Below are 144,179 nucleotides of genomic sequence, written 5' to 3'. Positions count from 1 at the left end.
ATGTGCTGAGTGTGCACCCATTCTGATATCTTTTGAACAAAGGAGAGAAACCATAAAAATGTTTGGAGTGTGTATTCCTAGAATGCCAAACAGGTTCGGTACCCCTGCATTTGAACCGGTTTGAATGCGGTGGCGGGGTCACTTTTAAGACATGACTTAGCTCCCCCACCATGCTTCCCCCTCTGGTGCTGCTGTAAAAATCGCTGGTGTGGGGCGGCTGTATTCCTTCTTGCCACCCCAGGCAGCGTAATACTGGAAGTGGTGGGCGTGCATGTGTGCATCACACATGTGCCCACATGCCCACCACTTCTACGTGCCCACCACTTGCTGACTGGGGTGGCAAGAGGGAATACAGCCGCCAACGGTTGTTACAGCAGCACCAGAGGGGGTGGTACAGTGGAGGAGGTAAGAGCACTCTCCCCAAACCTTAAAGGAGCCCCAGCCTGCCTTCCGGGTGTGCATGGAACTGGTTCCATGCACACCTCTAGACTCTACACATGTACTAAATAAATAAATAAATACCCTGATTTTCTCCTGGCACATCCCTTTATCATATGGGGGTGGGGCACTCATCATCATACTTTATTTACGGTTTTTGACCAAAAGAGAAATAGAAATCTTTACATAGTTAAAAGGAAAAATATTAATAGAAAGTCAATTACACATAAATGGTTAACAGCTTTTGATTAATAATAATTACAAATAAAAATAAAATAAAATAACAGCATTGGAAAGGCGTAAGTGTATCGGCATAATTTAAAATTAACAGTAAGGAACCCAAAGCTGTATTCTATTCTTTTGAAGTTCTTAATCTGGTGACCACATAACAAAATTTAGGCACAACATATGAAATAGTTGCATCTTTATCTGCTAATAAATATGCTACAACAAGATCCTCCGGTTGTCCCCTCATATCATTTAACAGTGGGCTGATTAATTGAGATTTCAAATTTTGGTATATTGAACACTTTAAAAGTATGTGGGCCATAGTTTCGAACACCTCTCCACAGGGGCATTTCCGTTCTTCATATTTTAGCTTCAGATATTTCCCATACAGCATTGCAGATGGAAAAGCATTGAACCTAGCCCTGGAGAAGGCCCATCTGAATTTACTCAAAGTGATCGTAAATAAATACGTTGCTGGGGCAAGATCTGTCTTAGCATATACTTGTTTATAAAAAGATGGTAAACAAGCCTTCTTTTCCTGAATGTCTATATCGACCAATCTCTGTCATATTAAACTGCGGGCTGTATTCTCACCGCTCGCTAATAACAGAGTGGGTGATAGGCCACATTGGCAAAGTTTATCTATCGTTTTGTTAGACCAAGATGCCTGAGGCTCAGCCGCAAGAAGCTTTGGAATTAGCCCTAATGGATGCAGATGAAGTTTAAGCCAATAAAATATCCTTAGGAGCCAGGCCGTGGTTTCCAGTTTCAGTATGCCCGCCTCCATATGTATCACCGAATTGGAAACGCAGTTGGGTAAACCAAATGTAGCTCTTAAAAAACCGGTTTGAATTTTTTCCAAATCTTTAAAGTTGGTATACAGTCCCAATTGTGTCCCGTAAAGGAGTTGGAGAATCACTTTGGCCTTATAAAGTTTAATGGCAGCAGGAATGTAGTTCCCTCCTTGGGACCAGAAGAATTTCAGAATGGCTATAATACTACGTTTGGCTGTATCAGCTACCGATCTAATATGGCCCGTTTTATAGCCGTTGAATTGAAACACTATCCCAAGGTATTTGATTTGCTTTACTTGGTCTACTTTGTGATCTTCAATTGACCAGTTAAAATTCCAATGTTTAGAACTAAAACAGAGAATTTTTGTCTTAGAATAGTTTATTACTAATTGTTCCTTCTTGCAATGGCTTGCCAAAACACCCAAAGCTCTTTTTAAACCTATTCTAGTTTGTGATAGGATTACAGCATCATCAACATACATGAGTATAGGCAGATGTTTGTCTGCCAGTTTAGGTGCATGTATGTCCAAACCTTGCAGCTGCTGGATTAAGCTGTTCACATAAAAGTTGAATAGGAAGGGAGCTAAGATACAACCCTTTCTAACTCCCCTATTTATGGGTATCTTCCTTGAGAGTTGACCTGTAGAGTTAAGCCGTATACGAAGGGTTGAGTTCTCATATAGTTTATAAATTAGTAACAATAGTCTTGTGTCAATTGAGGTTTTAGATAACTTGGCCCAGAGAATTCCTCTAGATATAGAGTCAAAAGCCATTCGGAAGTCAATGAAGGCTGCATAGAGGGGTGTTTTCCTCGTATACACTGATCTTTCTATTAAGTGTTGTAATACGATGCAGTGATCCATTGCTGACCTACCAGCAGTAAACCCTGCCTGTTCCGGTTCTATAATGCCCTCCAATGCATCCACTCACACAGCTTGATACATAAGTGTTTTGCGTACAATTTACTTATTACGTTGAGCAAACTTATCGGTCTATAATTGCCCGGGTGTCCTGCGTTCCTTTTTTGTGTATTGGGACAACAATGGCAAGACCCCAATCTTCAGGGATGTGAGCCGTTCTGCCAGAATAGGGGCCCACCAGTCTATATTAGACAGCAAGAGATCAGGGGGGATATAATCATAGCCAGGCTATTTCCCTCTCTTCAGCTGTGCAATTAAACATTTTATTTCATGGATTGTGACCAGGGGCCAGAGAGGAAGGTATATTGTCCTGGGTGATCACCTTTGACAGCACTGTTTAGTAGAAATAAGTCTAAGTTATTGATGGTCTGCATTAGCATACGCCCTGCATAATTGCCTACCTTATCTATAGAGATGTGCGTGAGAATATGAGGATTAGCATCAGACATTGGGGGGCACAAAGCAATACCATCAAAGAGCGCCAAATCATTATGATTCAATCTTCCGTTACAGTCACCCCCCAAAATAAGTGTGGCTGATGGGTATAAGGAAATTAGCTGCTTAAGATATAACTCAACGGAATTCCACTGCAACCTAATTTGAGGACTTTCTCTCAATATAGGCAAATACACATTGACACAAATCATCTGAAGGTTAAAGATTGTTATCAATATTGCCAACATCAAATTTTTATGAGAAGGCAATTTTTTAACCTTAATCTTTAGATCTGAAGAAATAAGAGTAGCCAACCCACCAGAATTTCTGCCCCCCCAACACTTGGGGTATCTGGAATCAAAAAGACATTATAGTTAAGGAGATCAAAACTATCAAAACTATCCCAAAACTATCCAAATCTCCTGTAAGAATATTAGGTCATAACCAGAAATAAAGTTCACGAAATCAAAATCCATCATTTTTTACGCCAGCCACTAATGTTCCAAGAAAGAAGTGTGAAATAATCATGTGATTGTCAATTGGCATTAGTGTATTGGCATGTTGTCACATTATGCTCTGGGGGTTGCAGGCCTTCTACCGGAGTAAACAGGGCTGAACTCCCCTGAAAGGAATGGTCCAGTTGCGGATGTAATAAGTTTAAAGACTCGTTTACTAAATTTCTAACCGAGGTTGATGACTCTTCATGGCCATCACCACTAGGAGAAGAAGAGGCATATGGTGTTGCAAACAGATGTGCAAATCTATCAAAGTGAGGGTCATCCATTAGCGCAAACCTTGTAGTTGGCCTTTGATTGACCTTAGTCATAAATGCATCCAGTCCTTGTGATTGAGCAGCAGGGTTTCTATGTTTTAGTTGGGAGTTCTCAGAAAAAGCAATGGAAGTCCTGTGTGGACTTTTACCGCCCCTCCTTTCAGGATTAACGTTGGAGTTTAATTTTACGTCTACAGCCAAGGACTTGGTCCTAATCTTATGTATACTTTGGGTATAATTAGAAGGGAGAGGTGAAGAATGCATATCATCAAGTAGCTCCTTGATTTTTGAAAGTGTGACAAACTCTGAGTCATCTAGTTCATTTGGGTTAATAGACTGCAGACCAGTTGTAGAATTTGGAGTCCTCGTCTGCCCATCAGTCACTGTCTGTGTTTGCTGGTTCTGAGTATCCACTGGAATGTGATGTAGAAGTCCCTTCTTGCTATCACTGTTGATCTGGGCAAAACGGTCATCCTTGAAGTTCTTCATAGTATTTATGTGTTTTTCTTCAAGGCCCCTAAATGGGATTGAGTTAAATATCCTTCTGGGGAAAATTTCCCATTTACTTTTGTCCACCCTACTAGTTTAAATTATTTGGACTGCACCTAGAGCTGTAGTCCAACATCTGCAGGAAGACCCAATTTGTGCAGCCTAAGCATAAGAGTCGCATAAGACTAGCCTAGGTACTACTCACTTACTAGAGAGTTGGACACCTTGACTTGCTTCTGAGTAAATATGCCAGAGTAAATATGTTTTATGTTATGCAGGCACAAGTGCCTCCTTGGTGAGACAACAGTGAAGCCTATTGGCTTGCATTACACATACAATTATTTATTTATTTGCTAAATTGTTACACCACCCAAATCAACAATCTCTAGATAGTTTACAATCTTAAACTAGCAATTAAAACAAACAACTGAAAATAGTTAAAATAAGTAAACAAAGTCAAATAAAACTACCAATGATCTGATTAAAAAGATGCATTTTTAAAGTTTTCTTGAATGCCAACTGAGGTCAGCTCATGCATCTCAGGAGGGAGTGCATTCCAAAGTCCAGGGGTGACCGCAGAGAAGGTCCAATCCTGAGTCGCCATCTAAGGAGTTGGTAGCAGCTGGAGGCAGTTCTCTCCCAATGGTTTTAGTAAATGGTGGGGATTATATACACAAGAAAGCACCCTCTTAAGAACCCTGGGCACAAGATTAGCAGCAGCATAGCAACTGCTTGGGTATATCATGCATTAATCCTTTTTTTTTGGTTTTCTGTATTTCTGTTGTGTATAATATGCAAGACACACACCAATCTGAAATGGGAACAGCCTACGTCTTTTCTATTGTATGTGTTGGAATGTGCATCACAGCCTCTCTCAATTTATTTTGACTTTCATTATTAAAAAGATGGGGCGGTGGTGAGGAGAGAGAATCTATAAAAATGACAAAGTGGCTGTAAAGACAAATGCAGATACAAATGCTGGCTTTTAAGAGGCTCTCAGACAGAAATTAAGAGGCAGGCAATGTTTTGAGCTTTACAAATGATTAGGGTTATTGGGAAATAAACTCCTTTTAAGGTGAATGGGTTGAGTGATGGTGTTGGAAAGAAGGCCCTTGAGGACTCATAAACTGGTCTTTCAAAGTGCTGAATTTAAGAATGAATAAAGATGTTTAGCTCACCTGATCCCAAAGTCCCTGGTCAGTTAGCAATGCATAAAAACACAGAGAGCTGGTGTCATACAGGTGTGGGCAAATGATGATACCTCAACCTACGGAGTGCTTGTGGAACTAAACCTTTTTGAAGGCAGCGTGGGATACAAATGTAGCCAATAAAGAAAAATACAATACAGATAGCTAGCCTAAATTATTGAAACAAATGAAACAAGACAAATCACACCAAGGTGTGTTAATTAATACTGTCTTTGTGGAGTCCAGCTACTGCACCAAACTCAGCTTTGAGCAATTTTAGGAGCTGCCTCTGTAATTGTGAGGATAAGGAAGGAGGTGGAGCTATGTGGATAAGGTAGGAAGGAAGTCAGCAGAATTCACCAAAGGGTAAGCAGCTCTTCCTGCCTGTCACTGTGTGGCAGCATGGATACATGAAGCCTCTCCACACGAGCAATGTGGAGAGCCCAAAGGGGGTTTGCAGGGAGAGCGGGCTTGACCCACTCTCCCCACAAACTAGCAGGGAGTCTTCCCTGGATGGATGGATTGGCCGGCCAGATGATTACTGTCTGGCTCCATCATGGAGCCAGTTGGGGTGGTGAGGTTTGGGGGCCTCCTGGACCCCAGAAGTCCAAGAATGGCCTGTGCAAGTGGGGAGCCCCCCCAATGCCGGAGACTTGTTGTAGCCTCCCCATTGGGGAGCCTACTCATGAGCTGCTGTGGCGTGGAGCCACACTGTGGCGACAAATGATCCTTTGACCCAGTTTTTGGGTGCTCTTACATCTTAAGTGGTGGGCTCTGTAAGCAGGCTTGCCACCAAGCCGCCGCTGGGAGCCACGTGGTTCCCATTGCTTCCTACAATTGGGAGAACTCTGGCTAGCCTTCCTAGCCCGATTTTGCTGATCGCGCAAATAGCTTCATGGTGTGCTTGCTAGCAGTGATCACAATCCTCAAGGGTATAACCTTTGCTCTGTTATGACCATCTGCATTGTATATGGAAACAACAACAACAACATCATAAAACCAGTCTTCAACAAAGAAGTTCTCAAAGTGGTTTACAGCAAAATTAATAAGAAAATGCTTCCCTGTCCCAAAGGGATTCACTATTTAAAAAGAAGATGAAAGACACATCACCAACAGCTACAGAAAGGTGCTATGCTGTATTGAATCAGGACAGTTGCTGTCCCCCTATTATTAAGCTCAATAAAAAATAGTAATGAGGAAGAGGAAAAATTGGTCAGGAGAGAAGCTTGTGTGACCCTCAGCTTCCTATTGAACAGATATTCAGCATTAGATTTCTGCAGTGAAACATGACTAAAGCAAGGTCCAATTAATTTGTCTTAGCTAAATATTTAATATCTGAGGTTTCTAAAGTGGCTTTAACATCTGACAATCAAAATCCCTGTGTACTCATACTGCTTTGGATTTTCTTTCAGTTGCAGTAATACTTGTTACTTTGGCTGAGCTGAAGTGTAATATATGGTTTTAGTAGCATGGAAGGCAAACAGTCATTAGAAAGTGGGCTAATTTAGTTTAACATTGATCCACCTCCCTGATGTGCCAACTTATTGAAGGAAACTTAACATCTACCAGAGTCTACTCTTCCTATAAATGTACTTTTGAAATTATAGCCACCAAAAGCCCATCTATACTACTCAATGTGTAAAATTTTCTAAAGGTTCACATGTAATAGCAGCAAGTCCAGTTCTGCTAACTTCCAGTTCTCAGCTAGCAAGTGCTCCCAGTATGAGCTACTAGTTTGCCACCTTCCATGTTGTCCAAACCCACCAATGTAACTAATTCAGACATAGTGGATAACCACAGTCAAATGTGGCCGAGGTTGTAACTCCACTATGTTCAAATGCACAAAACTGTGGTTATGGGCCAAAAGCAACCTCCAGTTTGCCTCGCCAAACTCCTATTTGAATCTTGTGCTATCTCTATGGTTTGCCGCTGAAACCTGAAGTTTTGCCCCTGAAACGTTACGTCTGACTTGTAGCGCACCTATAACTGTGGTTTTGTGTCAATTTTCAAATTGCAAGTGCAAATGCATGGGATGGCATCCCTGTTGTACAGAAAATGACCATCACCAAGCTGGAGACCTAGCCCTTTATCCCATGGACCACTCTCTCATGAGAGTGTCAGACTAAGGGGAGCGAGGAAAGATGCTCTATGTAGGAAAGCCACGGGGATGGGTACTTGGAAGAGAGCTATCCGGGCTCAGTGACTGCTGCCAAGCTGCTGTCAAACACTGTGCTCTGCCAGCCTGCAAACCCATGTGGCAATGTGCACCCCTGCCCACAGCCTTGAAAGGCGAGGCCAATGTCCCAGGACAGCTGGAAACTGGGGCTCTTCTCTCCCAAGATTCCTCATGCCAGGAGATCTGCATTTGGTGCCACGCTAGACCCAGCCTGGGAACTCTGAATGGGTTTAAAGGTCCGTGCCTGACCCCTGTGTCTACACCATCCACACAAGCAGATATGCTCCGGCAAAGGGCCCCCTCATGGCAGGTATAGCCAACATGAGCAGGGCATCCCCTCTGTGGCTGGGGAACAAATATTTTGGGGGAGCGCTCCTATCTGGGTTTAAGGGGCTGCCACAAGCAGGGATTCTGGAGCTTCCAAGTTCTATCTTTCTCACTGAAAGGTTGGGGAAGTGGGGCCCAGCCCCTTCCCCTTTTGAGGGTTCATGCCACTCAGGTTTACTCATGATCAAGGAAGGTCACCTGGGTCAGTATTGGATAAACTTCTTCAAAGATACAGCCACACGAACTGGGGCTCACTAACCAGGCATGAGAGAGAGAGAGAGAGGCCATGGGGGACACCCCCAGGCAGCTCATAAGAAGGACCATAAGAGGGGAGGGGAGAGAATTGCCTGGTCAAATCTGAAATGAATACAGATGGCAAAACATCCCCTTATCCCACTAATATCTCCCTCATGCGAGTGTCAGGTCACGGGTGCTCTAAATAGAGCCAGGTTGCTGTGTGCAGGTGAGCCACAAGGAGGGGTACCCTGGAGACTGCTTTCCTTGTCTTGGGGACTGCAGACAAGCTGCTGTGAAACTGTGCCCCCTGCCTGCCAGCCCACCAATGTGCACCATTGCCCCGGAATGGCCACCATGCTGTCCCATGGTGGCCGGAGAACTGGGGCTCACCTCTCCTGCGGTTCTCAGCACCTGCAGATCTGAATATAGCGTGACGACAGACCCAGGATCATGACTGGGTTTAAAGGTCCATCCCAGTGTCTCCCCCTCCCCTCCATGCACACATCTGGACAAAGACACATGGATCATCTGGATGTTCATGGGGTGCATGAAAGTCTGCACAGGGGAAGAGGGTGGGGTTACCACTTACAACCACTTGTAGTTACTAAGGCTTACTCATGAGCAGGGCCAGCAGGATCGATCCAGTTTTTGGAATGATTCTTCCTCTGTGATAATGACAGGCACCAACACCTACGCAGTCTGCATCCGATCACAAGAGCGTCAGGCCATGGGTGCTCTAAGCAGAGCTGTGCTGTGTTGCTGAGTGTTGGGAAGCAGTGGGCAGGGATCTCCCAGAGACTGCTTCCCCATGATCCCAGGGACAGCAGCCAAGCTGCTGTGGAAACATGCCCCCTGCCTGGCTTGTGGCCCTTTGAGAAAACCCGACATGCCCCAGGGTTGGGGGAGAAAAGGAAAGTGCCCTCTCCCACTATTCCCCATGCCCACTTATCTGCATATGGGCAAAGCTAGAGCAGACCCGGGATTTTTGAATTTGTGTAAATGTATGTCCCATTGGCCCACTCCACAGCTGCGCACACAGCCAGGCTATGGCACATGGGGTGTCAAAATCTCCTCTGGGGTGCATGCAAGTCTTCTGAGGGATTCAAGGAGGTAGTAGAGACTCAGTTCAATTTTTTTCCATAGAGAGTTGGGGCCCCCACAAAATGGGCCTCCCTTGGGTTCATTGGTGGGTAAGTGGGCTGGCTGTACGTGTGAACTCGCATTCTATGGGTTGGGAATTACCCTTCTACAGGCACAGCACAGCCATATTCCCAGTAGATTGGCCCTCTCCTGAGAGGTCTGGCCTGCTCGGCAGAAAGCTGCCAGACGGCAGATTTTGAATGGGTCTGCATGAACTGCTTTGCCCGGGTCTCCCTTTGTGATATCTTCCCTGGTTATGGTGGGACAGACCCCCCTGCCCAGCATCCTTCACACCCCCCCATCTGCATATCCCATACTAGCAATTGTGGATTTCCCTCTCCCATAATGATTCCACCTGACCCAAGGCCCCAATACCAGCAGATAATTTGTGCTTGTGTGATGCTTTCAGGATGTGGGGCTACCTGGGGGCGGTGCCAGTGTCATCGCTGGCAGAAGAAGCTCTGGCACTGCAGGGCATGAAAGGGCTTTAAATGCCTTTTCCCTGTCGAGGGCAGGTGGAGTACTCTGAAGATGCATGATCATGCTTGGCACACCCCCTTTGAGATCATGGCGGATTGTGGTTGCCCTGCTGACGTGGTGACACTTTGCCCACACTCTGGCTGTGAAGCTGGCTGGGATTGGCCTTGGAGGCCAAGCAGGAGGAAGGGGAATAAGGGCATTATTATTTGGATAATATTCAGAGTATATTCGAGTATGCAGAGTCTATTCAGAGAATATTTCCCAAAGTTCACAAAGCAGAGTTTTGAGGAGAATTTAAGGAACAAGTTAGCTGCAGATCTGCCAAATGTTAGTCATTCTGGGTCCAAAACATCACTTATCCTAGCAATTGATATAAGAAAGATAAAGTTTTCAAAAGCTGAGTCTGAGATCAAGGCAGAGTTTCAGTACAAAATATTAAGTAAAGTTAGCAAACTAGTCTTGCAAAGTTATGTGAACCTCAAAAAGAAAGAGAAATATTCCCTTAAAATAGAATAATATGAAGATACTTAAAATGATTGTTTTAAACATACATTTAACAATGTGATCTTCATCTCAATGAATTCAAAGAAAGAATGCCACAAACTTTTGCTTAAAGTGGGATTTGATGGCAGATTTGTGGCTCCATCCACAATGGAAGTGGATCAGACCTTGAACCTTGATTTAACAATATTCAAAAGGTCTAGAGAGTTTTCTGGTGTAGGTTGTTTGGTGCATGTGCTGAAGCTTCCATGCCAACTCTGAAGGCTTAAGGCACGACATGATCTACAACAGGGTTCTCAACTTTGGGTCCCCAGCTGCTGTTGACTACAATCCCCACCATACCCACACACAATGGCCTTCCATTGATGGGAGTTGTGGTCCAACACTGGGGATCCAAGGTGGAGAATTCCTGATCTACAGAATAAGGAAGCCTCTAGAACAGTGGTAGGCAATGTGTGGTTTTCCAGATGTTGCTGAACTACAGCTCCCATTATCCCCAGCCACAATTTATTACAGCTGGGGATGATGGAAGTTGTAGGTCAGCAGCACCTGAAGAGCCACACCTTGTTTACCCCTGATGTAGAAGCTACCTGTTCTGGATTGTTTGTGAATGTACCTGGAGCATCCAGCATTCTGAAACAAGGGGAGGTCCTCCTGTCCCTGCCACCATTGCATTGCAACTCAGAATCCCGTCTTACTGGCAAGGCTGGAGGGGCTATCCAGCAGGTATGCTAAGTAGCCGGGAAGCTGTCCAGTTAAGAAGTTACAGGAAGCTAAGCAACTCAAGGTGTTGCATCAGCAACCGCTAGGCACCAGCTGAATGTATGTATGTATGTATGTATGTATGTATGCATGTATGTATGTATGTATGTATTACATTTATAAACCACCCCATCCAGAGGCTCTGGGCGGTGTATATTAAAGGTGGCCCTGCGCCCTTCTGGAGCATCAGCAGGCTTGTGATCTGGGGAGCATTGCATATTGTTTTTAGCTTCCTCCTTCAAAGTAGGGCTCAGGGATGCTTTCACATGGGCACTACAACTTCAGAAGTGGTTTTTGTTTTTTTGCTCAGGCACAGCACCATTTCTGCTCCTGGGGTCCCAGGGTAATTTTCGATGGTCTGGAGCTGGGATCAGTTGGGTGCATAAAATCCTCTGAATATGCATCTTCCTCAAATGGGATCTCCCAAAACAGTGGTGTTGGGCAGGGGGAATGATCAGTGACTGCTGATCATTCCCCTTGATCCACATAGCTGCTAGGGCCAGTGATTGGGTCCTTTTCTAAGGAGATGTCATCCAGTTCTTGCCTGTTCCTGTTGGGAAGGTGGTGGGGCATTACACCTTTCTGGGACATCTAGTTTTATTATGATCACAGGTCAGGGATTTTTTAGAGGAAATATCATGAATCAGTTTTTTTGAGCTTGACAGACCCCATTATTAGAGCCTTCTCATTCAGAAGGTTTGATATTCTGAGCCTCCTGATTTATTTGGAGCTGTCCCCTGCTAATTGAGCAAAGAGGCACACCTTTTAAAAGTATGGCAATTCTATTTAGCAGGGGGAAAGCAACTGGCCTTATCTATCCCCAGCACAGCATCCCAGCGGCTGTTGTTGGTGTCGATCTTATGGTTTGTTTGTTTTTTAAGACTGTGAGCCTTTTGGGGACAGGGGGCCATTTTATTTATATCAATGTAGCCACCCAATGGCGCAGCAGGGAAATGACTTGACTAGTAAGCCAGAGGTTGCTGGTTTGAATCCCTGCTGGTATGTTTCCCAGACAATGGGAAAAACCTATATCAGGCAGCAATGATATAGGGAGATGCTGAAAGGCATAATCTCATACTGTGTGGGAGGAGGCAATGGTAAATCCCTCCTGTATTCTACCAAAGACAACCACAGGGCTCTGTGGTTGCCAGGAGTTGACACCGACTTGACGGCACATTTTACCTTTACCTAAGCTGCTTTGGGAACTTTTGTTGAAAAGCGGCATATGAATATTCATCATATCCTACCATCGTATCCGTATGCTCATCAACCCCAAGTGGTAGCGGAGGACATGAGTGGTAAGAATAAGTACTGGCAGAATTTCTGGACCCAACCTCGAAACTATTCAGCAGAAACAGGGACTTATCCAAAAGCTTGGACTAATAGGGCAACTGTCCAGCAGAAGCCGGGGAGCAGAAACAGAGTTTGAAAGGTTCAGTGAGGCAGTTTCTCCACAGAGCTGGTACATTATAGCAACTAACAGGCAAAGATGGAAGAATTTTATAATGGAGCTGGCTGCTTTGCCTCTTCCTAGATCTCAGGCAGGGCCTGTCCAGAGCAGGCACTTGTGCTTGCCTTGTCTTCCCAAGTAGGTTTGATGGAGGGGTTGCCTTTGACACAAGCCACAACCCTTGGGCTGAGTTCACAGCAGCCTTAGCACCACCAGCAGTGACAGTGATGGGCACTAGGCATGTGCACGTTGGCAAATATTGGATCAGGTTCAACCTGATTCGATCCCAAATATGTTGATCATCAGAATGTTGGATTTGGTGCTGGAACTGAGGTCAGAATCACGTTTCTTCTCTGGTAAAAATCCCCATAGACCTCTTTGGAAAAGTAAAAAAGAAAAATGCCCCCTGCAACCTAACTGCTTAAAAGGGAGCTCTGAAAGTTGCCCCACAAGTAGGTAAGGATGGCCAGTCTCTGTATATTTAATTACAAGTCAAACTGGCCATCCTTTGATTTTTAATTTAAAAAGTAACCCAGAAATTACTCACTGAGGAAAACTCGCAGAGGAAAACTTATGAAACATCCAAGAATCACAATGATGTCATATCAGAGAATCACAGGGGAAACGCGGAAACCAACTATTCCCCCCCCTAGAATTTTAAGCCAAAATATTTAAAATGTACATGGAGCTAAACGTTTATGTTTCTTTTCTTCTCAAAGCCTTGCCTAGCACAAAGGGTGGGCGATCTAGAGGTGGTTTGGGGGTGCTTATTTCCATTAAGCTTAGGGCTTTTATTACCAGATTGGGTACTCAAGCTCACCTTTCAGCTTCTGTTTATTTTAGATCAGCTAGTTTTGTAATTATACATGTGTATTTTCCTTCCCAATGGTTATGGTCACAGGTTAAAGAGATTTGGTTAAAGTTAGAAGATTTTATCAGGAAGTTAACATCATTGCATCCAGAAGCTTTTGTCATCGTGGCAGGTGATTTTAATGCACGGATAAGTCAGGATGCCTGGGCCTTTTATTCACATTTTCAATATATGCCCCCCCCCCCCGCCGCCAACAAACACACACCCAACAACTGAGCACCTCACCTCACTATCAACTGAGCAACTCACCTGGGCAGCTCACACCCTGGCCACTGCTCTGAGACTACAGATTCACCTGCATATTTGAACCAGTGCCTTTCCAGTCTCAGTGTGGAAACATTCTGTCCAGTGAGCAGCACTATATTCTGCTACACATTTCAGCACATTTCTTAGACTCTTTTAAGAGAAAATGGCCACTTTTTCATGTAGTTTTATGATTGAACATAATGCTGCCTACTTCATTCTCTAGGACTATAATTAAACTGTAATCTGAAATCATTGCCATTACCCCCATGAAAGTATGCTGCCTAAGTAAAGCCTAGTTCCTTTAGGAACACCACCCCAAGCAATTGGTGTTAATAAGAACAATCTTCCTTAGCAGTAAGTTGCATTTCTAGGGCACCATGAAGTGATTTTGGAACAGAGGCATACTAAAGGGATGTTTCTAGTCTAACCAATGAATGAAGATCTAACTGCATGTCAAAATTGCACTTGGAAAATTAAGACTTTTTCAGTCTTGACTTGGGAAAATGGGATGTGTAATGATGTAAACGATGTTTAAGAGCATCTGTAGTGAGTGCAATAGAGTCCAAGAGATGATCTTTGACTAAGGGAAAGAGTTATACATTTTTCTTTGAGAAAATGTCCAGAAAGAATAAGGGATCACTTGGAATATCCATTCTTCCTCGAAATATCGGTCTATTGCCGAGCAATCTTACCTTGAATCATATTTTGCTTGGTGAGCAGATGCTTGCAGAGAATAATGGAGAATAATTGCATTGAAGATTAACATCAATTTGAGAAGTATCCCAGCATAGCTAAGTGGTCTCCTGCTCAGGACAGAATCCCAAGAAGCTTCACTTTAATTTTGGTTAAAAAAAAAGTTTCTAGTTATCATGGTAACTGTGAAAACTGAAGCCAGTTGATGAAAAGGGCTCAGAAGAGAGGAGAGAGAAGACAGTGTCCTGGTTCACACAGTCATTCAGATCTAAGTTTAATGTGAGTTACCAGCATTGATTGTGTGAACTCACACCAAGGTGTTATTTGCCTTGGGGGGTAAGCTTTGTTGCCAATCATATGCATGGGAGCCCCCAGTCCAGCTCAGAACTTCAGGGGATAGAAGAGGTTCATAACCCTCATCTGCACTGATCCCCCTGCACATGCTTTTTACACATGAAAATCAAGACACACAAGGTCAAAGCACACTTTACAAGTAACCTGTAGTTTGACACTAAGTTACAATGGCCAGAGAATGTGGCTTTTCTTTATTTAGAAGTCATACTAATCAAAACCATCTTCAGAGGTTGGCAAAATCTTGAGATTTTCAGGGGCCCTTTAAAACAAAAAGCAAAGGTCAATCAGTTTTAGTTCTGGAGATAAACTTGAAGATGTGCCAGGTCAGTTGACGATGTAGTGGTGGTGGTGGTGGTGGTATGGATCTGGTGGTTTTAAAGGTTGAGGAGAAAGGAGCCACAAACAAAACAGGGTGGGTGACCAGACATGGAGCAGTTGTCAGGTCCAAGAAGCTGCTGAGCTTCTTGGACCTGCTTTTGCTTAGACAAAACATGAACCAGATAAAAGAGGAGAGGGCTACATTTGATGTTTCTATGATACCTTACTTGATCTTGTTTTCTTTCTTTCTTTTTTTAAAAAAGCCCTGAATTTTAAAAAGCTAGAATTTGTAAAACAGTCCAACAGTGTGTATTTCCACCAAAACCTGTAATTTTTTTTCTCCCCGAGAGCATCTTTTCCACAAAATCATATTTTCACAACACTGTGAAGAGGCAAATTAGTTTTCTGCACTAATTTATTTCTAAAGTTAATGTTTACCATGGATATAGCAGTTTCAAAAGTTCAAAGCTATGCATATATTCCTTCAAGAATGAGTTATCTCAGCATCTCAACAACACTGTAAGGTAGGCCAGTATTATCATCCTAGGCGGGCAGGCCTAGTAGGCCAATGGAGCTGAGAACATGGAGAGTTGATAAGTGAGCAAACTCATCTATAGGGAGTTCAATGGCTATGTTTTGAGGTTTGGACCTGGGACTCCCTAACTCACACTTACGACCACTATGCTACACTAGTTGCATCATGTGGCAGTAGGAATCAGATCACAAAAGTCTGGAAGACAGACTCCTGGCTTATTTTTTCTGCCCATCAGATGACTTTTCCATCTGTTGTTTCTGAAAAAAGAGCCTTCTGGCACTAACGGATGTATTGTGGCTAAAGCTTGCCTTAGCTCAGGGATTCTCAACGTTGGGTCCTCAAATGTTATTGGACTTCAACTCCCATAATTCCTAACCAAAGGCCACTGGGGCTGGGGATTATGGGAGTTGAAGAATCCCTGCCTTTGCTGATGCTGAAGTGACACATACCTTAAGTATGTGTGGGAAGTCGGAAGGATTCAGTCTGCTTGGGGAGAAGTGATAAAAACCAGCAGTCTGTTCCAAATAGCCACTGAGACAACATCCTTTCTATGTTTCTAGACCCAGCTCTCATGGATTCCTGCTCAGCATTAACTGAGATCCTGACACCTTTTCTCCTGGAGCTGTCCGAAATCCATGAGCATCCTGAATTCCTGCCTCAGTGGAGACTCTGGCTTGGCCTAGAAGAGAATAGATGTCTGCTTTCTACAACTTTGAAAAGTGTGATCCAAAATACTGAGGCCAGGTGTTTACTAGAGGCAGTTATTGGGAGTATATGACTCTCTTATTACAACATTTATATTGGCTTCCAGGCTGTTTCTGGGCCCATTTGAAAGTGTTAGTGTTGACCTTTAAAGTCCTGCATGGTTTGGGAACAGCATACCTAAGTAGCCACCTTCTCTCATATGAACCTACTCACCTACTGATTTCCATGGAGGGCCTTCTCCAGCCCTCTTCAGGTGTGCAAATGAAGAGCAAGCCATGCCCTTGGTGCTAACATGCTCTGTGGTCATGCATGTGTTCTCTTTTTCCTCCCCACCCTCTATACACACACATGTATGTATGTATGCATATATGTATGTGAGAGAATATCCTTTAAACATTATATTTTTGTGGACTGCCATTGGCACCTTTGTGGAAAGGTGTGATATAAATCCTCAAATCCCTCAATCACAGACTGGATCTCCACTTCATCTGATGTACAGAGTGCTTTCCCCTTCTTCTGAAAACTCCAGCACAAAGCGGCAGCTTACAGTAAAATAGCAAAACAGCAACAAAACCATACAATCTTGAAACAAGAACAAATAAAACAACAGCAACAAAATTAGAGTCTCTCACATAAAATACTCAAAACAAAAAACAGCACAGCCCCAAATTTGCCAGTTCCAAAAGCTCAACGAAAAAGCCAGGTCTTGACAGGTGTTGGAAGCCAGTTGTTGGAAGGTCTGAAGTGTTGGGACCATGCAGGCCTCCAGTGTTGGGACAACAACTGCAAAGGCCCTGCTCCTGCAGATGCTTGTCTCAACCCTCAAGGAAAAGGCATCCAGGGAAGAGGCATTCCTCCTGTGTTTGCAGGCGGTGGGGGAGGTAATGTGAACAGCAGGGACAAAAAGCCAAGAATGTAAGATGTCTGTTAGGTCTGTGATATTTATTTTATTCAATTTATTTATTTATTTATTTGCTTTCTATACTGCCTTTCCAAAATGGCTCAGGGCAGTTTACATTAAAACAAAACTAAAATCAAAGCTATGCAAAGCTCAAATACATTTCTGAAGAGATGCTTTCTACCCAGTATTGACATTTCTTTAGCCTTTTGTCAGAAGCGCTTTTGTCAACCTGCTGTTCTCTTGGAGAGTGCCAAACCAATTGTTTTCCCTACATGCACCAACAAAGGTTGCTCTCTAGGTTTTCTAGGAAGACCTAGAACAACGGATGCTTCCTAGGCAGGGGCGGATTAAGCTTTTTGCCGCCCATAGACAGAAAGACTGCCCTTTTTGCTGCCCTTTTACTTTAAACAAAAAAGTTTGCCTTTAAAAAAAAAAAGGCAAAGGGGTGGGGGGACTTTCTACCTGCCCACTCCACCCTTGCTGCAACCGCCGCTGCCCACAGAGAGGGGTAACAAAATTCGAGGAGCAGCAACATTTGCTGCTCCTCAAATGTTGCCACCATAGGCAAATGCCTACTCTGCCTCTCCATTAATCCACCCCTGTTCCTAGGTCTTCTCTTAGGGTCCTCAGTGGGCAGTCACATGTGGAATCAGAACATCCAAGGCCTTTAGAACTGAAAAGTTGCCAAGTGGGGATACATCCAGTACAAATACTTTATGATTGTGCTTTCTAATCAGTGGGATTAGCCATTGCTTGGCAGATGTAACTGACAACAATGTTGAATCCGCGCACATGTCTATATTCATCTCCATTTAAATGACTTAAATTATCATAGAAAACAATCTTTCCCCCACAAACCATTGAGAAGCTGTTTGATTTTGTGTGAGCATGTGGAAGTTCAAAGATTGCCTTTTAAAATATGGATAGCTTTTTGGAAGTAAAATATGCATGTTGGAATGGTTGATTTTCCTGAGGAAATCCCTTTTTAAACCTCTGTGGTTCCTCTGATGCTCTGCAAGAAAAACTCCTTTTAGGCATAGGCCATAGGGGCTGACATACTGGCTGGGTTCAGATGTAACATGAAACTGGAGGTCCCTTCACCAAACCAAACATCCGAAGGCAGTGAACTGCAGTTAAAGTGGAGGTGGGGGGAGGACCCGTGGTTTCCTTCCCCAAACTCCATTTGTAACCTTCTGTTATCTCTAAGTTTTCTCATCCCAAACTCCGGTTTGGCGGTGCTATTGGTACATCCGAACTCTGGCACTGCTATTAGTCTTCTCCACAACTGGAGTTGAGAGAGGAAGCTCCTCCATTGCTCCTGCAGCTGTTATGTGGGCTGTCCTTCAGGAAAGGAGGAAGCCTGCACAGCCAGCTCCCCCACCTCTTCCCAATGTCCAAACGTGGACTGGAGAGCGGGGGAAGGAGGGGCAAGTATGAACATGGCCACTGCCTCAAGAAATCCCATGCTCTACCTTTGGTATGGGCTGGAAAATACCAGTTTGGAGCTTGACTGGCAGGAATGTATATGTGGTAGGTGAGCTAAACAAACCGTTTGAATTTGTCCAGAGGGGGTTTAAATCTGAAACCCGCTAGCAGAAGATGTCTTGGGGATAGCTCTGGATCTCCCTGCCTTGATGCCTGCTTTCTATTGCTCATTTTGTACATTCATAAATAAACAGCTATTAGTGAATGCACATGAAACTTCCATATTCTCTCCTCCAAAGAAAATGGACCAAAGAAACTTTGCTGCTTATCAGAATTCTGAACCCAAACACTAAGTAGCATCCAGACTAGTCTTGTACTAGTTTAAGGATTTTGCACATGGTTGTTGCAAACTTAACTTCTTTTACTAGTGGAACATGCTGCAATTTTTGCTCAACCTCCTGCACAAGCCCATATAGGTGCAAATGGGGAACCCTCAGCAGCATACATTTGGGCAGTTCGTCATCTGCTGTCAGTAGCACTACAGCACTTTGCAGAGTAACACAACCGTAAAAAGTCCTTGTACAAGCATCATTGTGGGATGCTAACCAGGGTATTTTATTGAAACATTTTATGGTGGACCAACTTGATCTGGAGAATGCAAGAGGTTCAAAGAACTCTTCCATCTACAACCATAACTACAACTACAAATATTTATATATCACTTTCCCACAGAAGTCCTGAAAGTGGTTCTCATAGAAAAATTAAAATAAAGAAATGAGATGGTTCCCTGTCCCCCAAGCGCCACAATCTAAAACAAAAACAATAACAGGCATACAATGTGGACACTATGTGGACACAAACACTGGAGGGATGTTGTGCTGGGGATGAATAGGGTCAGTTGCTCTCCCCTGCTTAATTTAAGAGAATTGTTACGTTAAAAGGTGTCTCCTTGCTCAGTTAGCCAACAATCTTACTGGAAAACTTGTATGCTTCATTTTGGGTGACCCTATGTGGGTTCAATAAAATATATCATTTTAGTTTCTTTGATTCTCTTGTTCTTTGGAGCCAGCATGGTTGCATCCATATTCTATACATTAAGTAATTAGAAGTAGATAATGCCAACTGGCTTTTACTTGCTAGAAAATAGTTGCATAGATGACTGCTCTGCCATAGTCACTGGGATATGGCAGGCCATAGAGTCTAGACAGGTGCTTTCTGGAGAAGGATCTGAGTCAGAAGCAGAGTTCTTGCCAGAGAATATAATGTATCTTCTCTTTTTGCTTTTACTCCCCTTGTTTAACCTGACCTAATTCAGAGAAGCAAACAAATGTAAAATGGAGATGAGCAAATAAAATGGAAAATAATGATAGATCAAATCATATTATTAATTAGCACATACTACACATCTTTGTCCTGAATGCAGTCAGGCAGAAGATGCGCATCTGTCTAATGCATTTAATGCCACATATGATTTGACTCTGAGGAAGCAATAAGCAAATCAATAAAATGAGAGTTGTCTGTATATAGAAGAGAACGATTCTCCTCCCCATGCTGCAATAATTTTGAAAAAAATTTTTTTTAGGGAGAGCTGACAACAAAGAGTTTTTCAGAGGCTGGATTCATACTAATACACAGGAGATGATCAAACATCAAAGGATTTTACAGGCTTCATCTAGCCCATCATAATAAATATTTGAACCCTCTTTGGTTCATTTCTTTCCATCTGACATTTAGATATTTGTTTAAACATCCATTTTAAGCTTCTTGAGCTTTTGTTTGATCCATTTTTTATGCCAAGAGGGAAAGTGTGAACTCATTACACAGATCAGCTTGAACTCCTGCACATTCAGGATTCCCCCACGAGATGGCACAAAACACAAGTGAGTCTATTTTGAAGTCCATTTTTATTTTAAAATGGGACTCTGTACATTAACTAGAAAAGCAAGAAAAGCTGGTGAAACCACTGTGTGACTGAATATGTGTGCATTTAAACACACACAAAGACACGAGTTAATTCACGTGGGCAACATATATTATTATTATTATTATTATTATTATTATTATTACTTATTATTATTATTTTGCATTTATATCCCATTCTTCCTCCAAGGAGCCCAGAGCGGTGTACTACATATTTAAGTTTCTCCTCACAACAACCCTGTGAAGTAGGTTAGGCTGAGAGAGAAGTGACTGGCCCAGAGTCACCCAGCTAGTATCATGGCTGAATGGGGATTTGAACTCGGGTCTCCCCGGTCTTAGTCCAGCACTCTAGCCACTACACCACGCTGGCTTACATTTAAGGAACAATATTTGGTAGGTACAAAATGGAGGCTCAGGCTGAGAAGAAACTGATAAACTAGAATAGGCCTGTGAGTGTTCAGAAAATTCAGATTCAACCCAACCCAACTTTGACAATTTCAGGTTTGGATTCTATGGGCTTTGGGGATGTTGGATATTAGATTGGATTTGGAATCTGAATCTAAATTCTGATTTAAATTCTGATTTTTCCCCATAGAGGTGAATGATGAAATTTTAAAAAATCACCACAAATCACAGGTTGGTCCTAGAGCCATGAAACCTGCTGCACATGTGAGGAATGAGGTCATAGGCCATTTTACTGAATTTTAAGAGTATTGTTCAATTTTATGATTTTTTGTGAATTTTTGAAATCTTTGAAATTTATCAGCATGTGGAGGAATCTGCCCTTTGCCTTCATGAAAATGGGAAACAGCATGCCCTTTTGTCCCCCTCTTTATATTTCTGGAATATATGGGTATACAGTTATGAAATCTGGCATACGTTGAAGTCCATATTAGCATGACTGTTATTTTTTTTTTAAAAGCTATGTCTCATTCCTTTGATCTTTGATTAATTTTTGGAAGTTCTTTTAAAAAATGGCTAAACATGGCAAAATCTGGCTTGTTTCAAGCCAGAACTTTACAAAATGTTCTAGAACTGAAGCCCCTCTTTGAACCATTATTCCACACCCATGTGGATGAAAAAGGAAATTCCTTTGACTTTATATTAATTATTTATTCCCCATTGCAGGAACAACCAGACCTTTTAAAAGGGATTAAAAGGACTTCACATGTTTTAATCCTTTAATGGCTAGAAGGGAAAGTGAGAAATTCTTTCTAACCATAAAAACAGAAACATTCAAAGTACTTTCACTTTTGCAGACGGCATGCTTCTGGTGCCATTTTGTGAATTCTGAAGTATTTTGGAATTTTACCAATTTTTACCAATTTTGGATCCGGATTTTACCAATACTGATTTGGGGCAATTTTGGATAAAATCTGAATTTTTTAATCTGAATTTGCACAAACCTAAACAGAAACATAACCCTACAAAATCTAACAAAGAATGAAGCATTTAAAAACTGCACAGATGATGCAAGTGTGCATGTTTTCTAGAGTTGCACATTTGTTTTATGACAATTGTTAAATGTAACAAGCAGAAACCACTGCATTTTTCTGCCTTGTGTCAGAGCTAAACAGCAAAGCCATGAACCAACCCCAGGGAGCAGTGATCATTTTTGACATTTAGGGTAATAAAAACTTGCAAACTTATAGGCAAGTGGAATTGGCTTTCTTTTTGAAAGCAATGGAAGCATAAGAAGAGTCCTTCTGGATCAGGCCAAAGGCCCATCTAGGAATGTGCAAGGAACCGGCTGGCCCGGTTTGGTTCGAGGCCAGACCAGCCTCGAACCCAACTGGGCCAGTTCGGTCTGGCACCCCCTCGAACCCGTCCCGGTTCGGCTCAGTCCAGGGGGGTGGGGTTCACGAGCCTTTTGTAAACAGTTATTATTATTATTATTATTATTTAACCTTAAACCTCCTCCGGGGGGTTGCCGAAGGCGGTGGGGGGTCCATGGAGGTTCCCCCTCCCCCTGAAGGTCTTAATAATCACCACCACAGCCGGTTCTATAGCCTGTTTGGGGCTCCATAGTGCAGTGCGGTGGCCATTTCGGCCACTGCCGCACATGCACAAATGGCCTCTGTGAGGCCTGGCATGATAAATGAGGACACCCTTCTCAGCACCTTAAAAAAAGTATGGTGGCCAGATCTACCAATCAGTCTACCAATCAACTTGAATGCAGCAGCAACAGGGGCAGCAGTAGATCTGGCTGCTGGTGTGGCAGGCCAGATCTACCAATCAACTTGAATGGACCAGCAATGATGGTAGACCTGACTTCTGGAGTGCTGGGAGACCAGGTCCACCCAGCATTTTGGCAGGGTGGTGCCTTACCTCCCACCTGCCCAGTAAACCTGGCTGCAAGAGCAATGTAGGCCAGATCTTCCCAGGGCTTCCTACATGTGGCAGGTAACTAGGGTAGCCCTGGTCAATGATGCAAAGGTAGGTTGCCTTAATCACTGGTGCAAAGGTGGTCAGGTCTACCTGCCAGCTTTCTTTCTTGGACTAGCCACTGGCTCAAAGGGAGCCAGGTCTGCCAGGTAGCTCACAAGTGGGGGTGAGCAAGCACCGGACACATTGCTTTTCCTCAAGGACATTCCTCTTTTTCATGGAAATGAGGATATGTCCAGGGGAAATGAGGACATTCCATACCCATGTTTATGAGTGTTGGAGCCCCACTGGGGGCAAAAGCAACACACACAGAGGATTTTAGGGGGAAACAGGATTAAGCACTCCTTCCCCAGCAATGCTTCTCTGCTTCAAATCACTTCCTCCCACAGACAAAGAAGTGCCTGATGTGCTAACATTATGTGAAGCTAGAGTCTAGCTGAAGTATAGCTCTCATACAACCAATAAAAGCTCTACTTGTTTCTTCTTAGATGAATTGTGTTTGTGTAGGAGAGTAGGATGGAAGCTGGATACTGCACAAAGAAAGAGGTTTAGAAAACCTGATGCCAAATGTTATATTACAGAAAGACTTCATAACAACAATTCACAAAGTGAATGACATGCTTATCTATGGATAAGTTATGAATAGGATGCTCTAGTCGGCATGGACTGAATATAATCTCAACATATATTAACCTGTCTGCTAAGTAATTTTTATCACAGCTTTATTATGTAGACCTACCTCTTACTTACACGCCAATCTAAAACATAAGGACCCAGTCTAACCCTTCAAAAACCTTGACATATAAGGATGTATTTTAAAATGAAAACCTGAACATACAACAAAGTGATGCAATTCAATATAAGTTTCCATTAACATTTTATCAGGAAAAATATCAGGGGGGAAAAATTATATTCCTGACTTTGCCACTGCCTTCCAAAGAAACAATGTTGACTTAACCATGCTTTCAAATGTATACAATTGCATACTGGTAATATGTCATTCCCAGAGTAGGGATGTGCGAACCAGTTTGAATTCAAACCGGGGTGGTTTGATGGTTCAAATTTGAACCAAACCAGCTATCAGGTTCGAGCTGCAGGTTCCAATTTGAACCAAACAGGGGGTGGTTCGATTCGAACTGGTTTGAACTGGTTTGAGCCTCCAAAAGAGGGTGGGGTGGTAGCTGGCACCCTTGGGTACCTACCACCCAAACCCCAAAGCAATCGGACACTCCTATGATTTTTTAAATTAATTTTTGAAATTTATTTATATTTTTTTCTCATAGGGTATAATGGGACTCAAACCAGCCCATTATCCCCTATTGCGGAGCACCTAGTGGCACAAACATGGGGTGGGTGGTAGGCACTCAGGGGTGCCTACCAGCCACAAAACCCTAAGGCAATCGGACACTCCTCCAATTATTGGTGAATTTTAAAATTATTTTGGAATTCCTCATAGGGAATAATGAGGATTGCAGCAAATGTATAGCTTCACGTCAGGGACAAAGGGGTGGCCTAGAGCAGAGTGTGGTGAGTGGTAGTGCCCAAGGGGGGCAAGGAAGCTATCAGAATTATTTTAAAGGAATTGGGCAAAGGGCAGATTTTTAAGTTTACGTGTCTTTAAGGTTAGCAGATGAAAGTGGATTCATGGTTTGTCATTGAAAATCTAATATGCTACCAAAGAATCTACACTCAGAACACCTCAGAAACAACAAAACCCAGTACCCCATGGGTTAGCAACCCATGGGGGTGGTTAACACCCTCTGTGCACTAGACCACCACTCACTCTGGGCCACCCCAGCACCCCTCAAGTGGCTTTAAGGTTTTTCTCCATAGGGAAGAATGGAGGTTTCAGCAGCCCACTGCATTTGGGGGGTGCGGGGGTGGCCCAGAGCAAGGGTGCCAACCAACCCCTTGGGTTGCTAAATAAATTTCAAAAATTCATTAAAATCGTACGAATGTCTGATTGCTTTGGGGTTTGGGTGGTAGGTACCCATGGGTGCCAGCTACCACCCCACACACTTTTGGAGGTTCAAACTGGTTCAAACCAGTTCAAACCAGTCTGAAATGGTTCAAATTCAAACCAGACCAGGGGGAGGTTCGAGCAAAACCAAAACTGAGCCTCCCCCTCCTGGTTCGAACCTGGTTCGAATTCGAACTGAACCAGGCAAACCAGTTTTGTGCACATCCCTATCCCAGAGTGTGGCTCACTGATTGTACTGGACCAACCTCTGGCTCTTTTGTCCCTATAATTGAACTGGAGCCCTTCATTAGAGATGGCCCAGAAAGTTTGGCATCCTCAGCCCACTCCTTGATCTTCTAATAAAACAGAGGCAGAGCCAGCTGTGAAGCTCCAACATGCTGGAAGAAATGGGCTCAGAGGAATAAAGGGTGGAGTCCCCACTTTTATAAATGGGTGCAATTCTTTACATTGGGGGTAGAGAGAATCAGCCAGAGCTGAAAAACAGGTAGGGAGGCACCACAACTGTGGCACAGCTGCATCTGCAGCCACTCTCACTGGAGTGGCCAGTAGGGATGTGCGGACCGGTCCGGCGGTCCAGTCTGGGGGTTCAGGGGTTAGTGGTCGAACCGAACCACACACCCCTGTTCCATTGGACTGGAACCAGACCGCTGGGTCTGGTCCGGCAGGTCTGTGAACTTTTTTTTTTTTTAAATTAAAACTTAAGGAAGTACCTGTAGCCTCTTCAGGGGGCTTGCTGAAGCCATGGTGTGTGTGTGTGTGTCCGCGCGGGTTCCCTCTCCCCCTGCTGGCCCTGATCATCACCACCATGGCTGGGTAACTGAAGCCTCGCAGAGGGCATCGCAGAAGGCATTTGCACATGCGCGGCGGCCACCAAAATGGCGGCCGCTCACTCTTACCGAGGCCTGAAAGGGCAAAAAAGGCTTCAGTTACCCAGTTACACGGCGGTTATGAGGAGGGCCGGTGGGGGAAGAGGGAACCCGACCCCCCATGGCTTCAGCAAGCCCCCTGAAGGGGCTACAGGTACTTCCTTAACTTTTTTTTTTTTAAAGAAAGTTTGTGGAGCAAGCTGGGACTAGACTGGACTGGATCAGGGGGGGTTGATGGGGGGCCAGACCGAACTGGGCCAGATGGTTCCATGCACACCCCTAGTGGCCAGCCAATCAGAGCTCATGCCTGGAAATCAACAGGAACTCTCTGTGTTGATGCGCCACCAGAGCCCCTGGTGGCGCAGTGGTAAAACTGCCGCCCTGTAACCAGAAGGTTACAAGTTCAATCCTGACCAGGGGCTCAAGGTTGACTCAGCCTTCCATCCTTCTGAGGTCGGTAAAATGAGTACCCAGAATGTTGGGGGCAATATGCTAAATCATTGTAAACCGCTTAGAGAGCTCCGGCTATAGAGCGGTATATAAATGTAAGTGCTGCTATTGATGGGATGGGATGGTTGTATGAACGAGCCCCAGGGAGCAGCTAGAGGAAGAATAGAGAAAGGCAACTTCAAAAAGCCCCCCCTGCTTTTTGTTTATACCCTTTTAACATCTTTTCTTTGTAGCAAGTATCCTCATAGCTTTTTCCTGTAGGTAAGAAAGCAGCTGGAGGGGTGATTTGGAGCAGATACATGGCTGAGAAGAAGAAAGTTAAACAACCAGGCTTCATCAATGGTCTTCCACTGAAGTTCTTGTATTTTCTCATTTGCCTGAGGCCTCCCACAGATGCTTTGCATATTGGGAGAACCAATACAGGCATTACATATAATGCATAGTTTAGTCCTAAGTAGGTGATGGCCTCCAAACTCACAAATATTTGGTGATAAAAAATGGCCACCACTTTGAAAATAATTGGCAGCAGATTCCAGAAGTCCTTTTCCTGTCCCCAGCCTCTCTCCATGTCTCATTAGAAGCATGAGTGGAGAATGGCTATCCTTTTAGCTTGTTTGCTTCAAAAGCAAAGCTATATAAAGCCAGCACTGAAGATCCCTTCATCTTTGCTAACCTGTGACCCTTAATATTGCTACTATGACTGTGATCCTTAATACTGCTACAGCCCACCAAGAGCTGTGGAGAGAAGAAACAGGATCACAAGTCTACTACTACTATTTTATTTTATTCATATGTGGGGAAAAAGAGTTTTCATAGTGGTTTACGCAGCAGAAGAAATAATTAAAAAATAGCCCACTATCCCAAAAGGACTCACAATCTAAAAAGGATATACCAACAGCTACTGGGAAGGAAGCCACGCTGTGATAGAGACACTTGCTATACCCCTGCTAAATATCAGAGAGCCTCCATCTTAAAAAGCACCTCTTTGCTCACTTAGCAGGATTCTAGTCCAAGGAATCTTCGCCATTTCACTTGAGGAGGCCTGCAAAAAAAGAAAAATGTTTTGTTTTCCCAGAATACGCAACCACAGTGCAGACCCCAGTGAAAGAGCACTCTTTGCAGCCCTTTAGAACCACCCCTAAATTTGTTATGGTTAGTGTCTGGCTGTCCAGGTGTTGTACAGACTCCCAGTTTCCATATTTCCAGTTTTCATGTTTCTGTTGCCTGTTTTGTTAAGGGCTTATTTTCATTCAACTTGCTTTAAAATAAAAGATTTCATTGCATGCAAGCTGCTTGCTACTGTAGTGAATCCAGATGCACTCATGTTGCTAGTTTATTAGCATTCTCACTTGGAGAAGAAACTATGGCCATCATAGGTCTCCATGGCAAATCACAAGTGTGTAAGTAGCAGTAATAACATGCATCATCATCAAATGCTCTCACTTCAAAGAGTGGATACCAGTCCTTGCATTTCTATGCTCTCTCTTAGCAGCTAAATGTTGATCAAATTTGGCACGAGCCAAGCACTGTCATACTTCACAGGAGGCATCAAATCGCAAGGTTTACAGGATGCTTTATCACTGCAGCCACTGTCTCTTGCCACATGAACTTCAAGCACATATTTTGTTTCGCTTCTATGTCAAAGGAATGACTGATCTTCTCCTCTTGCACTCTTCAGATACATCAGTGACCTTGATTTCACACCAAAGTCCATTACAACTTGTGTTTCTTGTTTCATGGATGAGTCTGCCAATCTCTTTTTGATTGGAAAAGCTTTTATCAGACTTGACTTTTCTCCTTGCTAAAGGAAACACAGTCTTTTAAAAGAACAAGTTGTGAACACCCATCAAGCCACCATTTGTATGCCATCTTCAGCTCATGACGGAGATACGCCTTCATAAGTGTATAAGGAATGAATGAGTTGCTGCCTCTCACAAAAGTTATATTAAGGGCATGGAGCTGGAATGTACAGTTATGCAGAAAATATCTGCAGCATGTTTCTGTCTTGTGCGTGTACCTGACAAAGTGTGCTCCAGTTCACAAAAGCCTATGCATTTGTTTGTATTTAAGGAACCTTTGGACTATTTCCTATTTTATCTGAACTTGAGCATATCTAGATTGAACAGTTGGTTCATATGATAGCTTGGGGCAAGCTCTGCCCCCCCATGCCTATTTATGAAACCTGTCATATTATCTAGTATGAGGCCAAGAAATAAGCAGAGATTAAGATGGTCCTCCTGTGACCCTCAGGGACGTATTTTGGGAAATAAAGTGGGCTTCAGAGGGATAGGAAATTAATGAAAATCCCCCCTACCCACAGCATCAGTGCTGCACCAACACTTTGTTAAACTGGATGTTGGCCCATGCAGGGGCGTAGCTAGGGGAGAGGGGGCCAGTGTTCATCCGTCTCTCTGGTGGCCCCCCAGAGTGAGGGAGATAATGAAAAAAATAGGGAGGGATAGAGCTGGAGGGCCCTTAGGAGCTGGAGGGCCCGTGTTCTTTGAACCCTTTTGCTCAATTATAGCTACGCCCCTGGGCCCATGTTAAATATTTATGTTTTTTCCCTTCCACGGATAATATTTTGCCTTACAACAATAATGAAAGGGCTTTTCTCTGCTCATTTGCCTTACAATGAGAATGAAAGGGCTTTTCTCTGCTCAGTATATAATTTCTTTTCTACAGTGCTGTCTTCTAGGACTAGTTGCTGTTGTAGCACTGTTTGCAACAAAGAAAGCAGTTTAACAACAACATCTAATTAAAAAAATATTAGCATTACAATGTCAACTAAAGAGTGCAAAAAACAGAGACAGAGAGGAACACTTGGATGTTCCAGTTCAGAAAGGATTTAAATTTAAGATGAGACTAGACATTACCTTGCCAAACACACCCAAATCCTAGACTAGACATTACCTTGCCAAACACAGATCTCAAATCTGTGCTCTCACCTGCAAATGCCACCCCCTAACAAGGAAACAAGCACTGATTTAGGAGCTTCATGTTTGTCACATAACATGTAGTTTCATCTTGATACCAGCATTGGTTGACATGAAACCCTCAGGGTTTCTGCATTGTTTATGGTGTGAATTGATTGAACCATTTAGGACCAAGTGATTGGTAGGGCAAAGGACACCCAGAGATGGCTCTTAATATAGAGAACTGGATGCACCGTTTCAGTGCTCATGGGCAGTATATTCCATCCTGTGCTGATCTCCACTGGTCTGCATGGCTGACAGGGACCAGCATGGGGCTGGTAAAAAGGTAAAGTGTGCCATCAAGTCGATTCCAACTCCTGGTGCCCACAGAGCCCTGTGGTTTTCTTTGGTAGACTACAGGAGGGGTTTACCATTGCCTCCTCCCATGCAGTATGAGATGTTGCCTTTCAGCATCTTCTTATATCGCTGCTGCCCGATATAGTACCAATGGGGATTCGAACTGACAACCTTCTGCTTGCTAGTCAAGCATTTCCCTGCTGCACCACTTAAGGTGATGCTGAACTGGAAATGAACAAACAAACATACCATCTAGATGTACCCAAAGCTGTCAATAGTTCCAGCAAATTTCCAAAAGACTGATCAGAGAAAGCTTCTGGGACATTATCCTGGGTAGTTGGATGATTTTATGACTTCTCTACAGGCTAGATAGTAGTCACAGTTCACAAATGAGCACAGCATCCTAGCTGTCTTCATCACGGAGTGCTGGTCAAAAGAAGCTTTTATACACTTTCCCATTGTCATCACCAAGCAAGCAAGTACATGTGTGTGTGTTTTACGTATAAAATATCCACTGTCCAGTAGTGTCCTTGAGAAATCTAGAGACCAGAACCAGAGCTGTTTTAAAGCAATACATGTGGGATTTTATTTAAAGCACCCCTCTTTTAAAGCAATACAATATAAGAAAAGCATGAGCTGGCATGGACTAGATAAGGAACAGACTATTTCTTTGTTTAGTTCATCTATACAACATTTTTCTCTGATTATGTTCTATCCCCCAATGAAGCTTTTCCACTCACTGAAGCAAACATTTAACTACCTGATGACCTATGGCAGGTCAACACTGAACACATATTCTGAAGCCTTAGTCTTTTGCAAGGTTCACAATCCAGAGTGAGGCAAGAATAATGCATATGTCAAACCTGTCAAGATGCTACATCATATCACAATGCATTTCTGCTTTAATGTTGTTCCAAGCATTTATTAGGTCTTGAAGTAGTTTCCTCTGAGGGCCAAACTACAGCTGTGGTCAGATTTTCCACCATTTTATCCTTTTGTTAATAGCAGCCATGGGGAGGATTTGGATCAAAGCTACCATGATAGAATGATGCAGTTCCCTGAAACTGTTAGTTTTTATATATTATGAATCATTAAGTATAACCACCCCTTTCATCTCGGTCTCCCAAGCAATACCATGACTTTTCAAGTACAAAATTGGCATTACTAGAGTCCAAACAGAACAAAACATTTGTCAATGTAAAGTGAGAGAAGGTTTGTCAGCAGTGTCCCTCTCATGTGCTAGATACCAATAACTAAACAGCTGAACAGGTCTCTTAGCAAATCAGATACTTGGGAAAAGTCTGGAAGAGCAGTAACTAAGTGTGGTATGCACATATTAAGAAGCCTTCCCCAAGAATTAAATGTAACCACTGATATGGAAATTCCTCGATGGAGAAATCTCTCCATCCAAGTGTAAAAGAGATAACTTGGCAACAAGTATTGATGCTCTGGTAACCTCTCGCTTAGATAACTGCAATGTGTTGTACATGGGGCCAGGGCTGTCCCAAGTGGGGTGCGGGGTTGTGGGCGAATTAGCATGTATGGGGCCTCCTTACCATTTCATATCATTGCATAATTATACTGATTGATGACATACAGTGTAAATAGTGTGAGTGAGGTTTTTGGACATGTCCAAACAGCTTGGACATATAATGCATTTCTAAAGAAAAAAAGAATAAAAAGCACAACATAAGCTACCATGATAGCGGCAAAGAGGCACCTGCTACCTTGGCAAAGAGGCACCTTTTAATGTGGTGATTCTCTTTATTTAGCAGCGGGAGAGTAACTGGCCCTATCCACCCTCAGCACAGTACCTCCAGTGACTGTTGCTGGTGTCTATCGTGCGTTTCTTTTTAGATTGTGAGCCCTTTGGGGACAGGGATCTATCTTATTGATTTGTTATTACTCTGTGTAAACCGCCTGGAGCTATTTTTGGAAGGGTGGTATAGAAATTGAATAAACTAACAACAACAACAACAACATAAGAACAGCCCTGCTGGATCAGACCCAAGGCCCATCTAGTCCAGCATCCTGTTTCACACAGTGGCCCACCAGATGCTGCTGGAAGCCTACAGGCAGGAGTTGAGGGCATGCCCTCTCTCCTGCTGTTACTTCCCTGCAACTGGTACACAGAGGCATCCTGCCTTTGTGGCCTATAGCCCTCCAACTAGTAGCCACTGACAGACCTCTCCTCCATGAAGTTATCCAAACCCCTCTTAAAGCCATCCAGGCTGTTGGCCGTCACCACATCTTGTGGCAGAGAATTCCACAAGTTGATAATGCATTGTGTGAAAAAATACTTCTGTTTGCTGGTATTAAATTTCCTGGCAATCAATTTCATGGGATGACCCTTGGTTCTATTGAGAGGGAGAAGAATTTCTCTCTATCCACTTTCTCCACACCATGCATGATTTCATAGACCTCTATCATGTCTCCTCACAGTTAGGGATGTACACGGAACCATGGAGGTGCAGTCCGGCACTGAGGGGTATGGAGCTTTAAGGGTGGGGGGGTAGTACTTACCCCTCCCACTGCTTTTCCCCCTCCAATGCTCAACTTTATAGCAAAGTTGTTGGGGTGGCAGCATTCCTCCCTGCCGCCCCTGTCCCCGTTATTGCCTGGCAAAAAGGGAAGTTGAGTGCACGCATGCACCCGTTGTGGCACGCGGGCCTGTCGTCACTATGCACGCACCGCGCATGTCACACGTTGCATGCACACGCAATGTGTGACATGTGCAGTGCACACGCGGCAGTGGCAACAAGCACACACGCACCTCAGTGGGCGCATGCTTGCACTCAACTTCCCTTTTTGCTGGGCAACGATGGGGGCAGGGGCGGCAGGGAAGAATGCTGCCGCCCCAAAAACTTTGCTATAAAGTCGAGCGCTGGAGGGGGGGGAAAGTGGTGGGAGGGGTAAGTACTACCCTGCCCCCCGCCCTTAAAGCTCCATACCCCCCTGCCAGACCACCGGCCCGGCCCCATCCGGACCGGTTCGGAGGCCTCTACCATGGCCCCGGACCAGTCCGGTGCACATCCCTACCCACAGTCATCTTTTTTCTAAACTAAATAGCCCCAGGTGTTGTAGCCTTGCCTCATAAGAAAGGTGCTCTAGGCCCCTGATCATCTTGGTTGCCCTCTTCTGCACCTTTTCCAGTTCTACAATGTCCTTTTTAAGATGTGGTGACCAGAATTCTATGCAGTACTCAAGGTGTGGCTGAACCATAGTTTTGTATAAGGGCATTATAATGTTAGCATTTTTATTTTCAACGCCCTTCCTAATGAACCCTAGCATGGAACTGGCCTTTTTCACAGCTGCTGCACATCAAGTTGACACTTTCAACAAGCTGTCCACCACGACCCCAAGATCCCTCTCCTGGTCAGTCACCGTCAGCTCAGATCCCATCAGCGTATACTTGAAGTTGGGTTTTTTGTACCAATGTGCATCATTTTACACTTGCCAACACTGAACCGCATTTGCTATTTTGTCACCCACTCACCCAGTTTGGAGATTTCCTTTGGATCTCTTCACAATCCATTTTGGATTTCACTACCCAAAAGAGTTTTATATCATCTGCAAATCTGGCCATCTTGCTGCTTACCCCAACTTCTAGATCATTTATGAATAAATTAAAAAGCACTGATCCCAGTACAAATCCCTGGGGGACTCCACTTCTTTCTTCGCTCCATTGTGAAAACTTTCAATTTATCCCTACCCTCTGTTTCCTGTCCTTCAGCCAGTTAGCAATCCACACATGTACTTGTCCACTTATCCCATGACTGCTAAGTTTCCTCAGGAGTCTTTGATGAGACTTTGTCAAAAGCTTTTTGGATGTCCAGGTATACGATGCCAACTGGATCACTTTGATCGACATACTTGTTGACACTCTCAAAGAACTCCAAAAGTTTTGTGACGCAAGATTTACCTTTGCAGCAGCCATGCTGGTTCACTTCCAGCAGGGCCTGTTGTTCTATGTGCTTTACAATTTTATCCTTGAGGATGCTTTCCATCAATTTGCCTGGAACAGACGTTAGGCTAACCGGCCTGTAATTTCCTGGATTGCCCCTGGATTTCTTTTTAAAAATCTGTGTTATATTTGCTAGTTTCTAGTCTTCCAATACAGAGCCTGATTGCAGGGATACGTTATATATTTTAGTAAGGAGGTTGGCGATTTCACATTTGAGTTTTTTGAGGACTCTTGGATCAAGTTTGGATCGAGTTTTTTGAGGACCCTGGCGATTTGATAGTTTTCAGTTTTTCCAGACAGTTTAGAACATCATCTCTTGTCACTTCTATCTGACTCAGTTCCTTAGCCTCCTTCCCCAAAAAGCCTGTTTCAGGAACAGGTATATGCTGTCTTCCTCTGCCATGAAGACGGATGCAAAGAACTCATTCAGTTTCTCTGCAACCTCCATGTCCTCCTTAATAATCCCTTTCACTCCCTCATTATCTAACAGTCCAACCACCTCCCTGGCAGGTTTCCTGCAACTGATGTATTTAAAGAAGTTTTTGTTATTTCCCTTGATGCTTTTAGCTTAATGTTCCTCTAACTTTCTTTTCGTCTCCCTTATTGTCACCTTGCATTTCTTTTGTCAGAGTTTGTGTTCCTTTCTGTTCTCGTTATTTGGGCAGGCCTTCCAATTTGGGAAGGAAGTCTTCCTTTTTATGGTTTCCTTGACGTTACCTGTTAGCCATGCTGGCATCCTCCTGGACTTAGTGGTACCTTTCCTCCTTTTGGGCATACAGTCTAACTGGGCTTCTAATATTGTGGTTTAGAATAAACTTTATGCATTCTGGAGCTAAGTGACTCTCCTGATTTTGCCTTTCAGCTTTCTTTTCACCATACTCCTCATTTTGGAGAAGTTTCCTCTTCTGAAATTCAAACTGTCTCTGTTAGACTTCCTTGGTGATTCTCTCATGTATGCTGAATTTGATTGTGCAATGGTCACTGTTCCCTAAAGTGTCTATGACACAGACATCACATACCAGGGCCTGTGTGCCACTCAGGATTAAGTCCTTCTCTCTGGTTGGTTCCAAGACCAACTGTTCTAGGGCACAGTCATTCAGCGTATTTAGAAATCCGATCTCTTTGTCATTACCTGACTGTGAATTTACCCAGTCTATGTGTGGATAATTGAAGTCACCCATTATTACTGCTCGGCCTCTTCTTGACACCTTCCTGATTTCCTGCTGCAACTCCCAGTCACTGTCAGCGTTTTGATCTGGAGGGTGATAGCATGTCCCCAGCAGCACATTTCCTTTCAGGCCTTGTATTGTCACCCAAAGGGTTTCTGTGGAGGACTCTTGTCCTCCTAGGTTTTCTACCTTGTTAGATTCTATCCTTTCTTTACAGTGCTACTCCACCTCCAAGGTGCCCCTCCCTGTCCTTTCTATAGAGTTTAAATCCAGGGATAACAGTGTCCCACTCGCTCTCACTGTTCCACCATGCTTCTGTTATGCCCACTATATCTATATACACTATATACAGCAACACATGCTGTACAGTTCTCAAACCTTCTGGGTTGCAAATCAACTTGAGCATAAGGCGTTCAAAAATAAATAAATAAGTAAATATTATATATTATTTGTTCCAGAAGGTTTTGTAATTTTCTACCATGAAACAAACCACTTACATGACTTTTTGGATGGTTTAAAAAAAAAAACAAACCACCAAAAAAACAAAAACAAAACCTGAACTATTTGTCCAATCCACTTCAATTTAAATATACATATTCCTCCCACCCTGCCCTAAATCTCTGCTCAATGCCAAAGCCCTATGCCAAGTCATTCCAGCCAGGTGGTCTAAAGGCTGGGGCTGAAAGGGAGGCATTTTACCCTTTTTTATGAAGACAAAGGGCAGATTCTTCCATATGGGGGAGGAGTGATGGTCTAAGGCCAGGGGAGTGGGGGCTTCAGTTCCAGACATTTTTCGTAATTTTCTGCCATGAAGCAAGCCACTTATTGGATGGGGTATTTTAAATTAAAGGAAAAAAACTTAAACCCAACAATTTGTCCAATCCACTTCAATTTAAAGATACATATTCCTCCCACCCTGCCCTACATCTCTGCTTAATACCAAAGCCCTATGGCAAGCCAGTCCATAGATATTCAAGGGGGTGCGCGAATAACCACAAAAGGGAAATAACATCATACCACCATTATTAAGGCTGGGCCGTGCAGAGGGTCTACAGAGAGCTCTGGTGCTGGATACTCTCTGCCTGTCTGCTTCCTTCCTCAGCTTCAGGCTTCAGCTAGGCCTCTCTGGAAGCCCCCACCACCTGCCAAACAGCTGAGGGACAGGGAGGCGGGTCTCATGATCAGTGAGACCCACTTTGAAAGGGTTTGTGGGGAGAGGGGGCTAAGCCCGCTCTTCCCGCAGACCCTCAGCAAGCCCTGCCTGGGTGGCCAGATTGGCCGCCCACATGACTGCTGGCTCTGCCATGGAGCTGGCGGGGGCTTAGGAGTTTGCGGGCCGCACGGCCCCTGGGAGTTCCAGCATGCCCTGTCCGAACATGCAGAGAATGCTGGAGAGACCTCCTTTTAGCCTCCTGATCCAGGGTCTCCTCGTGAGTTGCTGCGGCATGGACACAATCTGTTAACCCCAATTAGCGGAGTGCTCGCTCCGCTAACCAGGGCTAAGGGGAGGGTTTCTCAAGCAGACTAGCCACTTGTAAACCACCGGGCTCACCTGCGGTGGTTTACACAAGCAGCAAAAATTGGGCTAGGCTCTCCTAGCCCGATTTTTGCTGGTTGTGAGAATAGCCTCAGGGAGAGATGGGACTCTAGCAGCTTGTCTGGGAGCCTTTCAAGCTGCACACAGGCACAAAAGATTGGCTGCAGGGAAAGATAAGTGGCTGGGACTGGGAGAGAGAGGAGGCCAGGCTGCACTGCAGTGTTGTAGCCCTTCCAGGTTTCCTTCAGAAACATGTTGGGGTTTCCATCCATCAGGTCAGCTATGTGCTCTAAGTTCTGCCTGGTGTAATGAGTTTTGAAAGCCTGATGATGCCTTGGTCCATCAGTTGGATGAGCGATGTAGTGTTTGGAGGCATGAAAACCACTTCCACATTGGGGTGGGCAAGCAGCAGTTCCAGAGGATGCCCTGGGGCATTGTCGAAGAGCAGCAGCACCTTTAAGGCCAGGTTTTAATCTCTTAGGTAGTGCTCTACCTCATGCACAAAGCAGTTGTCAAAACCAAGGCATGAAGATGTAGCGTGTTATCCAGGCATTCTGGTTCACAGCCCAGAACACAGGGAGGTGGTTCATGTTCTTGCTCTTCAGTGCCTGTGGATTCTTGGACCAGTACACCAGCATGGGCTTGACCATCAGGCCACCTGAAGCATTGGCACAGAACAAAAGGCCCAGCCTGTCCTTTGCACCCTTGAATCCTGGAGCCCTTCTCTTTTCCTTGGTGATGAAGGTGCGGTTAGGCATCCTCTTCCAGAAGAATCCGGTCTCATCCGCACTGAACACCTGGTCTGGCACATAGCCCTTCTCCTCTATCAGACTCTTCAGCTCAGCAGGAAAAACAGCTACAGCCTCCTGGTCTGCAGAGGCAATCTCCCCAACAAGTTTCATGTAGTGCAGGCTGAAATGCTTCTTGAAGTTTTCAAACCAGCCCTTGTTGGCTTGAAAACTCTCAGGGTCTCCCTCTCCAGAACTCTCCACCAGGTGCCAGTAGATCTGCTGTGCCTTGATGCAGATCATGCGGGTGCTGAGTAGGACCTTTTTTGTGCTTATTCCTTCATCCAGATATTCAGGGCCTTCTCCATCTTCTCAACATTGGGGTCTTGTGGCATGTATGAAACCTTGAGAGAGGACTGGGTCCCACTGGCAACACTGCCTCTGATGGCATCCTCGTTCTTCTTGATGCTGCGGATGGTCGATTCATTGACCCCGAACAATCTTCCAACCACGCTGTTGCTTTGGCCCTCCTTCAGGCAGTCCAAGACTTTAATGTTGTCCTCCAGGGACATGACATTCCTTGCCTGCTTGGCCATAGCATTTTCCTTTCCCTTGCCTGCACACAGGCGCGTAACAACGACAGGGCAAGGGGAGACAGTTGTCTGGGGGCCCCACTGCCTGGAGGGGCCCCCCAGAGGCACCTCACGTGACTCCCCATTGCCCCCTGCCCAGCCCCAAGGCTCCTCAGCCACTTGCCCTGTTCGCCGTCTCTCCAGCTTGTTCTCCTGGCCGGCAATCGAGGGAGCAGACAAGCTGCAAAGAGCTCCCTCTCAGCTGATCGGCGGGTGGGCGGGGCTTCCACGGAGGCCTGGTGTAGGCCTCTGTGAAGCCTGAACTGCAGTAGGGCCCAAGCCAGCCAGGAAGGAGGAGGCAGCCAGAGAGGCCACCACTGTTCTTTGCAGCAGAAGACCCCTTGCTGCCAGGTAGAGTGTGAACTCCTTTTTGTGGTTACCTTCCCCACCCCCACCCCCACCCGGATATATAGGGATCTGCTTGCCATAGGGCTTTGATATGTGGGGGGGGGGACTGAGAAGTCTCTGAATATTTATTTTTAAACAGCTTGGAAAATTTGCTGGCTTAAAAAAAAACTATCTAAAAAGTCCTATAAGTGGCTTGTTTCATGGCAGAAAATTACAAAAACTTCTGGAAGAAACAGTATTATATTTATTTTATTCATTCATTTATAAATGCACTTATGTTCAAGTTGTTTTGCAACCCAGAAGGTCTGAGTGAGAACTGTGAAGCATGTGTGGTGCTTTTATTTTATTTTTCTTGTGTGTGAACTGCTCCCCAATCACTTGCAGGGACTTCAGGGTAAATCTGGCCAACATGTGAATGCAGCACCTCCATTCCAGAGGAGATGTGTCTTAAAGGGCTTTAAAAGCCTCCTGTGAAAAACCTCCTGCAATCAAACTTGACTGAATTTGTTCAGAATTCTGAGAAAGCAAACATAGGCTCACCCTGCATGGTTGAAAGTCTCCTTGGCTAATCTGCAGCGAGGGGCCCATTTTAATCATTCATCTTTCTAGTGTGTTCTAGGCATTAAAAGTAAAACAAATGTATAGTACTCAATGTATATCACTATATATTGTGACGTGTGCGTGTGTGTATTCAGTGAAATGTATTTCCAGGCAGCATACTTATTTTGGAATATCAGACTTAAATCCTTGGGGGCCTGGGGTGTGCGGAGGCCCTGGACTTTGAGTGGGGGGCCCCCATTTTAAAATCTTGTCTCTGGGCCCACTCCAACCTTGCTACGCCCCTGCCTGCACACTTTGGACCCATTTTCTGATCTCTCCCCCCTCCCTCTCCCCCCGCACTAACCCTCTCCCTCTCACCTCCGCTTCTCTACCTCTCCCTAAAAAGCAGTGCAAAAGAAGCAGTTAGGACACAGAAACATTACAGTCCCCCCACATTTTCAGCCCTCAATTTCCACAGCTCTCACCTCCGCCTCTCCCAATCTCTCTTTGCTCGACTCCAGCGCCTCCAAAATGCTGTGAAGACACAGCAGCCATCAGCCTTGCAACAGTGCAAAAGCAGCGGTTAAGACACAGAAGCCATTACAGCCCCCCAACTCATGCAGGCTCCCCACAGCAGCAAGCAGTTAAGACACAGCAGCCATGCAGCCCCCCAACCCATGCAGGCTCCCCCCAGCACCCAACATCTACAGCCCCCAATTCCCTAGCAATCTCTCTAGCACTCTCTCCTAACTCAACTCCAACTCCTCCAAAACTCCTCCAAGACAGCTCTCAAACACTTATCCAACACCTCTCCAAAACTCCTCCGATTCTCCACAAATTTCCTGCCTCTTGAGCAAACAAAAACCCACAAGATTTGTGGATACTCAAATTGCGGTTGGTGAGGGAGGTCTTATTTTCCCAATACTCAAAACCCCGACTGGGAAAACTGCAGTGGACGAGGGACAACTGTAGTCCCAAAAATGGGCTCTCTAACCAGTATTTGGTCAGATTTGTTACAGGTCTGCCTCCAACATTACTCGCCATCCTCCAAGTTGTTTCATCACCTTAAACTCCAAGGAGCAGAATGGGCTCCACCAAGCCAGAGAGGGTGCCCAAGAACTGGCTTCAAACCTCAAAAAATCTCCATCCAGACTCCCTAAGCTATCCACCTACATTATAGTGAAACTGGAAACCTAGCCCTCTCATGTTCAGACATTTCACATTACATGCAGCTAATTCACCAGAAATGCAGCTGCATTGCATTATGTATTTGGCCTATCCCCCCCTTTCTAATCCAGCTATTTCTCCGAGTTGTTGTTTCCCTTGTCAGTTAGCCCCCTGTCTGCCTCAGAAATCATCCCCATGTACCATTGCCATATTAACAGCTAGTTTAATACCAATGAGACTCGCTAGGAGTTGCGCCTTTTAAAATTCCATGGTTTATTCCATTCATTTCAATGAGTCTTATTGAACGTATTGCTTTTCTTCATGCAAGTGACTTTAGCTTCTTGCAGTTTCCCCACACTAACAATTTGGTTTGTTAGCATTACAGTTAGATACCTATTTTATTGATTCCCCATTTTATTGAACCCCCCCCCATGTGAGACATATATTGACTGTATTTCATTAAATGCGTAGTACTTTGCATTAGAGGCTTGTGGTTTCCCCTTTGTATCATTCCCATGTCAGCTCCTGGGTTAGCCCTAGCTGTAAAGTGTCTTGCCCTATGTGTTGCAACAGTATCTATTAAATTTATATCCACCCTTCCTCTAAGGAGCTCTCAGGGTGGCTTTACATGCTCCTTCTCTCCATAATAACTCGGTGAGGTAGGTTTATGGTTGAGCAGAGATTTGAACCCAGGTCTCTCCAGTCCTCATACAACACTCTAACCATTACACCACATTGGCTCATGGAGACACTTGGGGAAAAGATGGGTTCCCATTTCTATATTTATGACCAGTCAATATCTGTGATTGATACAACTAATCCAGAATATGAGTGCACTTGCAGATCTTGGCAAAATCCATTGGCAATCTCTGCCCAAGCCCTATTGAAGTGAATGGAGGCTGTGAAAAAGCACAGGACAAATTCAGAATCAGTCAGTCTTGCTATTTTGCACATGTCTTATCCGTGACTAATATCAACTGTGTGAGAGGGGGCGTCTGAGTCAGGGAAACAGCAAGAGAGAAAGAATTACTTGCTTTAGTTCCATGGCCCTTGGTCCAAATCCTGTCTCCTGGCTGCTTTTGACCAAATGAAGAACTGCTTGAATTTAAGATGTCTAAACTCAGTTGGTTGCATGCTTTGTGGTTGGCCCTGAATTTTACAATGGCACTTTTGAATAAAAATATGCAAGTGTGAATCTGTAAGAAATGAGGCATAATGATGATGGTGGTGGTGATGGTGATGATGATAACGATGAAAATGATACTACTAATAATATAATCATATCTGCTTGTATAGAATTTCATTGTGCATTTTAGTTTAGCTCTAGAGTGCCATGGGGTGGGTGAATGCAGGAAGCTTCTGGATTAAATGGGTCATTATTTACAATGCACATTCTAGCTTCCAGCTAGCATTGCCGCAAAGGTCAACACAAAGAGTTTCTGAGTTACTCCTCAGAATGGCTAAAAAACCAAAGTTGTTCTCATTTCAACTGTAGTGATGAAGCTGTTCTCTCAGGACTCCATGTCAGTCCTTTCAGCGGCCATGACAGAAACTACTCCATTGCTTAGCAAGACTGACGAGCTTCTTTGGCTGCTACAGCAAGTAGGTTTCCCCTGACAGCTAACCTTCAGTTATGACTCTTGCCTCAGACACAAGAGATTTCCTCTGACAATTGTCGTTTCCTAATAGATTTTCTTATTTTTAAATAGAAATGACAGGCGTTCATTGCATTTTTTTAAAGGCCTAATAAAAAGACTTCATCGTCTTTGCTCATTTTAATTTCAGCCCCATCCCTCCTGGCATGGCCCAATACATAGGATTTCTGTATTTATGATCCAATCAATATGTATGACCAATACTAATACACAACATTAGTGCACCTGCAAACCTTGGCACGATCCAGTGAGAAGTTGCACCTGAGTCTTACTGAAATGAAGGGGAACTGTGAAAAAGCACCCAATAAATCTGGAAGTATTCCAGCCTTGCCCTTTTGTGCTTCTGATTTCCAGAACTGTTAGCCCATTAGTATAAACAAAAGGAGGTTAGGCTGCAAAGTATCATAGCCAGGGGAACCTTTAAGTTTGGCTGCTAGCTGAATTCAACTGACACAATGGCAAAAGACTTCAGGTGCTCTGTATCAAAGGAAGACTTGATGGAAATGACTTCAAGGTGTCTACAGCTGGGGCAGTTCTTCAGTAACTGAGACATTCTCTGTTAGTGATATGTTTTATGCTGATAAAACAGCCTTGCACTTAAAGAAAGTCAGAAGAATAGGATTTGGGAAAGTTTGGGTACCTCTGCTGGATAGGTTTTCATCTATGCAAGGAAGTGGAGTCATTTCAGGATACTAAAACAGGCCATGGGTTTTTGGGTTTTTTGGCCGTTTTCCAGGAAGTGCTTGATTTCTTCTGTACTCACATAATGTTTAAGGATTGCATATCCTGGAGTGTTTTTTCTAGCACTATCATTTGTTCTTTTCTTTCACTTCTGCTTGTCAAGATCCCCCCCCCCTTTTAAAGTTTCCTCCTGGTTAAACGTTCCCCTTATTTTAAACAGCTTTATCAGCAATCAGTGATGTACAAAAATGCTCCTATCAGTGATGGCATGACAATCTAAAATAAGAGGGAAGCAGATGGGAGCAAATGTGTGTGTGGAGTATCCTAGAAAGGGAGATATTAATGAGTAGACAACAGTCTGGGATCCAGTTACTGCTTGCCTATTAATCTAAAGACAAACATGGATTTTGCCCCTGTCCACTGAGGAGAAGCAACTGTTAAGATATTGCTTATCCTATCTTTGGCGAACGGAACCTCCAAGATATCCATGAAGGTGAACTCTAAAAACATTATTCTAAACACCATTTTTAAAAGTTCTGGCAACTTTTAAAAAGGCACTGAAGACACATTTATTCACCCAGGCTTTTAATTAGATTCATCGTCTAAAAATCTTTAATACTGGGTTTTAAATGTTTTAATTTAATCATTTTTAATTTAATCAAAACATTAATCATTTAATGTTTTAAATGATTTCAATTGTTAATTGATTTGATGTTTTAAATGATTTTAATTGCTAACTGCCCAGAGATGCAAATTTTGGGCAGTATAGAAATACTTAAATAAATAAAAATATATGTATATCACTTGATTTCGCATTATTATATAACACTTGGAGCTGGTTCAGACAATTGGCCCCCTGATAAGATCCTTCACATGGTGGGGAGTGGGCATAGGCCTGGGCCCTGTGGTGGTTGTAAGAAATCCATACCTTGAATGAGGCCAGTTTCTGAAGAATGCTTTGTTACAGCCTAGTTGAGTGTCAGACTGTGGGGTGGAACACATACACAAGCCTGATATCAAGGAAGCTGAGCTGGATTGTTTGCTGGGTAGGAAACCAAAAGACAGTCTTCATTAAATTCCATAGGTGTTGATTTTACTTTATTGCCTGGTCCTTGTGTACTACAGCCCCTCATTCATGGGATTCTATAATCTTCAGCAGCGTTCATGACTGCTATCACATGAATGATGATGATGAATGTGATGATGAAGAATGATGAATGTGTTTTGGGTATTCTCAAATGGGGAGAATACCAGCTTGAGAATATGTTTCATATTCTGTTTCAGAATAACAATGAAAAACTCATTTGTTCAGTTTCAGTTCCTTTTCATATTCATATTCTGTTTCAGAATAACAATGAAAAACTCATTTGTTCAGTTTCAGTTCCTTTTTCACCACCAGTATGGCACATTCAAATAAAATTATTTGTGACTAGAGCTTCAAAATTCAGTTTCTCATTTAAAAAAGAAAATACAATTCCAGGAACAATGGATTGTGAGGGGTAAAATAAAGGGAATTTCCTTTCAAAAAATCCCTCCCTGTTCTTTTAAAATATAAAAGAAAATGTTATTGCGGCTATAGACCAAAAACATCTCAGCATTATAAAGATACTGAATGAATTTTACAAATAATGTAGCAAAACCTAGCCATTTTGGTATTAACCTCAACATCAGGATTAGAAAGCAAACCGTTTAGGTAGAACTCATCCATATGTCCAGGAAATTTTCAAAGGAGCAGAGAGACAAGTTTTAATTGAGCCTCCTTATATAACTGACAATACAAAATAGCATGCACAGAGGTATCAACCAGACCAGAGCCACAAGGACAAACTCTGGATTAAAATATAGTTAAACTTCACCCTGAAAAGACAAAGTAGATTGATCAAGCTTCTCTTTCAGCTTCTAGCTGGTTCCATTTCCTAATTCCTACTCGCTTAGCACAAAGCTCTAGGGGATGGAATCTCCGCACTGTGACCGAGAGTTTAAATGCTCCCCTGAAACCTCTTTCCATGTAATTTAGCTTTTAAATATGCCTGAAATATACTCTTCTCATATTAGGTTTGACAGCTGCAGGTGATAAATTCATGGCTGATGTAACTCCACTGAAGCCAGTAATGGCATTCCACTTGGGACATATTTGGCCTGAAATGTCTATTGGTTGTGTTCAAGTGTTGCTGGGTGTATCTCTATGGGTGATTCTGATGTTATTGACTCTGCAATTGTCAGGGATAATGACACTAATGAGGTTTATTTACTTTGCTATATGCTACAATGTTCCGCTGGCTTCTCAAGCAGCAAAGCGATGGTGATGCCTAATGGCTCTTGATATGCACATAGCAATTAAAAAAACATTTTAAATGTCTCCCTTAAGTGAGAGGAGGAAAGAAGACAAATAATTTGGTTTCTTCTTCTTCTGGGGAAGATGGGTAGTATGTGAAGTTAAAACAAAACAGAATTGCAAATATAAGCCACAATGAATAATTTATCCCATTAACAGTGCCCCTTCTTCCGGCTCATAGAATATTCACAAAGTAAAGTGAGACTTCCTCGGTTGTATTCATCATTCAAACCTGGCGCCTCTATTCAGATTGGTTTCACTTTATGTGTTTTGAACAGGCATATTGGGAACTGGAACATTGTTGCTTAGTACTGAATGGCTTCACAAGTCACATGGGAGTGCTTCCATGCTCTAAGTAACACAGCATATATGAATTTTCTTTATGCAGTTTTAATACTGTTTTGCTGGTGGTGTCCATAAAGCCCATGTGGGGTTAGGGTTTTATTTAGCCATGTTAATACTACAAACCATTAAGAAGACATCTGTGCTAATGATTTATAGTCCATGGGGATTGTGCGATTTACATCTGTGGGATGTGGGTTGCATTCATCTAGGGATCTGAGTGCTGAGAATCTGGAACTTTTTAAAATGTGGCTCCCCCACTGCCTCAAGGAACTCCCCCGAAGGTGGTAAGTGACATAATTTTTTTTTTAAACAAACAAACGATAAACTCGCGAACCCCGGAACAGTCTGGGTGTATTCGCTTTGGGGTCAGACCGAACAAGGAGTGGTTTAGTTCAACCCCAGACTGTCGAACCGAACCGGCTCTACTTTGAACCTCTCGAATATCAAGCCAGTTCACACACCTCTACTAAATGATGCACATTGGGGAAAGTAAATTAAATGATATAGTCCTAGATTCTCCAGAAAGAAGAGATTGGGAATTCTTCAGCAAAATGAGTTTAGCATGCTGCAGCCACTGAAAAGGAAAACAGAGGCTTTAATGGGAACATGACAGAAAACTTTTATGTGTGCAGTTCTAGTCAAGTCCAGCACAGCATCCCTCCAGTGACTGTTGATGGTGCTCCTACCCTGGGTTCATTTTTAGACTCTGAGCCCTTTGGGGACAGGGATCTATATTCTCCTTGCTATTATTTTTCTATGTTAAACTACTTTGAGATCTTTTTTTGGTTGAAATGTGGTATATAAATAGTACTAGTAGTTTTAGTTATAGTCTTATTAGTAGTAGTAGTCATCTCTTCTCATGAGGTGAGAAGAGATGACTACTCATAATTCTTTTGAGAATTATGAGTAGTCATCTAAAGAGATGACTACTCATAATTATACTCATAATGACTTCTCATAATTCTAATACTAGAATTAGAGCAAATAAAACTGCTTGGTGAACATAGGAAGCTGCCATATACAGAGTCAGACCATAGGCCCATCTAGCTCAGTATTGTCCACACAGAATGGCAGCGGCTTCTCCAAGGTTGCAGGCAGGAGTCTCTCTCAGCCCTATCTTGGAGATGCCAGGGAGGGAACTTCGAACCTTCTGCTCTTCCCAGAGCGGCTACATCGCCTGACGGGAATATCTTACAGTGCTCACACATCAAGTCTCCCATTCAGATGCAACCAGGGTGGACCCTGCTTACCTCATGCTTGCTACCACAAGACCAGCTCTCCTATAGAAGAGCTGCTAGGAACACGTTCCATGAGAGGGCTGGAAAGGTTAAAGCTCGGCTTCTAAGAGCTACTGAGTGAGCAAAGGCAGCAGGTTATATTGATGATAATATTGATAACACTATGAGACATTTCACACAAGCAGTGTGAAGCGCCAAAATGGGGTTTGTGAGGAGAGCAGGCTCGACCTGCTCTCCCCACAGATGAGCAGGGAGCCCTCCCTGGGCGGCTGGATTGGCTGCTCAGATGATCACCAATCCCATCATAGAGCCAGTTGGGGCAGTGGAGTTTGGGGGCCTCCAGGTTCCCCAGAAAGCCCCACGTGAGGCTTGTTATAACCTACTCGTGAGTTACTGCAGTGCAGAGCTGCACAGCAGTGGCACACAATCCTTTGACAGCTAGGTTAAGCAGTGGGCTCCGTAAGTGGGCTTGTCGCCGAGCTGCTGGCAGGAGCTGCACGGCTCCCGTTGCTTTCCACAATTGGGAGAAATCGGGCTAGCATTCCCTAAGCCGATTTTTGCTGATTGTGGGAATAGCTTCTATGGCTCTAGCAGCAGAACAAGGGTACAAATGATACCTAGCTGCAACAGGAACATCCATTACTGGTCTTCCACCTGTGCTTTCCCTCTACCCTTTCTATGTGAATACAGTTATGCTGGTCTTTAAAGGGTGAATCTTCTCTCGACCCTTTATGAGTCTTTTGAGCACATAGGAGACATGCCTGTATTGGCTGTGTTTAATAGGTAATGGGAACGTGATGGGTTTTCAGGGAACTGAAATCTCTAATTCAGAGATTTAGCTTCAACATCCATACTAAATAAGAGATTTAGCTTCAACATCCATGCTGTATGGATTCAGTGGATCACGTTTCACTTGAACAGCACATATTGTACACGAGCAGTTAAAGGCAACCCTTAAGAAAAGGATTCATGACACACTGGATTGAAAAGAAACTTCTGTGTGCATGTATAGTATAATAAAATTCTTGAGTAGATACACAAAATGGAAAAGTGCAATTTAACAAAATACTAGAACAAGAAGGCACTCAAATTGGTGTTCAGCTCTCTTAAAATAAAACAAGAACAGTATGTTCCCCCAATGCACTTACTGTATGTTATATTACTTACTGCTACCATCATATGGAGCTTTTCAGCAATGAAAAGCTCCATAAGGACTAGGCAAATTCATGAAAGGTAGGCAAGCAATAGCTTTTTTTTTTAGTCAGGATGCTTTTAAAACTATCCTTCTCTGAATTTATCCCTGGGCCTTGAATACATAGAGGTTGGGAATGAGACTGGAAGACATGATTACAGCCCCCCTTTTTACATACTCTGAGCCGGGTCTCACGATCTGTGAGACCTGGTTTCTTTGGGTGAGTGGGGAGGGAGGCCTGGGCGGCTGGATCGGCCACCCACACAATTGCCGGCTCCGAGACGCAGCTGGTGGGGGCTGGGGAGCTTGGGGGCCACATGGCCCCCGGAAGCCCCAGTATGCCCTGCGCGAGCATGCAGGGCATACTGGGGAGACCCCCAGAGTCAGGAGGCAGCTTTTCGCCTCCCCTCCGGGGGTCTACTCATGAGAAGGCATGGTGCGAAGCCGCGGCTACTCACAATTTTGAAAACCAGGTTTGCGGAGCATTCGCTCCGCAAACCTGGTTTTGGGGCAGGGGTTCTTGAGCGGGTTACCTGCTCTAGAACCACCGGGCTTGCAGCCAAGCCCAGTGGTTCTGACGATCTGCAAAAATTGGGCTAGGCTCTCCTAGCTGGATTTTTGCAGATCGTCAGAATAGCCCCTCTGTCTACTCTTTATAAAGTCTGCACAGGGCTACAGTGATGTGTGAAACTGGCTGCATATGTCTTCTCACTCCCTATGGCCACACAGTTGTGTTGAGCTACCATGCCATGCAGGTTGGAATTTTTACCATACCACAAACCTACCTTTGGTTTATAGTGACTTAGAAGCAGTGGCTGATGTCCTAACTAACAAAACACTTGTGTGAGGAGGCTCTGTAGGGACGTGGTAGGAGTCTGTGTGCAACTTCCCCAGTCCTCCTGCACATGTGCTGTTGCCCTAGAGGGAGAAGGCTCTCCAACGATGCTCATACTCTGGAAGCACTCTGGAAGAGAGGGAAAATGTTGTTGACCTTCACATACGTGTACCCATATGAGGACAGTGGGAGTTGCACATGGGCTCCTATTGTATCCCTGCAGAGCCTCCTAGCCCTAATGTGTGTGCTTAGTTAGAATGTCAGCTAGTATAATTCTGCACATGACAGGAAGAGATGGAAACATTGGCTGCTTCAGATATCATCATAGTCTTAATTTTCCAGTTTGGAAGAACTGGAATGAGCAATGTGTTTGAGTGCTTTGTCCTCTGCTGCCCTTTCTCCCTTATGTGTGGCTTAACCCTGGTTAAACCAGACCAATGTTTGATGTTGCATCCAAAACAGAAAATTCTGGTTTGTTGTTGGAGATCTCCTTGACTGGGATCCTGGAGAGTTCTCTAGGGGAAGAATTCTCTGAGGAAGAGTTCATGACCAGCCAGCTGCCTGATCCAGAGCCTGCAATCGATTAGCTGCCTGATCCAGAACTTACCACTGACCAACTCTGCCTGATCCAGAACTTACCATTGACCAACTCCCTGATCTAGAACCAATTTCCTATCTGCTACCTCAGAACCTGTCCCTCCAAAACCCCAGATCTAATCCCCAGCGTGAGATCACCAGCATCACTGCCAGACTTTTGGGATTGCTGCTGCAGAGCCTGGGCCCAGCTACAGCAGTGATGATGGAGTGCTTGCCTGATGGCTTGCAGAAAGGTCCTGGAAAGGTTTCCTCAAGAGGAAGTGTCACCTCATGAGGAGCAGACAGGACTTGGCTCAGCTGTGGATGTTAAGGCCGATTAGAGCCGGGAGATTGGCAGAGATCTCCTGGTTCCTATCTCAATCTCAGGAACCCACTGCTGGTGAAACAGTTCTCTTTGGCTGTGTTACTGTACCTTGTAGTCTCTGGACCATGCCATGTTACTGTGCAGCCATGTAGCTTTGCTGCCTAGCGAAGCCCAGCCCTGCCAGGTGGAGCCCAGGTAATCCTGCCAAATTAAGGTTGTGAACCATGAAGCACTGAACACCCCCCCCCCTTTCATTCCTGATTGTTCCATTGCTTGGAGGATTGTGAACATTGGCTGACTGTGTTATGTTTACATATGATTATGTAAACCATCCCCTCCAAAGAGCCTGTATTCTCAAAAACTAGGTTTGGAAACTATATACTACTACTAATTGATTGCTTAATGAAGCTTCCCACATAATAAAAGGAAAGGGAATCTGTATGGTCCAGTGGTTAGTATCAGACAGAGGGTTACGTTCAAATCTTCACTAAACACTGACTCAGTGGGGTTGCCTCAAATGCTTACTCTTCTTCTGCCTCAATTAGCCAACAGCAAAATGAAAGCTCTTGCTAGCTTCTTCTCATAGTTTATAGGTAGGATGGATCAATGAAGGACTATCCAGCATTCTAAACACTGAAATTGGTAATATGGTTTGCTGTGGCTCTGCTATTACAATGTGTATGTTGCTGATAGCAACAATGAGCTAGGGCAAATAAATAATGGTAAAGCTACTGCATGATTTATTGAGCTTATATTCAGTATAACAAGCAGCTCTAGTTCTCAAATTTCTTTTAAAAAGTAAAAAATATATAACTAGTCACTAGTATCTCTGGATGGAGAGTGCAGTTCTGTTTTATTTTCTCCTGAGAGAACCCCCCCCCCCGCAATGCATTGCTAGATAAGAGGATTTATCTGCAGCATGTATCTCTTGGCCCTCATTTGCTTCCTGAATCCAAAGTGTGAACATCAGTCACTGACATGGTGGGAGAAGGAGAGATGTACTGTACAAAGGGATTATATGAAGAATCACGCTTTCCTGAAAACTCACTGTATTGTTTGTGTGCGTTTGTGTATGCACAAATAGCATAATGAATCTGATTTCCATTCAATCTCAAGTGAACTAATTATAACATGAAGATTTATTAAGAAACAGGAGGGAGGAATAAAGAAGTTACACAAAGTTATAGTTTTGCTATCTCTGCTCAGTCCCTTAACAATTCTGATCCTAGATAATTTGCCTGTGATACTATTAGATGCTATACTGAGTACTATTTCAGATGATGACTTAATCTGTTCTTGTGCCCTTCCAACTGTCGGAAGCAATTTGTTTAACGTGATACTGGAATACCACACATTCTCTTTCTGTACTCTTGCACTATTGAGGTTATGGGGCTGTCTGTACTATAACTCTGCTGTCTTTTTCTTTGGCTTCTTCAGATGAATGCATGACAACTATACCACTTTCCAGCAAAAGTTTGCAAAGCAGTTTACATAGATAGAATTTAGAAATATAAAGATAGAAAGATTTTTTAAAAAAAATAAAACGTTTGACGAGCGCCCCCCCCCCATTGAACTGTGGGTGTGTGTCAATGGGGGGGGGAGAACCAAATTCGCCTGGCCTGGTTCGAACTCTGGCTGTGCCAGGTGGTTTTGTGAAAACCTCTAGCATAGGATTCTAACTAATGCCAATGCCTCCACACCATGCCCCCTACTTAACAAAAGAACAGCCCTGCTGGATTAGGCCCAAGGCCCATCTAGTCCAGCACCCTGTTTTGCACAGTGGCCCACAAGATGCCGCAGGAAGCCACAGGCAGGAGTTGAGGGCATGCCCTCCCTCCTGCTGTTACTCCCCTGCAACTGGTACTCAGAGGCATCTTGCCTCTGAGGCTGGAGGTGGCCTATAGCCCTCCAACTAGTAGCCGTTGATAGACCTCTCCTCCATGAAGTTATCCAAACCCCTCTTAAAGCCATCCAGGTTGTTGGTTGTCATCACATCTTGTGGCAGAGAATTCTACAAGTTGGTTACGCGTTGTGTGAAAAAGTACCTCCATTTTTTTGGTCCTAGATTTCCTAGCAGTCAATTTTATGGGATGACCCCTGGTTCTAATGTTATGTGAGAGGGAGAAGAATTTCTGTCTATCCACTTTCTCCACACCATGCATGATTTTATAGACCTCTATCGTGTCTCCCCGCAGTCGTCTTTTTTCTAAACTAAAAAGCCACAGGTGTTGTAGCCTTGCCTCATAAGAAAGGTGCTCTAGGCCCTTGATCATCTCGGTTGCCCTCTTCTGCACCTTTTCCAGTTCTACAGTGTCCTTTTTTAGATGTGGTGACCAGAATTGTACGCAGTACTCCAGGTGTGGCCACACCGTAGTTTTTTATAAGGGCATGATAATATTAGCAGTTTTATTTTCAATCCCCTTCCTAATGATCCCTAGCATGGAATTGGCCTTTTTCACAGCTGCCACACATTGAGTGGACACTTTCAATGAGCTGTCCACCATGACCCTAAGATCCCTCTCCTGGTCAGTCACCGTCAGCTCAGATCCCATCAACATATACTTGAAGTTGGGGTTTTTTATCCCAATGTGCATCACTTAACACTTGCCAACTTTGAACCACATTTGCCATTTTGTCGCCCACCTACCCAATTTGGAGAGATCCTTTTGGAGCTCCTAATAATTCATTTTTGATTTCACTACCCAAAGGAGTTTGGTATCATCTGCAAATTTGGCCACCTCTCTTCTTACCCCTGCTTCTAGATCATTTATAAATAAATTAAAAAGCACCGGTCCCAGTGCAGATCTCTTGGGGACCCCAGTTCTTACTTCCCTCCATTGTGAAAACTCTCCATTTACCGTATTTTATGGACTATAAGACTCACTTTTTTCCTCGAAAAATATCCGCCAAAATTCAGGAGCGTCTTATATGTTTTAACAGTTTACTATGTTAAAACTCTGAAAAACTGGATTAAAATTAAGGTGCGTCTTATAGTCCGTAGCGTCTTATAGTCCGTAAAATACGGTATCCCTTCCTCTGTTTCCTGTCCTTCAACCAGTTAGCAATCCACACGTGTACTTGTCCCCTCCTCATGACTGCTAAGTTTCCTCAGGAGTCTTTGATGAGGAATAGAGGTGTGCACGGCACCGGCTGGCACAGTTTGGTTCGAGTCTGAACCAGAATTGAACCAGACTGGGCCAGTTTGGTCCGGCAGCTCTTCGAACCCCCCCTGGTTCGGTCTGGGTGGTGGGGGAGTTCGCGGACCTTTTTAATTTTTTTAAATTTTTTTTTAACCTTACCCCCTTCGGGGGAGTTGTTGGATGCAGTGGGGGGAGGTCAATGGAGGTATCCCTTCCCCCTGCCAGCACCCAGGCCATGCAGAGGCCAATTGGGCAGGTGCAGCAGCTTCCAAAATGGCAGCCACGCTGGAGGGGGAAGTCTCCAATGTGCTGAAGAGCTGGCCGAATGGGCCAATTTGGGCTGCAAGGAAGGCCGGCAGGGGGAGGGGGAACCTCCACAGACCCTCCTGCCACCTCTAACAACTCCCCTGAAGGTGGTAAGGGAAAAATAATAATAATAATAATATTTTTTAAAAAAAGGTCAGTTAACCCTCAAACAGTCGGGGGTGTTCGGTCCAGGGTTGGACCGTACAGGGGATGGTTTGGTTCAACCCTGAACCTTCGAACTGAACAGGTTCAACATCAATTGCGTCAAATGTTGAACCTGTTCGCACATCCCTAATGAGGAACTTTGTCGAAAGCTTTTTGGAAGTCCAGGCATACTATGTCAACAGAATCACATTTATCCACACACTTGTTGACACTCTCAAAGAACTCCAAAAGGTTTGTGAGGCAAGATTTACCTTTGCAGAAGCCATGCTGGTTCACTCCCAGCAGGGCCTGTTGTTCTATGTGCTTTACAATTTTATCCTTGAGGATGCTTTCCATCAATTTGCCTGGAATGGACGTTAAGCTAACCAGCCTGTAATTTCCCGGATCGCCCCTGGATCCCTTTTTGAAAATCGGTGTTACATTTGCTACTTTCCAGTCCTCTGGTACAGAGCCTGATTGCAGGGATACGTTATATATTTTAGTAAGGAGGTTGGCAATTTCACATCTGAGTTCTTTGAGAATTCTTGGATGGATGCCATCTGACCCTGGCAATTTGCTAGTTTTCAGTTTTTCCAGACAGTTTAGAGCATCGTCACTTCTATCTGACTCAGTTCTTTAGCCTCCATCCCCGAAAAGCCTGATTCAGGAACAGGTATATGCTCAGTATCCTCTGCCGTGAAGATGCACACAAGAAACTCATTTAGCTTTTCTGCAACCTCCATATCTTCCTTAATAATCCCTTTCACTCCCTAATTGTCTAATGGTCCAACTGCCTCCCTGGCAGGTTTCCTGCATCTGATGTATTTAAAGAGGTTTTTGTTATTACCCTTGATGCTTTTAGCTTAATGTTCCCCAAACTCTCTTTTCGCCTTCCTTATAGTCACCTTGCATTTCTTTTGCCAGAGTTTGTGTTCCTCTCTGTTCTCTTCATTGGGACAGGCCTTCCAATTTGGAAAGGAAGTCTTCTTCCCTTTTATGGTTTCCTTGACTTTACCTGTTAGCCATGCTGGCATCCTCCTGGACTTAATGGTACCTTTCCTCCTTTTGGGTATACAATCTAACTGGGCTTCTAGTATTGTGGTTTTGAGTCAACTCCATGCATTCTGGAGTGAAGTGACTCTCCTGATTTTCCATTTCAGCTTCTCACCATACTCCTCATTTTGGAGAAGTTTCCTCTTCTGAAATTCAAACTGCCTGTGTTAGACTTCCTTGGTGATTCTCTCATGTATGCTGAATTTGATTGCACTATGGTCACTGTTCCCTAAAGGGTCGATGAGGCAGACATCACACACCAAGTCCTGGCTGCCACTCAGGATTAAGTCCAAGGTCGCCTTCTCTCTGGTTGGTTCCAAGACCAACTGTTCTAGAGCATAGTCATTCAGCATATTTAGAAATTTGACCTCTTTGTTATGACCTGACTGTGAATTTACCCAGTCTATTCGTGGGTAATTGAAGTCACCCATTATTACTGCTCGGCCTCTCCTTGACGCCTTCCTGATTTCCTGCTGCAATTCCCAGTCACTGTCAGCATTTTGATGCGGAGGGTGACAGCAAGTCCCAGCATCACATTTCCTTTCAGGCCTTCTATTGTCACCCACAGGGTTTCTGTGGAGGACTCTTGTCCTCCTAGGTTTTCTACCTTGTTAGATTCTATCCCTTCTTTACAGTGCTACTCCACCTCCAAGGCGCCCCAACCTGTCCTTTCTATAGAGTTTAAATCCAGGGATAACAGTGTCTCATTGGTTCTCGCTGTTCCACCATATTTCTGTTATGCCCACTACATCTGTTTCTGTGTTATGCCCACTATATCTATTTCTGTATTAGCAACCAAGCACTCCAGCTCACCCATCTTGGCTCGGAGACTTCTGGCACTGGCATATAAGCATCTATATGCTGAATCTCTTACCTGGTTTATGCTATCTTTCTTTGGACTCTTTGACCAGTTGGCACAGGCTCCTGTCTGCTCTTTATGTGGTCCTACTCTGTCCCCTTCTGTTTTATCTGAATCCTTTGCACCCTCGTACTTTAAAGGATGGCATTTGCCAAACCAGATACTGTCCCAGGCATCTGCAACCTTTTTGATTTTAAGTGCCAGCAGTCTGGTTCCATCTTGGTTCAAGTGTTGGGCATATATTTCTTCTGTCCATTTCTTTCCTCATGATGACTGTGTAAGAATTTCACCAGGGGTACCCTACTGTTAGTGCAAGGTATTTCAATGCCAATGCAGATCTACTCTATCCATATGTTTTGAATAAACAGCACAAGGATATTTAGTGAGTGTGATCCTACCCCACCAGGAAAAGGGTTATTTTCTGATTTTTTTTCAGTGCTTCCATCTGAACTAACTTCACAAACATGAGGCCTAAATTCTTTTCTCAGTCCTCTAGAAAGCATCAGGAAACTGACATGAGTGTGGTATCACATGCCTTTCTAAGCAAATACTAAAGAGAGCATTACAGAGCTTTTGTGTTGCAGCCTTGATTGTTTGAAATTGGCAGTAGCCTAAAAACCCTACAGCTTTCTTTTATCTGAATAAATGAAAGTAGTGAGGGGAAAGCTGCCCTAGGTCATGATGTCTTTTAGGACCATGGAATTAAAAAACCCCAACCAAAACCCACACCCTTTCATAGCTATAATGGGCTCTAAATTTTACCCTTTGTAAGCATTAAATCCATCACTTTGGAACAATCAAGAAAATTTAAAAGTTGCCTTAACTGTTCCTTTTATTTATAAGACATTTTTAGTATGGAATTTAATCAAAGATATTAAGTGTCATGCCACCTATTACCTCTATGTTAAGATATTAATTCTGTAGCAAGATGTATCAAACTTGGAATTAATTGAAAAAGGAAAGTGACTGGGCTATGAACATTGCAAAGATATGTTCAATTTCACGACATCTCAACATACTTAGGAAAGGGAGATGTAGAATGATTCTCTATCATGTGACATGACAGTGAGATTTTACTGAGGGTGAATCATGAAAATGAATCCTACAAAATGTAATCTAACTTTAAATAGTGCATCAGATTTGAGGCTTAAGAATTTCATTTGAGCCAGAGCTGTGCCATTATATCTGGTTTTTTAATGTAGAACAGCGACCTGGATTATGTAATAATAAAGTTATTTATAGAACATACAGAGTGATTTTTTTAAATAACCAGTTAATAACACATTGCTTCTGGACTATGGGGGAACAGTTTCTAGATCAAAATGTATGTATTTATTTCAGCCTAAGACACATCACCTCTTTTGAGAAAATAGCCACTGCTTAAGACCTTTGCTGAACAGGAATTTTATGTAATGAAATCCAAAACACTCATTCCCAAAATAGTAGGAATGAAGCAAAAGAGACTATTCCAGTGTATATAGTTTGCAGACCTCTGCCTTTATGCCTTAATCTAAGGAGGGAACCGAGTTGTAGCAGGACTAGGCCCAAAAGGATAATGACCTCTAAGTCAAGAGGGGTTACAGCTGGTTCTCAAGTATTTAAACTGAACTGGAGCATGGGCACAACATCAAACCCATTTCCAATCTGAATTGGGGATAAGCTGATTTTTGATGAGCATCAAAAGAACCCAAAAGCACTAAAAACACTGACCAACTCAGAAAGAAGAGCTGTGAATCTGATTCCCTTGTGACCTTTATTTATTTATTTGATACATTTGTATACCACCTATGACAAAAGTCAGGGAGGAGGCTGCAGCAGCATGTGCAGGAGTGGGGGATATAACTGGTGCCATGCGGTGCGGCCCCTGCTGGTGGGTGGAGGAAGCGGGCAGCCCGAAATGGATATTTTTATTTCATTTATTTGTTTTATTTATCAAATTTGTAGACTGCCCCAAACGTTAGTCTCTGGGCAGCTTACAATAACATAAAACAAATTAAGACAAAAATTAAAAACCTTGTGTATATATATATATACAATTTAAAACCACAATCAAGTTAAAAAGCGTGGGTCAGATATTTTATTTTAGTTATGAAGGTTGAGCTCTGTTTGGGGCACACACACACACACACACACACACACACAGGAGCATCATGTGCCATACACCCCCGGGTACCGTGTATGGGTTTTCCCCATTCACAACACATTTGGGTACACAGGGCAAATCCAAAAGAGCACATTGGTGCTTATTATTGGTAGCTCACACTGCACAATAACATGCAGCTGCCAATATCCTCTGACCCTTGGCAAATGGTAAACCAGCCTTACTGGACTGTGGCATTTGTTGAAATAGTGATTGCTTTTCAGTCAGTTATCCATTGTTGAGCCACATTGTGGTTTTGTTGTTGTTCACAATTGTATGAGCTGTACAACATTGACCAATCATTTGCTTACTGGAATATTAAAATAGCAGAACAAACAGCAAAGGAGAATTGAGGTATGCTGAGACAGGCCTCTATTAGCTTCATTGCAAGTTTCTGATTTGTATGTATAGTTCATTCTATTACAAGGGCTCAGCTCTGGTTGTATGTCCCAGGAGCAAGTGCCACTGGAAGCTGCTTCCTGCACAAACACAAAGTAATCTTATGTTTAACTAAGCTCTATTCAGAAACAATTCCATATTTCTCCTTCCCCTTCCCCTTCACTTCCTTTCTGACTTCAGCGCCTACCCCCCACCTCCACTCTCTACAGGATCCCCACAGGGACAAATTTCTAAATAACAAAGCATAAAACACTGCCAAATGGAATTCAACACATCCCTCCCCTTTATAACATCTGGAATTAAATTCTTTTGAAAGTTGGTGGTGAAGTCTTGAAAACTTTTAGGTGGTCTCCTTCCTGTCACATATACTGCTTCTAATTCTTGGGGTCTCTGGCACATAAGCTATTAGTGATTTGTTTTCTGGTGCAAGGAATTGTCCATCACTTTCATCAGCCTCATCTGTAAGTCTAAACTGGAGGCAGGATCACATTCCTCTGAGTTCCTCTCCTGAGATCAGACTCCCTCCCCACTTTTCCCATAGCATGTATGCTGGAAAGTCTTGAACTTTCCATTTCTTTCCATCATGCAATATGACAGAATCTTTTCAGATTTTGATTATTTGTTTTGGTCCAGAATATTGGGAACATCCCTTTCTCATCTTTTTCTTTAGGATCAAAGAAAGTCCCCAACCTGAAATTTTTGCTGTTACACACCCCATTTCTGATCCATATACAATTTATATTTTTCTTGCTGCTCCCTTACCTGACCGCAAATCTCTGCATCCTCAGGGTGATATGGCATGGAAAACCCAATTATTTCTTGCCATTGGTTAAGTCTGGTGGTAGCTTTGCATCCTCTCAGTAGTTCAAAAGGCGATTTTGCTGTAGTAGAATGAGAAGTAGTTCAATAAGCAAATAGTTTCATGGACTGCCTCCTTCCAGGGTTCTTGTCGCATAGTAGCCAGTTGTAAACTTTCTTTCACTAATCTGTTCATTCTTTCCACTAAGCCATTCCCTTGAAGATGGAACAAGGAAATAGTCTTGTGTTTTATCCCATGCTTATGCAAATATTGGTCCATTTCAAATGGAGTAAGCTGTGTCCCATTGTCAGTCGCTAGTTCTTTAGGAAGACCTTGAGGTGATTCTCACGATCGCCAAAAAGTGGGCTAAGGGAGCCTAGCCCACTTTTTGGAGGTCGTGTACTGCCATGGGAGCCATATGGCTCCCGGCAGCTAACCCGCCTAATTCCCTCTCCCCTTAGCAGAGGTTAACAGAGCGAGCACTCCATTAACCTCTTCTTCCTGATCATGTATTGCCATGCCGCGGCTCCACGCCACGGCAACACACAAGGAGACCCTGGCGGGAGCCTGAAACCAGCCTCCTGGCCCTGGGGGTCTCTCCAGGATGCCCCACGCACTCGTGCGTGGCATCCTTGAACTTCCGGGGGCTGCATGGCCCCTGATCCCCACAGCACCCGCTGGCTCCATGATGGAGCCAGCAGTTGTGTGGGTGGCCGATCCAGCACAGGTAGCTTCTGATATTTACAGAGCTCCTTGAAATTATCAATGCAGTAAATGAAGACATTGTTCTTCAACTATAATCTGGGCTTGTTCTCACAACCATATGGAGGCAGGCTGGAGTGAAGAAACACTCCTACATCATGCCTCCCAGACAACTAGAGCTTCCTCTGGGCTCTGCAGCTCACATGCCTACACGAATGCCACAGTGGCATTCTCCATCACTGAAATTGGGAGCTGGGGCCTCCATATATCCCACAATGTATTGTGAGAGTAGCAGAGAGGCAGCCATCTGTACTGCAACAGCTCTCTTTTTTCTCTACTCTCACTTTCCACAAAATTCTATGATAAACATAGCCATCAACAGCTCATGCTGGCTGCACTGACGACCAAAACAAAAAGGCAGTGCAACACTTTAATTTTCCTACTACCCTTTTAATGTGGTTAGCGGATCTGAGTTTTCCAAGTTTGGAACTGCTGGGTTGGGAGGATTCCTGGTACCCCAGATGACCACAGATTCCTTGGTTAACTCCCTCCTACCCAGGAATCTGTGGTTGAAGGAACAACTGTAATGTGTTTTTATTCACTATGCAGAGGCCAGGCAGGCAGGTATTCCTTCGTGTCTGGTTCAATTTCATCTGTTTACTTTAGTTAGTTAATTTGTTGATTCCTTCCCTCTAGTGGCATCACCCTTCAGCCTCTTATTTGCACAAATACTTTTGTTTTGTTAATGAAGCTAGCTAATGAAATGAGTAGTGCAACCCCCCCACCCCCAAACCCATAGGTTGCTATGAATATTCATTAAAAGAACAACTTTGCTACTGTCGTGTTCACAGCTTTGTTTGTGTTTGCCTACCTTAATTTTTGAACTGTTCCTGATGGCTGGGGAAAATGTACACACAGGAAAGGAATTACAAAAATTAAAAAAGCAACAGCATTGGCAGAAACCCAGAGTGTAGCACAGTGGTTGAAAGGAGGAGCTGGATGTACCCAGTTGCAATTTCAGCTCAGCCATACCCAGTAGGAGGCCTAAGCAAGCCATTGCCTCTCAGCCTCTATCATACCACACTAGGAATGTAGGAAGAATAATAATGACCCTCTTTGAGATAGATAATGTATGTGAAAAGCTTTGAACATTTCAGAAAAATGCTGCATAGATTATGGGCTGATACAGTTATACACACCAGTGATGATGGAAGACTGGCATTTCCCTTTCCCCACATCCCTTAAAAAGGATTTGAAGCGTATATGGCTAAAAACATCAAGGTGAACAATAAAAACTTCTTTAAATACCACAGAAGCAGAGAAACTGCCAGAGAGAAGGCTGAATCATAATATGACAAGTAAGTATCCTCCATACTTGAGGATATGGAGACTGCAGAGAAGCTGAATGCATTATTTGCATCAATCTTCACTACAGAAGATATGCAGTATTCACACACAGGCATACAGCCTCAACCTAGGTAGAGAAGGAATGGAACTGCTATCTGAGCAAAGAGGCATCTTTTAAAAGTGTTGATTCTCTTTATTTAGCAGGGGGAGAGCAACTGGCCCAATCCATCCCTGGCACAGCATCCCTCCAGTAGCTGTTCCTGGTGGCTGTCTTATGTTTCTTTTTTAGATTGTGAGCCCTTTGGGGACAGGGAGCCATTTTATTTATCTATTTATATCTGTGTTAACTGCTTTGGGAACTTTGGCTGAGAAGTGGTATATAAATATTTGTTGTATTGTATTGTATTGTAACTGTGGTGGCCGTTGGCAATGCTCTTATAATCCCTGTGAAACCCTGAGGCGTGGTGGTTCAGTAGATGAATAAAATGATGGTGTGAAAGAAGTTTGCCTATGGGTAATTTTGGGTTAAAAAAAGAACCCCCGCTGAGGGTCAGCACAGGGAGTGTGGCTTTTTGGCAAGCTCCTCTTCCCCCTCTATCTAGGGTCAGGTGGAAGAAACAGACGGTAAGTCCTGTTGATGAGACAAGGAAAGGCAGTCATAGAGTGACACATTGGCTACCACTGCCTCAGCCCACCTGGGCACACCCAGTGGCAGAGCCAGACCATGAGCGGCCGTGCTCAGCTGCGGCAGTGGCTCAGCTTGCCTCCTGCGTCTGACGTCAGACATGGGGGCTAGCCATGCCCCCGTGTCAGATGTCAGATGCAGGGGGCGTGGTCTGGCTCCTGAACAGGGCCATGCAGCCCCGTTTGGGAGTTAGAGCCAGGCTGGCGCTGCGTTCACAGTGTGGCCAGGAGCAGCTCTTCCCTGCCTTAAAGGCAGGGGAGAGCTGCTTCTGGCCGCGCTGCGAACGCAGCGTTGTCCATCCAATTTCCAAATGCGTGACCCCGCTAGGGAGCTAAACCAGCACCCCCCGCGTCTGACGTCAAATGTGGGGTGTGTGTCGGGGCCACGAGGTGCAGCCCCTGAGGGGCGGTGGCCCGGGTTCTTTGAACCCATCCGCCCAATGGGGGCTCCGCCCCTGGGCACACCACTACATCCCAATGGTGTTCCCTCTAAGGCATGCACACATTCACACACTAACAAGTTTTTTTGAATGTCCACTCAATTAATTTTAGATCCTGCTCAGGTTGAATCAGGAAGGCCCCACTATATATGCATGTGCACACACACTGCCTTGATACTGCCACCCAGAATAAAACTCATTCTGCACACATATGAACATAATTAGAGAGAACACTGCTTCCCAACCCATTATTTTTTTTGTCAGCTACTGACACTGCCCTTCCCTGACACATCCTGTCCTCTGCCCATTTAAAGGGCAGTGGGCAAGGAAATTGGAGTGGCAGGAAGTGATGAACAGGGGGCAGTGGCTGATGACTGCCCCCCTACCCTACCCCCCGGTAGAGGGAAGAAAAACTCATTTGCCTGCAAGAGTTTGCATGGGTCAGACTCAGAGCTCCCAATCAGACCCTTGAAAAGAATTTGCAAGTGCTCCATGTGAAGTCACCGGGCACCATTCTTTCCTTAGACAGAACCCTTGCAAAACTTTGCAAGGGTTGGATTGGGAGCTTCGGATTGAACCCTTGTAAACTCTTTGCAGAGGCTTGGCACAAGGAGGGCGGCTGCTAGCAACCTTTCCTCTTTGTGTGGAGCTCCTGCAAAACATTGGAAGGGAGGTTGCCAGCAGGCCTTTCTCTTCAACTTGTGCTCTGGGGCCCTCCCATTGCAAAGCACTAGGAGAGTGGAACCAGGATGGGCAGCTGCTGGGCCTTCCATCTTGCCTCCTCCCTTTGCAAGCCTTTGAAAGGATACCCAGGGCAAGGAGAAGAGGCTATGGTGAGGAGAGGCGGATTCTTCTCCATAACATGCCCCCTTTAAATGTCACAGGGGGTTGGGCTGGCCCTGATGGGGAGGGCAAGGCTGAGGTGAAGAAGCATTGGGCATCTTGCCTTGGGTGTCCCAAAGCTTGGGCCTCCCCTAACACTATAGCAGGGCTACGGTCTCATAGTTTATATTTATTTATTAAAATATTTATACCCCGCCCCTCCATACACTACTTCCTGGGGTGGCTCACAACATTAATAAAATAGATACAATACGAAACAATTTAAAATTAATAAAATTAATGTTAACTTGCTTAATAAAACTAAGCAAGTTAAAGGACCAAGCGGAAACTACATTTAAATGCTACAAATTTTAAAAGTTACAAATTATAAGTAAAAAGCTAAAAAAAAAAAAGAGCTAAAAAACCTACCCAATATAAAAGTAGCAGATAAAACATTACAAGACCTCTCTAAAAATATGCATTTTCAACTGCTTTTGAAAAACACTGAGGGAGGGGGCATGGCAAAGCTCTTCCGGGAGGGCGTTCCAAAGCCGAGGGGACACCACTGAAAAGGTTGACCAGTATTTTGATAGTGCTACCTACTCTGTTCTCTGATAAAGATAGAACAGAGCTTTTAAAAAGTCTTTAAAGACACATCTGTTCACACAGGCTTTTAATTAATATTGTTTTAATGGTTTGAATGCTGTTTTAAAATATTCTTTTAAAGAATTTTAAATTGTTGTAATGTTTTAAACTTTTCATTTTTGTTTTAACTAATGTTTTACTTTCTGTTTTTATTTTGTTGTAAACTGGCCAGAGACGTAAATTTTGGATGGTTTAAAAATATGTTAACAAACAAACAAACTTCTTCCCACCAACACAAACTCATTTGCACCTACTGTAGCCCTTGTGAGATGACAGTTTTTTACACTACTGAGCAGTTGGAATGTTCCTCAAAGGGCTTAGGAGGGCTCTTTGAGAATAGCCAGAGCCAGAGGTCTCTAGTCAATAGCTATGGAGGGCTGTTTTGTTGCTGTTGCTGTTGTTGTTGTTGATGATGATGATGATCTTATTTGATTTTGTGGGGTAGAAGTGACTAAATCTTAAAAAACAAAAAACCTATCTGTGTTAGAAATAAAAACAAAAATTATGTATCAACTTACATATGAGTCCATTGACCTAGAAAGATGAAGAAAATAAAGTACCTCAAAAGCTGATTTTGATGACACCAATGTAGAAATATAAGCACCGCCCCCCTGCCGCCGCCGCCACCACCACCACCAGTCAAGTGGGGAACCAATCAAGATTTCAGAAATGCTGGATGAAGTGGTGAAATATAATAGTATTTCTCAGACAAATGTGTTTTTCCTGTCATTTGGTGTTCATAATCACGTTGGTAAGACCTCCTTCAGAAATTATTTCCATTCCTAAAGATTAACTGCTAGCTCATCCTAAACATTTTATTATTAGCAATACACCCAATGCATTATTCTATTTAGCTTTAGTTGTTTTTCCTTTTTACTTAGCCCAAAGGTCATGCAAGGCCTTCAGCATTTATTGATTGCTTTGAAGAGCTGTAATATTGTGGGTGTATTCCCATGTACTGCAACACACATCTGCCCCAAGCAGATTGTCTTCAGGTGATGCTGGCTTGCCTTATTTGCTGTTTAACCAACTGATTGCGCTCAGAAGTGATGGGGTGTGTGTGCGTGCAATGGGGGAATGAGACATGCGGAGGCCCAGAGTACTGTAATGTAGGAAGAACAAATCTGAAATAGTTGCACATCACCTCGAGAGTTTTATTGTACAGGGGAAATGAACTTTCATTCTTCAAGCTGCTTGGAGAACATACCGCATGAGGTCCAATAACTAATTTAGCTTCTGGACTAACTTCAAGGTGCTGGTTATTACCTTTAAAGTCTTATAAGGCCAGAGTCTGTGATACCCAAAGGAGTGCCTACTCCCATAAGAATCTGCCCTGTCACTGAGGTTCAGTAATGAATTTCTGCAGCAGATGCTGCTGCCTCCTTCAGAGGCAAGATTGTCTTTGACAATTAATAGAACATTCTGTGTTACTGCTCAATGTTTATAGGATTCATTACCCCTCGAGATCAGACGGATTTGAAAGCTTAAGACATTTCTTTTAAAGCAGGTTTTTAACCTCCAAATCTGGTGGAGTTGACTTTGGTTAGTATTATTCTCCCTGTGGTTAAGATAACACTGCTGGTTTGTTTTGTATTTTCCTTGGATGCTCTAGTGTGTGCGCCTATGTTTAAAAACACTATAACCCAGGGCTGCTCAACTTTGGCCCTCCTGCAGCTGTAGGTCTACAATTCCCATAATCCCTGACTATTGGCAGCTGTGGCTGGGATTTATGGGAGTTGTAGTTCAAAAACAGCTGGTGGTGTGGGGGCTAAGTTGAGCAGGCCTACTATAACCTCTGTCTGTCACTGTAACTTTGTTTCCGACATGCTGAGGGCCCAGCATGTCAGGTCAGAGAACAACAGAGGGGAGGAAAGAGAGAAAACAGTCGCTGTGCAGTATGCTGCCTGTGACAAATGAGCCTGCTGCTTCCAAGCCCCTTTAAACCCTGCTTACACAGCTTGCAAAGGTCGGGAGGTTCCATGGCTACTGTGGTGAGCGCATGGGGATTGGGACCACCAGCCTTGCTGGCTAAAAAAGCGAAGCTCAGGCCTGTGTCTAAAACATGGCTGGTTTGCAAGAAACTGAAGTGTGAACTTTGGTTCTGTGAGCTAAAGTGACTGAAATGGAATTGTTTATTCTGAGGTTGAGGCCTGATGAGAAGGGAAATTTACCCCGTTCTGCCTTGTAGTTTGTTTATGCATTGTGCTATGCTGATGCCATTCATGAGAACTAGCTTGAAACCTGCTATGTTAATCATATTTAGAAGGTCTTAGGAAACCACATTTTAGATTATCAGTACCTACATATTATAGGGGTACATATGTTTACACAATAACTGCTGAATTGCTCTACATGCTGACTCCTAATAACATGTCCTACATGCTATCTTTTAATAACATTTCTTGGAACTAAAAGGTGCCAACCAAGCTTGGAGAAGTGACCACAGGCCGGTCAAAGCTGGGCACAAACAGGATTGTTTCCATCTGAATTCAGTAAACAAATCAGGCCTGGACCCCACCATGCAAGGATGGGAGACCGGAGATTGTTTACATTAAGGATGGAGACTTAGAAAGAATTGATGTGGCTGTCTTTGATTTGAAATATGACAAGGAGGCTGAGGAGAAGTTATAAAAGGGGGCATACCCCTCCCATGGAGCAGAACAAGCAGGGAAGAAAGAACAAGCAAGCCAGGAAGATATGTTCTCCCAGGGAGTGGATGTCTACCCTATCAAAGGGGGATGTCTGCTCCTGCCTCTGGGAGTAATATGTGAACCTTAGGCTGTGAACGCAACCTGCGCTCCCTAGCCATTCCTGGGCCCTTTGCCTAAGCTGCCTGGACAGCCTCCAGCCTCCTGACCAAGCTACAGATGGCGCGGACCAGTAAATTTGTTTATCTACCAGAGATTGCCTTCAGTCTAGATTTTCCAGCACTAACATACCTTTCTTAGCCTATCTCCTCTTTCCACCTGTAGATTCATTCTTCCCCCTCTGCCTTCTGTCTGCATCCTTGTATTGGCTGACTGCCACTTCTCTTACCCCCAGTCCCTCCTCCTCTCTTCCCTCTCCTTTTGGCTCGTTATTAATACGTTAGTAATGAGATCTCTTCTCCCCCTCCTTTCTCTGTCTTGGCCTCTCGGCTCAGAGACTATGCGTGGTTTTCTGCTTTCTGTTTGAGCAACCTTGGGTTATTTGGGAACAAAACTGGAGATAACTGATATTGCTAAGCTTTGTTTTAGCTGCATTAAAGAGGAGAAGAGGTGATTTTAAAAACTGCTTAAACTGCTTGCAAAAGTAGGAGGGAATGCCTTTCACTGCTAGAGCTGGGCTGTGAGATTGTTTTGGTTTGTTGCTATGCAGCAAGAGAAATAAGACTGAGTTTTGGCCGCTAGCCCGGACTAGACAGGAATGTGTCTCCACTCTACTCAGAGCAGAAATTGCTTTTAGCTGTTAACTGTTTCCAGTGAGGATGAATGATTTTAAAATGTTGTCTATATTACAATGAATAAATATTTTGCTTGCATGCCTGCGTGCTTAATTGCCTGAATGTAATCACAGCTTCAATAAAGCCTTTTAAATTATAGTCTGTGTGGGACGCTTCTTATCTCCCTCTTTCCTGAATGTACGTGATCTCAAGATAACGAATCAAAAGCAGCCTGGTTGACTACAGTTAGGAACATAGGAACATAGGAAACTGCCATATACTGAGTCAGACCATTGGTCTATCTAGCTCAGTATTGTCTTCACAGACTGGCAGTGGCTTCTCCAAGGTTGCAAGCAGGAATCTCTCTCAGCCCTATCTTGGAGAAGCCAGGGAGGGAACTTGAAACCTTCTGCTCTTCCCAGAGCGGCTTCATCCCCGAGGGGAATATCTTGCAGTGCTCACACATCAAGTCTCCCATTCAGATGCAACCAGGGCAGACCCTGCTTAGTGTTAGTGACAGCGAGGCTGCTCACAACACTACTAAGGAGTTTGTCATTTTGCTTCTGCAGTTACTCCTAAGAGTAGCAGCAGGAGTACAAGGAGGAACTCCTTAGTAGCCATGGAGCCCCCCGCTTTACAAGCTGTGTTGGTGGAGTTGAAAGGGGCTCGGAAGCAGCAAGCTCACCTGTCAGAGAAGTGGTTTGATGTGCAGTATGTAAGCTACTACTCTTTACATCCTTCACTTCTTGGTGCACCAGCATAGAAGGAAGGAAGGACTCAATCAATCAAACTCTCTCTCTTGTGGTTTGCTGCTGCCACTAATCCCATTATTGTAAAAGTGAGTAAAGTGTGTGCTTTGTGGGTTTGACTCAGAAGTGCATTTGGTAGCTTGCTATTTTGGGCAGGGGCAATTTTGGGCAGGGGAGTATCTTGCTTGCTGGCAGCTAGGGAAGAAGATCCTGCTTCAGCTCCTGTTTGGAGTTGTTTGTGCACACATATTAGCATGCATGCTCTCAGACCACACCCCCTGTGTCAATGTCATATGCCTGCCTGAGGAAGCAGAGGAAGGAGCTCCCTGCCAACAATTTAACAAAGTGCTGACTGGGTAAGCTCCACATCAGAACTAGAGGTGTGCACAGAACCGTGGAGCTGCGGTCCGGCACTGGGGTGGGAGGTTCTAACAAAGTAGGGGGGGCTTTACTTACCCCCCCAAAGAACGTGACCGAATTCTTTTGTTTCTCCCGCCGCCCACTCGCTAAAGTTTACTTTAGTACTTTAGCGAGCGGGCGGCGGGAGAACTCCCTGCTGTCCGCTCGCTTCCCCGGCTGCACTGCAAATGGCTTCTAGGAAGCCTTTTGCGCAGGCGCACAAAAGGCTTCCTAGAAGCCATTTGCAGCGCAGCCGGGGAAGGGGACGGGGTCAGCAGGGGAGTTCTCCTGCCGACCCCTTGAAATGGGAAGGGAAGGGAAGGGGCGGCAGGGGTCTTGGGGGTGCACAGGGGGCAGCCGAGTGGGGGCATTGATGAAGAGCCGGGTGGCAGGGACTGGAAGATACCCTGCCGCCCGATGAATTTAAAGGACAAGAGCCGCGCCAGAGGGGGAATGAAGCGGGCGGCAGGGAGGTATGCCGCCCGCTTACTCAAAAGAATTCGGTCACGTTCTTTGGGGGGTAAGTAAAGCCCCCCCGTACTTTGTTAGAACCTCCCACCCGAACCAAAACCACGCATGTCCGGACCGGTCTGGAGGCCTTTAGAATGGCCTCCGAACTGGTCCGTGCACATGCCTAATCAGAACCAAGTGGCCCGGCACTGGCCATGCTCCCTGCACCTGAAATTGACACAGGGTGTTTGACATGTTTGGATCCTCTCCCTATCCTCTCCAGACAACATCTAGTTGAAACACTGGCTGGCTGGGGTTCCCCCACCCCCGCCATACTGGGAATGAGGCAGGGGAAAAGCCCTAAGCCAGCCAGCATTTCAATGCCACCCCAGTTGGGAAGGAGAGGGGTGCGCCTCATGCCCCCAGCCAGCAAGCACTTCATTTTACCAACTAGGTGTGGGAAGGGGCAGTGGGGTGCTATCCCCCCCCCCGCTCCATTGTCTCCACACCCCTGACTTTGATCCCAAGACTGGATAATTTCATTTGACAAATTTCATGTGTGAATCAGTTGTGAATGAGACAGGGATGTTTTCCTACAACAAGCATAGAAGTGGAGGCCTAATTGTTTCCTAATTAATGTTTGCATCCCTGCAGACATAAAGGTTGTTCACATGACCACAAAAGAGGGTCTCTGGAGAGCCCTTGGTAGTGGGGGAAGGCAGGATCATCCCTACCTTCCCCCCAACAACCACAATGATCCTCTAGCTGCACCACTCGCCCACACACATGATCACTATTGCGGCAACTGGCGCAGCATTTTGGAAGCTGGGGCAATGAAGCCCGGCCTCCAAGAATCCCATATTGCTCTGCATGAGCAGCACAGTGAATTGTGGCAATGCTAGAGGCTGGGTCATTCCCAGGGCCGTCCCTAGCGGGGTGCGGGGCTGGGGGCGAATCAGCATGTGCGGGGCCTCCTTAACATTTCACGTCATTACAGAATCATACTGACTGATGACATACAGTGTAAATACCGCCCAGAGATGTAAGTTTTGGGCAGTATAAAATATGTTAATTAAAATAAAATAGAATAAAATAAAATAAAATAAATAGTGTGAGTGAGGTTTTTGGACATGTCCAACCAGCTTGGACATATAATGCATTTCTAAAGAAATAAAAATAAAAAGCAGAACACATGCTTCACAGTTCTCAGACCTTCTGGAGTGCAAATCAAATTGAGCATAGTGCATTCATAAATAAATAAATAAATATTATATACTGTTTGTTCCAGAAGTTTTTGTAATTTTCTGCCATGAAACAAGCCACTTATAGGATTTTTGGGATGGGTTTTTTAAAATTCAAATAAAAAACAAACAACAATTTGTCCAATCCGCTTCAATGTAAATATACATATTCCTCCCACCCTGCCCTACATCTCTGCTCAGTGCCAAAGCCCTATGCCAGGTGATCACTCCAGGTGATGTCACTCCAGGTGATCTAAAGGCTGGGGCAAAAAGGGGGGTGTTTTACCCTTTTTTATGAAGACAAAGGGCAGATTCTTCCATATGGGGGGTATAATGATGGTCTAAGGAGAGGGGGGGTGGGGTGGGGTTCAGTTCCAGATATTTTTGTAATTTTCTGCCATGAAGGAAGCCACTTACAGGACTTTGGGGATGGGGTTTTTAATCTTTTTTTTTTAATTAAAAACCAACAATTTGTCCAATCCATTTCAGTTTAAATATATTAAATATATTCCTTCCACCCTGCCCTACATCTCTGCTCAATACCAAAGCCCTGTGGCAAACCAATCCCAAAATATTCAAGGCGGGGGGGGGGATAACCACAAAAAGGAAATCACATCATACCTCCATTACTAAGGCTGGGCTGGGCAGAGGGGCTGCAGAGGGCTCTGTCGGGCAAGGGCAGCCAGGGCTGGACACTCTCGGCCTGCCTTCCTGCTTCCTGAACTTCGGGCTTCAGGGAGTTCTGCATGGAGGCCTTTGTGGAAGCCCCGCCCACCCACCAAACAGCTGAGAGGCGGGACAGACTGCGCTCTAGCAGCTTGCTTGGGAGCCTTTCAAGCTGCACACACTCAGACACAAAAGATCGGCTGTGGGGAAAGATAAGAGGCTAGGGCTGGGGGAGAAAAGAGGGCAGGCTGCACTGTAGTGTGCCCAGAGCGGAGCTGTGCCAGTGCGGGGCTTGGGGCAATTGCCCCAGTCTCCCCACCCTAAGGACGGCCCTGGTCATTCCTTTTCCCAGCCTCTATCATTTACATGGCTTCTGGCAGCCCAGCAGCCCACTTGACCAGGTAGTGAGGGAGGAGGGCAAGCATGTGCCCTCTAACCTCATTTCTAGCCCAGGTAAAAAGCCTAGGCTACCAGCCAAGGAGTGCTGGGATCAGTCCCAATCCCAGCAGTTCTCACGAGCAGCTTTAAATGGGTAGGACTGATCATGAGAATGATCTCATTCAGTAGTAAAAAAAAGAGCTGAACAGCATTATAAAGGCCTCTTTTTCTGTGGGCAGCACACTTTGTTTGTGTCTCCCAGTTGTTTCAAAAACTTTGTGGAAAAATAACACAACAGAGGGATGCATGTGTGAACATCATAGGCCATGAGGCCTCTATCATCCCACTCTTTACTCTCTGAGAAAATAAACAATGATTTCTGTCTCCAGGCTTTGTTTACTGCAAGGAAACCTGGCTATTTAAATGCATGTGTGCCATTTAAAATTGCCGGTATAAAGCAGGTGTATTTTGCCATTTCAACATGGATGCTTTTGTATCTCACTTCAAAAAGTAAAATATGAATTAGCCCTGACAGGGTAAACCTTTACAAAAAATAAATAAAAGCTCCTTGGATACATTTTTTGCTTTGTAATGAGGGGGGAAAGCCTTTTCATTCAGGTCAAATGACTGTATTACCTTTAAGGAGTTCCTCTTCCTGCACCACTGTAAGGCAAAGCTTTCTTGCGCTACCTGTATGATTTACTGAAGTCATTTCTAACCCTAGCTACCTCTGAAACAGTACTCCTTAAAATGTACTCCTGTACTGATGAGGCTATGTATGGGTTTTATCTGTGTTAAGATGAGCATGGAGCAGCACAGGGAGGCAACTAGAGTGAATGATTGCCAGGAGTATAATCCATGACTTATTTGCCAGGGGACGGGGATACAGCATAGATCAGTGGTGGAGCATCTGCTTTGCATGCAGAAGGTCCTTGGTTCAGTTCCTGGTATCTCCAGGTAGGGTGGGAATGACTCCAGCCTGAAACCTTGGAGAGCCACCGCCAGTCAGAGTAGACACTACTGAGCTAGACAGACCAATGGTCTGATGTGGTATAAGGCAGTTTCCTATGTTCCGACGTACTTCCCACTACTTGAAAAAAATGTAACTCAACTCAATGTAATGATGTTGACTTATATTGAACCAGACTATTGGTCCATGTAGTTTAGTATTGTCTAATGTCTACAGCAGCAGCTTTTCAGGGTTTCAGATACAGGATCTCTTCTAGCCCTAAATGGAGTTGACAGGGATTAGTAGTAGTATTGTTTATTACGGTCATTGACCAACACAGATCCGAATATACAATGGCAAATGATAACATGCTATAGGTACAATAACATATAAGATGTCAGCGACTGAATTTGGGAATGTCTGCATGCACAGTGTGCTCTGCCACTTAGCTTTAGGGATGTGCCACCCTGAACACATGTTGGGCACTTCAGGTTTTATTTTATTTATTTTATTTTTTTATTGTTGCATTTATATACCACCTTTTGTTAAAAGACAACCCCAAGGTGGTTTACAGAAGTTAAAACATACAATAAAAAGGCAATAAAAACATCAAGCTAAAAAATATAAAAACATAAAATACAGACATAAAAACAATACAACAGGTAAAAACACACAGAAGCAGCAGTAAAAACGATTATGTAAAAGCCTGGGTAAAAAGCCAAGTTTTAACAAGCTTTCTAAAAGCCGTGATGGAGTCCGAGGAGCTAATGGCCACTGGGAGAGCATTCCAAAGTCTGGGAGCAGCAACAGAGAAGGCCCTGTCCCGAGTGCATGACAGCCGGGCCTCTCTCATTGTCGGCACCTGGAGCAGGGCCCCCTCAAATGTCCTTGTCAAGTGGGCAGCAACCCTTGGGAGCAGGCGGTCCCTCAAATACCCCGGGCCCAAACCGTTAAGGGCTTTAAAGGTCAAAACCAGCACCTTGAATTGGACCCGGAAACGAACTGGCATCCAGTGCAACTCTTTCAGAATGGGGGTGATGTGCTCCCAGTGGGCAGCTCTGGATAAAACCCTTGCTGCTGTGTTTTGCACTAGCTGCAGTTTCCGGATATTCTTCAAGGGCAGCCCCACATAGAGTGCATTACAGTAATCCAGCCACGACGTGACTAAGGCATGGGTAACCGTGGCCAGATCTGCCTTCTCGAGAAAGGGATGCAGCTGGCGCACTAGACAAAGCCGTGCAAAGGCACCCCTGGCCACCGCATACACCTGAGCTTCCAAAAGCAGAGCCGGGGCCAGTAGTACCCCCAAGCTGCGTACTTGCTCCTTCAAGGGGAGTGCAACCCCATCTAGAACCGGTAAAATCTCCTCATCCCGATTGGCTCTCCTACTGACCAACAGTACCTCCATCTTGTCTGGATTCAATTATTAGCCCACATCCAACCCATCACGGCCTCCAGCCCCTGATTCAGGACATCCACCGCCTCCCTAGGATCAGATGACAAGGAGAGATAGAGCTGAGTGTCATCCACATATTGCTGACAACTCAGTCCAAGTCCCTGGATGACCTCTCCCAGCGGCTTCATGTAGATGTTAAACAGCATGGGGGACAAGACCGATCCCTGCGGGACCCCACAGGCCAACGGCCACAGAGCCAAGCAGTAGTCCCCCAGCACCACCTTCTGGACCTTCCCCCCAAGAAAGGACCGGAACCACTGCAACACAGTGCCTCCGATTCCCATATTCGAGAGGCGGCCCAGAAGGATACCATGTTCGATGGTATCGAACGCTGCTGAGAGGTCCAGCAGAACCAACAGGGACGCACTCCCCCTGTCTAGTTCCCGGCGTAGGTCATCCACTAGAGCGACCAAGGCAGTCTCAGTCCCATACCCGGGGCGGAAGCCAGATTGAAAAGGGTCCAGATAATCCATATCATCCAAGACCCTCTGCAGCTGGGACGCCACCACACGCTCCATCACTTTGCCCCAAAAGGGAAGGTTAGATACAGGTGTATAGTTGTTCAAGTTGGAGGGATCAAGGGAGGGCTTTTTAAATAGTGGTCTTACCACCGCCTGCTTGAGGCATGATGGCATCCTGCCATCCCTTAATGAAGCATTAACGATCACCTCCAGCCATCTGCCTGTCCCCTCCCTGGCAGATTTTATTAGCCATGAAGGGCAAGGGTCAAGAGCGCACGAAGTCGCCCGCACACTGCCCAGGATCTTGTCCACATCCTCAGTCCGCAACAACCGAAAAGAATCCAACACAACGGGACCAGATGGTACCAGAGGCACGTCTGCCTGAACTGCCAAAACTCTGGAGTCCAGGTCAGCACGGATGCGAGTGACTTTATCTGCAAAGTGACAGGCAAAATGATCACAAAGAGCTGTAGATGACTCCTCCCTCATTGTCTGGGGGGATGTGTGGAGCAAGGTTTTTACCACACAAAACAGCTCTGTTTGTCTGCACTGAGCAGACGCAATGGAGGCGGAGAAAAAGCATTTCTTCGCCGCCCCCACCGCCACGGAGTAGTCCCTAAAATGGGCTATAGCCTGTGTTAGGTCGGATTCGTGACGACTCTTCCTCCAGCATCATTCCAGCTGTCACCCAAGTTGCTTCATAGCCCTAAGCTCCGAGGAAAACCAAGGAGCAGATTGGGCTCCACCAAGCCGGAGAGGGCATTTAGGAGCAACCGTGTCAACAGCCTGGGCCATCTCTCCATTCCAGAGATCAACCAGGGCCTCGGCAGGGTCACCAGCTCTGAACACTGGAAACTCCCCGAGGGCCGTCTGGAATCCAAGTGGAAGCGGATCCATAAGCCTCCGGGGGTGGACCATCCTAATCGGCCCACCACCCCTGCAGAGGGCAGATGGAGCAGTCAAACTAAACCCCACCAGATGATGATGATCTGTCCATGACAAGGGAGTGGTCTCAAATTCCCCCACCTCCAGATCATTTATTTCCCAGTTGGCAAAGACCAGATCCCGAGTGTGTCCCGCCACGTGGAATCCAAGCAGAAGCGGATCCATAAGCCTCCGGGGGCGGACCATCCTAATCGGCCCACCACCCCTGCAGAGGGAAGACGGAGCAGTCAAACTAAACCCCACCAGATGATGATCTGTCCATGACAAGGGAGTGGTCTCAAATTCCCCCACCTCCAGATCATTTATTTCCCAGTTGGCAAAGACCAGATCCCGAGTGTGTCCTGCCACGTGATACCAATTGAGACAGGCCCATGGTTGCCATGGAGGCCATGAAATCCTGAGCCGCACCCACTAGGGGGGCCTCAGCATGGACATTGAAATCCCCCAAAACAATAAGCCTGGGGGAACCCAAGGCCGCCTCCGAGACCACCCCCACCAGCTCAGGTAGGGAGACTGAAGTACAGCAGGGTGGTCGGTACACCAGCAGAATCCCCAGCCTATCTCGGAGGCCCACCCTCAAGGACAAACACTCAACATTCTGAGATTGCCTGACAGGGCATCTGGAAACAGGGAGCGTCTCTCGAAAGATGACTGCAACGCCTCCTCCCCAACCCTCGAGGCGGGGCTGCTGCACGATCTGGAAACCTGGAGGGCAGAGCTGAGAGAGACCAACCCCACCCAGTGCATCCAACCAGGTCTCCGTCACACATACCAGGTCAGCACGCTCATCCACAATCAAATTGTGGACGAGAGAAGTTTTTGCATTAGCTGACCTGGCATTCAGCAGCAGCACCCTAATCCTTGAGGGAGTGTTCTCAGAGCTCCCTGGGGTCAGAGGGAGGTTTGGTAAGAGCACCCTCACAGACCCTTAAAGGTAACCGCCCCCCCACCCCCCGGCCACCAAACCGTCGGCTGGACGGTTCATGCATATCCCTACTTGGCTTCAGTTCTCCCAAATAAACTGTCTAATTAATTATAATTAAAAAATCTTAATAAAACAACTATGGATTATGCCTAATAAGTGTGTATGCATTTCTAACAGTTTCTACAAATGTGTGACAATTATGAATAATCTTTTCCATGCTTAATTTTTTTTTAAAAAAATACTTTTATTACTGTTAAAAGTAAAAACAGAAAAAGTTACATCTCTGAGAGTCCAACAAAACCATACATGTTTACATACAAGATCTTGTCCACCAAAAAACATAAGAAGGATACAATAATATTAATTGCATATGTATATATATATAAAATCTAAAAAATCTAAGATTAGGCATCAATAGCCATCAATAAAGAATTTTGACCTCCTCAAGGAAAAATCCCCCCCAACCTAATTAGTCATCATACAATCAAGCACTCTAAATCTTTACCATGTTTAATGTGTCCTTTGTGTCATTGAAGACAATCTTTTCCCTGTTACTTGTGTGTCTATCCTTCTACCGCACCTCTCTCTCCCCGCCCCCCCCGCCAATACTTGTGCACACTCACCATCTTAGGATCAACCCTTTAATATTGGACTTTAAGAGAGATCATTATTCTGTGAACTCTAAAGCAAAGGCAGCTGTAAATTGTATAATAGCATTGCTCCAACTGATCCCATAGATACACTGTGGTTTTCCATTATAAACCCCGCTCTATTCAGAAGTTTATATCCTGGCCATAAAAGTTTCCCCTGAGCTAAAAGTTGGCATAAAAGACCTTATCCCTGAAGTGAATCATTTTAGAAAACTAGATAACAGCTTGCAGTACATTTATGGGTCATTTTTTCATCCCAGGAGACTGGAGTTCTCCCCAAGCAATATACTGGAATTACTCTACCCACTCTTGAAAGACAGCATCTGTTTAATACCCCACCAGCCAATAGGCCAAGAGAGCTCATTATGTTTGGAAGAACATGTGAGCAAAATTCAAGCCCACAAAAATATGCCCTATGAAGTTGAATCAGGTAGCAAGGCTGTTCATAAGTCTTATTTATAACTGTGGCTTAGCATTGTGTATGACCCACATCCAAATGGTGAGAAGAACTTCCCCACTTCCACTTCATCCATTTTTAAATCTTACATAACAAACAGAGCCTGTGATTTAACTGCAATAGATCCTGAAACGTGGCACAAACAACTTATTTGCTTCCTAGCTTTGAGTCCCAGAAACAATCATAGGATTAGGCCAAAATACCAAAAAAGCAAAGACCAATCCAACTGTGGCCTACCTTGGCTCTTGGCCTATCTGTACCTCAGCACTGAGTCCCATGTACTGAGTCCCAATACCCAGCAAAAATACCCAGTTTTGTGGTAGATGGATTAGGGAAAATGCTATTTATTTAAAAGCCAATTCTTGGCTTCTGTCTGTTGAGCAGAGTGACAGAGCCAATGGAGAAGCATTGGTCTCCCCAGCCATCAAGGGCTTTTGATGGAAGATGGGCTGTAGGGTGGGAAGGAACCCTCTTTCCCCAAGGCAGCCATCATCTTGGCTCCTGCTATGGGGTGAGCAAAGAGTGGGCCAACACTGGTCCATATAGTAGTAGCAGTGCAATAATTGTATTACTGAATTATTCTGAAGAGGAAACCCCCCCCAAACAGTTCAGGTTGTAATTTGGAAAATGGTGCTTTATAGAGACAACGAACAGCCTACCCACAGAAAGAACTGCTGCCTTAGGCATGATGTGTGGACAGTACATGCTGGCTTTTCAACTCTTAGAATAAGGAATTTTAGTACTTGGGCAGAGCAGGAGGAAAAAGCACTCTGAGTCAGGGAGTGGAACTCTGATGAGCTTCTGTGGTGAGCCCAGTGCAAAAAGCAGCCTATTCATCTGAGGGTATATGATAAAAAAAAAGAAAATGTTGAGCAAAAGAAAAAAGATCTAGACTTGGCCACTGCTTTTCTGGCAAATGTCCCATACATGCAAGCAAATAAACAGAAATAATTTTCAAACTGCCATGCCATTTTTTGTGCCTGGTTGGTTGGCAACCTTTGCTAGGCATGCTACAGTGTTTACCAACAATTTTACTATTCCACAGCCTGATCCAGTTGCTCCTGTGCAAAATATGACATTGTGAAACAGAACACGCTCACCCTGTTGGCCATCTTCCTGCTTTCTTCCACTCAAATTTAGCTGCTCCTTACCCTTTCTGCCTTTCAGTCAGGTGCTAGCAAACTGCCCATGGTGCCACCATTGTACAGGATTCCAGGCCACTAGACAGACTACTCTGATCAGGCCTTGATTTCCATTGAAAGGAAGAAGGAATTATTGATAGTACTTGTTAATTTTAAGTGTTCAAAGTGCTCCATATGCATGATCTCAGTAATGGTTGTAACAGCCTTGTAATGTATCTCGGTATTATTCTCCTTGTATAGCAGAGAGACTGACTTGCCTAAGGCAATGCAGCAAGTTCATGGCTGAGAAAAAGGTTGAACTGGACACTTCCTGACTTACACTTTTAGCTGTTGGACAACTCCAGTTCTGCATGAATATAGGAACTTCATTCATCTCTGCATGGTCACAGCTATAGGTGTGATTTTAACAAACCCTGGATATGAGGAGGCTGTGATAAGTCTCTTTTCAGAGACATCTTGATACTCTAGAAATGTATTGCAAATGGCCCCTGAAGATGTCTCTGCAGCATGTCCCCATGTGCTTAGACATTCAAATAATGCCACTGGCCCGGATGTCACCCTAGAGTCTGAAGCACAGACAGGATATCTCCCTGCATTTAGTGCTTGCCTCTACTGACAAGGGCTGAATATGAGGAGGGTGGGTGGCATGGCCACAGAGTGCATTGGTGCCAGGGCCATGACTAGCTGGTTTGCTGCTGTTCTCCATTCCACTTCCACATGTGCATTTGAATGCCAGATGATGAGACACAATTGATTATTAAGTGACTGGATATCATAGACCATGAAGATGACACTTTTCAAAGCTGTTTTTCCAAAAGAGATACTTCTTTGGAAGAGAACTAACTCATAGGGATCTGGGGAGCAAGATGGCTACCACCCTGTTCATCTGGGGAGCAAGATGGAGCACTTTGAACACTGTTTGTGGTGAATCCCAGAAGAATATTTCCCCTCAAAGCCATATGACCCCATCAAACTCTCCAGATGAGCAGGTTCATGACAGAGGTCCTGAAGAAGAGGACAGGGCCTGTGTGGTACTGTGTGTGTGTACTTTTAAGATAGATAAAATCCTGTGAAAGCTTATGTGTGGTGGGTGTTCATGCATATAAAATATTTATAAATCTGAGAAAAGGGCCACCCAGGTTGCAATTTCTTTCATTAAGCTCTGGGGAAAGGTTTGCTGCATCTTACTTTGTCTCTTTAGATGAATGAACTTGAATTGTGATAGTGATCTTACAACTGGCTAGACTAAGCTAGACAAAACCAGTCAATTTAGTGCCCTTGCTTCTGGGAGGCAACATTAGCAGCAAGGGAGGTGTGTGTGTGTGTGTGTGTGTGTGTGTGTGTGTGTGTGTAAGAAAGAGACAAAGAGAGAAATGGGAAAAGAGTGATATAATTGATCTTGCATGATTTAGCATCTCTTTACTCCTCAGGTCAGAAACAGACTTATAGATTGAACTGTCACTGCTTTTATGTTTGGTCATTATAAGAAACCTCAGGCTTGCCTGCTGACAATTGAAGTGCTCAGCATTTTGTCTATACATTTTAAGAAAAAAGTAAAGATTCTAAAAACTTTAGATTCAGGAATGAAAATGGTCCCCCGGAAGGAGAATATGAAGTAGAACTGCCACCAAAGTTTTACCTAAAGTCAAACTGGATGCTCCTCCTCAGACAAAAGTACTTTCAAGGAAACAAAAGCATATTCTTCTCAGGAGTGTTTCACATTCCCCTGTGTTAAGGTAATCTTAGAAATCATGTCTCTCTGAATATGTCTCCCTAAAGAAACTCCCTGCTTCTTTAGTACTCAAGTCATGCTAGTTGTTTGTCACTTGTCTTTTCTGTTGTTTTCCAACTGTTTTTGTAAAATTTTGAGAAATGTCTAAAAGTAAATCTTGTATAAGTTGATATGTTGGCAATGCAATACACATAACTCCTCAACTCTCAACAAAAAGACTATTGCCCCCATGCTGTTTAACATCTACATGAAGCCGCTGGGAGAGGTCATCCGGAGACTTGGACTGAGTTGTCAGCAATGTGCAGATGACATTCAGCTATATCTCTCCTTGTCACCTGATCCTAGGGAGGTGGTGGATGTCCTGAATCGGGGACTGGAGGCCGTGATGGGTTGGATGTGGGCTAATAAACTGAGACTGAATCTGGACAAAATGGAGGTAATGTTGGTCAGTAGGAGAGCCAGTCGAGATGAGGTGATTCTACCTGTTCTAGATGGGGTTGCACCCCTTGAAGGAGCAAGTACGCAGCTTGGGGGTATTACTGGACCTGGCTCTGCTTTTGGAAGCTCAGGTGGTGTCCTGGCCCAGACCTCTGAGTCAGAGGAGGAGCGGGAGGACTTGGTTGGGAGAGCAGGCTCAGAAGCACAGCAGGAGGACTTGGCTGTGAGAACAGACTCTGAAGCTGGGCTGGAATGGCAGCAGACAGGGGATTCTGGACAGCTGACAGAGATGAGGGCTGAGGAGACTGATCAGGAGGAAGCTGGAATTTCACCTGTGTTAAGAAGACATACATCTCAAGAGAAAGGCTCAGTGGGAGACACGCAGGCGCAAGATCTCACAGGAGAGGAAATAGAAATGCTGAGTCAGGAAAGCCTGATTGGCTGCCGGTTATCTTGAGCCCTTTATTAAGCAGACGCTGTTCCTGGGACAGTACTGTCAACAACGTTGCCTTCCACAGACAGTGTTTCTTGTACTTAGAATCATTCAACCTTTATTGTTTCAGCCTGTCCTTGTTCTGTTTATTCCTTGCTCCTTCATTTCAGTTATTACTCAGTTATCGTGGGGGGAGGGGTACCTAATTTAGTTTCAAGGGACTTTATTTTGTTTATACTACTTTATCTTTGTGAGTCATTCTTTGCTTTCATTCATGCAGCTAAGCTGCTACTCTTATCTCCAGAATTTGTATTTGACTCACAGATTAGAGCTGAAGGGATCGTAAATCCTGTTGGGTCAGCCTTGCCAACAGATTTACAACAGGTGCAGGCGGTGGCCAGGGGTGCCTTTGCACGGCTTCGGCTAGTGTGCCAGCTGTGGTCCTTTCTTGAGAAGGCAGATCTGGCTACAGTTACCCATGTCTTATTCAAGTCACGGTTGGATTACTGTAATGCGCACTACGTGGAGCTGCCCTTGAAGAATATCTGGAAACTGCAGCTAGTGCAAAATGCGGCAGCTAGGGTTTTATCTGGAGCTGCCCAGTATGATCATATCACACCTGTTTTGAAAGAGCTGCACTGGTTACCAGTGCGTTTCCAGGTCCAATTCAAGGTGCTGGTTTTGACCTTTAAAGCCCTTAATGGTTTGGGCCCAGGATACCTGAGGGACCGCCTGCTCCCAAGGGTTGCTGCCCACTTGACGAGATCATCTGAGGGGGCTCTGCTCTGGGTGCCGACAATGAGGGAGGCTCGGTTGTCATGCACGCAGGACAGGGCCTTCTCTGTTGCTGCCCCTAGACTTTGGAATGTTGTCCCAGTGGTCATTCGCTCCTTGGACTCCATCTCATTTTTTAGAAAGCTTGTTAAATCTTGGCTTTTTATCCAGGCCTTTACATGATTGTTTCTATTGCTGCTTCTTTGTGTTTTACCCATGTGTGGTTTTTATCTTTGTATTTTATAAATTTTAAATCAGATTTGTTTCATATTTTTAGCTTAACACTTTTAATTGTTATTTTTATTGTATGTGTTTTAACTTTTGTAAACTGCCTTGGTATTGTTTTTAATGAAAGGCGGTATATAAATTTAACAATAAAATAAAATAAATAAAAGAAAAAGAAAAACTAAAAATTGGTATCCATATATAAAACGTTTCGGTGTAACACACCATCCTCAGTTAAGCAAACAAATGAGCACAGATAAAAACCTCCTCCATTCCCGAGCTGTCAAATTCCTTAGAAGTGATAACACTCTGTTCCATGACTGGCAGAGACATCATGATCAGGGGGGCAGGGAGGTGAATCATCTGATTCTTCTCAGAGGCTAATAAACCTTATGGCATCAGCCAGTGCCTCTTGAGCATTAATGTTAGGTCTCAATTTCTCTATAAATAATGTTTCCTTTATTTTCCTGCTTTGTAGGTTCCTTTCAATCCCTAAAACAGATATTTTAGTAGGCACTATTTTGCCTTCATGTTTTTAATTCATATGCAGTGACCAGGGTTTCATTCTCTGTGCACAATGCCTCATATCTGCTAGATGTTCTTTATATCTATTTTTCAATGGTCTACCGGATTCCATTACGTTCAATGGTCTACTAGATTCTGTTACTTCATTCTATATTGGAGATTCTTGCTTTATGAAGAGACAATTGTTCTTATTGCATTCTCTTATTTTTCTTTTAATCTAATAATAAACCCTTGTTGGTGAAGTCTGCTACTCTTCATTTTGGGTCTGCCTTAGTCACACGCCTCTGGAAGGCTAGGAGTGCTCAGCCTCTTCTAAAGAGGGTTTTGTCACTTTATCCCACAGAACTCTTAAATGTGGAGAGTGGTTTGTCCCACATTAAAATAAAGTGGATGGTGACAGCCTACTGCAAATCCCTTACAGTCAATAGTTCACCCCAGCAAACACCCCACTGCCTCCCCTGGCTCTGGTAGGAGCTATGGCATACACATTTTAAACATTATTGCTCTCAATATGCATAGTCTTCACTTTTAGATTCATTGATTTAAGAGACTGAATATGAAAATGATGATTGAATACAAGTGGATAACTATTTACTGGGACTGTGCATGTATGAAATTATCAGACCAGATATGATTCTGATCTGATGCAAGCAATTACAGTGGTCCCTCGACTTACAAACTACTCGACATAAGTATTTTTCGAGTTACAAACGGCAGTTTTAGATCCGGTTTTAGATGCGGTTTTTTCGACTTACAAATTTTTAGATGGGGTTTCCTCGACTTACAAATTTTTAGATGGGGTTTCCTCGACTTACAAATTTTACATGCAGTTTCCTTGACTTGCCTGCCTGTTTACTGCCTGTTTATTCTTGAAAAGAAATGTTCCTGTGCAGTTTGCAAGCCTTACTGGGGGTCTGGGTCTTTTTTCTAGGCTCCAGAACGCATTAATCTGTTCCCAATGCATTCCTATGGGAAACCGCTTTTCGACTTACGAATTTTTCGACTTACAAATGTGCATTCGGAACGGATTAATTTCGTAAGTAGAGGGACCACTGTATTGAATCATTCATCTGATAATTGTACCAGCCCGGATTGAATCATTTGATGCATTGTTACTGAGTAGATACATTGTTTCATAGTCTGTAATGGCTCATGGGAAATCATTGGCTATAAATATATTATTGTATGTCAGAATAGGATGAAACTTTCAGGCATGGCAGATCTTTCTTAGAGTTGATGGTGGACCTTTGTTAGGTCCATTGGTTGTTTCCCAACAAATTCAAATTCGAAGTGCTAGAGTTTCAGAGAAGCAGATGGAGTTGGATATAGTTGGATATCATGCAGTGCTGATATTAGCAATTTTGAATAGAAAACAATACGATGCAAAAGGCTGCCAATAGAGACTGTATTGAGTGGATACAGTTATTGTTCCAAATCAACGAACAGCCCTACTGTTTACCACCTGATAACAAATTTACCATAGGTACAGAGGCAACTTGGCCACTAGGCCTTCTGTATCATCCTGCCAAGTAGTGAGAGGAATCTTTGTATTTTCCTGATTTATCAAACTCCTGATTAGATGGGGATGTGTGGTAAAAATTCACCTAATTGCTTGGTAAGCCTATACAAGAGATTGTTGGACTGCATATCCCACCACCCCCAGCTGCAATAATAGAGCCTAAGGTTGGTCATTCTTGGCCTATACTGTTGACCAGTAGTTATATATATACTTGGCAAAAGCTACCACTTGGTCAATGGTAATCTGTATTCACCCACACAGAGAGATTTTATCTCACCCATGGGATTCTCTTATAGAATGGCTATATTCAAGGCAATTCCATCTTCTCCTATAAATCTTTTTAAAAAATCCACTTCTTCTGCAAAGACTTGCTGAGATCACTACAGAAATCCTCTATTCTGTGTTCCTAGTTAGTGGTCTCTTTTCTCCTGCAGTTCTCACATTTTTCAACCAGTGCCTCTTTTTGTCAGTTTCAAAGTGAAAAAGAATACTCAGTCTGCTACTTGTTGGCTACCCATTTTTATGTGAAATATAATGAAAATATAGTTCAAGTAGAAGATCACCTTGCTTTGGTGCCTTGTTTAATGTGAGACTACAAACTTAGGCCGCCTTCGCACCTAATGCCAAACCAGGAGTGAACAAGCCAGAGGTTCCATTTTGTGGTCTTCCAAATGTGTGAAGCTGCAGTTTCATCACAAAAGTGACCCGAGGTTTTGGAGCTGAAACCATAATCTGAACCTTTGGTTTGTAGTGAGTTTCGCTGCTCCAACCTGAAGTTTGAAGGTGGCATCGTGTCGTCTGAATTCTGCTGCCTCTGTAACCTGGGTTTAGTGCTGTGGTTGCTGCCAAAACTACAGAGAGGGCATCTTAGATCAGCCCAGAAATGCGGCAGCTCTATGCCTGCTTCACTTCTTGCTGACCACTTCTCTGAGCACTCCCCCTCCGGTCTCCATACTCCTCCAGCTGTTTCTCTGCAACATCAACACCTTTCCAGATTGCGGCAATTGGTAGTCATCGGAGGTGAAATGCTCACTCAGGCAGTCTGGTCATCCCTTGGCACATATGCATGTTGATTTTTCCCCTGTACGGCCACTCTGCTTGCCAGGGATAGCTGAAGATAGGAGCTCGTCCCACCCGCAATTCCCTGAGGCAGCCAATTTACATACACCGCAATGCCAGTCCCAGCCTAGGAATTTTGAATGTGTACAAGGAGCCATCCCCAATCTTGCCAGACTGAGCCCATAGGGAGGGTACATAGAGCAGCCCAGACTCCTTGGGATTCTGTAGGGATTGAGTGTAGAGGGGAAGGTGAGGAGAGCTGGTCTTGTGGTAGCAAGCATGACTTGACCCCCAAGCTAAGCAAGGTCTGCCCTGGTTGCATTTGAATGGGAGACCACATGTGAGCAGTGTAAGGTATTACTCTCAGGGGATGGAGCCACTCTGGGAAGAGCAGAAGGTTCCAAGTCCCCTTGCTGGCAACATCTCCAGCTTTATCGTGAGTTTACTGGGAGGCTTTACTGTGAAGTCAAAGTTGTCCCAAAAACTGATGCAAAAAGTGGATTTTTTTAACCCCAGATATAAATCGGGGTGCGCTCGATTTATATCAATTTGGCAGTGAAAACCCCAAATTGTGTGTGAACTGCTCCCTGATAACTCACAGGGACTTCAGGGTAACCTGGCCAATATGTGAATGCACCCCCTCCATTCCAGAGGAGATGCGAGTTAAAGGTGTGAGAAACTTCCAGGAAATGTCAGTTGCTGACTCCTACTCTAGATTGTCAGCCATGCAGTACAGGATTTCTATAACCTTGTTTTATCCATCTGTTGCAACTGTGCTCTGAGTACTCTTAAGAAACCAGGAAGGGAATACTTAAAAGGTGCATTTTGTTTAAAATATGGGATCTGATGGATAAGGATATCTGCTGCATAAAGCAAAACCATCAAAACGGGGCTGTATAAAATGGTTTTGTTTAGGCTTGGTTTGTTTCCCCTTTTTTCAAAAAGGAGATTGCCAGCCTGTAATTCAGCAAAATAGCTGCAGGGGGTGCTCCAGCTTGAAATTTAGATTTATGCAGTAGCACCTCTCCCCCCCTCACCCCATCACTTCCATGAAATTAAAAACAAATTAATATGTATGCACTAGGTGTTTACTTACATCTGAAAATATTTATCGCACAGAATATCTACCTAGACAAAAGGAAATATGGCAAAACTCTAATCATTTGTAACACTTGTTCAAGTCCCCCCCCCTCACATTAATTTAGTGGCACTTGCATTTTCATAATAATTATTCACTGGAGCTAGGTAGCTTACAGATACTGTTTCCCTACACGTTTCATCTTTCTCTTTTGAAGGTGTCTGGCAGATTTAGGTCAGACACATTTTTCTCCAATCATCCTGCAAGGAGAATGGGAGAAATGGAAGAATTCCCAGCCCCAATCTTTTCTAATATTTCCACATTAGTTCAGACCAGTAGAGGTTTACTCTGCCTCAAGCTAAAGAAAATCTATTAGGCTTTTAAAGGAAGAATGTCAAAAAGGGGAAGCATCCCGGATAAGGTCAGGCAAAGATGTGCACTGCTGAGAACACTGCTGCTTAATATCATTAGTTGGGTTGTCAGGAAAAGTTTGTCCTTTGGGGTACCAGGCTCAATTATGTTCATTTCTTACACTTTTTCTGCCTGTTACTTTTTCTGGCTGTGTGTCCCATCCATCCAAGAAAGATTACTTCCTACCCTGCCCCCCACTCCAAACAAAGTATAGGCAGAAGTGGCCTTACCTACCATGAGGCAAGGTGAAGTGGCTGCCTCAGGTGGCAGGTTTTGGCAGGCTTAAGCATGGCAGTGTGGCAAAAAGGAGATGGCCTAATGGGGCTCAGTCCACTAGGGATTTCTCCTGCAAAGGCTTTATTGAGAGGAATTGGAGCTTCATAAAAACATGTAGTAAATAAATGAGAAAACAATGGAGGCTAAACTGTTGATCATACTTGCAGATGATTGTGCAGATATATAGACAATGAACTGTATCTATTTAGGGGCTTTTTTGTAGAAGATTTATTGGAGCCAGTCAGAGGAAGTGTTAAAACAAATACCATTCTGGACAGTGAACTGCCAGTCCAGAGCCAGCTCTAGAACATACACACATGTGCATGCATGCACACCCACTGCACACTTGTACAGAGAGACAGAGAGATGTGTGCCTCCCAGCATTCCCTGTAGCAGAGATTCCCAGATGTCAACTACAGCTCCTTCTATCTCCATCTGCAACGGTCTTAGGCTGTAGATTGTGGGTGTTGTTGTCAACAACATCTGGGAATTCCTGTTACAGGGAAGACTGGTGCCTCACCATGTGATATGCTCTCTATAGGGCTGCAAGTTCCAAACTTGGCTCCTGCTGGCATTTTCTCGGTACAGTGAACAGAAAATACTTCTCTCCCAAACTTAACTCCTGCTAGTATTTTCTCTATACAGTGAACAGAGTATAGCAACCACATCTGCGGTAACAGCAGACTGGCAGGAGGAAGAAGGGACAAGCACCATAACAACAATGGATACTTAGGCCCTAGGGATAATGGAAGCAAGTGCTGTCAATAGCATTTACAGGCCTCAGACTAAACATATATATGTTTGATCTCTGTTCTCCATAGAAGAACTGACATTAGATCCCAGGGACAGAGAACACTGTCCAAAGGGCATTTGACTTTCATGTGTAATAAAATGCATGCCATATTGCCCACACCTGGTTATAAATAAAAAGGAGGCATCCAGAAATGTAAGGAGCTTAAACAAGGAGAGTAAAAGAAAGTTAAAGGACACAACTTTGGAATGGAGAAGAGATTGTGGTGGTGGGTATGTGTTTGTGTGTTAATTTTGTACAGAGAAATGATGCTTGACACTAAGGGCTGGAACAGTGTGGGCATCAGTTGTGGGATTTCCCTAGAAGTGACAAGTGGGCTTCATCATTAAACCTTAGAACTGGGATGGATAACTTTCAAAACTTAAAAAAACCCAGTGAAGATCATGGCTGGGTTTTATGAACATTGGGCTGGAATAAATGCTTATTGATTTACAATAGCAAGTTACCATAATTTTCTCAGATATACATGGAATAGGGGTGTGCATGAAACATATTTTGCATTCTATTCCAAGCTCAGAATGGAATGCAAAATGTGCGGAATGTTCTGCAAAAACAACCGGTTGAGCCAGTTGTTCCAACAGAATGACCCTGTTCCATTGGAATGTTCTGACCCATTCTGAGTGCCATTTTGGATTTGGTTTGTTTGATTGTTGTTAACTGCTTGGGGAGGACCAGTCCAAAAAGCTGGAGCATGAATATTTTAAACAAATAAATGCATAAGAACATAAGAACAGCCCTGCTGGATCAGGCCCAAGGCCCATCTAGTCTAGCATCCTGTTTCACACAGTGGCCCACAGTCAACAATCAGCAGTCCTATTAGACATGCCCAAGCCCTTTGATGCACCAAAACTAACTCTTTGGGTCTTGTCCCTTGAAATCTAATAGCAGATTCACACATTATCCTCTTATTGAGGAAAAATGTATGTTTACCACCACACCATTTAGTAACATCTAGAAGAAGAAAACATGTGCTTTCCTCTCCCTGCACGTTGCTAGTATAGGAGACAATCTCTGTATATTCCTATAGCAGAGTTGAACCCCCAGTGTGGCAACTTGACAACAAAGAGGTCTGGACTGGACATACCAAGGAGCTTGTAGATGCTGGAAATGCGCCCTCATCACTCAGTCTCTGGCCCAGCTGTTTCCTCCCCCTCTGCTGCTTGCGAGGCTCTGGCAAACAAGAGGTCTGGGCAACTTGTTGTGTTGTGACCTGTGGTACCTGTTTCCTTCAGGCTTAAAGGAAGCATTCCAGGAATAATCTCACATGGATAATCTCTCTTGGATCTCTCAGGGCAGGTTCTGCTGGACTTCCTTTGCAGGTTCCTCTGGTCCTGGTATTTCATTCAGCTGTGCTCCATAAAGGGAGGCTGGGGCCCACCTTCTTTGCCAAGCCGTAACAGCTTGCAGGTGTGCTGCTGGTCTGCCGGTAGAGCCCAGGCTTCTTTTGGGTTCCACTGACTGTGTGGAACCAGCATCTCCTCTGAGTCCACCAGGACACTGGGGTCCCATTGCACCTTGACCCTCGCAGTGTTCACAGACCCCCTACCGGAATTCACTTACTTGAAGCTACCACATTGGCACAACGAATAATGGCTTTGGTTCTATTGCTAAATAGCTCATTTCAATACTCTTGGTGCTCTACACTGGTTAGTAATCTTTCTGGGCATGCATCCTAGAGATCCTTGTTCTTGTAGGATTTCAAAAATTTCTGGATATTTCAGTCTGAAAACTAGTTCCAGTGCTGTTAATCAGCCTCCACTGAGTCTACATTCTGATATTCAAATTAGATATAATTATGACTGAGAAAAGGTGAAAAAGGCACCAGAAAACTGAGAGCCATCAAAGTACTATACTGTCACCTGTAACCTTGTACAAACTTTGTGATGTATAACATTACTGCAGAACAGGATTTTTGGTGACATCAAGATGCTGATTTTTTAAAAAAGGAAGTGCCCAGGTTGCTGATGAAATCACTAACATTAACTTTTAAGATGAAAATAATAAAGATTTGATTTTTATATACAATTATATCTGTATGACCCCTCCCCCTTTTTTCATGGGCTGTTGGAATTTGAGGGTTTTGCTGGCTCAAGTAATCTATAAGTCAAATCATCTTTAAAATCAATGTCCTATCAAAACAGAGAAAACCCTAAATACAATCTTTATTTTGGGGGTGGTTTGTTTTGCCTCCTACACTTGCTTATTTTCTTGATTTCTTTCTTGGCCTACCTCAAAAGGGTGGGCAACAACTGTTTCTTCAGCTAACATAGAAGACTGAATACAAACAGGCCTGTGTGAGGTCTTGGGGCTTTCTGGAATTTCCCGGCTGACTGCAGCTTCTCTTTGAATTAAAGGCAAATAAGTAAAAGGGTCTTCTGACTTTCAGAAATGGCTTTTTGGGAAGGAGTAGGGATGACATATTTACTGGGGAGGCAAAGCTGGAAGTCCTGATCTATGGGCGAAAGTGTTGGTGTCCATACAGCAAGCAACTTCATCCATTGCTCTTTGAGAACAACAGTGAGGCTATTCTCATGACCTCCCAAAAGCAGGCTAAGGGAGCCCAGTCCGCTTTGGGAGGTCGTGTGCTGCAATGGGAGCTGTGTGGCTCCCAGCAGCAAACTTCCCAAAGCACCCCTCCCTTTAATTGAAGTTAGTGGGGTGAGCACTCCGCTAACCTCATTTTTCTGATTGTGAGTCGCCATGGCGTGGCTCTGTGCTGCAGTGACTCACTAGGGACCCCCGACTGGGAAGCAACAGCACACCTCCTGGCCTCGGGGGTTTCCCCAGAATGTTCCATGCACTCGCGTGGGGCATTCTGGGGCTTCTGGGGGCTGGGTGGCCCCCAATCCCTGCCGCCCCTATGAGCTCCATGTCACCCAGGGACAGCTTCCAGCTGATCCAATCACCCAGGGACAGCTCCCTGCTCATGTGCGAGGAGAGTGGGCTAAGTCAGCTCTCCCCACAAACCACCTTGAGGTGCTTCACTTTGGTCGTGTAAAGTGCCTCAATATCTACAACTGTTCCAGGATGCTGCTGCCTAGGTGTGGGCAGTGAGGGAAGAGTGAAAGTCTGTTATTCAGAGCAGCATAATGTAGAGGTTAGAGTGTTGGATTGGGACCGGGAAGACCCGAGTTTGAATCCCCATTCAACCATGAAACTCACTGGGTGACTCTGGGCCGGTCATGTATCTCTCAGCCTAACCTACCTCACAGGGTTGTTGTGAAGATAAAAAAAAACCATGCACACTACTCTGAGCTCCTTGGAGGAAGAGTGGAATAGAAATGTAAAATAATAATGGTTAATAATAGTATTCTGATATTATTGGTGCTGTGTTGTGTCCCAGTTTGTTTCCAAGTCCAATTTAAAATGCTAGTTACTTCCTTGAAAACCTGAAATGGCTTGAGTTAAGGGTACACTTCTGCTCCCTTATGAATCTGTTTGCTCATTGAGATGTTCTAAGGAGGCTCTGTGGGTTTTTAATTTTTTTAAATAGCTGTTTTCTGTGTTAAATTTCAGATTAAATAGGACTCCTCTAGGAAGATTCCATTTTGGACAATGCCTCCAAGTCTCTTCACACATTACAGCAAAGCTGAATGGAAAGCAAATGCAAGTGATCCGTGCTTCCTCTTAAGGGCCTTCCAACTACCCCAACAATGCTTTGAAAACACACAATTTCATGATTTAAGAGTATTATACATCTTAATTTTTTGTGAGCTGCTTTGAGGACCTCTGGCCAAACAACATCATCAATCATCACCAGCACCAGCACCATCACCAGTTAATTAAGCATACACTTGCCTAGTCTGTCTAAAAAAGGGTGGATGAAGGAAAGAAAGCAGTGCACTGTCATTTTGTATCTATGTGAGTAAGAATGCTTGTGGGTGCACTGGAATCAATAATGCATCTGCTTCCCATTCAGAGCTATCCAGCAGGGGTACTGAAACTTAAAGGACAGCAATTCTCACACTGTTAGAAGGGCACCTCCACAATCTCTCTCAAAAAAAGCTTAATGATCCACTACCATCTAATCGCCATCTTGTTCTCTGCTCTTTGAAGTTGCATGTAATGAAATTCAGGTTGTTACCATTTTTATGGATAGGATAGGGCCCCATTCCTATAAACGTTGCATGTCAGGCAGAAATGCCACAGTTTAGCCTATTCCAATGAGGACAAAATGGCTTCAGCTGTGCATTTCCTGCCACCATGGACCTCTTAAAGACACAGGAGCTGGTTCATAGAAGAGGTGGTGGCCACAAGTGAAATCACTGTATTTGAGGTAGATCCCGCAGCCATCACTCCATGGAGTAGGAGCACCTGCAGAGAACAGAGATGCTGTGCAATATGCATGGCAGGGAGGCAGTTTATAGTAACAGTGCAAGCCACCACCAAAGCTGTTACAGTAACAGTGCACCTGGATGATCAGGCAGCACCGAGTACTGGGGCACTAATGAACTGATCTGGGGCGTGTACCCCGGTGGCTCGATGCTGACTGCTCCAATAGTGGGGCTTACTCTTGAGTAAATGCACATACAGGATCGGGCTATAAAAGAGTTGGAAGAGGATGAGAATGAAGAAGCTACTGCCTGGAGGCAGGAATTGATGTGAAGTTTTTGGAAGGCCATTTCACCATTGGACAAGTATGACAAGACTCCTATGACCTTTTGCAGTTGCTTCACAGTTGCCTATAGTAAGCAAATGCTATCACATGAGAATAGCATGTGAATAGATCTGTTATCTCTTCTCTTCCTGTTGGGGGGAAAGATGTAATGTTGAAAAGCATAATAGGTGGAATTCACCAAGTGTGAGTCATTTTATGCAACCAATGCCAATAAGCTTTTGAAACCGTATTTCCCCCTCTAAAGATGGATTACTGCTCTTTTGTTGTTTTGCAGGTCTTTCCAAGAGCTCAGCGAGTGTCACTGATAAATTATCCATCAAGCCGGACAACCAACTAATTTAAAATATCCTTGTCCATCAGAGATATTGGTTTGGGTGGAGTGTTAATCTTCACTGACTTGAATTTATGAAACATTTCCTTAGGGTAATGCATGGCGTTTATTGCAATGAATCACTTTGACATTGTGTTATAATATTTTAAACACTGATTAAAATAATAAAGTCTTGTGGTGCCTTAAAGACTTAACACATTTGTGGGGGTAACATCTTATGTATCAAATGCCTCTCGGCTCTTAACTATACTTCTAACTGTTGCATTATTGCATTGCATTGAGGCTGCAGATCAGAGTTATAGAAGCATAGAGTTTTAGTGTTAGAGGGGACTTTGGAGGTCTTCTAGTCCTACTCCCTGCTTAGAGCAGGATATTGCTACGGCATCCCTGATACCACCCTTCCAAAAATGGCTTAGGGTGGTTAACATTAAAAACAACACTAAAATCAATTAACTGTTAAAATCAAAACTGTAAAAACCTAAAACTATTAAAACAATTAGTTTTTTAAATCCTGGAAAACTAGGCCAAACCTTTACAGTTTAAAAACCCTGGAAAGCAGGGGCGTAACTACTATTGGGCAAGGGGAGACATTTGTCTCTGGGCTCACAGCCTTGAGGGGGCCCCCAGTGGCAAGTCACATGATAATCGTCCCGGCTCCCCAGTGCCCATGCTTCCTTCAGTGTTCAGGAGGTATTCCTTCACTTTCTGTCTCTCTCGAGTCCCCTCCCTACTTTCTCCATCTCCCTTTTGCTCCTCCTTTCCAACCCTGTCCTGGCTCCATCCAGCCTGCCTTCTCTGGCATCAGTCAGGGCTCTCATTGGCTGGTGGGTGGATGCATCAGAGCCCTCTACATGTGGAAGCAGAAAGAGAAAGCAAGAGAGGATGCAGTGTGTGAGGGATGCCCACGCCCCATTTATCGAGGCCGCTATTCTCGACTTCCTGCCTTGCTGCTGGTTTATGCGTCTGGCCACTGCTTCATTCATAGGCAGGGAGGGTGGCTGGCTGGCTGCTGTGTGTTTGTGTGCTAAGGAGGAGGAGAGGCATGGAGCCTGACTCCTCAGGTGAGTGCTGGCTCCGACGGGCTCTTTCCTACTTTTTCTCAGGGCTTGGGAAAGTTGAGGGGGCTTGGTGCTGCTGCCACAGCCAAAAGGGACACCTGGTACTGTGCTTTAACAAAAGCCCGTACTGAATTCAAAATGCCCACAAGGTCATCTTACGAGTGCCGTCCTAATGCAGAAGGGCGTCAAGCAAGGTTGCATTCTGGCCCCACTCCTATTTAATTTTTACATCAACTCAATGGTGGACCAGCTCAGCAACATTGACTTCCATCCTCCTAAACTCGCCGGGAGACACCTAGCCACCCTAGTATATGCAGATGACGCAGTCATCCTCTCAAGAACTCCCATTGGCCTTAGAAGAGCATTGAGGGCTCTGACACTGCACTGCAAGGAAGATGGTCTGGAAATCAATTATAACAAAACTAAAATAATGGCCTTTACTAGGAGGCCCAAGATCCATTCCTGGAGGATTGAGGGACATAAAATTGAACAATTGACTCATTTTAAATACCTGGGCATAGTCTTTCATTCAAATGGCTCCAGAAAAGCCCATGGAGATCATGTGGCCTTAAATGCTCAGAGAAGCTCCTCCACTATTCTTCCATTTATGCACACAAGAGGAGGCTCTGCAGCTCTTGAACTGTTCCAAGCCAAGTCATTAGCCCAACTACTCTATGGCACTCAATTGGGTCCTTTTCCCAATATCATAACTTTGGGTACAATCTAAGTTCCTCAGGGCAGCGCTGCGTGTACCAAGATGTGTTTCCAATGCTGAATTACGCCTGGAGACAGGATTGAGGCTAGGGTATGGGTGGCCACTCTCTCCTATTGGCTTAAACTATCCATCAGTCCAATTGGTCTTGCCACTCTAACCCTTCATGACAATTACCATTCTATATGGGCTCAGGCAACTGAGATGAAATTAGCTACCCTGGGCCTCACCCCTCTGTCCCTGATCAACATGGGATACGATCAGGCAAAAGCTATCATCAAATAGCGCATCACAGACACTGAGTGTCAAATGGATCTCAGCAGTGTCCCAAAGTTTTGTATAAGTGAGGAGCTTAGATATATGGCCTCTTCGGCAGCATACCTTTCTCAACTGGAAGCCCCAAACCATAGGAGGGCATTCACTCTGGCCCGCTGCCATGGTCTCCCCTCAGCAGTAATAGAGGGTTGATACAGAGAGATCCCATATGCAGAGTGATTATGCCCCTGTGGCTCAGAGCAAATTGAAACCACTGAACATGTCCTTCTATACTACCTGTCCTACAGAGACATTTGTGCCGCCCTTATTTCTCCACTGCTGAACAAGCTTCCGGGGCGTACAAATCACTTCTATATTCAATTGCTGCTATCTGACTCTAACCCCCACACCACAAAGATCGTTGCCAAGTTCTGTGCGGCTGCTATTGGCATCCAGCGAAAGATTATAGCTGATGGGCTCCCACAATTTGAGTCCTGATAATACTTGCCTCCATATTCATCGTATCATATTAATTGCGCCATGGCAATGCATAATATTTTATTAGATTAATGCAGTGTAATTTCACCATTTAGCGTATTTTAGTGTATTCTACCATAGTGTGATTCCATGTAACTTTACCATTTTTAGTAATAGTCCAACTTATGGCAACCATTACAGTTTTAACCATTCTTAATTTTAATTCTAGCTTTTTACCACATATGAAATCATTTTCAGCTATATTACTACTACTATTTAAATTCCCCTTCTATCTTTTCTGTGCATTTTTTTAAAATGAAAAAGTATGTTTAGTGGTTTTAGTTTCTTAGTAGCTTGTCTCTTTTAAAATTCTAATTATTTTAAATTTTAGCCTTTTCACAATAGCTATCATCATATTTGCAATCACCTCTATCAACATGTAACTTTTCTCCAGTATCACCTTCATTTAATTAATGTGTAATTTTATGCTGGTCTCTGACCGTAATAAAGCTTGATTGATTGATTGATTGATTGAATTCAAGAGAGCCTCCAGTTTATTTGCATTTCGTCCTAATAAGCAAGCGGATAATTTGTAGGGGTGGGTGGGCAGGGAGAGGCAACAACGTGGTCTGTGTATGGTTGTTCTCAGTGTTTTAACAGAGGCGGCAGTGCGTGGACTTTTAAAAGTAATAGAGGACCTATTCTTTTGTCTCCTGACAGAACTTCCAGGTTATTATTGACACTAAATTCCCTCCCCTCCGCCCCCGAGTTAGGTTGGTAAAAAGTTATGGCTTTTCATGCAAAACAGTTAGGAAAACCAGGATATTATAGCTGTTACTGGGACATTAGCAACTTCCTCCCTGCCCTCACTAAGGTAGAAGCAAAGACTTACATTTCTAACTCAGGTCAATGGTTTAGTTGGCATTTATTGTATCTTCCCGTTCCCTTCTCTCTCATCTTAATGAGTTCATATTTAATTTCCAATAATATTTATAATTCTAAAAGGGACAGGCTTTATCTGAAATATTACAGAGGGCTAACATGTTTCTTTTTCTGTGGAAATCTCTGCTTTCTATACATTTATGGAATACATATACTGACTATAGAAACCATCCTTTTAAAAGAATACTTCATTTATACAAAATGCCTATTCAAATCTAATAGGGATAAATACTTGTCTTTCTCTAGTACCATTAAATGACTTGCATCGTCCACAATTTACAAAGCCTTAAAAAAAATATTTAAGATGATGTTCTATTGTGGCACATAGGTTTATATCTATATATCTATATCTATATCTATAAATTTTCTTTATCTCATGAGCTGAGCTTCAGGCTTCAGTGTGTGGGGGGGCCCATTTTAAAATTTTGTCTCTGGGCCCACTCCAACCTTGCTAAGCCCCTGCTGGAAAGCCAGGCCAAACAGATAGGTCTTAAGGGCTCTCTGGAAGGCCAATAATGAACTTAGATTAGGGATTTCTGCTGGGAATACATTCCACAGCCCAGGAGCTGCCACAGAGAAGGCCTGCCTCTGAGTCACCACCAGACGTGTTGGTGGCAACTGAAGACAGACCTCCTCAGATGACAACAACCCCCCTGTCAGTATAAGCCATGTCAGGCAAGGGTCAAGAGAACAGGTGGTAGGCCGCATTGCTCCAAGCATCTTGTCCACATCCTCACAAGTCACAGTCTGAAACTTATACAGCCTGACCACATAAGAGGAGTTGCTGGACACCTCAAATTCAGACACTGCAGTAATTGTGAGGTCTAAATCTAAGATGGCCCAAATGTGAGAGATTTTATCCACAAAAACCTCATTAAACACATTACAGCAGGTAATAGATGGTTTCAAATTCTGGTTCAAGGGAGGAGGGGCACTTACTAGCCCTCTCACAACCTTGAACATCTCTGCTGGATGTGAACTTGTGGACGCAATATGGGCTGGAAAGAATTGCTTCTTTGCCACCCGTATTGCCAGAGCAGCATAGATCTTCAAATGAGCTCTATATTGTAATCTGTCGGATTTGAGTAGAGTCTTCCTCCACTTGCACTCCAGTCATCTACTTCGCTGTTTCAGTCCCCACAGTTCTTCCGTATACCAAGAGGCCAATTCTAAAGTGGGTTCTAGGGGATGCTTAATAGTGATCATGTCTACTGCCCTGGTGAGTGTGCTGTTCCAATTCTCCACCAGGGCATCAACAGGATCACCTGCAGAGCCAACACTAAACCCCTCCAAGGCTTCTTGGAACCCTACTGGATCCAATAAGCTTCTCGGGCGGACCATTCTAATGGGCCCCTCGCCCCTGCAAAGATGGGGTGTGATGAGTCCAACCTTAACCAGATGGTGGCCCATCTATGATAATGGGGAAATCACAGGATTCTTATGTCTGTAAGTTTTCCATTCTGTGGCTAACAGAATGGAAAACAGCAGCTTTAGAGGGAGGATTTGGATTATGGTGATGGTATGATGGGGGGAGTGTTTAGCCTTCCTTCCCACCCCAAACTGTGATCTTCATCCATTTGTTTTGTTTTTATAAAAGGGAAACTATGTTGGGGGTACTGATTACAGAGATAGAAAACTTCTAGAAAACTACAACATGATGTGTAGTTTGCCATTAGAGCAGGCCTGCTCAACTTGGCCCCCCAGCTGTTTTTGGACTACAACTCCCATAATCCCCAGTTACAGTGGCCAATAGCCGGGGATTTTGGGAGTTGTAGGCCAACATCTGCAAGAGGGCCGAAGTTGAGCTGCCATGCCTTAGAGGTACAGGAAATCCTCACAGGGTCTAAATCTGGCAACTATAGAGCCAAATATGACCATCATGTAACCCTTGTTATGAGGAAGCAATATTGGGAATGGGGAACTACAGAGCACAATGCTGGTAGTAGGTTTTGTCTTGTGACAACAGATTATTTTATCATTGAGGCCACAAGACAAAACCTGGCTGCTGCTCCAAATGAAGGGTAAATTGAGCTTCCATTCTATCTGAACACAACACTGGAGGCTGCATTCGGCTGTACTGGAGGAAACTCCTCCCACGTGATATGCAAATACGGCTGGAATCTCATCTCTATGCATGTGAGAGATTTTTCTGGGGTGGCAGAAATTTCAAATTTTGGAGGCCATCATCATGTACATACCCTTGTCATCATTAGAACATATAAGTAGGGAAATAAAGCAGGGAGTTGCACAGAACCTGAACACTGGTTTGGAGAGTAACTGAACCCAGAACTAAAGTCTCTTGATTTCTTAGAACTTACACCAGAACAGAACCCTAGAGACAAAGGATGGCATTCACTATTTCCTTTCCTCTGGACTAAGGGCTTCTCTCTTGAGCAAGGAGCTTTCCTCCAGAACAAGGACTCCTTTTTTCAGAGGAAGGGAAACGGTAGATCTCACCTAATGTAACTGGGTAGTGGTTCAGGATCCATGGTGTGGGCACTTACCTTTCAGTTGTATGATGAGTGCTTGGCTTTTCTGTTTTTTATCCTATGGTACATATTTTGTTACAATGTTCCAGAAATAAACAGCTTACAGATATTTGGCTGACATCCTAGCTAATGCTATGCTTATGCAATGAACAAAGCTGCACTAGTGCAAGAAGACTGTATAGCTGCACTGAACCACAGGGATTTTGGAACTGTACTATTGTGCAAACGTTCCCTGCAAAACATAGGAGGCATACCATAGGTTGTGTGCCTTGGGTGCAAGTGCAAACATGTTTGTGCTAGTGCAACACTGGTCTGGAACATAAGCTCCAGATAGTGCAACTAGTTAGGGTAACATAATTTTGCAAGCTCTGTGTTAGTCCAGATGTTGGCCTTTGTTCTCAAGTTAAAACATGTTTTTCTAGTAAGAACTAATCAGCCTTCTTTCCTTTCACTGTGTCTACATCTGGACTAAATTTGGTGCAAATCGAGGTCCACAAGTTACATCTTTTGCACCACAAATATTCATGTGTACACAATCTTGGATCTAGGTGGATGCCGTCATTATAAACTGCACCATTGAGATATCCCTGTGTGTCATTCATTACAGCTGTTCCAAATTTGATTCAGATTAGATAGACAGTCCTCAAGTTAGTGTACTTGTGCCTCAAAGGTTTATGTATTTGCCATCTTGGATTGGGGTGGGTGACACCATCACAACCTATACAGTTTTGGCATCCCGATGTGTCCATTCAGCTGTAGCAAATTTGGTCCAAATCGGTTAAGCGGTTCACAAGTTAGCCCACTTGTGCCTCAAAGGTTTACGCACCTGCCATCTTGGATCGGGATGGATGACATCATCACAAACTATGCCACTGTGTCCCTATGTGTCACTCACTGAAACTGTACCTAATTTGTACCTAATCTACCTGTACCTAATCTAAACTGTACATAATCTAAGATGGCATCTGCCATCTTGGATTGGGATGGATGACATCATCACCAACGATGCCACTGAGGTGTCCCTATGTGTCACTCACTGCAACTGTACCTAATTTGGTTTAAATTGGTTGGACAGTCCACAAATTAGCTTGCTTGCACTTCAGATGTTCATGCGGCCGCCATCCCGAATTGGAGTGGATGACATCATCACACACCACACCCTTTGGGCATCCCTATGTGTCCCTACATCTGTAGCAAATTTGGTTCAAATCGGTTAGGTGGTTCACAAGTTAGCCCATTTGTGCCTCATAGGAACATAGGAAGCTGCCATATACTGAGTCAGACCATTGGTCTATCTAGCTCAGTATTGTCTTCACAGACTGGCAGTGGCTTCTCCAAGTTTGCAGGCAGGAATCTCTCTCAGCCCCCTCTTGGAGAAGTCAGGGAGGGAACTTGAAACCTTCTGCTCTTCCTACAGCAGCAGCATCCCCTAATGGGAATATCTTATAGTGCTCACACTTCTAGTCTGCCTTTCATATGCAACCAGGGTGGACCATGCTTAGCTAAGGGGGCAAGTCATACTTGCTACCACAAGACCAGCTCTCCTATCCTCAAAGATTTGGGCATCCCTATGTATCCTACCTCTGTAGCAAATTTGGTTCAAATCGGTTAGACAGTTCACAAGTTAGCCCACTTGCGCCTCAATAGTTAATGCATCCGCCATAATGGATCGGGGTAGATAACATCATCACAAACTATGCCATTGAGGTGTCCATATGTATTGCTAGAACTGTACTCAGTTTGGTTCATATTGGTCCATGCATTGCGAATTTGATAGCGGGGGGACACATGGAAACACACAGAGAATGCCAGGTGATCTCATAAGCCTACTGGAAAGTAGGCTAAAAATTATCACAGTGTTTGTTTATAAAGCACTGATTATCTAAGCCCCCCACCCCAACTTGTTTTTCATTGGTTACTTGCTTTGCCGCTCAGGTTGGATTTTCAGGATTCTTTTCTTCCCTTTAAATGCTATTAAGTGTAGCCAAGGTGGTGTGGGGAAGAGAGGAGAATGTACTGTAGTATATATGCCCGGTCTCATTAAGATTAGGTTGTGTTTAGTTGGGTGTGACTTAGCTCCCTGTTTTCTAAGTGCAAGCTGCCCAGAGTTTGTTGCAGTCTTGTCTGAATAAAGAAGGCTTCTAAACCTCCTTTGTCTCCTGCTCCTTCAGGTCTAAGGTCAGGCCAACAAAGTGACTGGTTATGAGTATGCCTAACAACTTTACCTAGAGGAAGATATACATCGTGTCAGAAGTGGGCCTGCACCTTTAGCTAGCTTGAAGCACTCCGCATGGGAGGCCTAGACTTGGAGAAACACGATAATAATGTAAGTTTTTAAGCCCCCTTCTGTTATGTTTGTCTGGCAACATGGGGGTAATTGGAGAAGATGGGGACAAATGTTTCATCTGTATCTGACTGTGAGACACTTCACATGACACGTGTGAAGCGCCTGATGGGGTTCTGTGGGCTTAACCTGCTCTACCCACAGATGAGCAGCTGCTTGTAGCTGGGCGGCCGAATCGGCTGCCTGCATGGCTGCCGGCTCCATCATCGAGCCGGCGGGGGCTGCAGGGATCGGGGGCCATGTGGCCCCTGGAAGTTCCAGGATGCCCCACATGAGTACGCAGGGCATCCTGGAGAGATCCCCGAGCCCAGGAGGCTGCTTACAAGGAAATGAGGTTAATGGAGCACTCGCTCCATTAACCTCATTTAAGGGGAGGGTATTCTAGGTGGGCTACCTGCCTTGAGGGCACTGGGCTCACCCGCGAGCCCGGTGGTTCCCACGATCCATGAAAGCGGGCTGAGCCCCCTTAGCCCCCTTTCTGGTGATTGTGGGAATAGCCTGTGTGACTAATTCAGGGAATAAACCAGAAGAGTATAAGATTGCAGTTCTTTTGCATTGTATTGGTGATAAGGCATGGGAAATATATAACAACGTGCAGAATTTTTCTGTAGATTCTTCCAAGAAGACCTTGGAAGAAGCCTTCCAAGGAGACCTTGGAAGAAGCCTTGAGAGCTTTTAGAACTTCTTGTGAACCAAAGAAAAGCCCAGTATTTGAACATTATCAATTCTGGCAGATCAAATATTTTGACGCAGAGGGAATTGATAGTTTTGTTACTCTGTTAAGAATTAAAGCACAGGATTGTGAGTGTGGAGCCTCAGAAGACCTGATGATAAGAGATAAAATTGTTTTCACTATTCCTGATTGCAAACTGAAGAAAAAATTCTTAGGGCATTCATATCTTACGCTCTCTCAAGCAATAGATATTTGCACGGCTCAAGCCCTTACTCATGCACAAGCACTTGCAATGGCCACTGAGACTCTGATTCACATGCATGTAGTAAGCCAGAAGAAAATGTAAGCCCCTTTATTGCAGAAGGCAAGGAAGCCTTTAGTAATGCAAACAGCTTTAAGAGACAAGTTTTCAATGCTGAATTATTCTTGTAACAGGTGTGGGAGGCACACATAAGCCTAGGGCTTGTCCAGCTTTTGGAGCTACGTGCTACAAATGTGATGGGCGATGACATCTTGCAAAGATGTGTACATGGCGACCTCAAAAAAAAAAGTTTAAACTCCTTGTTTGTGGGTATGGTAGCAGCACCCCAAACTAGAGGAGATTCACCATGCTTCACTGTGTTTGACATAGCAGGTGTGACTGTGTCATGTAAACATGATACTGGAGTCGAGACAAATACCATACCTGAAAATATAGTCTCCTCTTTACCATCAAGTGTGCAGAGAGTACCAGTGGATGTGAGCCTGGTGGCCTTTGGGGGAGCCAGGATCAAGCCTAGGGGTGCAATTGCAGCATGCTAAAAGGCTCGTTCTCATGACACTACTTTAATTTTTTATATCACAGGAGATGATGAACCACCTTTATTAGGCAGGCAAGCCTGCATTGCACTTGGTCTTGTAAGGCAAGTGCATGAAGTGACTATTATAGTGGCCACTAAGGATGATCTGTTGAAAACCTACTCTGATGTTTTTGAGGGGGAAGATACTACAAAGAATTTATTGGCCAGAGAGAGAAATAGTTTATGCTGGTATACAATGGAGAATATAGACAACATTTTTGTAATGTGCCAGTATGACTCAGGTTTGGCAGCAGATTCTATTTGATTGTGCCACTGAGCAGTCAATGTAACTATGGAGGTGCATCTGGATTATTGTGTTATGGTAGAACAGAGACATGTAGGGAAACCTTATGGAAAGAAAAGGGATTACGGCCAGAGGTACACCTAGGTAATTTTGGAGCCTGGATGTAAAGGCCTTTGGAGGCCCCACTCCCCTGAAAATTAAGCATCATCATGCTTGGCTGGGTGACCACACCACGTGGGACAGACTAAAGAGGATTTGGGGGCCCCAGGGGCTGTGGGGGCCCTGGACTTTGGCCCTGAAGTCCAGGGGTAAGATTCACAGCTCCTGCTTTGATTTCCAGAATGTGTCTGGAAAAGCAGGAGAGAAAGATACAGAATTTATATAGAGAGAATTTAGAATTCCTTATGTAATATGGCCTACATCATATAGTTCTTTCTTTTCAAAATGGAGGAAGAACTGAATTCTGCCCTATTTGATCACATGCAGCCTGTTTAGGATAAAAGGGCAGCTACTGAGCACCCCTACCAATTTTTTATTACTGTGCATAATTTTAAGAGAATTTTTAACATAAGGTGTGCCCAGCAGAGGCTTTAAGCAGGAAAGAATAGCAACTTGAGGGAGGATTTTTTGTTCGCAGAATGGCATAAGGAGAAAGGGTTTAACTCCTCCTCTTGTACTGTCCTGGTCCCAATCCAGGTCTCCCCCACCCCAGCAGCAGCTATCTTTAAAACAACTTAAAGAAGTCAGAATTAGAGCTCCACATTTCTTGTCTCATCTGGTTAGGCACTCAGTGCAGTGCAATGGTTGATAATGATGCCAAGTCCTGCAGAGATGTGTCACTCTCTTTATTAAAAGATGTGTTGTGTTCCTAGCGGCTGCTTATGTTCTGGTGAAGAATGTGATGGAGATTCAGAGGGGACTAGATGCTGAAGAGAATAATGCCATTTGTACTTTTATTATCATTAATCATATTTTTTTTTTACAGTATATTGCTTTTCAACAACAACAACATCAAGAGTTCTCAAAGTGCTTCTCATAGCAAAAGGAATGAGAAACTGATTTCCTGTTCCAGAAGGACTTGTAACTGAAAAGAAATACTAGGGAGACACCAGTGATCACCACGGAAGGGATGCTATGCTGAGATGAGTAGGAACAGTTGCTCTCCCTCTACTAAATGGAAGAGAGCCACCATTTGACAGGCCCCGTCCCCTTTGCTCATTTTCTTTTCCCGTTGTTTCAACTTGCATGAGCCGAAAAGATGTAACACAAAGAGGCAAGTGCCTGCTACCTCTCCAGCCTGTGCAGAGCTTGCATGTTCCTGCCCACAGGAACATGCGAGTCATCCTCATGAAATCAGTTGGCTTGTATCAAAATACTTTGAAATGGACTGTAGATCATAAAAGTTTATAAGAAATATTGGGGAGATGGCGTGAAGAGATCAAATGAGGTGGAGCAGAAAGCTAAGGCAATATATGGCCCTTGGATCTCTCATGAATAAGTCGGCAGGTTTTGAGACAGATGGAGAAAAGGAAAGAAGCTTGATTTGAGCTTATTTGTGCTGTAGAAACAGACCCATTATGCAACTCTGCCTGAGCGAAGTTCTTTATGGAACGTGCGTACATTTGTAACATTTTACATTTGGTTTAATAATTTATCAACCTTCAATATTTCAAAAGAGTAAAGTAGAAAATCAGATAAAAATTTTATACCAGCTATTAGAAGCTGAATGGAGTGTTGAGAGAAGATCTAAGCATTTGTACTCATAAGAGCAGCAGCTAGAACTGCCCTTAAAAAAAAAATCCTCACTGTCATGATTTTTATTGGCATTTCATTTTATTCTTATAATCTCACTGGGCGCAGAGCAATTACAAGGGGTTAATGACAAGCTTGAGTCCCCAGATGGTCCCCTAGGCCCAGAGCTCCTGCTCTGCTCCTATTTCCCCATGAGAAATACCTGTAACCCTGGGTCAGTGTTGCCTAATTGCAGCAGCCCCTATTGCTAATGCTGCAGGGGTACAGGGACACTCCGGTATTACATGTCCTTGCAAAAACTAAAACGAAGCATCAGCTGCTGGGAACTTCAGCAATTCCATGTTGCTTTCATTTGGGGGCGGGGAGATAACTGTGCAATCATTTTCCTGTTTAGACAAACAAACAGAATATTACTTGGTCCAGCATTGCACAATCACTGGGTCATAGCCACTGGGTCTTTGCAGACACTGTGGGAATGTCATTGCTGTGATGGATCCCTTTGGATGATATTGCCCCAGGAAGCCATCCCATTATGGTGGAGTGGCTGAATACCAGCTAATCGAAATGGCTGGGAAATAGCAATTCTTGGCCTCCTAGCGAGTGCCTGTTGCTATGGTGCAGGAAAGGTGGCTGTATTAGTGCCATGTGTCTGTGCTATGACACTATGAGTCTGTGCATTACTAAGCCCTCCCCCATATCCTTGCCATTTTCTGAGAGCCAAATGAAATGTGACTTAAATCATCAATAGCCAGCGTGGAGAACCAGTGTGGTGTAGTGGTTAGAGTGCTGGACTAGGACCAGGGAGACCCGAGTTCAAATCCCCATTCAGCCATGATACTTGCTGGGTGACTCTGGGCCAGTCACTTCTCTCTCAGCCTAACCTACTTCACAGGGTTGTTGTGAGGAGAAACATAAGTATGTAGCACACCGCTCTGTGTTCTTCGGAGGAAGAGCGGGATACAAAATGTAAATAATAATAATAATCAATAGGCCCAGACATGCTTGCTTTTTCTAAATAAATGTTGCCCTCTTGTTTGCTAAAAAGAAAACAAGGACACCAGTGGAAGCATTTTTCTTTTCCAGGGCAAACTGCATATGCAGGGGGTGCAGTTCCCACCTTGTGACTGTGGCAAGGGAGGTTTAAAACCCTCCCACCACCCTCCCACAGTCCCAGTATGGATCAGGACTCCACTTGTACAATTTACAGAAGAAAATGAAAGCATGCAAGGCCCAGTGGCATGATTAAAGTCTCATATAGTTCGGCCCTGAGCCCATCAGGGAAGTGCCTCCTATCCCTTTCCCCCAGAGGTTGTCACGCAGCCCTCAGGGACATATTTCTGGAAGGCAAAGAGCACTCACAAGAGCAGGGGAGAGTTGGGAAAATCACCCCCCCCCTTCTGTGCATGCACTCTGCTGCTCGGCAATATTCTGGCTGAGTTCAGAGCAGTCTCTCGGTATGGGGGAAGCTCAGCTGCATCCCCAGAGGGCTGCTCTGGACATCAGTCAGTGATGTTACCAGGGACTGATACCAGAAAACAGAGACTGCCCCTGGTAAATAGGGTCAGTAGGGAGGGTATGTAAATGTTATAATAGGTGCACAACCACTGCTGAATAGAGGGCAGATGTCTGGGGGTTGCACATTCCCTCAGCATTGGACTACCCTCAGCATTGGGGAACTGGCTCTAACTCATGCTGACCACTCTCTGAACTGATGCAAGTAAGCAATGCAGCAGTGAAGGCAGGCAGGCAGCGATGGGAGGAGTGGCAGGCACTTAAGGCAGGTAGTGAGGGAGCGGGCAGGTAGTGAAGGCAGGCAGGGTGTCTATCCTTATATCTTGTCCCAGGGACACCTCCAACCTTTCTATACACCTTTCTATATTATACGTAATAAGTAATATTTTGTGCACATTTAGTTTCCTGTATATCAGATGAGGAGATGTAGAAGTTACCGTCTTTCTGCTTGGGCATCTTCTTGAAGTGTATTGAATCCAGCATCTTCTTGAATTGTATTCAAAACAGTAGATGATATGTCCTGATGGCTCACAAAGTTTGTGACAAATAGAAACTCAAACCCATTGGGAGAAGCTCATCAAATCTGTTGTTGCTTTTGGTTGCTCATCATCCCAATTCAGAGTCAATGTTCCAATGCAAAGGAGGTCAGGGCTTCTGCACATTTTAATAATTGTGTAGAAAGAGGGAATTGTGGCAGTTGCAGGTTGTGTAGAGAAGGGGTGTGCACAAAATTGGAAAACCCAGTTTGGTTTGAGTAGAACTGGACTTGAACAGAACCGGGTCTGATTCTGTGCACACTAGAGCCGGGCCCAGTCTGAACTGGTTTGAGTGCAGTTTGGGAGGGGAGGAGGAAAGGAAAAAAAATAATGAAAAAAATTATGGACTTACTGCCATTGAGGGGCTTTGAGGGGTGCAGCCATAGGAGGGATTATCCCCTGAGGTTCCCCTCCCCCCACCAGCCTCCCCTGGTCTCAAATGACCCATTTCAGGCTTCTCTGCACTGGAAGTGGCCATTTTGGACATGACACAGCCTCGCAGATGGCCAGTGCGCCATCTGCAAGCCTGATGCATGGTGTCTTCCAAAATGGCCATTGCCATTGCAGAGAGGCCTTGCACAGGCTGAAAATGCCCCCAAATGGGCTGTTTGAGACAGCGGGGAGGCCTGTCTCAAGGGAGTGGGAACATCAGGAGACTCTCCCACATCCATGACATTACCATCTGAAGCCCCACAATGGTGGTAAGTCTGCCATTTTTTCCATTAAAAAACAAACAAACCTGAACCGGCTTGGCGGGTTTGGCTCAACCTCAAGCCGAACTGGGCTTGGTCCTTCTTCAGGGAGAACCCTCAAGCCAGGCCAGTTCAAGTGTGATCTGGCTCGACCTCGAGCCGGCTCACACATCCCTAGTGTAGAGACTGGGGGAAAGAGCAGCATCTCCCCAGATTTGCTTTTTTGCACAGAGGCTATATATTCCTCAGCAAGTGATCACGCCAATAGTGTCTGATGTCTGAGTTAGCACCACATCCAATAAAGTAGGAATTCTCAAGCTTGGGGAGTCCTTAGATATTGTTGGATTACAGCTGCTATCAATGGTCTTTGTCATTGTGGCTGGCAATAATAGGAGTTGTAGCCTATCTACATTTGTGGACCCAGGTTTGTGAATCCCTCCAGTTAAAAAGATAATGGGGCTATTCTCACGATTAACAAAAACTGAGCTAGGAGAGCCTAGCCCAATTTTTGTTAATCATCAGAACCACCGGGCTCAGCTGCGAGCCCGGTGGTTCTAGAGCGGGTAACCCGCTCTGGAACCCCTGGTAAAAAGCAGGTTTGCGGAACGAGCACTCCGCAAAACTGCTTTTTACAATTGCGAGTAGCTGCAATGCGCCTTCGGGCCACACCTACTCACGAGTAGACCCCCGGCCGGGAGGCGAAAAGCCGCCTCCCAGCTCGGGGCTCTCCCTAGTGTGCCACACGGCATACTGGAGCTTGTGGGGGCAGTGCGGCCCCCGAGCTCCCCAGCCCCCGCCGGCTCTGTCTCGGAGCCGACAGTCGTGTGGGCCGCCGATCCAGCTGCCCAGGGCTCCGTCTCCGCTCGTGGGGCTTAGCCCGCTCTCCCCACTCACCCGAAGAAACCAGGTCTCACGGATCATGAGACCCGGCTCAATAAGAGAAAGAAAGAAAGAAAAGGAGAGCAGGCATTAGTCTAGTGTAGCAGAAAGATGGTGCAGGCTGAACTGGAGCTGTTTTTCCTCTTCTCCTTACCTCAAGCTGCTGGTAATCTGGCATACAGAAGAAATGGCTTGGTGCAATGGCCTGAGCTTACCTGTTCAGAACTTTAACAAGAAACTAGTTAGAAAGTTAAATAATACAACATTAAAAATGCATTTTTAAGTGGCTCTAGATGCTTTTATATGGGGTTGCCCCTCAATTCTAAACGCAAAATGGTATAAATAAAAGAATAACTAGTATGACATTTTAGAGAAAATTAAAGTGCAGTGTAAAGGCCATAATGGAGTGCTCTCTCTTTTCAGGACTCTTGTCTAAATTTTTTAAGATCTAAAACTGCAATCACATCAGTTGCCCCTGGAGTATGATGCACAACTCAAATCCAATTCTAGGTCTGTGTTAAAAATATTTACTAAGAAATGCCACAATAAATCAGAAGCATCTCTCCCTCTCCACAACAGACCTGTAAAAGAAGACAGAGCCCTTTCTCATGATCGTGTGAGAGGGCTTCTAGGTGGTGGCAGGGAAGGCAGCAGACAAGTTTTTGCTGCCTTCCCTGCAGACGATCTGGCTGCTGGGAGAGTCAGGGCACGTGATCCCAAACACTCAGATGCTCCACTGCTTTCCCCAGCAGCGGGTTCCAGCGATAGGCGGGTTCCTGTCAGTGTTGCAGGTTCAGTTGAAAGCAGCCAACGCTGCACACAATTATGAAAATGGGGCTAAGGGAAGTTAAAGTTTCTAGGTTGGATTGGGCTATTGATGCAGTTAAGTGTGAGTGTGACAATAACATCTGGCTCTACTACTACACACACACCTCCATGTGTTTATTAATGTGAGTACACTTCCATTAACATGCTGAAGAACAGCAGCTAGAAAGTGGGGTGGCGGGGGGCAGTGGAGGAGCAATGGAGGGGCAGGGAAGACCTGTCTTCTTCCTTTTAATGCTCCCACTCAACACCCGCCGAAATGATCTGGCTGGGACAGCTCAAAGTGTTTTGGTGCCTCAGATTAGAGGCACTAAAATGCTTTGTGCACAACCCTAATTTTAAAACAGATATACATCAGTGGGACCCCCTATAGTTCGGTGGCCTAACTTATAAGGGCACAGTCTGGAGACCCAAAGCTCATGGAACCTCTGGTCCACCCCAGTGTACTGACCCTCTCATGAGAATGCTAATCCCCGGCTGGCAGGCCAGCACTGGAACAGGGGCCTGGACTGCTTTGACTGGGTCTGCCATCACAAAAAAAATATCCTTTCTCACACACACACACACACACACACACACACACACACACACACACACACACACTTTCCTCATGATCTCTTCAGAAACATAGTGCCCCTCTCCATCACCCCATTACCAGTACTTGTGTGAAACTATTTGGCTGTGGAGCTCGTCTGAGCAGAGGGGCACCTAGGTAATTTTGGAGCCTGGACCTAAAGGCCTTTGGTGGCTTCCCCCCTTGCTGGAGCCCACCCACCCCACTCCAAGTTAAGCATCATCCCCCTATTCTTATCCCACATATTTCTTTCCCCACTGTCCCCTCTGTCTCTAAAGCACCTGGCATAGGTCACAGTCACACTCAGCTGCCTGGCACAGTGCGGGCCAGCAGTGACTACACTACCAAGGACAGACCAAAGAGGATTTGGGGGCCCCCATGGGGTGTGGAGGCCCTGGACTTCAGCCCTGAAGTCCAGGGGTAAGAGGACCACTGCTTTTGAGGGCAGCAATGCAAGTGTTGTGAGGAAAGGGGTTTAAGTACCCTTTTCCTGCCAAGAGAGGGCTGTCCATGCCAAAAAGAGACAATCGCACCGGGCGTGCTCCCTTTAAGATTGTGTCCAATGGTTGCCACCCTGCTGAGGTGCTGATGCCTTGCATACAGTCTGGCAAGGTGAGCACTACAGAGCTTGCTGGGATGTGGCCTCGGCAGACCAGGGAGAGGGAGTGGCCCCTCTGCCTTGAAATTGGAGGTTGCCCAACCCAGGTTAGAAGATCATCTGTGGGGTGATTTCAGGGTTCAAGGATTAACCTCAGGTTGATTTCACACTATGTGGAAAGGTGGCCTCTTGTCTTCTGTACAGTCCTGTTCTACTGACATTAATGGGACTCTTATGGTGGGCTTCAGGCTGAGCACCAAATATTTCCTGTTTTGTTTATTGGTGCTCATTTTAAACCCATTGTTCCACAGCAGAACTGCTTGGAATATATTGTCTCACCACATGGAAATTTCAGTCTCACCAGACTGCTGCCAACCCCGTCTGTTGCTTCCTGATAGGACTGGTGAGGACTGCATGTGAGACCAGTTTCCAAGTATCATTACTTTGTGCCCAGTCCAAACTTGTAACATAGGCCTTTCCCCACCCACCTCTAAAAGGCCTCATCTCTTGAAAAATGGAAGGATTGACTGGTGTCCTTTATCTTCTTTAATCCCTTATGTTTACTCTTTTAATGCTTCTGACTGGCTGATTTATATTTATAGCCAGACACGGTAGTATGGTATGTATGTATATTTATTACACAAAAGTGATGCACCATTTAGACACTTTCCCTGTTTCTGAGATCTAATGTCGGTTCTTCTGTCCACTGGAGACTAGAAGCTAGCTCACTCGCATTTTTCTAGGGTTTTTGGATCCTTTCAGCAGGATCCAAAACTGTCCCTAGGAGGATTTCAATGTCTTTGATCGTTATGGTTCCTGTTCCTCCTTACTGATGTAAGTCAAATGCCACACCTTGATTCTTCCTGCCTGTGCACAGAAAATGCTGCTAAGGAATTCAGGGGACTTGTAGTTCTTGAGAGAGCATGGGCTGGTTTGGATGAACTTCCCTCCCCATATAATTATGAGGTAGTTGGATGACATGTCAAGTGGTGAGAGATATGTGCACCCCTGCACCCCCATTTGGTAAAGCGGTACTAGCAGATATAACATCCAAACTGGTTCCATGTCACATTTTGCTGGTTCTTCAAGCTTGCTTCAGCAAATCTGACAAGATCTGGATACCATGCTAGAGATAGACAAAGGACCTAATGCCATATAAGGCATCATATGGGTCCTTAGTAGTTTGAATCCATCATCTAACTTCATAAGTTTAATGCCATTCTTTATAACACATACCCAAATGAAAGAAGAGTATTTGTTTTTGTTAGGACATTCCTTGAATTTAATCTTGTATGTTTAATTATTTATATTAGAATGGATTTTAATAATAAAGAACAAGTTTCCTTCTCTTTCAGAAGAACATCATCTGAAATTATACTTCTTCAGCAAAATAATTTCCTCAGAAAGCAAACAGCATTATGATTTAAAAAAAGAAAACAAATAAGAAAGGTGAAATTATGTAGCTGTGGCCTTACAGTTGGGTGGTGGTAGGAGAAGTTAAAGTTTCTGACATTGTCTTTGTGTACTTTGTTCAATTTCTTTTTCTCACACACTTTTCTAGAACCATCTGGCCAATATACCACCAATTATTTGAGGATATACAATTAGTTTAGAAAAAAGAATTTGATGATTTGAGTAGACCTGTCACTGACGCTTGAAAGAGATTTCCTAGACTATCCACCTAAAATATTAATGCATCCTAGACCATTGCAGAAAACGAAAAAGAGGGAAAAATATCCTCATAGGATGAAGACATTTTCATTTTAATTCTTTTTTTTTAAAAAAAGAATATGGGGCAATATGATTTTTTTTTTTAATCCATCCCTGAAGCAAAGAACAAAATGAAAATGTTCCACAAGCAAATCTCAAACCAAAAAGGTAATTTAAGGTTATGTCAATTTTGGACAAGAAAGATGATCCCAAATGTCATTTCTCATGATGTGTTAAATCAAGGTTTCTCAAGCTTTTTAAATCTCCTTCTCCCACTTCTAAACCTATGGGGTTCCTACTGGGTTGTCTGAACATGGTTATTGAGTTCAGGCTTCACACATGAATTCAGGCTTCACACATATGTTGTGAACTAAACTGGTTTTATTAACAGCTCCCTGACAGACAAGGGCAGAGCTATAATTGGGCAGATTATCAGGTTCAAAGAACCTGAGCCGCCTGGCTCTCTCCTGGCTCCTCCCTCCTCCCTATTTTATTTGTTCTCTCCCTCGTTCCAAACAAAGCACCCAGCTGGTAACCAAGTCGGCTGGGAAGTGAACTCGGGATGGCTGGGCCGGACCTTCTGGGTGATGGCACCCCCTGAACATGGCGTCACATGAAGGGGGCATGGCCAGGTCATGGAAGGGCCAGGCTGGCCCTCCTGCATTCATTTCCAAGCCATCTTTGTTGCCGGCTGAGTGTTTTCTTTGCTCTGAGTGAGGGAGAGAGTGAGAAAAACACCCAGCCCCTTTTGTTGTCAGTGGGAAATGAATGCAGGAGGGCTACACAGGCCTTTCCGGGTGCTGGCCAGGCTCCTTCATATGACATCATATGCCAGCACCTGGAAGGGTCAGCCCAGCCCTCCTGAGTTCATTTCCCAGCCAACAATGAAATAGGCTGGGTGTTTTCTTCACTCTCTCCCCAGCAAGGGAGAATGAGGCAAACACTGAGCCCACTTTGTTGTCAGCTAGGGAATGAACTCATTAGGGCCGCGTAGGCCTTTCTGGTTGCAGGCAATGCCCCCCGCACATGATGTCACACACATGGGGTGCGGCTGGTTGCACGAGGAACTGCTGGGGAGAGGGGTGAACACAAGCCCCCTCTCCCCTGGTTACACATCTGCTGACAGAGTTGTAAACTCAGGCCTGCAGCAAAGTTTCTCCTAGGATGATTCCAGACAGCTGGAAAAAGCCCTAGAACAGCACTTTTGCAAGTTTGATATTTCTACTCGCTTTCCACACACACCAGCAGGCTTCCATGGTCTGAGTCTGCACTAATCAACATGATAGAGGTTTGCAAAATTATGCATGGTGTGGAGAGATTGAATAGAGAGAAATTTCTCTCTCTCTCCCTGTAACACTGGAACTCCCATTAACACTAGCATCTAATGGGCTTCAACCCAATTGATTGGCAGGAGATTCAGGACAGACTAAAGGAAGTACTTCTTCACTCAGCATATAATTTAACTTATTCAATTCACTATTACAAAATGAGGTTATAGCCACTAATCTGAATGGTTTTAAAAGCCACAGATCCATGGAAGATGTTTATCAGTGGCTAAGAGTCATGATGCTTTTATGCTACTTCTGGATTCAGAGGCAAGACTCCAGCAGTCTGGTAGTGCTTCTGGATCCACACCTCTCCCAGGTATCTCAAGTTGAGGCAGTGGTCAGAGGTGCTTTCTATCAGCTTTGGCTGATACGCCAGCTCCGTCCGTTTCTTGAGATGAACAACCTCAGAACGGTGGTACATCTGCTGGTAACTCCAGACTTGACTTCTGCAATGCGTTCTACTGCCTTTGTATGTAGTCCAGAAACTGCAGTTGGTACAGAATGCAGCAGACGGGCTGGTCTCTGCATCATCTTGGAGAGACCACATTACTCCTGTGCTGAAAGAGCTGCACTGGCTGCCTATACGTTTCTGGGCAAAATTATAAATGCTGGTTATAACATATAAAGCCCTAAATGGCTTAGGCCCTGGGTATATAAGATAACATTTTCTTCACAATGAGCCCCATCTCCCATTGAATTCATCCAAAGAGGTTCATCTCCAGTTGCCACCAGCTCGTCTGGGGGCCACACAGGGACGAGCTTTCTCTTTTGCTGCCCTGAGACTGTGGAATACGAGCCTCTCTATCTCTGACAACCTTTAAAAACACTTGAAGACCTACCTGTTCACCCAAGCTTTTTAATCTGACTCTGTTTTTAAATTATTTTAAGGCTTTTATTATCTCTGTTTTAGCCTGTTTTAGGTCACTGTAAACCACCCAGAGATGAAAGCTGCGGGCAGTGTACAAACTAGACAGATAGATACATAAATAAATATGTTTGAACACCGTTTGCTGGGGAGTAACAACAGAAGATGGTTACTTGCCTGCGTGTGCTGTTTCTGGGCTTCCCAAAGTTATCTGCCTGACCATGGTGACAGCAGAATGTTTGACTCAATGGACCTTTGGTCTTACCCAGAAGGGCCCTTCTTAGGTCTATGACATTGGGAAGTATGTTATTTATTTATCTGGAGAAACTGACATGAGAAACAAGTCGGTGTAGTAGTTAGTTTTGGACAAGGACCCAAGGAATCTAGACACCAATCCCCCTGACTGCCATGAAGTTCATTGCATGATCTTTGAGCACTCGCTCTCTCTCAGCCTAACGTACCTCACAGAATGGTTAGAACAAAATGGAAGAAGGGGGACAATATAGAGGACGGCAATATAAAGCATTTATCAATAATAATAATCTTGCAGCTTGCTAAAGAGCCAGCATAGTGTAGTGATTAGCGTGTAGGACTAGGACCGGGAAGACCTGAGTTCGAATCTCCATTCAACCATGAAACTCACTGGGTGACTCTTGGCCAGTCATATATCTCTCAGCCTAACCTACCTCACAGGGTTATTGTGAGGATAAAAATAAGCATGTACTCTGAGCTCCTACGAGGCAGAGTGGGATATAAATGAAATAAATAAATAAATAGAAATAAAAATAAATAAATACATTTGAGAAAACTGGAAGAAAAGTTGAGGATACTTGTTCTCCGTGTCCATGGCAGCCCAAGGACTCTGTATACCTGAGGCAGGACCCCTTCTGTGCATCCTCCTCCTTGTCTGTCTTCTCTCTCTCTTTTTTAGGGGGCAGTAGGGTATCTTGTCACCTTGCTGGTACCCCAATAATTTGCTGCCTGAGGCCATCCTTGTTCCCAGCTCCTAATGTCCTCATACTCTTAATGATAATCTGTATTTAAACAAACAAACAAACAAAAAGAAAAAAACATCCATTCATGAATAATCTGAAAGCAGAGATTCAGTGGTGCTTACAGTATATGATAGCTAAGAGCACATTCACAGCCAAGACTTGTGGATTCATGGAAATAAATCACGAATTTGCTTTTGAATAACTAAAGCCTGTTAACATACAAGGAATACATTCAACAAATGAAGTGGACAAAGGGGAAGGGATTATTATTTCCTAGGGTTTTCATGGTTATTTACTGGAGAAAGGTCAGTCCTTCAGAGAGGCCGTATATCATGTAAATCTGTTTTAGGACCATTTGTTACATATAATTGTACATTGCTCAATTATGTCAACAGTTACAGGCCTATTAAATTTTTTAAACAAGCCCAGCAGCTAAAAACATTAATTATATAAAATGCCTAAGTGGAGAATTGAGCTGGGAGTCTTAGCAAGAGAAAACAGAATCTTTAATTACAAATATGTTAAACTGGATGTATTGGAAGCTGAATACGCTCAACAGCCAGTGCTAATATTCCTTCAGTTCCCAGATACCCCAATTAACTTAATATCGGCATGAACTTCCAAGAGTATGCTCATATTGCAATTTCAGTGCTGAGCCATATGTACTGAAGGCAGATCCATTTTCAGCAGTGCAAGATCAGAGGACATTGCGTGGAGCCCCAAGAGCCCTTGCCCAGAAGTTTAAGGTGCCATATAGAACAGGCCATCTCTTACTAGCAATAGGAGACACACTGGTATGAAGCTCTCAGCAAGACACCCAGCTACTTGGGTTGATTCCTTTCCACACTTATCAGGTGCTATGACTGACGAGGTCATTTCACAGGGATGGGTGGTGAAGTAGGAACAGGCTGGATATATAGGCATCCAGTGGCATCCTGAGTCAGTTATGACTATATATTGGTTGCTGGATCTGGAATGGCACATTGGGCCTGTCAACCCAGCCCCTTTTTATATCTTCAGATGCCCTGGGACATTTCCTATCCAGGATCACAACCCAAAATTGAGATGTTTGGCCCCACCACCATGGTGGCTATGGTGGATATTTGGTGGTTGTTTGGCCCCACCACCATGGTGGCTATGCTGGCATGAGGCATTTCCTGACCTCATTGAATAAGGATCAGTCCCAGTGTGTCCAGCACTTTTTTTTTGTTAGCTCTTTTTAAAATCCATTAGTTCAGTTGATAGCCCAATCCACAAACTAGTTGATAAAAATTGGAATATTTGGAATCTGGTTAGTCTAGTTCTATCAATTTATGTCTTCTCTGCACATGTGATAGGATGGATTGTGTCATTTCAGACAGCAACTTGAATAGCCTCCATCAGGAAAAAAAAAACACCTCGATAAAAGCACATTAGAAATAAATGTTAGCCCAATCCACTTCCTGACTACTAGTTTCTACTACTTTATGTAGGGTAGCAGTCAGAAATGTGATCCTCTACTTGCGGTCTGAAGTGGTGCAGTCCATTTTATCACCCTACTAGCCCGCTGCCTCATTCTGCTTAGGATTGCCAACCTTCCAGGATTGACCTGCAGTCTCAAGGAGACTACTGAAAGCAATCTTGGGGATTTTAATAGTTTGACATTGTGAAAAAATGGGGAGGGGGGATTGCGGAAAATGCCCCCCCAAGCCTCCACTAATAGTTCAACAAATATAGACCCACAACAAAATGTTGCACTATATCCATAGTGTGTGTGTGTGTGTGTGTGTGCGCGCGCGCGGGGGAAGGTCAATGTTGTGAGTTTATTATTTGATTGTGCTTGTGCACATATGATCAACAGGTTAACAGATTCAGTGTGCAACTTCCCCTTCTGTTCTTTGGGAGAGTTCACACACACAGTTGTTTTTATGTTATTTGTGAGAAGATGCAACTCCTCACACCGAGCTTAAATATGTCAACCCCCTTCTCCCTTAGAAACACAAAGGTATGAAATAGCTTATGAGAAAACAAAAGGGTTTTAGAAACCTTTCCTCCTCAGAAGCAGAAGGCGTTGTGGCTGTCCTGAGGTAGTATTCTTCATGCTGATAAATTCCCCCTCATTTGGCTCAAGCCCTCCTCCCCCCCGCCCGCTCTTAGCCACAAAGTTAATTTAGTTCCAGGTATCTGGTTGTATTTTAAGTGCCCTCTGAATCCACAAACATTCTGCTCCATTGAGTTATACTTGGGCAGATTTTTTAAAAAGCCCTTAGGGGTTTTTCCCTTCAGATTTTTGTGAAACCAGCTATGGAGAAATAGCTACCTATCCCATTGCTTTGTGACCACTTGTGGAGGACCCACTCTGCTGCTAACATGAAACACAGATCTCCCTGAAAATTACAAGTTTAACCGCTGCTACCAAGTAGACTTTTAGGCTTTTGGCTCAGTCTTACTATAACAGCCTTTCAAACTTCTGTTGCCCAAAACAACCCTTGGTAGAATGGTAATGCCCCCCTATAGGCATGGGATGGAGTAAATAGAAGCTACTATTTTTCTTTTGGAGGTAGACAAGTAATTTTACTTTGCAAATAATTCAAATTTAAATCAAAAGTTGCTTCACAAGTTTAGTTCAAAACACCATTAACGAAAAAACCCCCAACCGGCATTAAACAAAATGTGGTCAAAACCACATCCACTAACCTGACTCCACTAACCAAAAACACATCCACTAATCTGACTGAGCTTGAACTAAGAGTCCTTGATGAACACCTTTAACAACTCTGGCTTGTCTGAGGTCCGATATTGTTCTATTCTTCAATCCTTGTCTTATTGGTTCCATGTAATATTCTAATTTTCTGAGATTGTGGATTTGGGGTTTTCATGAGCTGTACGCCATGATCATCACAATTATAACAAATTAAGGCTTGACTTATCTCGCTTTGCATGTAATGCGTCTGTGTCATATATCAGTTTCACCTTTTAATTTGCATTACTGAAATTAATGGACTTTTGCACGATATTCTAATTTTCCGAGTTTCACCTGTAATTCTCTGCTAAAGCAGTCTCCTATATATACACACATTGTCCCAACAGTTCTTTTTAAACAATTCAATCTGTATAACACAAAGTTTCCTTCAGTTTTCAAAAATTTTCTTCTCTGCAAAACCAAACTGTCAAACTGACATTCTAAATGTGAAACTAAGATACAGCAAGCATGAATGTTTGACCCTGCCAGTTTATTTCATGCATAAGGATTTGCAAGCATATTAACAGAGAAATCCTGTTTACAAGAATGATGAGGTTTCTGCCTACTAATACTAATAATGAAGAGGTTTGTGTCTATTAACAGCTGGGGACAGAAGAGGTATTTTTCTATGCATGTTTAACTGATGATGGTGTGTACACCAAAACATTTTTATTGATGAGTATCGACTTTTATTTTTGTGCAATAAAGGGTCTTTTGAAGAGAACTGAAGTGTTAATATCTCTGAAGTGTTAATATCCCATCTCTAGCAATTTTCAAAAAACACCGAAAACACATCTTTTCACCCAAGCTTTCTCAGCTTCCTAAATTTCGGGTTTTTTAATATCTGGTCTATTTTAAAATTCAAAACCTGATTTCAGGGTTTTTAATCACTGTAATTGTTTAATTGTTGTTTTAAAACGTTTTTAAATTGTTAATTGTTATATTGTGTTTTAATTTGTTTTAGCTCTTTATTGTTTTAGTGGTTTGTTTTAATTGTAAACCGCCCTGAGCCATTTTGGAAGGGCGGTATACAAATGAAATAAATAAATAAATAAATAAATAAATAATATGCATATTGCATCGCCAATTTTCAAGGTCTTATTTACAACAAGAAGAGGTTTGGGAATATCAATTCAATAATAATATCATTCATATACAAAACCAAGAGTTCCAGGCCTTGTTCCTCCACACCAACATATCTGCAGGTTACCCCTAGTTTTCTAGTACCTCCCTCTCACCTATAGGTGCTCCATTTATGCATCCATAAAGATCATAACATTTTCAGCTCTTTCAGACATAGGAATAAGATTAAGTTTTACTATGCTGCCTCATTGTGGCGGGGTGTGTGTGTGTCTCTGTGTGTGTGTGTTCCTGGGAGGGATGAGTGAAGTACATTGGGAGATATACTACCAGTAGGGTCATTAAAAGTGCTAAGGTCATCCCAGCTCCCCAGCTAAAGCAAGCAGGCACCTATATTGGACAGCAGCAATATAGGGAGGTGCTGGAGGCAGACGGTCACTTAAGCGACAACAGCAAAGGCATCATTTTTCATACTGAGCTGGAGAAGGCAATGGTAAACCACTCCTGTATTTTACCAAGAAAACCACATGGACAGACAAAATAGAATGATTGTCGATGCAGTGCCGGATGATGGGCCCCTCAGGTTGGATGGTACTCAATATGCTACTGAGGAAGAGCTGAGGATCTCTCAGAGTACCGATGGTGTTTATGATGCGGTTAGATTAAAGCCTTTTGCATGTCTAGCGGCTGATATTGCCATGCGGGAAAAGAAAATCCAAAGCTGCAAAGACAGAATTGCAATGGGAATGGGGAACATAAGAAGCATGAATATGGGAAAGCTCGACACAGTGAAAGATGAAATGAATCGACTACAGATTGACATTTTGGGCATCAGTGAATTAAAATGGACAGGAGTAGGACACTTTCAGTCAGAAAATTATACCGTCTACTCAGGACACGAAAAACAAAGAAGAAATGGAGTTGCTGTCATAGTTAGGAAGTATATAGCAATGACAGTACTTGGGTATACTGCAGTCAGTGACCGACTAATATCAATTATATTTCATGGACAACACTTTAGTATGACAGTTTTCTAAGTCTATGCCTCAATGAACAATGCAGAAGAAGAGGAAGTTGATAAGTTTTATGCTCAAGTTCAGTATGAAATTGACAGAGCATGCAAGCAAGATGTCCTGGTGGTGGTTGGAGACTGGTATGCCAAAGTTGGAAATGGTAAGGAGGAAAACACAATTGGACAGTGTGGCCTAGGAAACAGAAATGAAGCAGGAGAATGACTTCTTAGTTTCTGCCAAGCCAATGATCTCTTCATTGCTAACACATTCTTCAAACAACCAAAGCGGCACCTATACACATGGACGTCACCAGATGGAGTACACAGAAATCAAATTGATTATATTATTAGTGCAAGGAGGTGGAAGAGCTCAGTTATAAGAGCAAAGATGTGGCTGGGAACAGACTGTTGAACAGATCATGAACTGCTCATGTGCAAGTTCCAAGTCAAGCAAAAGTGGAAAAACTAAGCTATCCAGTTCCCAAGATATAATATTGAGAATGTACCCACCATTTTCAAGGAGAACATCAGGAATCACTTTGAAGTTTTGAATCTCATTGATAGGGAACCAGAGGAATTGTGGAATGAAATCAAAGAAGTTGTTAAGGACAAATGTGAAAAGAGATTCTATCTATCTATCTATCTATCTATCTATCTATCTATCTATCTATCTATCTATCTATCTATCTATCACATTTTTATACTGCCCCAAACACAAGTTCTCTGGGTGGTTTACAAGACAATAAAAACAACCAATAAAAAGATTAACACATTTCAAAAATTGAAATTTAAAATGTTAAAACTATTAGAACACAATTAAAACAAAATTAAAACAATATCTAATTAAAAGCCTCGGTGAACAAATGTGTCTTGACTGCCTTTTAAAAAGTTGTAAGAGATGGGGAGGCTCTTATTTCAGCAGGAAGTGTGTTCCAAAGCCTCAGAGCAGCAATGGTGAAGGGCTGTCCCTGAATAGCCACCAGACGAGCCGGTGGCAACTGCAGACGAACCTATCCAGATGATCTCAATGGGTGGTGTGGTTCATAGCAAAGAAGACATTCTCTTAAATACCCAGAGCCCAAGTTGTTTAGGGCTTTATAGGTTATAACCAAAACCTTGAACTTTGCTCGGAAACTTATTGGCAACCAGTGCAGATCTTTTAAGATAGGCGTGATATGGTTTCTCTGAGAACACCCAGAGATCAACCTGGCTGCCGCATTCTGGACCAATTGCAGTTTCCAGACTACGTACAAAGGCAACCCCACATAGAGTGCATTGCAGTAGTCAAGTCTGGAGGTGACTAGCAGATGTTCTGAGGTCATTTATCTCAAGAAATGGATGCAGCTGGCGTATCAGCTGAAACTGATAAAAGGCACTTCTGGTCACTGCCTCAACCTGGGACACCAGGGAGAGTTTTGTGTCCAGAGGCACCCCCAGACTGCATACCTGTTCCTTCTGGGGAAGTGTGATCCCATCCAGAACAGGCAGATCAAAATCATCTCCTGAGTTCCGAACCCGCACAATAAGTACCTCCATCTTATCTGGATTCAGCCTCAGCCTGTTACCTCTCATCCAGTCCATCACTGCCTCCAGGCAGGCATTTAGGGAGGTTATGCCTTCTCCTGATGATGTTGACATGGAGAAAAAGATTGTCAAAGACTCAAGAAACAAAAGAGAGCAAAATGGATGTCAGAACAGATGGTGGAAATTGCCAAGGAGAGGAGAGAAGCCAAAGTCAAGAAAGATAAAGACCTCACAAAGGAACTTAATAGGGAATTTCATAATGCTCTTAGAAGAGACAAGAAGCAGTACTACAACAACATCTGCAAAGACCTTGAGGATGGAAATAGACACGGAAAAACAAGGAAAGTTTTCCAAAAGCTCTCTGAACTCAGAAAGAAGTCCAACCTTGAATTGGTAAGTTAAGAGATGCCAAAGGACAGATAGTAACTGATTCAGAGAAGATCAAACAGAGATGGAAGGAGTATGCTGAAAATCTGTACAGCAGGGATGTCAACATCCAAGATACTCTAGAAGATATTCCCTCCTTGCAAGAACCTCTAGTATGGGAAGATGAAGTTAGATCAGCACTCCAGTCATTACCAAGTCAGAAGGCTACAGGAATTGATGGAATAGTTACATAAATATGACAGGCAACAGAAGAAGAATCAGTCAAGGCTCTAACCAAACTATGCCATCAAATTTTTAGAATGACACAGTGGACAACAGGTTGGAAGAGGTCAGTCTACATACCCATAGCAAAGAAAGGAGACTTCAGATTGCTCAAACCATCACACAATATTCTTTATTCCACATGCTAGCAAAATAATGCTCAGGGTCATCCAATGCAGATTAGAGCAGTGCACGGAAAGGTAAATGCCAGATGTTCAAGTGGGTTTCAGAAAAGGACGAGGAACAAGAGACATCATTGCTGATGCATGCTGGATAATTGAGAAAGCCAAAAAATACCAAAAAGAAGTCAATATGTGCTTTATTGACTACAGAAAAGCCTTCAGTTGCATCAACCATGTCAAGTTGTAGAATATCCTTAGGAAAATGGGCAACCCAGAACATCTCATTGTTCTCATGAGAAACCTATACACAGGACAGGAAGTCACAGTCCCGATGGAAAATGGTGAAACAGACTGGTTCCAGATCGGCAAAGGAGTAAGACAAGGCTGTATACTTTCTCCTTATTTATTCAATGTATATGTTGAACATATATTGAGAGAAGCTAGACTGGAAGCAGATGAGCATGATTTTAAAGCTGGAGGAAAATACATCAATAACCTGTGCTGTGCTGATGACACCACTCTGATAGCTGAGAATGAAGATGATCTGCAAACTCTAGTAATGAAAATCAAGGAACACAGTGAAAAAAATGGGACTATGATTAAATGTAAAGAAGACTAAACTAATGACAATGGGTACAGCAACCAGCCTCAGAATTGACAATGAAGACATTGAAGTGGTGGATAGCTTCTGCCTTTTAGGATCAACAGTAAAGGATCCAGCAGTCCAGAAATATGCCGCAGACAAGCACTTGGTAGGATTGCAATGAAGGCCTTGGAAAGGATATTTAGATGTCATGATGTGTCTACGCCTAAAAAGATTAGAATCGTTTGGACAATGTTTTTCCCCCATGACTCTCTGTGGATGAGAAAGCTGGACTTTGAAGAAGCAAGACAGGAAAAGTATTGGCGCTTTTGAACTTTGGTGCTGGAGAAGATATTTGAGGATACCATGGACAGCCAGGAAAACAAACAAATGGATCATAGAACAAATCAATCCAGAATTTTCACTCGAGGCACAAATGACCAGACTCAAACGATCATACTTTAGACACATTATGTAATGTGTAATAAATAAATAAATAATGTAAATAAATGTAATAAATAAATAAATGCAATAAATAAAATAAATTATGTGAAGACCCAGCTCCCTTGAGAAGTCCATAATGCTGGGAAAAGTTGAAGGAAAGAGAAAAAGAGCACGACCAGCAGCAAGGTGAATAGACTCAATTACAACAACAATGAATGCACCACTGAGAGACCTTGAAGGCCAAGTTGAAGACAGATCATCCTGGGGAGAATCTATCTATGTTGTGGTCACTAAGAGTAAACACTGACTTGACGACATTTAATCAATCAATTCTACTGCATGAGTAGACTAATGGAAGATGGAACCTACATAGTGTAAATCTAACAGTACATTGTTCTGTATGTTTACTCAGAGTCAGAAGTAAGCCTTTTTTTGTAGGGAATAGGGTCTCTCCCAAGTAAGCACATTTAGGATTGCAGCCTTATTACTCAGACAACTGCCTTAAAGAGGAGGCTGATATGTACCAGTGTTTACTACTTTAGCACATCAGAACAAAGTTTTATGGATAATTTAATTATGCATTTGGGCATTTCTAATGATTAACTAAGGGCATTTCTAACTATTACCTTTGGTAAGATCTGGAAGTGCAGTGTGTCTTTGGATCTATTGGGTAATTCATATGTGCTTGCTTTCTGTCACGCTAGTGATGGACATTTAGTATATTTGGAATTGTCCTAGTCCTGGTCCTACATGTTTGCAAAAAGTCAATGAAGCTACTGAAGAAGGTTGTCCCACTCTGTATAGTGCTGGATGATGGTTGCATTTGTTAGCACAAAACACTCTGGAGGAGACTTTAACTGCATACCAGCAGCTGTTGTCTACTCATTTGGTAGATGTGTACATGCCATTTTGTTCTTTTGTTTTCTATTTGGATGACTCTTTGGATGTTGTTCCATCCGTTCTTGCCAATGGTTCCACACAATGAGGCTGTTCACATGAGCAGCCATACCCAGGGTTACCTCCATGTTCAGAGGCAGGAATCTTCCAAATACCTGTTTGTTTATTTATTACATTTATAAACCGCCCCATCCAGAGGCTCTGGGCGGTGTACAACTAGTTTAAAAAACATAAAAACAAGCATCATTTAAAACACACTACTTAAAACAATATGAAAACAATTTTAACACAATTTAAAATGAATTCAAATACTTAAAAACAATTTTAAAACGTTGGATGTCCAGGCCAAACAAATAAGTCTTTAGGGCTCTCTTAAAGGTCAACAGTGAGCCTGAACTGTGGATATCTGCCGGGAGTGCATTCCAGAAACCAGGAGCAGCTATAGAGAAGGCCCAGTTCCGAGCTGCCACCAGATGTGCTGGTGGTAACTGGAGACGGACCTCTCCAGATGACCTCAACATGTGGATCATACAGAAGAAGGCAGTCTCTAAGGTAGAGAGCCATGCAGAGCTTTAAAGGTAATACTGGCAGCCAGTGTAACCATTTCAAAACAGGCATAATATGGTCTCTCCAGGTTGCCCCAGAGACCAATCTGTCCGCCACATTTGAACTAACTGAAGTTTCCAAACAATGTACAAAGGCAGCCCACATAGAGCGCATTGCAATAGTCAAGCCTGGGGGTTACCATCTGATGCACCACTGTTTTGAGGTTATCCTCTTCAAGGAATGGGGGCAGCTGAGAGAAATCACTCCTGGCCATGGCCTCCACCTGACATACCAGCGTGAGGCCTCTGTCCAGGAGTAGCCCCAAGCTGCGCACCTGCTCCTTCTGGGGGAGTGTAACCCCATCCAGCACAAGAAGATCTAACTCATCCCTCATATTCTGAGCCCCTACAATAAGCACCTCCGTCTTGCTTGGATTCAGCTTCAATTTGTTATCCCTCATCCAGCCCCTTACTGCCTGTAGGCAGGCATTTAGAGAATGAGTGCTATTTTCTGATGATAAAGATAAGGAGAAATAGATTTGGTTGTCATCAGCATACTGATAACACCTTGCACCAAATCTCCTGATGATCTCACCCAGCGGTTTAAGTTGCAGAGGATCAGTGACAGGAGTGGATGCATGCCTCCACTTTCTGGTTGTGGGGCTTCCCAAGCCACTGTGTGAAACAGGGTGCTGGACTAGATGGGTCTTAGGCCTGATTCAGCTCCTCTAATGTTCTTATGTACCTGTGTATCTTCTGTATATCTACCATTGCTGTTGAGAAGGTGACAGTAACAGCATGGGTTATACTTGGAATACATGACTTGAGATTCATGATATTATTGATACACATATGATTGATACACAACATTCGTGATTATTATTGATTCATGATACACACACGACAACATTAAGATGCCATCTGCATAGACTGACTGGCTGCTCTTGGGAAAGTCAGTATCTTTCAGTTTTGATAAAATGCTAGTAATAACAACAACAATAATAATAATTGGCATTCTCTCCAGTAATTGCAAAGGTTATTAGGATAAAGATTTACACACTAAAAGAGTGATTCAAAAACATAACCAATATCCAGACTTCATCTCTTTAGCATGTTCCAAGCAACACCAAGTTTCCCCCATACATATATTTATAAATTCATTTAATCCTGATTTAAGGCTGTGTTGTCTCTATTTTTTTTCCCCTCTGACCATGCTGTCTCATTTATTGCATTTTCAATTTTGTACAGCAGTGTTAGGTGCCATTTATCAAGCTCCTTGTTATATATTTGCTTGCTAAGCCACATGTAGAGAAACTACATAATCAGAACTGAGTCCAAATAGCTGGCAGCTGATGGATATAAAACAATCCAGTGATCGAAATGTAAACGTCAAAATTCCTAGTGGGTGACCATTTGGGGTGAGAATACTGCATGTATCTATCAGTTCAAGTACTGAATGGGGCTGTAAAAACATCTTTCATGTTCATTCAAACCTGCATCTCTTTCAATTTCACATCTAGTATATTTAATCCAAGCCAGGACTGTGGAAATTTGCTGTGGACAGCATTTGCACCCAGGCTGGCTAGGCCCTACTGGGTCCACCCCATAGACTGTTGAAGCTACTTGGTGATGTGGTATCAGTGTGTGGAGAGTGATGGCGGCAGCAGCAGCAGCGTGCATAGCAGCATTCTCCTGTGTTTGTAAGGGGGTCTCTTCTCCCCTTTCTGTGTTTGTGGGTGAGATTGTGTCATGTGTTGCAGAGTAATTACTTATCTTCTGTAAGTAACAGAACAGGAAGCCAACTTTAACTGAGAAACAAAAGTTTGCTATTTATTACTAACTAAACAGTAATGGGCTGGATGAGGAAGAATAAACTGAGACTGAATCCAGATAAGACGGAGGTACTTATTGTGCGGGTTCAGAACTCCAGAGACGATTTTGATCTCCCTGTTCTGGATGGGGTCACACTTCCCCAAAATGAACAGGTTCGCAGTCTGGGAGTGCTTCTGGGTCCACACCTCTCCCTGGTATCTCAGGTTGAGGCGGTGGCCAGAGGGGCTTTCTATCACCTTCAGCTGATATGCCAGCTGTTTCTTGAGATGAATGACCTCAAAGCAGTGGTACTTATGTTGGTAACCTCCAGACTTGACTTCTGCAATGCGCTCTATGTGGGGTTGCCTTTGTATGTAGTCCAGAAGCTTCAGCTGGTACAGAATGCGGTGGCCAGGTTGGTCTCTGGGTCATCTCAGAGGGACCACATCACTCCTTTGTTGATAGAGTTACACTGGCTGCCAATAGGTTTCCAGGCAAAATGCAAAGTGCTAGTCATAACTTATAAAGCCCTAAATGGCTTAGGCCCTGGGTATCTAAGAGGACGTCTTCTTCATTATGAGCCCCCAATGCCCATTGAGGTCTTCCGGAGAGATCTGTCTCCAGTTGCTGCCAGCTCATCTGGTGGCCACACAGGGATGGGCTTTCTCGGTTGCTACCCCAAGACTGTGGAATGTGCTCCCTACTGAGATTCGATCCTCCCCCATCTTTGACAATTTTTAGAAAGCATTTGAAAACCCACCTCTTCACCCAAGCTTTTTCTGTTCTTTACAATTTTAAGGTTTTAATTTATGGGTGATTTTTAAATTGTTAAATTGTTTTAAGTTTTTGTATATATTTTAACTTGTTTTATGATACTGTAAACCGCCCAGAGACAAAAGTTTGGGGCGGTGTACAAATTTGATAAACAAACAAATAAGCATAGAGTCTGTTCTCATGCTTTGCTAAGTCCGGGCTAAAACAGGCAAGACCGGGCTGGGCTGTGGGTGAGAACTGCTGGCAGCCACGCAGCTTCCTCAGTGGCAAACTCACCAAAGAAGCTCACCCGCTAACCAAAGTTAAGGGTATGAGTGCACCTTTAACCTGATCTAAATGATTGTGTGTCGGTGCTGGATGGTGCCAACATGGAAGCAGCTTCCTGGCCAGTGTTGGCGGGATCCCCCAAATGCAGTGCATATTCACATGGTGCATTATGGGATTCCCAGGGGCTGGGGCATGCCACCCCCAGCCCCCAACTTCCTGTGCTTCTGGGAAAAGCCAGTCTGGGTGTATGATCTGGCCACCCAGCACAGACCCAACAATTGTCTGCAGGGGTGTAAGTTTCAGCAGCCTTCCTCCCCGCGTGTCCGGTAGCCCTTCTCATTGATTGTAAGCAAGAGCTGATAGGCTAAGGAAACACTAAACAGACTAACAGTCTCTTATGCAGAGAGAGGGAGAACCTCTCAGTTTGAATTCAAGGCAACAAGAAAGGCGGAGACAATCGAACTGTGACTCCATCCACAAGCCAGTACATAGACACATTGATATAGAAAAGTGTGCCCCATACAAAGAACTGAGAAAATGGCTGCATTCACATGTAACGCAGAACCACAGTTGAATAGGCCAGCAGTTCTGTGGATGCTACATCTGCAGGTGGGAAATTGGAGCCAGGGCAGCGATGGAATTGAGGGTTCATAATTGGAACTCCAATCTGAACCCTCGGATTGTAGTGAATTTTGGTGCTGCAACCCGAGGTTCCAGGCAGGCTTTGATGCATCTGAATTCGGAACTGAATTCGGAAGCTCCTCCCGCAACTCCAGTATAATTGGCTGTGTGGGGTGTCCTTCAGAAAAGAAGGAAGCTGCACAGCCAGCTCCCTTGCCTCTCTACAGTCTCACTGACTGCAGAAAGACTGCTGTCCTGTACATCCAAATTCTGATGGGAGAGTAGGGGAATGGGAGGCTGAACCGCAGGTTCATTGGACCTGCAGTTCTGCATTACATGCAAATAGGGCCAATATCTATGGCAAAATCCCAACATCATGTTTGTGTTTATCTGTTTAACTGCTTAATATCTTGACTATTTATTACATTTGTATTCCATGTAGCTTTGAGCATTTGGTGATATAGAAGAGTTCCTAGGCAATTGGCCATTCAGGCTTTGACCCGACTTAAACCTGCTTAGCTTCAGTAAGGTGGCTGCATCAAATGCCTTGGGACATTTATAATATTAGCTGACCTGGCGCAGAGCATCTGTGCCCCTAGTTCTCCCCCGGTGGCAGGCCATTCACCGGGTCGCCGCTTCTCTTTCCCCCCCCCCACCGGCGGTCAGCCGTTTGCTGGGCCACTGCTTCTCCTCCTTTGGTGGCTAGCCGTACCTGACGCTAATCATCAGCTTGCTTGCGAACTCTTGTGAGAACTGCCACGCATGGGATTAGCGATGGGTACATCTAGGAGAATTCAATATAGAGATGATTAGCTAGTCCTGTAATCTGTGGTTTGGCTTGCTTTCTAGAGTTATCTGCTTTAAATGTGTTCTTTGTCATGAAGACACTGATTGCCTTTTGGACTACGGGTGGTATTTCTCATCGTAAAAATGCATACACGTCTTCTTCTAAATGCTTAATTCCTTTAATGCTGGGCATATATGTTTTACATATTAGTTCTCGTTTTGTGCTTATGACGCTGTTGTAGTGTAGATTGTGTCATGCTCATTGGTGGTGGCCTGAAATGTGAGGATGGCATTGATTTGTGGCAGAGAACTTGTAAGCACATTCAATAGCTATGTGCCTTAGATGAACAGAGCTTGTTCAGTGGGCCACACCCCAACCTCGCTCAGCAACCTGGCATGAGGTGTTATAATGGATCCTATTCAGGTACCAGCATTTTTCAATTTTAAGAACTGATGGGCCTACAAGCACCTCTGGGCAAGCTTTGCTGAAAATAGCACCTTGAAGCCTTCCTCCTTCCCACATATTCTCAACCAAGGCCGTGGGAAGACAAGTGCTGCACAGATGTGAAATTAAAATGCAAAACAATTTGCATTCATCGCAGAATGGCGAACCGGGGTCGAGCAAACATCGTATTATGATTGCGTGCATTTATATTTGATAAAACATGCTTGCAATTTATATGTAAATGAGGCGTGGCTCTTGATCCACTGGCACATTGTCAGCACAGCCCTCAGTGTCACCACGTCTGGGTGCTTCCTGCTCCACTATTATTATTATTTTAAATGCAGGACACGATTTTTTCAGCTGGATCAAATTCTGCTTTTACTTAAACAGCACCAACAGGTGAAAGGATGACTCTGGCATTAGCAGTCAAGCTATATTGCTGCCACTGACAAAAATTAATTGCTGCCCCAACACCACAACTGCTGCATGCAAAAGCAAGGAGGGCCATGTGTTTTCTGTATGTCCCCCCCACCCACCGCCTTACAGCCCCTTTCCTGTGTTCTGTAAATAATGAACAGGACAAGAGATAGGATGTACCATTTGGAAAACAGTATGGGGTAGGATATACCCAACTGCCTCGCCAGACCTTGTTATCAAGTTTCCCCAGTGGCAGCAACTGTGTTAGTTTCTTGAGGACTATGTGGTGGTGCCTCTTGACCTATGACATCCCACACAGCTTCGTATACTGCCTTTTAGAGCTGGGTTGGCCTTGTTAACAATCCTCAGCTATTCCCAGAACTTGGGTCCCAGAGCATTATCTAAGGGTTATCCTATCCACCTTGCTCAAGCTATGCAGGCCTTGGTGTGGTCAATATATGGGGGGATGGCTTTGCATGCAGAAGGCCTGGGATTCTGAAAGAGAGAGAGAGAGAGAGAGAGAGAGAGAAATCATTCATCCAGCAATGAAGCACCAGATGGAAAGGAACAGGAGAAAGGCTGTTTGGCCTCTTCTGGATGCTGGCCAATCCACTCTGCATCTGGTGTCAGCCACAGGAGGCACAGCCACCATCCAGAGCCTGATCCTGGGCTGTTGGTGAGCTTCTTATGCCCCTGCCTCTTTGTGCCCTACCACACTATTACCAGAGTACAAATCCTCCCTGTGCAACACAACTCTTCCTTTGCATGCCCACAGAGTTCTTCTGCTAGGTTTGATGATGGGGTGCAAGAGGGGATCCCCCCCCCCTTTCCAAGAGCTCCTTCGGAGCAAAGTGAAGGGAGGCACACACCTCCCCAGGAGAAATTGAGAACCACCCCCCATCTTCTTTCTCTGCCAGACATTTCACTAGCAGATGAGCTGAGGTCTGCAGGGGGCCTCTTCCAGCCATCTCTTCCTCCACTGGCCGACTGTTTATCTCTCTCCCCCACCCCCTGCCCAGCCCTACTCTATTTACTTCTCACCTTGGCAGGGCAGATGCAGACAGGCAAGTACGCAGAAGAATGGCATGAGACACGATGGAGCTGTTGGAAATTCTCTGTGGTGAGAGAATCCCTTTCTCATTATAGCAGAGTGCACAGAGGCACAACACAGCGGAAATTTAGTTAGGCATGCGTGTATCCTGAGAGTAAAGTAACTTGGAGCCAATTCATAGTTTCAAATCAATATAAAAGGCATTTATGAAGGAACTCCATTCTAGATAGGAAAGTGAGGAGTTAGGATCTCTAATCTATCTATCTAGCTGGATGCAGATGGATTCTGCATCTTCTCTGCACACATGGTGCAGGGAGAGGAGCTTGCCATGTTGCAAGGTAGAAGGACAGGTAGGGAAGAGAGAGAGGAAGGAGGAAGTTAAATCCCTAAGAGTAGCAATCTACATTTCAAAGGGATAGCATCAGAGCAGTGGAGAAGGGATGACCAATGTCTTGACTCTCTAGCCCTCTGACATACTAGTCTGTCCTCCACTGTCTGAGGCAAAGAGACAGCGCAAAGTCCTTTAACTTCCAACAGGAGCAAACATATGAGTGGAGGAAGCAAGCAGGCTGACTGGAAACAACAGGCAGCATTATGGCTCTTGGGGTTCTGACGGCCTGCATGCCGCCCCACAGACCTCATGCTGTGCCCTCCAGGATTAGCATAATACATGTATATATGCATGTGTATATGCACACACATTAATTAGCACATTATTAATTGGCATTAAAGAGACACTTTCAGATTTGTGAAACACTGATAAATTTTCTAATCTTACCACAGTTCTCTTCTAATTCTTCTTCTTTTGAAATTCCTAGAGTTGTTTCATCTGAACAAGACCATTCATATTCATTTTGATTTTCACATTAGGACTTTACCAACCATGACTAAAGGTTGTCATGCAAGGTTATGTGAGGGCAGACAAAAGTTTGAGACCTGTGAAGAGCTATGCCCCACCCCCTTTTGTTAGATTTGTCCTCACATTTTGATGTAGACATCAATCTCACAAGTAGGGTTGCCAATATTCTATTGTCTGAAACTGTGTGTGTGTGTGTGTGTATGTCTTCAGGGCAGGGTCATCTGTGGGTGAGGTCATCCTAGAAGCCTGAGTAGCAATGCATGTGTAAAAACAACAACAAAACAAAGCCCCATGATTTCACAAAGCTTCTTGTTCACACAGACCATCCCACATAGATGTCAGGTGAAAAATTAAGAGAATCCCCCAGGTTTAGACACACACTGTATCCCTGCACCATCCCCACTGAAAGCCTCAATGAAAGGCTTTTTTATCTGCCAGTAGTGGTGAGTCGGTTAGCAGGAGTCTGTAAGTCTATTTACATTTGATAAGTAAACAATTAGCAACTTGCAAGATGGAAAGAAAACCAGGCAATTGCTCCTGCAAGTTTGCAGAGCAACTGGGGCTTCTTTTGGGAACTTTGTTGTTTCTTTTACATTATAATACGGACTTCACCCTGACTTCAAAGGGCTCAATGCAAATGCATTGAGGCCGAGATGAGGGAGAGCCCCAGAAAAACAGCATCCCATTTGGGACAAGAGATTTTTACCTCAGATACGGGACTTCCCGTATAATATGGGACTGTTGGGAACACTACTCACAAGTCCTTTTCACTGCTATATGTAGTACTGCTTGTTTCCCAATATGTTGTAATATAGCATATTATAATCTTCAAAACATTTCCACATCAGGCAAAATGTGATGGTGACTGTTACATACAGAACTTTATAATGAAGCAGCCACGTGTGTTCTTAAGATTCCTGGTACATTCCAAAAGATATTTTACTTTGAAAGAAGATATAGGTTTGTATTAATGACATTGTAATGTGATGCAAAGTCTCTAAGAAGGTTGAGTTTTTTTTAAAAAGGTAATTTAATCACCCTAAAAGACTACTAAGTCATGGGAATTTTCTTTGAAATCAACCAAAATAGATGGATTTCTAAGAATTTTAAAAGATGTCACTTCTATTAGTCATGGAAGTTTGTGGCTGAAAATTCAACTGCTCTGGTGTGGATATTTGAAAGTCAGCAACGGTAGATTATTTATTGGCTCTTTTCATTTAAATTACACTCACTTTAAAAGTTGTAGAAAGACTGCTCAGGCCTCCATTTGTCATCTAAGGCTCTTTGGCAGCTCTGTGTGATATTTGCTGCCACCACTGTTGTCTCCTCCTCCTCTTCCATCCTTCATGGAGATGGAAACTAATCCCCTTCCTAGATCAGCAAGGGACATAATTGAATTTTGGAATGCTGTAGCATGCTTCCCCCCACACACACTCCATATCAAAGTGTGCCTGTTTGTTCACATTTACGCTGTCTCATACATGCCTTTAGTAGAGAATACCTTTCATGCAGTATGGATGGATTATTCTCGGTCTTCTCTGAGGTTGTATTTTGCATTCTGCTCAGGGCCAGCCTGCTAATAAGGTGTAGTGAGATGACTGACTTGGGTGCTCGATGGGTAGAAGCTATGGATTGGTGGGAGGCAGGGTATTCTCTGCTTCACCCTTCTTGCTGGCCACTTCCAGCTCAGCCTTCCTTTACTCAGCAGCAGTGCATGAACTGCTGCCATTGGTGCATATTTCTTCCATATTTTCAAAAGGCAGAGGGGAAAGGAGCCGAAGGAAATGTAGAGAAGAGTGGTGCACTAGAGTGACACTCTAGACCAGGGATTCTCAACCTTGGGTCCCCAGATGTTGTTGGACTTCAACTCCCATCATTCCCAACCAAAGGCCATTGGGGCTGGGGATTATGGGAGCTGAAGTCCAAGAACATCTGGGGACCCAAGGCTGAGAATCCCTGCTCTAGACCACCACTCTCCTCTCCTCTCCTCTCCACTTCGTTCTGCTCCCTTCCCCTCTGCCTTTTGAAATTGTGGGAGCAGGAGGAAGAGGTGTTAGCAGCAGTGGTGTATGTCATACTGCTGGGTATGGTAAGGGGACCATGTGCCACCTGGGGAAGAACCAGGGTGGTGGGAAGACAGTGAGGCTATTGCCATAATGGGGGAAAACCAGGCTAAGGGAGCCTTGTACGGTTTTTGCTCATCATGAGAACCACCGGGCTCATGGGTGAGCCCAGTGGTTCAATGGCGGCTAACCCACTAAAGTAGCTCTCCCCTTAAATGTAGTTAATGGAGCGAGTGCTCTGCTAACCCTGTTTTTAAGATTGTAAGATGCCGCAGTGCACATCCGTGCCATGGCAACTTGTGAGGAGACCTCTGACCAGGAGGCTCCAACAAGCCTCCCAGCCTCAGGAGTCTCCCCAGAATGCTCTGTGCACTTGTGTAGAGCCTCTGAGAGTGGGAAGGCATAAATAGTGGAAAGCAGCGTGCTCTTCATGCTATTGTGGAATGAATAGTCCTGGACCATATTCAGCTTCCAAAGTGCCGCATTTATTCAGCTTTTATTGGACTCAGTTTTCTAAAATGTGACTATTAGCAGTGGAATTGGCATTAGAACATCCAAGGTGAGATAGCTGAGTTTTTGGCTGCACCAGTGGAGGTGGTTGCCATATGCATATGCATTTAACTGGAAGGTTAGCGCTGAAACTCCTCCAACTTCTACCGGAAATAAGGCTTTTTTGATGGCAGTGTATCATCCGTGGAACTCTGCCCCCTTATCTGTTGACCTGGTGTCAAGTCCGATATGAATTCGAATATGACAAATATTTATATACCACTTTTCAACAAAAGTTCCCAAAAGCGGTTTACATAGATAAAAATAAAAAATTACAATGGCTCCCTGTCCCCAAAGGGCTCACAATCTAAAAGAGAAACATAAGATAGACACCAGAAACAGCCACTGGAGGGATGCTGTGCTGAGGATGGTTAGGGCCAGTTGCTCTCCCCTTGCTAAATGAAGAGAATCACCACTTTTAAAAGGTGCCTCTTTTGTTAGCATGGGTTAATGGCTAAAGTTATCAGGGGTCGATGGCTTTTTCGGTGCCTGGTAAAAGACCAGTTTTGCAGTAAGATATTCCATTTGTTTTAAATCTCATAATAAAAAAGCAATCTGCACAAGTCGTTTACAGATACAAAACTAAGTCTTTGTATTATTAGTGCAGAAATATCCTCTTCATGTTTACATCAAATATGCTTTTAATGATTTCTGGTATTATACTGCTGCTTTTAATTGCTGCTCTGCGTAGCTGGTTTTAAGTCATGTAAGCTGCTTTGGGAATTTTATCTTGAAAGGCAGGGTGGAAACAAACAAACAAACAAACAAACAAATAAATAAATGTCATGTTTTGCTTGTATTCAGGCTGGATTTAGGGATAGGCGACATAAGGATCACCTGGAGTATTGGGCCTGAAAGGCACCAGGTAGGTCTTAAAAAGCAATCCAGATCTGTTTCATTTAATCCTATAAACATTCTTTAGTTTCAACAGATTTGTTTGTTTGTTTTTGCCTATGTATGGCCTGAATACAGCTTTACAGATCCATGCATGCAAATTTATCATCTTATATGACAGGGATAAATTTGAGGATCATGCATCAAAACTGTGAAAAGGGTTACAAATGCAATGGAAATAGGATATTAAAAAGCTGAGCAAATGGAAAGATTTCTCACCAGAATTCTCCCCGGGGGTGCTATTTGATGTACGGCTTGCCCTGTTGTGCTACTCCTCGCCTGAGGGTGATCTCTAAGACAGCCAACCGTGTCTATCTTTTCTATAGCTGGTCACTCTGTAAATCCTTACCTTATTTTCCCATAGCCACTTGACCCTTGGTTATGCAAGTCATTGGCATGACTTGGCCCCATTTCACAGATGGGGGAAGAGGCTGTATTTTTGGCCAAGTCCACTCAATAAGATCATAGGTACAGAACAGAGATCAGCAGAAGAACTCTAGATGAACTACTCCAAGCCCAATGCTGCCTGCTAGGACCCTGGGTGCATATTCATAGCAAGTAGTAGCTGCTGGTATCCCCCCCCCATTTGCTTATTTGCGGGGTACAAATCAGTCCAGGGAGTAATTAAAGAGGCATTTTGGCTGCTTCCAGTGACAACATTTCACTGTATATGTCTAGAAGTTCAGCATGAACAAGAGATGAAATTGGAAAACTGCCTTCTGTTTGGTGCCATTTGACTGGAAATGGTAGCTGATGCCTCCCATAGTTTGACTGAAGCAATTCATTGCTATTTTGCCACATTAGTAAACTAGCTGCACCACTTCATGAGGACCCACAACCAAACCTTCATGAAAACATACAGTATACCCTTTCTAGGATAATGATAGGCTGCAGATTTTTTTTTTTTTTTTTTTTGGTGGGATCCAAAATTTCTCCAAAATAAAATTTGAATGAGAATTTCAGGGTTCCTCCCAAGGAAAAGCTGGATAATTTTCTCATAGTTTCTCCACACCCCTCTGGCAAGCAAATGTATACAATCATCTAGCAGAGGTGTTCAACTGATTATTTAAGCCAACAGAGATGTTGGATATTTCTTATTTGTTTTTCCCAAAAAGCTCATTATTGCATTGTTATGATAACTGTGAAAAAACAACAGTCCTTCTGTCAAAACATTCCAGAAGATATTCTGGAAAATATCAAAAACAAAAGCAACACAAAACTTGATAAATACTGTAGCATAGTAGCTTGTTTCCCCCCACTGCTTTTGTTCATTTTATCTTGATTTGCTTTCAATGGATTCAACATGCAGGGCTGTCGTTAGAGAGCTCTGGCAGGGTGCGGGGCCCGAGGCAAATCAGCCAGTGCCTTCCAGTTAATTCTAATGGGGGTTAAAAGAGTGGGGCCCGGGGCGGTTGCCCTGCTTGCCATGCCCTAAGGACAGGCCTGTCAACAAGTTTTGTTGAATTCAGTCTAACATAGCTGGTGTGTCTATCCTATTATCATGAGGAAAGTTCAGAGAAGGTTTTCCAGGCAGAGTTCAAAATTCAGAAGTGTTTAGACGCACTTGTGTGGTCACAATGATTATGAATAAACGTGAATAAGAGATAGAAAGATAAGAGCAAACGGATGTTCTATTTTTCTTTTTCCAAGAGAATTTTTGGCAACTTCTTTTACATTTTGAATTACCGGCATCAAAAAGAAAATGAGAGAGAAAATTCAAAGACAAGGGATAAAAGATCAATAGTTCTGAAGAACATACCAGATTAAATCAACAATTTAGGCTTTTCTGCTCCATTTTATTTTTGTGTGCTTATTTCCTCTAGATATAGTGCTGCAAAAGTATTTCAGAGAGCCCCACCCCATTACACATCTAATAAATATTCAGTATGTATAACCTGTGGCCTCTCTTCATAGATGTGAGTGAGTGAGTGAGTGAGGCAGGAGGATCAGGAAGAGTTTTTTTAGTACAAATTGAAATGAGGTAAAGTTGGAGTTCCTTCAGAATCTTTTGTTTTTTCCTGAAGGCTAAGGTCTATAAATTAAAGATGTGGAGAGGGAAGGCAAAAATCAAAGAATATACTTAGTCTGTAGCTTTCTTAGATTTGTTCAAAAGTACAGAACTTTTTTTAAAAAAAGATGCACAACAAAGTTAAAAGGAAAATAACTACATTGCTCCCAGAAGCACATTTAGCAAAAATATTGTAAAAGTAGTCTGAGAGAATAGTATATCATCAGTTTTAGATTGTGAGCCCTCTGGGGACAGGGAACTATTTTATTTATTTATTCTTTCTTTGTTTTTCTATGGAAATTGCTTTTAGAACTTTGATTGAAAAGCAAGATATACATATTTGTAGTAGCAGTAGCAATGAATAGATCTGAACAGAGCTGCACTTTGAAGGAAATCTGTCTTTTCACTCACTATCCTTTCCAAAGAGAGTAAAACCTGTTACCTTATATTTGCTAACTTGATAATCCCCTAAAAATTCCCAGTTGATGGGGGTATATCGCTAGCCTAACAGGACCCATCACAGCCATGATTACTGAGAAGCAAGCCACGTTGATGTCAAGGGCAGTTATTGCCAAATAATGCTTAGGATTGTAGATTTAATAGATTACTGCAAGGATGACCAACTTCTGCTTTCTCAGTAAGGACAGACAGCCTCTTCTCCAGACTAGCACCAGAAGTATATTTCTCCATACGAACTAACTGCCCCATGAAAAATCAGGCTCCATAATAAACCTAGCAATAAGGACTAGGTTGTGGAGCACCTTAACTCATGCATAGCCTTTATATCCAAATATGTTCATTTAACTGATTTAACAGTTAATGAGTCAAGGTGCTCCATAACCTAGTCCTTTGATTTAACCTAGTCCTGTGATTTAACACAGATGGACATGAAGACACAATGTGATTTCAGACCAGTGCCTTTCTTTAAGAGAACAACATGAGAACTGGCCTGAAGTTCCAATTCCAATTCCAATTCCAATTCCAATTCCAATTCTCACTTCCAATTCCGTCTATGTCCAGTGTTGGAAAGAAGTGCCTGTTGCAAGTGTTTTCGGTTGTAGGTGCCAGGACTACAGGCCAGTAATTACATGAGGAAGCTTCTGTATGTGTGCTGTGGCACTGCTTTTCCATTGGTTGAGTGGGTGGATTGAACACCTTTCTCTCCATGCCCCATGATGATGACTATGGAGCCATAAGTTAATGGGGGGATACATCTTAAGATTTTTTAAGTGTGTGCCTAAAAGTATAAAGTGTGTATACCACAACATAGCCCTGCGAATGGAAGATACTCTCCTATATGTATCAATGGGAGAATGACTTTCCCTCTCTGGTCCTAGAACAGCATCTGGCCTGTGGCTGTTGCTGGTGTGTACCTTGTGTTTCTTTTTGTGTGTCCCAAAAATCCTTTTGGGACAGGGGATTGTCTTATTTATTAGTTCTTTTTCCATGTAAACCATTTTGAGGACATGTTGGTTGAAAAGTAGTATGTAAATAGTTGTAGTTGTTGTTGCATCATACAAAATTACACTCATCAGAGAGCTATGATTGGTAGTGATGTGCACATGACCGGTTCAAACAGCGGGTGGTTCTGCCGGTTGGAAGGTGGGTTTTTGTTTTCTACTTTAAGGGCAGGGGAGGGTGCACTTACCTCTCCCTCCGCTTTCCCCCCACCAGTACTCAGTGTTTTAAAAGTCCACCGGCGTGGCAGTGTAACTCCCTGCCACCCCGTCGCTCTCTTTACTGGAGTAGGCGGAAGTATCTGGAAGTATCCGACGTGCCTATACTTCCGCCTACTTCAGGTAAAGGGGGCAATGGGATGGCAGGGAGGTATGCTGCTGCCCCGGTGGACTTTTAAAACATGGACCACCAGTGGGGGGAAAGTGCACCCTCCCCCATCCTTAAAGAAGCCCCGCCTTCAAGCCTCCCTTGCCCAGTTCCGTGCACATCCCTAATGATTGGTCCATTGCCCATTTGGCGGCAATTCTGTGAGGATACTATCTCTTTCCTCATCAGAGAGCTATCACTGGGTTGGCCTTGAAAGATTATTGCCAAGTGACTCAACAACCTGGCAAACAGTGCAGACCTAGAATTACTCATTAAGAATAACTTGGACTCTTTAACTATGTAAATAGTTAGATAAGGTTTTGTTGTTTATTTCATAACTGAGAAACTGGAAGTTATTCATACTAGAATATCACAAATCCTATGTTTGCCTCTGCTTAATGTGTAAAGTTGCCCTTTGTGAAATAAGGAAAAGAAGAATTCTCAGTTCCTGTTTTACAATTATTTATAAAACTCATCCCCCCGCCCCTTGAAGATTCTTCAAAGCTTGTGCCTAAAAATATTTCAACATAGGGAGGAAGACTGAAAATTAGCCCAAATGAAATAATGATTTACATTAAATCTAATGGAGCTGGTGCAGGGAAGCAAATAAAGGGGCCATTCACATGACCTATAGGGCCGATGGGTGGGGGGAAGGCTTTGAAAAACTTGCCTTCCCCCCAGATGAGCATCTTGAGCTTGGTGCACTCCACACTCCCACACGATCCCTTCCCCACTGCTCCTTGCAGCACAGAGCAGGGTGGATCACTCTGAGGCCAGGACTCGTTATCCCAGCCTCTGGGTATCTCACAGTGCACTGTGCACCGAATGCAGTGCACTGGGGATTCCCCCAGGGGACGGGCGCTCTAGGCACCTGTCTATGTGTCATTGCAAGCTACAAGTAGCCTGCCCTGATACACAATCCCAGGAGCTGGGGTTTGCACCCTTAACCTCAACGAAGAGCCAGGCTTCAGTGCTGGGTTTGGTGCCATGGCAAACCCGGGATCCACATGGATCTCGGCGGTTCTCACGGGCAGCCAATGTAAGGCTAGGCTGCTTGGCTGCTCGTGAGAACAGCCTTAGTGCTGTGTTTGGCAAAACCCCCGAATGTTTCCGGCCCTCCGTCTTTGGGAAAGTGTTAGCTAAAAACAAATTGAAATAATTTAAGGAAGTATATATGAACATAGAAGATGCACAGAAGACAGTCCTGAACTTCCATCTCAGTGATGAATGGCATTTTAGTGCAATTTGCTACAAGCTATTGCACACAGTGGGAGAAATCTCTTAAATCTTAATTTTCTGGGTTAATGTGCTAGAGTCTGTATTTTAAGAGATCGCTTCTATATATTTGCCTGCTGTGAAAGCCGATGAGCATCCAACCTGGCAGCCTTGATCCATCCTTTTTCTTAAGCTACTCACAGCCTCCATGGTCGAAGGCTTCCAAAGCAACTGGGAGCTGGAGATATATTTTTCAGGCTTACATCTTTTGTCATTTTGATGATTTCTTGTTTCCCGCTTGTGGTTTTCAGCTGGAAGATCAATTCCATGATAGGGAGCTTAATTGGGAGTGATAGTGAGATAACAGAAAGAGCTATTTGTCATAGCCGCAGCAGTCACATGGCTGTGACATTTAATGTGTGGTGAGTCAGGCTGCCTCTCTTTTCCTGTTACTTATAATGAAAAGTTTAAAGAGCAGTGTAAAACAGAGAACACTGATAAAGAACCAAGCATGTGTTCAGAAGCTTCCCAGAGCTTGGTCCTTGGGAGGGAGTTCAAAGACTGCTCAGAAGCTCCTGGGAGCAGTTTCTAATCTGTCTCTTTGGGGCAAGTTGTTTGAAAGTGGGGTGGCAAGTGATTGGCCAGTTCCAATTATTATTTTTGAAAAACATATTTATCCCACTTCCCATCCCATTTAAGGGATTGTGGCAGTTATTGTTTAATTAATTGTTTCCAACCAATGAACTACCCCACGGAGATTGAGACTCTGGCCACCACCTGTTGTATCAGTGAAGTTTATAGACAGTCTTCAGAGGCATGTAAAGTGTGCTGCAGAAATCAAATCATGATGGAGAAGCTGCCATATACTGAGTCAGACCATAGGTCCATCTAGCTCAGTGTTGTCTACACAGACTGGCAGCGGCTTCTCCAAGGTTGCAGGCAGGAGTCTCTGTCAGCCGTATCTTGGAGAAGCCAGGGAGGGAACTTGGAACCTTCTGCTCTTCCCAGAGCAGCTCCATCCCCTGAGGGGAATATCTTACAGTGCTCACACATCAAGTTTCCCATTCATATGGAACCAGGGCGGACCTTGCTTAGCTAAGGGGACAAGTCATGCTTGCTACCACAAGACCAGCTCCCCTCTCATGTTGAAAATGACAGTGTGGGGTTCTCTGGCTTTTTTACTGCACTGTATGGAGAGACCCTGCAGCTAAAGTGGATAAAGTGAGAGGTGGAGGTGTGGCAACCTGCCTGATGAGTGGCTCCGCCTGCTCCCCTTCTCAATTCTTAACTAGACAGACTTGTTTCCTGTGCCCTGCAATCCATTTCTGGTTAATATATATAAATTTATTTTCCCCTGATGTCCATGTATACTGCCAGCAGTGTGGTGGAACAATTGACAGGCACACTGCACAGCCTGATTCAAAATCCATTGCAGCTTTTGCACTCTGTGCTCTACTCAGCAGCCTATATTGGATTGGATATAATCTGGAAAAAATGTTCAAATTATTGTTAAATTTATTGGAAAATTGGAAGATAAAATGGTGGCAGAAATACAAAATGTCAGGCAAGTAAATCTGCCCATGACAAGAGAGCTGTTTGAAATATACCCCCACCTGAAGACCACCATCCAGTTCTTGGATTAAGCCAATTATATGGATTCATTTCAGTCTGTTTTTGGAATCAAAACTCCCTTGGTTGCTCTGGTGGTAAACCTTCAGTAGGGATGTGTGTGTATGTGTGACTTGATTCTCCTGGACCTCTCAGGGGCTTTCAGTATCTTTTTGGGTCTCTTTTCAGGATTAGAGATTGGGGAGCACTGCTGTGTTCTGACCTGGATGAGAGTGACATCCAGGAAGGTGTGCTGACCTGGATGAGAGGCTCCAGAAAATGATGTTTTGTTCCTCTGCTCTGCATGGGGAATGTCCCAAAGGATTCCTCAGGGTTAAATGCTGTTTAATATCTACATGAAACTGTTGAGAGAAATTGTCAGGGTGGGGTGGGGTGGGGTAGGGTTTCATGTCACCAGTATGCTGATGACACCAAGTTTGGTTTCTCTTTTTTGTCTAAGTCAAGTGAAGTAGTGCAGTGCCTGGACACCTGTCTGTGTTCAGTGTGTATAGGATGAGAGTGAATAAACTCAAGCTAAATCCAGATAAGAAAGATTAGATAATAAGGACATGGGTAGGGGGACTCAATGGACTGGTCATCTGGGGATATGGCTGTTCTGGACTGGGTCACACTTCCCTGGAAAGACCAGGTTTATGGGTTAGGGATACTGCCAGACTCCACATTCTTGAATTCTCAGGAAACCAAAGTGTCTTTTTATGAGCTTCGGCTGACGTGTTGGCTATGCTTGCTGCTGGAAGATAGAGACCTGGTATCTCTTGGTCATTTCCATTTGAGAAGATGACTGTAATGCACTCTGTCTGAGGCTTGTTTTCATTGACCTATGATACCTAACACTGGCCTACTGTATATTACTTCTGCTGTACTGCTGCGTTTTTCTTCTTGTGTTGGATTTTAGTTTGTATTGTATTATTTAATTCTCATTTTGTTTGTTTTCAATGTTGTAAACTGCCATGGAGTTTTCATGAATATTTTAAAATAAAGAATACATAATTGTTAAAAGCCTGCTGGTGGATTCTTCCACTGCTCCTTCTGTGAGCAATACTTGCATACAAGATTTTGAAGGAGTGGGAATAGTGTAGCAGTTTTGGATTTCTTTTGTATAATGTGCTTGCTTGTTTGGAAAGCCTCTGTGGAGGAATAGCTTTCTATCCCACTTAACCTTTTTCCGCTGCCACCAAGTAGACTTTTATGTATGGCTGAGTCCACTGCAACATCCCTTCAAAAATTACCAAACCCCAAAAGTCTAGTAGTGTGGAAAGGCTTTATAGGCATGGGGTGGAGAGAAATCAACAAGCCTCTAATTTTTATATAACCAGAAAGTTTACTTTTAGGGGAAAATATCAGTTCAATTAAAACATTTCTTTACAGCAAAAAACAACAAGCTCAAAACAGGTCAGGTAAAAATAAAAGCTGGAAAAACGCAATCGCTACTTGGCTCTATACTGGTCCCTACTCAGAGTCCTCTGTACTTCCTTCAGCTTCTTGCTTGTTGGGCAGTCTCTTGTCTTGGTTGCAGCACAGGTCTGGGGCTCAGTCCAGCTTGGCTCTTCCTTTTCTTCCCGTGATGTCAGCTAGGCTTCTCTCATAACTTCTCTTCTATAGATGGACCAGTTCCACTGCAGACAGATTCTTCTTCTTGGACTCCTCTGGACTCACTCTCCTGGACTCCTTAGTCCTCTCCCCAGCAGACTCTTTCCAGCAGATTGCTTCTTCTGCAACCTCCAGCTCTGACTTTCTCCAGCAGACTCTCTCCACTCTCTCAAACTCTCTCAATATATGTACATGTTTGCCCCAACAGTTTCTCAGCTCAGAAAATCAGAACAAAAATTCCCTCCTTTTAAAAAAATCTCCTCCCTTCCAAAAATCAACTGTCAAACTACAGAAAAATAAGTGTGAATGTTTGACCCTGCACCTTCTCCATGCAAGCACAGAAATCCTATTTACAATATTGCAGAGGTTTTAGGAATATTAATGTAATATATAATTCATTCATAATACAAGGGCTATTTACAAAAAGAAGAGGTTTGGGAATATTAATACACTTTACAATACAGAGGCTTATTTACAGAAACCCAAGGAGACTAGGCCTCATTCCTACACAGGAATTCCTACATTCCTTCCATATTATAGTAAAATTTTGATCCAAAGCTCTTGATGTAACTCAGCCTTAATAAAAGGTATGGCTTCCATTGGTCTTTACTCCAGAGTGGTAGACAAAGCCCTTTGCCACTTGGCCATTGGAACATATTTTTAATCAATCATCGGTAGTAACAGCATAAAATAATGGGCAGTCCATTATACAACCCAATGAAATAAAAACTAGCTAATTCCCTCTGACCAATGGGATGAACTCAGTCATCCACCAAGTATTACTCTCTCACAACCCCCACTCACAACTTGGTGGATTGTGCCCTAATCAAAGTTGGCTTTATTAGATTGTGAATCAAGGTGTATGTTTTGGAAAAGTTGTAAGATATTTTGTAAGATATTCATCTGCTCTGTCACCTGAACTAAATTGACTTTAGAAGTAAAGAAAGCTATTTACCTTTTTAGAATTTGATCTAAAGCAGTATGACTCTTCTGGCTGCCACATATATCAACATCAAGAAATTGGACCGTAATGTAGCTCATATGAGCTTCTGATGGGCCAGGAAGGGTGTTGGGGGTGGATGGGGGGAAAGCAGGAGAGTACCTACCTTCACCCCAGACAATCCAGTGGTGATCCTAGCTGCACAGCTTGTGTGTCCACATGACCAGTGCTGGCTGTGTAGTGTTCTGGAGGCCAGGAAAATGAGTCCTGGCCTCCAGATATCCCACAATGCACCACACAATGAGCACAGTGCATTGAGGGATTTCCCTGTGAGTCAGGCATTCCAGGTGCCTGGCTCTGTATATGCTCAGGCTGTGTGCAGCCCGAGTATTCAAACGATCCCATACCTGGGTAAAAGGTTGGGTTATATTCCTCAATATATCAGGCCTCGATCCTGATGCTTCACACAAACAGCCCTACCCAGGTAGGGCTGCCCAAGCCAGGGTAGGTCTGCTCGTTTGAACAGCCTCCAGGTATTTTTGGAAGTGGTGAGGGGGACCGAGCAATGAGATTTAAGAAGTGATGATGATGATGTCCTGGTACCCATAGGGTTAATGAGTTATAAAAGAGCTTTTGACAGTTGCACTATAGGGAAAAATGAAGATTAAACAGCTTCTGTTTCTCCCAAATGGGTTCTCTGTTACGTTAATAAGCTTTGGTACTGATAAGCTCTAATCATTAATATACCCATGCTATTCCTAAGCTCCTTAATGGGATCTAACCCCTCAAGGCAAAGTGATTACATTAGATGCATTTGCTAATGCCACTGTGAGCTGCTCCCAAGTTGCCAAGAGAGGTCAGCAAACAGCCAAAGCAAGTGATAGCCTTGCCTGCAAAAGAGAATGGATGAATGTATCTGAGAGCTGAGATACAAAGTCATGTCCTGAGGTGTTGGTTTAGACACTGGGCTTCTTCCTAAGATAGAAGCAGGAAAAGCAGAGGTGGCATCATTGTGAGGCCAAAGAGATGGCAGATTAGTATAATGCATTTCCATATATCTCTGTCTCTGATGTTGTTGAGATAATCCATTTTAATGCCAAAAGAGCAAGTAGCCTTTAATTTCTCTGTGGATATGGAGGCATTGAGCTTGTGGCTCAAAAATTTCCAAGCGGACTTGACTTGAGCATAATGAGAGATAAGATATCCTCAGTATATTTTGAAAAATTGGACTGCGGCTGATAGGCCTTGGATCTGTCCCAGTCCTGTATATTTGCAGTACAACCAAAGGGGCATACTGCAACAGCTACAAAGGCAGCATGTGAGGCAAGCAGGTGAATCACTGCCCTGCTCTTCTTCCCTCTAAAAGCATTGAGGAAATCTTCTAGTTGAGTTTTTCCAGTGGTGACCCTAATCTTTTCTACAGAGAGTTTGTGTAGTACTCTACATGGGACAGAGCTTCTCCTTGCTCTGAAGCAACAGTATAATGGCTAATGAGCCCTGGTCCAGCTTATTCCAGCAGTGGGAACTCTGAGTCCAACCATCTGTTCAATGCAACGAGAGCAAAGAGTTGTGTCCTCTGTTCAAATACCTTCTGAATCTAGACATTATCAAACATCTGGTGATCCAGAGATCAATTCTATCTCCCATCTAATGACCTTTACACATTTAAAAAGTCTATTTCTGAAAAGCTTATAAGATCACTGTGTCTTTGTGTGTGTCCATGTGCCCCCTCTCATAACGTTTGCATTACTGATACAGTCCAAATTCACAGCACATGGAAGGGGTTGTAGTAAAGTGCATGTAACAGTGCTGTGAGGAATCAATGGTAAATAATGGAACGGCTTCCACACCAGAGGAATCTGGGAAGAACTATCTGGGTCCTCTGTGTGTATTAACTGTGAGAGAGCTGATGATATGAGAAGTTCCTAATGTGGACGGTGTTAATTCTTGAGTATGTTAAATAAAATCTGCATACTTAATCTCTGAAGAAGCAAGGCCTATTCTGGCCTGGTTCATACAATTTTTTGAATCAGGCTTT

General features: G+C 43.9%; 1 long non-coding RNA gene across 1 annotated transcript; it reads left to right on the top strand.

The window, feature by feature from the left end:
- Positions 1–37,566: 37,566 nt before the first annotated feature.
- On the top strand, positions 37,567–92,100 carry LOC128330593 (uncharacterized). The gene is made up of 3 exons (XR_008310169.1): positions 37,567–37,636; positions 77,867–78,027; positions 90,465–92,100. It is a non-coding gene; the product is annotated as an uncharacterized LOC128330593 (long non-coding RNA).
- The last annotated feature ends 52,079 nt before the right edge of the window (positions 92,101–144,179 follow it).

This window comes from Hemicordylus capensis, chromosome 1 (assembly GCF_027244095.1).
Source record: "Hemicordylus capensis ecotype Gifberg chromosome 1, rHemCap1.1.pri, whole genome shotgun sequence".
NCBI classification, from domain to species: domain Eukaryota; kingdom Metazoa; phylum Chordata; class Lepidosauria; order Squamata; family Cordylidae; genus Hemicordylus; species Hemicordylus capensis.
Note: the sequence above shows the minus strand (reverse complement) of the source record. Positions and strands in the feature narration are given on the sequence as shown.